The 112,266-nt window shown below is 39.6% G+C and overlaps 5 long non-coding RNA genes across 21 annotated transcripts in view; 4 read left to right on the plus strand and 1 right to left on the minus strand.

The window, feature by feature from the left end:
- Nucleotides 1–1,855, plus strand: part of LOC136791148 (uncharacterized) — a 9,795-nt gene extending 7,940 nt beyond the window's left edge. The window contains exon 3 of the long non-coding RNA XR_010832535.1: nucleotides 1,362–1,855. This is a non-coding gene — a long non-coding RNA (uncharacterized lncRNA). The remainder of the gene's footprint in view (nucleotides 1–1,361) is intronic.
- A 14,297-nt stretch (nucleotides 1,856–16,152) lies between these two features.
- On the plus strand, nucleotides 16,153–23,417 carry LOC106029864 (uncharacterized). The gene is made up of 4 exons (XR_001203373.3): nucleotides 16,153–18,073; nucleotides 20,998–21,036; nucleotides 22,483–22,560; nucleotides 23,117–23,417. It is a non-coding gene; the product is annotated as an uncharacterized lncRNA (long non-coding RNA).
- Nucleotides 23,418–27,151: 3,734 nt separating this feature from the next.
- Nucleotides 27,152–30,592, plus strand: LOC106029863 (uncharacterized). The gene is made up of 3 exons (XR_001203372.3): nucleotides 27,152–27,452; nucleotides 27,554–27,747; nucleotides 30,378–30,592. It is a non-coding gene; the product is annotated as an uncharacterized lncRNA (long non-coding RNA).
- Nucleotides 30,593–45,524: 14,932 nt separating this feature from the next.
- Nucleotides 45,525–79,743, plus strand: LOC106029860 (uncharacterized). 2 transcript variants are annotated; one of them, XR_007162509.2, is made up of 10 exons: nucleotides 45,525–45,651; nucleotides 47,230–47,428; nucleotides 50,123–50,222; nucleotides 52,320–52,475; nucleotides 61,207–61,389; nucleotides 61,507–61,609; nucleotides 67,736–67,938; nucleotides 69,126–69,326; nucleotides 71,364–71,726; nucleotides 78,785–79,743. It is a non-coding gene; the product is annotated as an uncharacterized lncRNA (long non-coding RNA). The 2 variants fall into 2 exon arrangements; XR_007162507.2 differs by having other exon boundaries at nucleotides 61,207–61,385.
- Nucleotides 79,744–83,698: 3,955 nt separating this feature from the next.
- LOC106030005 (uncharacterized) lies at nucleotides 83,699–103,932 on the minus strand. 16 transcript variants are annotated; one of them, XR_010832289.1, is made up of 8 exons: nucleotides 103,794–103,932; nucleotides 101,665–101,729; nucleotides 100,120–100,204; nucleotides 98,476–98,600; nucleotides 95,411–95,473; nucleotides 91,539–91,642; nucleotides 90,796–90,926; nucleotides 83,699–89,728 (listed from the first exon to the last, which is right to left on the minus strand). It is a non-coding gene; the product is annotated as an uncharacterized lncRNA (long non-coding RNA). The 16 variants fall into 16 exon arrangements; XR_010832290.1 differs by lacking the exon at nucleotides 103,794–103,932 and adding an exon at nucleotides 103,288–103,772; XR_010832299.1 differs by lacking the exon at nucleotides 101,665–101,729 and having other exon boundaries at nucleotides 83,700–86,257; nucleotides 87,579–89,728; nucleotides 103,794–103,922.
- Between the last annotated feature and the right edge of the window lie 8,334 nt (nucleotides 103,933–112,266).

The following is a 112,266-nucleotide window of genomic DNA, read 5'->3' on the forward strand; positions in this document are numbered from 1 at the left end:
AAACAACCATTACAAATTCACAAAATTTTCTTAGTGTTCTGAAATACCTCTGCTGAGAGGTAAAATGTTTCTTTCATTATACATTCAGTCTAAGATTGCTTAATTAATGCCTATACCTTTAAATGCCATCTTCTCTCAGTGGTGATAGAGAAAGACTGTTTGTTTTGAGCACAAAAGGAAACATTTACTGAATGACAAAATGGATATTCAAAGCAATCAAGAACAAAGACAGTGAACATTGTGTAACAAAAAAGATGAAGATTCATGGTGAATCTTTTTAATATATGACTTTGAGATCTCTTTTCAGTGAAGTACCTTGGTGTTCTCATATCAATCAACCAGACAAAAATTTATAAAGTGAAGAGTGTGACTCATGTGCTCACTGGTACATTTAGCCAAAAGTACAGAGCAGAGCAGATCCCACCAGTGTATCGGGAGAGAAATTAATTTCTTGCTTTCCAATGCTGTCTCTGGCTCCCAACATCACTTCACCATCACCACGCTGCCAAGAGTTGCTTCTGTCAGCAGTCCCTAATATGTCACATATGGAGAAACAATTCATCAACCCCAAGGTTGTCTTATAAAGGCTTTTTATAGACAAGCATCAATCCCATCTCACTTCTGTTGCCCCCGTATTCCTTTTTACACTCAGTCTTCAAGGTTCTGCTGCCATCCCTAGTCAGTGCTTAGGCCATGAATTATTTGGGGTCAAGATACTTTCTCTGGAAGAGAAAAAAAGTTTTTCCCTAATTTTTCATGTTAGTCACATTCTGCCTTGGAAAATCTACAAATCTGGGAAAATGGACTCCTTTATGGAGCAAGAAATGCAATGGATGGTTGTTACGTGACCTGGTATAGCTTCCAGACTGGGGATTTATGTTTGTGTCTCTATTATAATGCATTTTTCTCTTTTTATTTTTAGAATTGTTTTACCTCCATGAAATGTATCTATAATGATATCAGTTTCCTAGAATTTGTTTTTGTTTGTCAGGATTCTGTTGCAGATTATAACAGATCCTCCCCAAATTTAACTAAAATATTGTCATACGAAGACTTGCAGATTCTCCAAAGAAATTTGAAAATTAGTTTGTTGCTTAATAAAAGGTGATTTTTCAGTTGCATTAGAAACATCTTCTTTATATGTCTTGTAAAGAATATTTAGAAAATAATTCTATACCTAACAGTATTTACTGTTGTTGCTTACTGATAGCTGGTGGGACTGTATATGGCCAGGTGGGAGAACAGGCCTGACCATATTTCTGAGAACAGTTTTGTGCAAGGCAAAATTCTTTTGAAGACCAAAGAAAACTTCATGGAGTCGTGTGTTTTTTATTATTATTTTGTTGTTGTTGTTTTTTTAGCTGCTAGAAGGCCTAATACACATCCTTTACTGGAAACCCTATAGTATCCTGAGCACCAGCTGCTCTCCAGCAAGGTGAGTCATGAACTTCTCTTGTTGCAAAATAGATCCATCTTTTTCATTGCTTGGCAGTCTTTCTCCTTCTAGTAATAGAGAGGAAAAAGCAACCATTCACATAATTTCGTGTTTCAGGTTGTCAGATGAATCAGACATTAAAGGTTATATCTAGGTGAAGCACTTGTGTGCTCTCTCCCTTCGCCCCATGACAAGTGTCCTAATATGATGCCCAGACCTAGAAACAGTGGATATCTGTAGACCCGGGCTCTGTATTTAGCTGCATGGTTTGATGGGAGGCCGACTTCTGGCTACAGTGAGCTTGCATGTAGTCCCATTGGGAGAAATTAGTAGTTCAAAGACCATGTTTCATGGTATTCAAACACTCAAATCCTAGCTCTCCCTTTGGGAACTGCAGTGCTGGATGCTTATCATTAATGTTTTTCTTACGTTGTCACTGTATTATTGTTAATAAAATGTTTGTGAGTACTTCAATAAATTCTTTCCGTTACTGTTGTTTTTCTCTTCAAGGCTTTCTGTTCATTACTGAATTGCCTGCCACTGCCAGTCTTCTCAGCTCTGTAAAGAATATTTCATTTACAAATGCAAATATGTGTGGGCTTTAAACCTGTTAACAGGAAATGTATCATGTGACAGTTATTGTATGAAGAAAAGTTCTGCATCTGTACTTCTCCGCAAGAAGAGTGTTGGTTTATGTTTAAGTTCAGTAGGGCAACCCACCTAGTAAATACTGTATCTGTATTATACCTTAAGAACCTTGATATGGTTAAGAACTTCCCACTTGCCTTCTTGCCTTCTGCTAGAAGAACATCCTAAGCCTGCAGGTTGTCCCACATACATAAACACATTGACAACACATTTTGTGTTATGCTTCCACTGTACCGCACACACACTGTGGCTCCTTCACAGTTTTCCGTTTTTAAAAGTTTTTGATTTCCGCTAGCCATACAATTTTAGGCATACTCCAGATTCCTGAGCAGATGTTTTGAACAACCAAGAGTGTTACTGCTAGACAGGTAGACAGTCTTTCCCACGTTTTAAACTTTTTTTTTTTTTTTTTTTTTTTTTTTTCAGAAAACCCAATCTTAAATTGAGAAAGGTTTCTCAGAATTTCAGTAAGTTTCTTTTTGATCTAGCCTGGTTTATATTAGCATGGGAAACATCAATGACCTGGATTCAGTTTGAATTCACAATCAAAAGCACTATCCACTCCTGAAGGAATGTGCTTATTAATAGTTAGATTTTGGCATCTTGGTTGATTGTGCTTTTTACTTTTTACTTGAAACAGGAAATTAAATGAAAGCAACTATTATCATGGAAATTTCTGCTAGCAGCAAAAAACAGGATGCACCAGGGCTTCAGAGATACACAACTCTCCTGTAGTTTTAAAACCAAATTTAACACCAAAGCAAGTCAAAGGAGTTTGAGGTAAGTCTGAAAACAGCACTCCACCTTCCGGATGTGAGGCCGCGCTTATGACCACTTCAAGGTTAGTCAGCTCTGTTGTGTGCTATAAAAATATTTATTTAAAGTACTGTGTCCTTTGTGTTCAGCTTTTGCTGTTTTCTAGCTTATTGATTACCTCATGGAATTTAATAAGTGATGGAATGAAGAAGAAAGAGCAATACAATTTCCTTCCCATTTACTTTGTGACCCCCACACAAGTTTACTCTTTGAGCAGAAAATATCCAGATGTTAAAAGGGAAGTGAATATTCCTTTCCAGATACAAACTAGTTTAATACAGTAGTAGAAGCAGGAGCATGTTTTGAATGGGTACTGCATGATCCGGGGAGGCTTCCAAGTCATAACATTGAAGTTTAAGTGAAGCAGCTCTGTGAATAGGACTGTAAAACCATAGTACATGGTATTAGCACAATACGGAATCCACAGAACAGTGTGCTTATTTGGTGTAATTTAGTTGTGAATCTCACTGCAAATAATCTGACTTGAACTTCCACCAACATACTTTGTCCGTGGCTTTACGTAGAAGGATTCTGTTGGGCATTAGCTCAATTGGCACTGAAATGTATTCCCTCCTTGGGCTAGAAAGCAATAGCTATTCTGATGAAAAGCATTATGGAGATGTTTGTTGTTGGCACTAGGGAAATGGTGAAATCGCATCCAATTACTCAATTCTGAGTATGGCCACATCAATCCCAAGCAGTGAGAACTCATTTCCCTAGTGAAAAACAGCCACCCAGGGACACAGTGCATTCAGCATATTGGGTATAAGTCACCCATGTTGCTTTCTGTGGTTTGTAGAAATTTTTGACATTTTTCATACAAATTCTGTTTTTTCCTATACCTCTGCTAAGTGAGATGCCAAATAACTTCTCTGCCTGAAATAGTATGACCTGTTATGGTATGATACTGTACTGAGAAAGTAATGTAGTGCCCCCAGTAAGTTGTGCAAAAAGTAGTAAAGTGAGTTTTTGAAATAATTTACATTTATGACTTTTTAGCTCCTTAAGGGTTGTGTTCTTCTTGACTCTCGAATTGATGTGCAGATAGGATAATAGTGGGCTGAAGTGAAAGCATAGAAACAGTTGCAAAAACTGTATCTGGCAAACTTTTATGTATGCAAAAAATGTGAGATACTAAACTGGGGAGATGGAAAAGCTGACAGAGGAAACAAAAGGGAGGTAGGTTACTGTTGAACCGGGTACAGCTGGCCAAATAAGAATGGTCCCACCCGGCAGTTTCAACACCTGATCCTACAAACTCCTCAGACCAACCCTTTAGTTTATTTGATTTATGTGATTAAGTATAGGTAGGATTGGGCTCAAGAGATAACTGAATACTTACAAGCAACTCCTGAACATGTCAACAGAGCCTGAACTAGAAGCCCTGGTTTCCCCATCACCCAGAGTTGAACCCTTTGCCAGCAGCCTCATCTGACCTGCTCCACCCTTGTCTCCACCCTCACCTCCTCTGTGCTTGGCTGTGAGGTGCGTGGGTGAGGGAGCCTGCAGCTGTTGCTGGGAGGCCAGGGAGCTTCTTCCTGGAAGAGGCCACACTGTGGAACTGCTCCTGGCAATGAAATTCCCCTGTCCACACCCTACGCACCTGATAAGGAGAGAGGGCTGCCTGCCCTGCCAGTTCTTGCCCTCACTGTGCCCTCGGCTCTCTTGCCCTCACCGTCCCAGTCCCTTCTCCAGTAGGGCTGCTGGTAGCTGGTGCCTGTCAACACCTAGCAGGCAGAGGTGGGAGCTCCCAGCTTCCCCTAGCTGGCCTCCTGGAAGGGGAGCAATCCCTTCCTCCTCTTTTGCTGTAAGGAGGTTAAGGTGTGGGGAGCGTGGCTGGGCGGCATGACCAGGGAGGCCTAGACCCAGGTGAGTCGTTTCTGCACACGGTCAGCTCTGCTTCTGTTCCTCATGTCAGCAAATATTGATATGGCCTTTTCCTAAGGGGGAAATTCATGTAAGCACTGTGCCAGAGAGCTGATTTAAGCCCCTGTGTCCTATAAAGTGTGTATCAGACAATGTCTTTTTGAGCTCTTAGTGAGACCAGCTTTGCACTCCATGCAGGGATACCTGACAGGGCAGGGAGCTGATGGGCTGGGGCTCCTTTGCTGGGATGGAAGTGGGGAAAAGGTGTCCTATCATGGTAGCATAAGGGCTTCATTTTGAAGCCTGTAGGAACCAATCCTGTTCCAGTGGAACAATAAAAGTCCAACCTCAGTGAGGGGGAACCACCTCAGAAAATGGGAAAGGTCTGTGAGCTCTGCCCAGGCACCTGGAAAACTGGGATGTGTGGAGGAGCAGCAGCCAGCACCAGCTGTTCGACCTTGGCCAGGCACCACTCTCACAGGGTAGCTCACAACGGCATGAGGTAACCCCCTTCTTAGAGGTAGCCAGTTATGCCCAGGGCTTTTTGCAGCATATGATATTTTCAAGGTCTGCTTGAACGATCTTCCAGCTCTTTGGGAGCTTTCACTTCTATCTACCATTAATGTTTCTGCCTATCAACAGAGGCTTCCAACTTGGTGGATCTTTCTTTTGGATTCTGATGGGCACATGGTTCCCTGAAGAATCCGCCTGTGCTGGACCAGACATCTAGAGAGGATCTTAAAAGTTGTGTTAAGGTGATCTGCCTTTTCACTGGGGACTTGATGACTAAGGATGTGCTCTCACTAGCATGTCTATTTTATTTGTGTTAAAGCACCTCAGCCTTGTAATTAAGTAAATGGTGCTGAATTCAGTGCAGTTATTTTAGGGCTGAGTTTAAGCCTAAACATTTATTTAGTACCTTTGATTTAGCCTCTTTATTGTTTACTTGTTTGTGAGAATTATCTGTTCAAAATCCACCTGGAGTTTTTATTTTATTCTATTTTGCGTTCTAAAATTTGGCTAAAAGAAAAGCCCTCAAGGTTGACAAGGACTAGGATTGACAGAACTATGGCTCTTTGAAATCCCTGTTGTCCATTTAAATTTTAATGTTTCTATCATTTGTTCCTCAGTGTAAATTAACAGCCATGGCAGTGTGTTGGGTTTCTTTTCTGAAGTCAAGACTTTAAATTTAATTCAATAGCCTAGATTTACAGCTATTCTATATTTCACAAGGCAGAATCAATAATGTGACTGAAGTGAAGAAGATAAAAATTTATGGTATCTTGCAATTTAATGGTTGAAAAGATGCAATTGGAGAGATCATAAATTGTGAAGGAGTTTATGCTTCATTGCTCCTGATTCAGTGCTTGCTGTTAGAACTTGATTTGTGACTATTCACAAGGTGTGATTAATGGTGTGATCGATGCTTGCTTCAGTGCAGTAAAGCAGTTGTAATGCTCTTCATTAGAATAAATAAAATAAATTGACTGAAGCTTTATAAAAACTGTGTAACATTTAAAATCTAAAATGTCAATTTTTTTTCCTGTTACAATTTAAGTTTCTTCAGGCAGTTTCCACCTACATCACATCACTCATTGTCATTCTTTTTGGATATTATAGAAATCCATGTGGGTTTGGGTTAGCTTTATGCAAAGCTCAGTGAAGGGGAAAAAAAAAAAAGAGTTGAATAGGGCTGACTAGAGTCTAAGATTTTCTGGTGGCTGTGTTTTGCCATACTGCAAACGTACATTTATTCTGCTTTTACACATGCAGGTTTAATGGAATCAAGGCAGAAAATGACCTTTCCATATACAGCTCTACTAAAAACAATAAAAATTAATATTTTCATTGTTTTTAAATGGGATGGATGTATGATCAGCACCGCAGCAGAGACAATGAAGATAGAGAGGCTTTATTGAGTAGCATTTTTTGTTGTTGTTGTTTTAGGGATATTCATTGCATAATCCAATCCTATGTCACAGTATGCTCAAAATCAGACAAGGGAATATGAGAAAACTGCAACAGCCATGAAAGGCAGTAGGATATAACGATTTTGATGTAGTCATTTGAAGAATTGGGCTCCAGGAGATGCAAACATGAAATGGTGTAGAGAATGCCCTAGGATGCCTTGTATGTGCCATGCCAGTCAAGTCCCCTGCGGTATATGGATCATTTTGAAGTTTAAAAATGTCTAAGTTTAAACATGCTGTGTAAAATCTGGGGAGTGAAGAAATTGTACTGTGAAATTTAGGGAAAATTCTAGTGGGGTTTGAATCTAGAGCTTTTGCATTTGCTTCTGTCTTGCTTTCTTTTGGTTGTCCTGTTGAGAGATGAGTCCTGTAATTAGCTGGAAAAGTTTATCAAATTTCCACAGTTTTCCCTTGCTTTGATCATCCTCGGTGTCCTTCGTTACGATGAATGTGGTGATTTCAGGTTTGTGTTTGATTTTAAAAGGAACAATAGGTAAATCTAAAACTACAGGACAAGAAGGTGCCATTTTAACAACAGCAGTGAAATAAATATTTCCTGTAATTTGTATATCTTAAAATATGCTGAAGCAACTCCAGGCATCAGTGATCATGCATTTGCTGATTGGAATTGCAAAGAGAATGAAAAACATAGGGAAACTTCAAACATTTTAAAATATATAGCTATGTCAAATTAGTGTTTCTATTATTGCACACAGTATTTACAGACTAGCAGTTGTCGCTTCAAAAAAAATCTTCAGATAGATCATATTCTGTCTGTCAGCAGTCTGGCAGAGATTCAGATATTAACTGCAACATGTTCTGACAGTAAACACATAGTAAAATGCGTGAGACTATAATGTAAGTAGATAAGCTTTTCCTTTGTAGATGATTTTTTTTTCTCCCTCAATGCTGATTGAAAAGCCAGTATTTCACACACACAAACGGGTTTCTGTGAGTCATAAAAACTAGGTTTGGTAAGAACAGACAGTGTGCAGCCACCACCCCTAGGGCATTTTAGCTGAAAGCAGATCCCAAGAGCTCCACTGCTGTAGTGGGCAGAGAGGAATAGTTACTTGTCAATTGTAGTTACTTGACCTGCTCAATTTGCCTCTGCCCAAATACTATCCAAATATGTCGGGCCACAAAGAGATGTGAAACTCTAATTGTGCTTAACACAACAGAGGGTTTACTAAACCTAAAACTCCACCACTTGAGTGGCAGGCAGAATACCTGTGTCCCTGCTTGTGGTTTTGTTTTTTTGTTTGAAGGAGATGATGACCTATTTAACCTATTACGCTGATTTGAGAAGTAGTAATAGTAGCAGCACTGACCCCTTAGACAGAACTTGTCATCTTGTAACCCATGATACACCATGTAGACATCCAGGCTATTTATGTCTTCTGTTTATTTTTCCTCCTGGGGTAAAGCTATTGTTTATTGTCCAAAAAATTATTTTTCCTCATTGTTCAGGTACTTTCTGCAATTATTGGCTCTTCTCTTGCATCAGATATTCTCCTGTTTGTTTTTTCTTTCTTTGTAACAGTGACACTAGTGAACATTTAATAACACCATATAATGTTGAGTACTTTCAGTCAAGGTTCTGAAACAATTTCAAGTTTCAGATGGAAAAAAATGAGGCATAGCACAATTTATGCAAAGCTGCACTTAGAGCCTGTTTGCAGGCCCTCTTTTCCTTAAGCTCAGTCCTACATCCTGCCTCGTGGGCCATTTCAACATGGGGAAAGTTGTGGCTTTCTACCCGTTGGTACCTTCTCACTTTTTAATGGAGATGTTTACCAGCAGATGCTGCTGAAGAGTACTGGTGCTAAACCTACTCTCACTGTTCTTGTTGTCAGTGTTAACCCTGAAAGCGATACCAGTTATTCCTCTGCTGCTGTTGCAAGTTGGACATGGGCTGACAGGGTCCATTTCTTTGCTTCCTGAGCTTTGGCCAAGTGCAGGTGTAGATGGATAGTCATTAGCTTTACGCTGTTCCTGTTTGATATTTACAGCTTTCATGAGAGATACTGCTACTAGTAGATTATCCTGCTGTTACCTTCTGATGAAGCACATCTACCCCAGGAGAGCAAATTATTGCAGAAGTGTGTTTTGTGTGTATGTATTGTTTTTGTTTGTGTGTGTGTTTTTCCTAACTAATAGAATATAATAGAAAAAGAAAGCATTACCATCTTAAAAGCCTCTTTCCATAGCTTCCATTGTAAGATATAGTTGTGTAACATGGCTCCAAACCTCATTAGCCAGAGTGGTCATTTACATGTGGGTTTCTATAACAGTAATCCTTTCCCCAGCAGATTTCTGATAATGTCTTTCTACTAGAACTGTACACCCTCCTATTTGCTACTTCAAATAGCAATGAGTTACAGCATAGTGTATAAATGTATTGAAGAATTTCTGCACTTTGTCATGTTATTATCTTTTTTTTTCTGGTTCTGAGTGTCTATAGCTACTGTCTACCAGTTTCTTCTAGATCCCTTGCAGTTCATTAAAGGGTTGCTCAATTTATTAGGAACCAATCATGCATTCATATCTTCTTCCATCTGAAGTGCACTTTTAAATGTTAGACTACACACTAATCAAGTTGAACGTAATAATGAGAGCACGTTCACATTGTTAAGGTAAATGACCCAATGCAGTCATAGTGAAGACATATTTGAACTACAGTTTGTACTTTTCATGGCAATATTGAACATTCTGGAGAACTCTGAATTGTGTTGTTTTGTGGCGGCCTTGCAAATGTGTGATTATTATGGCCAGGGTTCTGCCAGCAGTGTAATTTCATTGCTGCTTTGTGATAAATTTTTAAGTGCTGTTAGCTGGGGGAGGATTTTATGATGTAAATTTCTTCTTATAAGTTAGTCTAATAATGCGGAAATGGAACATACACATGCCTTTATGTATATGTACCTTTACACTAATATACAGTGGTGAATGGTATATCAGGTTGAGCTTTGATGCCATGAGCCTGTTTTCAGGGAAAGAAGTAGGTATTTATGGTCAACTCCAGTGTTAATACAGGATTCAAAGCTGGCAAGTGCAGCTAAAGAGAAAAGGTAAATTAGTATTTCGGAGGTAGGAAGATGTGAGGTTTCTCTTCTCTTTGCTTCATTGGGAACATTCTGGGATTTTAGTTTTACTTATTTTCATTCCCCAAAAGAGAAAGGAATTCTGTAAAGTAGTTTATAAAATTGTGTTGAAGAACCTAAACGCAGTTTATGCTGGGTGAGGCGTTCTGTTCTACGACTTCTGCATGTGAAAAGAAAAAGACAGTTTCACAAGTAAATGTTCCTGCAGAAAAAGTAGGATTAGGCTTCAGCCTTGTGAAAGAATGCTCTTTCTCCTGGGGCCTAAATGAAGGTGAAGCTTGTGCAAGGTAATCCAGTCACATCGATAACGACAGCAGCAAACTTTAGCAGACGTCATTGACCATCATATGTTCCCAATGTCGCAGCATTGTTTGTTTTCTGGACCCAGCATGCAGAAACTGCTCCAGCTGTGGATACTGTGTAGGTGAGGTAGAGCTCACCGTTCTTGCCATGCCTTTCTTCTGGCAAGCAGGAGGGTTTCCAGGGCAAGGGAGTACTTTGGCCTGCTTCTTCATCATGTGGTTTACGACTGAACGTTTTTTTCTAAGGACACTTAAATTAGAATTCATTGACTATTGTCAGTAGACTTATATACCTCTAGGAAACTACATGTCAGCAAGTGACTGAGGTGATGCTTGTGTATTGTTTTGCTATTCCTCCTAAATTACGCAGGCCGGATTTTTCCACATTCTGAAGTAAAAATTTCCATTACAGTCACTGTAATGTATGTACCACTACTAGAGCTATATCTATACAGGCATTCTGTCATTGCTGTTAATACAAATTTTTGTGCATCAGTTAAGTCTCTCAGCATGAGGTTGAGGTGTGCTTTTAAGTCATTGTTCTTGTTTTCAAAGGTGTAGTTTCATTTCAGTGTAAAATTCTGGAATAATCATTTTTCCTCTAAAGTCACATTGGCAATTGCACATTAAAGAGAAGATTTGGGTTGAAGCTTTGCCAGCTTTTTTCAGGCCAGGGAAGATGATGAAAGAAAAGGGGCACAATTCTTGGAACAATCCCGGCCCTGTGCCCAAGGTCTGTAAGCCACATTTCTCAGGGCAAGTGTGTATCCCCTGTATCCCCCCTCTTTGGTCCCCATATCTTTCAGCTCAGGATGGCCAGCAAGCATATCCTGATCTACCTAGGGGAACAGCAATAAACTAAGAAAAATTTCACCGTGAAATCAGCATTTTACCATTTAGAACATAGTGGCCAAAATGTTTACACTGGGTTGTTTCTGATGTTTTGCATGGTTTATGTCTCTTACCACTGCTTATTTTATTACATTTTACTTTCTCATTTTATTTTTCTAAGTACTATAATTTACAAGAGAATATCATTGGATTTCATTATTTTGGCTGTACCGCTTGTATTCCTAACATAAAGTAAGCAGTGAAAAATGGGCAGTGTGCCCAAACTCTCAGAGATATTTATATGTCTCTAAAATCCAAACTGGAGGAGGCAAATGGAAAATTTGCATTTTCTGCAATTGAAACAAGCGTAGCATCTTGCTGAAAGCACTGGAAAGCCAAAACCCAATTTGTAGTCAGTAAGAACAGGGGCACATGGAAGCTCAGATGTGAACTGTGCATTAGTAAATAGTAGCTTACTCAGCTGAGGTGAGAGGATTTGCACAGCAAAGGAAAATAATTTGATTTGTGGTGTTTTTCCAAGAGAAAGGCAGAAAACATGGCCTGTCAGTACTTCATCTCTCTCTTACAGATAAGTCAGTGGCATGCACTGTGTAAGCCCCTGCAGCGCTGTCAGAGAGCCACATGTTCATGTGGTTTTTGCAGACTGGCTGAGGCTGAAGGGTGCTTTCAAATATTAGGCTGCACTGCTTTCGCTTAATATCTGATCCCTTTGCTATAGGTCAAATAAAATCCTAATTAGAGCAGAACTGCTTCTGATGACCACGTGACATTGTTGCAGTAGGAGAGGTACATTTTCTAGTGCTTCTAGTTTTGAGCAGAAGAACAGCAAGTTTCAAAGTATTCAAGTATTATCTTAAGATAGTACTGCACAGTCTGATGTATCTCTTTCCTCTGGTATTTTGTATGCATTTTGCTGTCTAAAGTTCTTGGTGCTGTTGGCAGTTCTCTTGCTGTTAATATTCTAGTAAAATTACAGCTGTTGTTTTTAAAAAAGAGAAAGCGAAATGATCAGTGAATGAGGACAATGAAAAAAAAAGTTCAAGAAGCATCTAAGCTCTAGTATATAATCTCAAACATATGTTGAGAATCTCAAACCTCAGAGGCCTATTCAATTTTTCATCCAAATATATGTCAACTGCTATGGCCAAGATTTTCTAACATCATTTTTGGTGATTTTTTTTTTCTGACTGAAGAAACTATTTAATTTCAAAGGTTCTGCAACAGTTTTAACTTTTATTTAAAAAAAAAAAAAAAAAAGTGAAAATGCAACCCCCCACTCACACACTTTGGTAGAAAACTGAGATATTTACATCTGAAATTGCTACCAGAGAAGTTGTATCTGGGTTGCCTTGTTCTCTTTAGTGTCTCCTTGCTAATTTCTACCATGTGCTGCCATGCCACATTCACTCCAACAGAAGATGAAATCCAAGCAGAGATCCTAGTTTTGGGGAAGAATGGTAATGAGTTGAAGCTTCACAGCAGTGATGGTCTGGCTCTAAGGCAACATTTTCAAAATGCAGTGTACTCTCAAGTCTAACACTGTATTCCTTTTCTCTCCCATGGGGCCCTTTGTTGTGATTACTTTTTACTATATCCGCTTTTTCTCAGACTGTAGTGACTTGTGGTTTTCTAAATGGATGCTTGTTTTGGAATTTGTGCTTCATAGTGGGAATTATCTTTATTCAGCATTTGGGTTTCAGTTGAGTTTTCTGTCATCATGCCATCCACTGGAGTTTGGTGGGTCCAACCCACCCAACTCAAAGTGAACCACCGTACTCTTACATTGCTGCAGTCTCTGAGGACTCCCATGAACAGTTGAGTATAAGGGTTTTTTGGTAGGGTCTGTTTTGCCAAATGCTCTGACAACCACAGCACCCACTGGAGGACCCAGTCGCAGTGTGCATTCTTGCTGGATGTTGGCTACCTTCAAGCCTGTGTGTGAATTCAGGTTGACATCACTGTGAAAAATGCTGTAGGATCCCTCTGCAGGGGACACTAGGAACCACTGCAAACACAGGGGTGCCAGGAGGATTAACCTTTACCAGGTGACAGAGGGCCTTTAGCCATCCCAGTGTTAATCTCTGCAGCAGCCTCAGAAGAGTTGGCTCCCACACGGGTGAAATCACCACTTCTTAGGCACCATATAACTTAAGTTTGTGCTTCTGGATTTCTCTTCACGCTCCAAGCCTTTCCTCTCAACCCCTTTGAACAGTAGATCTCTGCTCTTCCACTTCCCCTTTGTCCCAGTATCCTTTTTGCTGAGGGGCAGGGCCAGCACACTCCTCCCTTCTCTCCAGACAGAACCCTTTCTAGACTGTCAGCAGAGCGTGCTGCTGTGGAAAAACTCTGTCTCCTGAGCACTTCAATACTGGGCTATGACAAGGATCAGACTGAGTCAGCGTTGGAGGGTGCCCGCTCCCTTTCTCTCCCCCTGCACGCCCCAGAGAAAGAGCAGAAGCAAAGGGGAAACACCCATCTCTTTCAGGGAAGTGCATGACAAGCGGAAGGGAGGGGTGCGTGCAGGCTGCCCCCACTCGCAGTGTGCATGTACCCATATCCTGCTCCATGCTGCTTTTCTTGTCCAGTCTTCTCCTCAGACTCATGCTGCTCTAGCCAGACTTGGCTTAGGGGTGGGCAGGAATCAAGCAGCTGAATTACTTGCACAGCAAACCCAAAGGCTGCAGGATATTATCCACTTGTGACCCAGTTGCAGCCTTTGCCACTGATCCGCCTTGTCTTCTCATTGCCCAGGCAGCTTTCTGCCTGCAGAGAAGCTACAGGGCTCCACCAGAGCAAACTTAAACTCCTTAAACGCCACTTGCTTGGAGCCATGGCCTGAAGTTCTGTGGAGGAAATCCAGGACAAAAAGAGCTAGATGGCAGCTGGATGACAGGTGCTGGAGATACCAGGGAGTGTGATGCTGACAGTTAAATGCCACTGCACATATACACAGTTGCTTTTTTTTCTTATTTTTTTTTTTTCTGGGAAGCCTGATCCCCTTAAATGACCTATAGGTACTTAAGGCTTTGTTGAGCAGGTGAGCTATGCTGCTAGGCTTGTGCTTATAATGAGAAAACTGCTGGCATAGCCCCGAGGCAAGAGAAAGAGAGATCGCACTCTTCTCTCACTTTCCCTTTGCCTCCTCCTCTCCCCTGGCAGTATTCCAGCAGCATCCAGGCGCTGCCGCACTTGCCTGTCAGCATGTGATGTAATCAGGCTACAACCTAGACCCATATATTAGAAGCAAGGCCAGGTGATAACCTTTAGCTCCTCTTAGGAGAGAGAGGTGTTGCATCCCATCTTTACTCTGGAAGGAAATTTACTTGTAATGGCAAAAAGGATTAATTTACATGAGGTTTTTTTTTTTTTTTTTTAAGAACAAAATACTTGTCACTCTGTATCCATCTCTTCCTATTTTTATTTTACTCTGATTAGTACTTCCTCAGGGTTCCCCTCTCTTGCTGTTTTTTCTCTGTTTCTTTCATTCAACTCTGATGAAAGAATTTTTCCCTGAACAGGTGCAGCTCATGGTCTTGTTTCTAAACAACTTTGCCAGGGAATATCAAAGCTCCAGATTAGAAATTTACAGTCTATCCTTATTTACCAGTACCGAGCTTCCTAAAGGCCTTGTAGGTCTTTCACCAGCTCATTCTTAGGTTCTGTAGAGAAGAGGGAAGGTGAGAATTCATTTTCTTTCCTTTTAAGCATACTATGAACTTCTCCAGTTCCATATGCTCCTTCCCCCCCCCCCCCCCCACTTCATTTTCACTTGAGGCAGCTCTCCTGCGTGGTCTCATTCCTGGACCTGACAGCTCCTTTGAAGGAAAATGACAGTATTACGGGGCACGATAAGTGCAAAGTTCTTTGGCAAGGAAAATCAGGCTGTAACATTACATTCGTCTCTTTACTTGATGAATAGGATACACTTGTTGCTGGATGAGTGCTTTGTTCTGAAAGCTCCAGCTGGCTCCTGGCCTGCATTTATATCACTCATGTGGTGACTACTAGGCATTTTTAATGCTTAATGTTTATTTTTTATGTGGGTTGTTTAAGATTGATCATACTCATACTTTTTCAGTTGTTGTTGAAATATTTGAGTTTTGCACATGGGGTGGTAAGAAAGAATGTTTCATCTTTTAGCACCTTTAACTGCTTTGGTTTAATGATTTGATAATTTTAAGCATATTTCAGTTATATCCTGTTTCATTATATCAAAGAGAGATTTTCTTACGATCTGAGAGGATAGTTTACTTCTCAGAGGTCTGCAAGGAAGAGCCGGGTCTGCTCCCAGTAGAGCATTGCCACTGGCAAGTTGTCTTTTTTCTGTATTCCTGTGTTGTCTCATCTAGAAAGTGAGCGACTATGTTTTGTGGCTTTTTGTAGAGAAAATTTCTATCAAATTGCTTTCACTTTGCAGAAGTAGCGCTGGTAGTTTGAAGGTTTGCTGCTAAATAATATTCACCAGGCAAGTCAATGCCATGTTAAGTGGTTTGATTCCTTGAGTTAGTACCAGATGAGCTGGTATGAAACAATGAATTTTCACAGTGACTGGTGAGTCCTCAGAGCAGCACCATGAAGGCTGGATAACTAGCCAGCTTAGATGGATTTCTCCTAGTTTTGTAATCAGCTTGGCAGGCATTAATTCTGCAGTCGCTGCATCATGCTCAGTTATGTGGTATAAGTACGATCTCTCTGGGACCTTGTTTTCCTCCTTGTTTTTCTTCCTTTGTCAGTTTTATTGACAAAAACAGACGCAATGTCACATGCATTTAGGAAATAATAAAAAAAGAAGCAATTTTTAAGCCAGGCCACTTACCAAGCCAAAGCTGTAAAGGAAAATAATTTTTAAGTGGAAGCTGGTTGCAGTCCTAACTCAGAGGTGCTGCCACCTGTCATAATAAAATAGTTGTGTTTATGTAGAACCCTACACCCAAGGACCTCAATGTTAAGACTGTTAAACCTCATAACATCCCAGTGAGGGACCTAATAATAGCATATCTGTTATGCAGATGAAGGAGATAAAACTGAGTTAAATGACTTGCCCAAGAATTCACTGTCTGTTACTGGCAAAAAAAAAATTGAACTAATTGACCTCTTCTTTCCAAACCCTGTTTTAACCCTCAGATGATTCTTCTTCCTCATCCACAAATATTTCACTTGCAGCTTATCTTAATATGTTTTATAGAAACAGCCAGATAACTCTAATATGTCTGAATTATGCAGTGTGTTTTCCAATACAAAAAATATATCTGACATATTAAGCATATTTATTTTTCTCTGTCTCCTCCAGTTCATAGGTTCATCTAAATGATAAGGCATTATGAGGCCCAATATTTTATTTTTCATTTGGAGATTTGTAGAGAGCATTTTTTTCTTTCCCTACCACCTCAACAGATTATTTTATCTACTACACAAGCTAAGTTCATACCTCATTTCTGCCATTGATATGGCTATTTTCTACAACGTGAATGAAGTACCTGGTGTGATAAATATTAAAGTGTATCTGCAGTTTCATTTTCACATACAATTGACACTTTTCAAAGAAGAAAACTATTGCTGCAGTATTTACTAAGTGTCTCTATTTTAATTCTGATCTTCCTGGATAGTATTCAATACAGCAAGCTGGTAAAGCAATTCAATATCATTTCTCTTCATTTATGACCAAGTTATATTATTTCAAGATAATCATGCAGTTGTAGAATGAGTTATGTTTATGGCATACCATTCATATTGGAAAATGTGCATATAGATATTGCAATAATTCTAATATTCCATTTCACTACCTTTTCAGTGACAAGAAAATGCGGTATTCTACTACACTGAGTTACAAATGCTATACAACGTAATCTTGCTGAAATACCTGTTTGCATTTTAGTTAATAATAATCCCTCAGTATTACCAAAAAATTAAGATTCAGATGAATATCAAGTCTGTGCATTCATAAATGCTGTGTATTTTCACTTTTTTAAACCCTGCCTATTAATTGACTTTGTCATGTTAGCTTAGTATATTAAAAACATACAACTATAGTGATTTATATCAGTGTTTGAACTCTCCTAACAGTTTAATGTAATCTTTCTCTTGCTACTAATGTGGAAATATTTCTACATCGTGCCTTTGCAAATAGGCTGTCTTCCTTCATTGGAAGGACAATTGGCTGGACAATTTGATTGCAATATTTTTTAGCTGTCTTTCTGGAGAAAGGGAAGTCAATTGTCTTGGTTAAGAAAGGCAGAAGTTGGGAAAGAGGTCTTTTGGTCTGACACAGTTACTGAACTGTTGGAAGATTCTGCAGTGGTCCAAGTCCCATTCGGTTACTATACAGTATCTGCCATGTTCTATCAAAAAACCTAGAAGAACTGGTGGAGTAGTACTACTGGGAAGTAGTCACTTCTGGGTAGTGCTGGTGGGAAAAATAGAATTTAAAAATCAGGACAAAAGTCGTCATGCCACATGCACAGCCTCTGTTTAACTCAATTAATGGTGAATGTTAACTCGTCAACAGAAATGCTGTCAATTCTGATAGAATTTTTGACATCCTCTTTACCTATCCTTGATCAAATCTAGACATGTTTTTAGGAGAGCAAATCAGTTATTTAATGCAGTATAGCTATCATTCATTGTCATAAATGTGAAAAGTTAAATGACTATTTTCCTGGTATAAACTATTAGTTCTGTAGCCTACGTTTCAAGAGGAAGGGAGAGATAATTGCAATTACAGGAATTTTGGCACAGTGGTTATTCAATTTTGAGTTGCTGGACATGAACAGGGAATACTGTGTCACACAGGTTTATTTTTGCTGCCTTCATGCTTAAGAGAAATTTAAAAAATTATAACTATTATTTGTGTACATTCTGCAGTGCTATGGCTGAGCCTGGTAATGTTAATTTCTGAGATTCCTGCACATGATATGCTGCTGTTGCTGAACCAAAAAAAAAATATAATAATAACCAAAAACGAATGGAACAGTTGTGGACAAGGAGCATCAGTTTCAATGAGAAAGAAATATGTAGCTCCCAGAATCTGCAGATCCTGTTACCAGTGAGGAATGAGTTGAAGACCTCACTTAACTTTATGAGGTAAGTATCTGAGAGAAAGGCCTATGTGCAAAAGGGGTATGAGGGAGATTTGTCATAGAAAACAAGTGAAATCTAGAGATCAGTTCTCTGGATGCTGACAGTGGTGCTTGTACATTGTTGTGTGTCCAAGTGTGGCCGTCGTTTCTGAGGAAAAAAACGCTGTGACTGGAGTTTGAAATGCACTAACCTAAACATATGGGCTCAAAGGGAAATGTCATTTCCTAATGGTTCTATGTCATTTTGCAGTTTACTTTGGCGCTAAGAAATAAGGGTGTTGCAATCAAAAAGGAAGAACTAAAGCAAATTTAATTTAGGGAGACACTGGGATGTTAACAACACACAGAACAATTATTAAGGTCAACTTCTTCCTGCAGTTTGGACAAAATATATTTTAAATGTTTAAGTTGTACTAATCCAGCTTTAGAAAGCCTCCCTAATGTACTGACAGATTACAAGAAATGCTAAACAATAACTGGTGCAGCTAAGACAAAGCATTAGGGCTGGGTGAGAAAGGAAAACAAGCAATGGATGCAGAGCCTCAGGGTGGGAAATATTTTCTTCAGGCATTTTTTCATCACTTCCTATAACCTGCTCGCTCTCAAGTAAAGGGCAGTGTATTTCCAGTTTAGTTTAGGAGGATTACATACACTGTTTGCTAACCGCAATATTATATTTTTGTTTTTGTTTTGCCAGAGTTTTGGTTATATTAAATATTCTTGGGCTGGGTGAATGATAGGGAAGAGGAAGATATGAATGTTTCTGTCCCCAAAGCCCAGTGGACTACTAAGCTGTGTTAGCTTCAGGACTTGCTACCTTTTTACCTGAATGGATTTGAAGCATAATATATTCAAGAACTCCATATCACCATCTTAAAACTTACTCTGTTAAAGTTTTCAAAAGGATGGGGGGGATGGGAGGTGGGTCAGAGAAGGTGCCCCTAGACTGTCCTTTACAGTTCTTTCACTTGTTATGAAATACTTTTATGCAACTGAGTGAAATGTGGTTAAAACTGACTAGGAGTTTAGAGTAATTACCTTAGAATGCTTGGATCAAAATGGTAGGTTTCTGGATACAGCTCTCTAATATGGCTAGACAAGGAGAGATTATAAGCTGATGGCCTACTCTTACTGTTTGGATTTCTACTGGGTTGTTATGTGAACAGGAGGATAAAGCAAGTATCACAGCTTTTCCTTTTTTTTTTTTTAAGGTATTTTAGAGATTAACATTTTTCTTGACCTGAAATTCTTCTTTTGGCAAGAAAAACTCAACAGCCAGACTTGCAGTCCTATCAAATTGCATTTCACATCTTAATATCTCACAGTGCTTTTTTTTACAAAAATGTAAATTTATCTTGAAATCATTTTGGATTATTAGTGAAGCAAAACAGAACATTTTCTTTAATATTTGTTATTTTTACTAGCTACAGATTCAGGATTCCTTTGGACTAAATGAGCCACCGAGCTTTCCCATGGATGGGGAAAATGCTATTGACCTAATTTGCAGGCTAGAAAACAAAGATCCAATAAGTTAAACTAGCTACTATTGTTAATCCCATATATGATGTGTGACAGAAGAGAACCCAGCACGTTAGCTCTCTAAGTTTTGTGTAAAGCTCTGGTAAAGTGCTTTTATGGCTGTAACACAATAGAGCTCTCCACAGTGTAGTGGAAGGTTAGAGGCGACAGGCTGAACTAATAAAACCATCTAACCCATAGGTAAATGAGTAAGCAGAGTGATTTTCATCACAGTACCAACTTAATATGTTGGTTGTAAGAGGAGGGATGGTGTAGCACATGAACAGAAACATGCATTTTGTAGTACAAGAGGGTAGATTGTTGCTGGCTTATTGCCTGACCTGGAGTTAGCCAAAGAATTTAGCCCTTGTTTTGGAGAGGTTGACTGCTGGGATTTTGTCCTACAAGGAAGATATTCTAAATCTACAAATATAATTTGGTGAGAGGAGGCCAAATTTGGGCCTGTCAACTTTGACACATCCCTTAAAAGATTCCAAATGATAGAAATGGTGTGTAAGAGAGTTGTAACAAAGGAGAGGTTTTCAGTTCTTTTAGCAGAGAGCTACATAATCACACTTTCTTGCAGAAGCATTCAGTGTGAAGATCTGTCAATAGAAATCTCAAACTGTGAATATACAATTGAGCTTTATTATCCCTTTGTTATTTTGTAACTACATAGGTATGACAGACAGAAACTGATTTTAAAAGAAATTCACGATTGTCAGTGTGTCACATGCATGAATCCCACTGCTGGAAGTTTTTCAGTAAATCAGCATCTTTGGGTAGGTGCACCAAGTGCCATATTTTAACAAAATGTTTTTGCTCACAGTAACAGTCAAGTTCTTAATTTAAAGAGAACGAACATCCTAACATTTTGTTACAGCCTTGCATAGCAGACAGATGGTGCTCTGTCTCACAAAGAGCAAGCATGGAATAGCACAGTTATAAGTACCAGATAAAAGGTGCTACAGGGACAGAATGTGTAGAAAAAGCCTCAGTTCGACCATTTGCCGTGGCAACCCCAGGAGCAGACTTGAGTGAATAGGCACTGTATTGTAAACAAGAATCATGCATAAGACACCCCAGGTCTCCTCAGGAGTCCTTTGACTCTCTAAGGAGTGCAGTAGAAGAGTATGCAGAGGTCTTCAAACTTTCACATTACCAGCAGGACTATTTGTGTATGTTTGGGTCTTAAGGATTTATGGTGCTACTCTTCTTGGCTGGGCTTGAAAACCTGCCACACAGAAGGCAGAGAGGTATGGAAGCCTCTAGTGAACTTCAGAGTTCTGTCTTTCATGGGAGGTTAAGAGAAGGGAGCAAAACTCTGCCTGAGGGGACTTCTGTTTTTAAGGGTTAACTTTATTTTGGATTTTATAGTTTACTTGTTATTAATTTGTTTCTGGGTTTCAGGAAGGATATGTTGGCTGTGTTTCATCTGCCAGATCAAAGGTACTGTTTATTGCACTTTCATAAAAGAAATGTTTTTCCTATCTTGTGCCAAATCTCAGCTGCTTCTGCCTTTACCTGTGCTCAGGTTTGGGGGTTTCCATTTTTAGTACAGATAGGGTTTGAATTATACAGACACGGGCAAAAAGCATCTGCTAAAATGTGCACGTAACAAACATTTGCCTGAGCAGGCACTAGATTTTCTGCAACCTTGTTTCTCCAACATATTTATTTAATGCATAATCTATTGAAGGAAACAACAACTTAGTTCCCTTAATACCATTTCTGACAAACCCACACACAAATTCTCCAACAGTGCAAACCTACGGCTGAGTGGACGGAACGACTGAACAGCGAAGCAGAGAAGGGGGGCTGACGGGGCTGTTCCCTAAACAACAAGCCCACACTGAGTGACAGCTTGTTTGTGTATTGAGTGATGTGCAGGATCTGGTTCAAAATCTCACAATGGAATCACTGCTCTGTGACAGTGACTGTAATGTACTTCAATTCAGCACCCTCCACAGGAGCAACAAAGGCCAAAGAATCCGCCACAAGTGTGCTTAACTTTTCAAAAAGAGTAACTCTGTGAAAACAGGGAAACTCACTAAAAAGAAGCTAAAATGGGCCACTAAACCAATTAAATCCTTCCAGGGAGCAAGAAGATGCTCCATCTGGGCAGAGGATGCAACAGCAGAGCATCCCCCATCCTTTGGGAAAGATGCAAGAAAGAGTAAAAGGAGGCCAGCATAGCTACTCAGCAAAGGAATGAAAGTTACTAGAATTAGCAAGGGAAATTATTCACAAAGCTGAAGTTCTGTTCAAACAAAGAAAGCAGGAAGGACTGTAAACTGTGGAAGACTAGAGAACTCTAATCAGTCTGGCCAAAAGCATTCAAGGAATAACTGGTTTAATCTACTTCTTAGATTTGAACTGGTCACTGTGAAATAAGTGTAGCATGCTTTTTTTTTTTTTTTTTTTTTTTGACTTTTCCAAAGCAGTGATTTCATCTGCATAGTTTTAGTATCTTTTCACACCTGGAAGTGCATAGATTTTAAAAGACTGTGTTTGTGCATCTACCTAAAACCATCTTTCCAGCATTTGCATTGTCATCTGTATTTTATTTAAACTTGTCAACAGTTTTTTTTTGCTAATGGATAGTGTTTGAGAAACACATAATATCAACTAGTTTCTCATACTGCTTTGTTTCACTGCAGAGAATCAAGGTTCTGAAACTGCCTATGTTAGTATATTTAACATTTAGGTTGATTAGGAATGTTCTACAACAGGATTTCATTTGAAAATGCTGACTGATCAAAAATGTAATTTTTTCAAAATATGTATGGGTTTTATAAGCTTCTGTTCAGCTTCGATGTTTTTAGCTTCCCAGTTTGGAGGTATTTTGTTTATTTGTTGATTATATGATTATATATTTTTTTTTCTTTCACACAGAAATGTTCTGCAAATGAGGGATTCTGTGATTTGACCAGTTCTGTTTGAGCTGCACCTTGGGGGCAGAAGCATCCTCAGGTAATTTTTCTGAGTTTTCTGGTTTTTAAATGACTGTTAAAAAGACCACAAATGTGTTAATAATAGAATTATAATTGGATTGATCCAAGATAAAGGATCAATATACTACTCTTCCTAAGAAATTTAACAACTTTATTACAGTTCCCCTATGCCTGGTACTCCACTAAGGTGCTATCTGCCTTACTTTTTATTGAAACAACATTCAGACCCTGAACTGTCCCAATTTGATTAAATACACACAATTTATTAAGCATTCTGGAAAGAAAAAAGCTGCAAAGGAGCACACTGCCCTGAAGTCAGGCTCATTTGGCAGGTTTCATATTAACTTGATAGTAATTATGATCTCCATCGAGTGAGACAGGGAGTGAATAAGATATTTAACACTGTGTGCTTTGGCTGTGAAAACCTTTTCAACTTGTGCTTTCAATTTCTGGATTTCGGTGTTATTAAAATATTTATGTGGGTATATTTTAAAAGAAATAATTATACTTTTCTCCACACACACTTTTTTTAATCTCTCAGAGACATTTTCCTCTGTTTGCTGTCTGTTTCCCAGAGATGGATGCTCTAACCACCATATAGAGCAGGACCATAAATATCCTTTTCCAGCACTGGAGCTGCAGTTTTGCAGTATAGTGAAATCTATCATCTCACTCAACATAAGCTGCAATCTGTCTGCATCAGAAAACGCCCCAGAACTTTCTACCCACAGTGACTGGATTAAATTATGGTTTTAATTTAAGAGATTTGATGCGTATATTCCAGGTAATACAGGTCTTTCTGTATAGTTCTTGTATGTATAAATTGCCCTTTCTCTCTACTATACATTGTAGATTCTTGTGTGATTTTATGTAACACTTGTTTTTCAGAGTCTTATGTTGAACTCTGTGGAGAGTTCCCTAAATATACACGTACTGGCTATGTCAATACTCAGAGTGAGTATCATGCCTGAACAACTTCTAAGTTCTGTAATACCATTTTCTCACGGTGAAACCACTGGCTGCCAGAAAAAAATGCAGCATTCTTGGAAAGAGAATTTCAGCTGTAAGTTGTCTAGAGTGTTGTAATTATCGGTATAGAATCAGGATAGAAGTGCTTATAAATTCTTAAGATGCAACTCTCCTGTAAGCCGGAAAGGTATCTTAAAAGCTCTACAGTGTAAAAGGTACCAAGAGAACAAATTTGGCCATGTTCCATGTGCCTCTGTGCCATATTCAGTCAGGTCTGAAGCTCCTGGCAAAGTGTGATTTTTTTTTTTTTTAGTTATATGAAGCTTATAGTTAAAAGCTTACTACATACATTTACTAGATCTAGTAGTAGATCTCCTGGGTCTTGTTTCTTGTGCCTTTCTAAGGCACTCCTCCTTGGAGAGGGGACTAGAAGGAATGGGAGGGTAACACCAGTTTCTCAGAAGCAGAGTAGTGGAGTCATGCTTCTAATCCAGTCGGAAGCATGAATGATAAATGACTTGCAGCAATGTGGAGGGCAAAATATGGACATGCTACAATAAGAGATTTCTGAGAACTCCAAATTTTGGCACCCATGACAACCTGTGACGTGATTAAGAAATCAGGTTCACATTCCAGACTGTTCTAAAATTGAATGTGAACAGTTGCTTCAAATAGTAGTACTCCCAAATGCATTTATTCTGCATCTGTCTGCACACCAAGCTGCTATGCCATGTAGTGCAAAACTTGAACAAGCTGACTCAACTATGAGAAGCAACCTAAATGTTGCAGACCCTTTGGTCCCTGCACACATAGAGCTGATTTCAAAGAAGCCAGGTAAACATGTTCTGGTTCCCAGATAACTAGGTTGTTTCCCTATTGAAGGCAGCTTACATGGTATCTCTTCACTCTGCTAGTCTATGAAAGAGGCATATAGCAGATGAAGCTTGACATAGCAAAGGATAGGTTTGTACTCTGGGTTAAAGCTGCCAATTTTTTTTTTTTTTAGCCAAAAAATGAAACACAGCTGTTGAGGTGTCTTTCTCCTCATGCTCTGTTTTGTAATGCCACAGCTTTCCTGTGCTTTCACTCCTTGCAGGTTCATGGACAAAGTTACAATGCACTTACTTGCAGAGCAGACTGCAAGGAGGGAGGAGCAGGTATGGTGCTGAGGAGTCCCAGTGACTCCTATTGGCTATGGTTGCTCTGCACTTCCTTCCTCGGCCCTTTGCATTCAGCTGTTGCCATTGTGGTTAACTTTTCAAGTATGAATGGTTCTTCCATTTCATTCTGCTGCCTTGTGCCTACAAAGCACGGGAGGATCTTTCTGGAAAAAAATGCTGTCATCACAAATCCTGTACTCTTTGTTCTGTGCTGGAGGTAGAAAATGAGAGAGATAGAGGAAAGAAATAAGTGGGAGCAAAACATACCCAATTTTTTTTATTTCTTTATTTTATTTTTTTAAATTTTAAAAATACTGTTAAATTTGGCAAGCCAGCAAACCTGGTGTTAACTTTTTTTTTCCAAGCTGGTTTGCTTTTTGTTTAGCATACCTATCTGGGTTAGCTTTTAACAAACTGAGCTGCCACCTTCTATATGAGTGGGAACATTTTTAGTATTGTAGACCAAGCTAGCAAAAACTGAGCAGTAGTTTGAGACCATCACCAGCAGGTGCATGAGAGACATCAGTGATTTGGGAAGACTGAAGGAGTGCATGTGAGGTTGGCAAAGGGTAATCAATGTTCTAAAGAGGATAGTAGGAATCTTTCTGGTTGTAAGAGGTATTACCAGGACAACTGTGCTGCTAAGAGCAAATTTTTTTAATACTTCAACAGTATCTGATTCTTTTGTGTGTGTTATCTCTAGGTTTTAAAAATAATTTCAACCTTTCAATGCGTTTGGAAATGCTCATGTTTGGATAGAGGTCAGAATTTTACCCATAGTTCCTGAGAGTTGCTTATTTAACATCTGTTTAGCAGCAAAGAGGAGAGCAGGATGTCAGTTTTTAGAATCTCATAATACAGCTGGATCAAAAGGTCAATGCAAAAAGGAAACATTTTCACAACAAATACCCCAATGATGGAAAATTTCCAGATGAAATTTCCTAATAGTTACTTGTGCTAGGCATAAAAATAGATAAATGACACTGAATTAGCTCATACATGAGTATGAAGTTGTTAGGCAAAGTATCGTTACATGAGCCACCTGCTCAACAAATATCTATTAATATACTTGCTGGATTTAGTTGTAGTATCAGGGGAACTCCATACTGCAAAAGTCCCAGTCCATTTGTATTAGAACTTTGTGACAGAGACTTTGATCTGCCAATTCCTAAAAATTATTGCACCACTCTTGAAGAAACCATGTCAGAGCTGGCGCTCTGAATGAAATCCTGAAGTCAAGAGGAATGCCTTCATTGCCTTTAACCAAGGCCAGAATTTGTTGACTAGTAACAACCAATGACAAAACTGAGAACTGGAGTAGCGAAGTAATATTTAATGAAGGGTACCCAAAAGGGTCAAGTTGAACAACACGTATCAGAATCAAGGGAAAAAGCATCTTAGGCGGTCTCTTGTCTGATGTGCTTTTTGTAATGGTATTCAGTGTGTGACAGTAATCTATATTGGGAGTGAAGCTGGGAAGAATACAGAACTAAAGAGGCAATCTAGAAAAAGGAAGTTTTAAATAGACAGGCAGGACTCCAGCAGGATACGGTCAGGCTTTTCTGAAGAGAAAGGGGTGTGTCAGAAATAAAACTGGATTACAACAAAGATGAAAGTCGTACAAAGGAGGGCTAGGAGGAAGAGATCACCGTTCCTAAGGCAAACACACAACCTCATTATATAACTTCTTTTACAACAGGTCATTAATTGGCCATTAAGCATGCATACTGTAGGGAGTAAATATTCATGTTTTGGTGACCCAAGAATGCATATCACTGACTGGAACATTTTAGTTTCTAGTCAGGGATTGACAATATCACGTTTGAGGGGGGAAAAAAAAATGTCTTGGAATGAAAATGTGTTTGCCAGGAACACTTTACTACCCCAGCGATATATTGGCTCCTATTGTCTTGATCCATTTATCTTGAAAAATGTATCCATGTAATCATCCTGCATTTGCTCATATAAATATATGGAGAAGAAAGATACTGAACATTTTAATGCAATTCTCATCCATACTATAGAATGTACTTTGAGATGGGATTCTTAACATGAGGTAACTGGGAAAAATCTGTATCCACTGTTTCATGCCATATTATTTTTAAGCATTGTGGGAATGAAAAGGATTTCATGGGGATGAAAAGGACTTCATGATATTGGAAGTGTATACAGGTTAATTGTTTATTGTAGAAATCTTGTTTTGTTTTGTTTCCTGTCCCTGGTGTGAATGGACATCATTTCAATATAATAGGAAAGATTATAAAAACAAAATCACTGCAGTCATAAGAAGTATTCTGTCTTCTCTCTTACTTGAAGCATACTTATTCAAGTTTCTTCTTTGTAATGAGGCTCTTTACCTTTTTTTTCTATTTAGATGCTCCCTCCTTATGGTTGCATGCCATGATGAAGACCATAAGAATGTTAGGAGTCAGTAGCAAATACAAGCAAGTAGAGTGTACGACAAGGAAAGCAGAGTAAAACTGCATGAACCATACATAAATAACATAAGATGGAAAAATGACTGAGAAGAATAATCTTGTAGCTTGTGGTTGAACCCATTTCCTTCCAGAAAAGATGAGATTAAATTAAAAGCTATCACCGAAGTCTGCATTACGTATTATACTCTTTTCAGCTGTCTCCAGAGAGAAGACACAGTCCAAGAGGTCTTGGAGCTGGCCTTCTGGAAATAGCATGCTGCCAGATTCTGATGGAAAAATGTGAAACACTATCTGATACTGGTTCTATAGCTAACAGGATCATTCTTAGAATCCAGCAGCTTTTCGTAAGTGCACACATACACACACAGACACACAGATAAAATTGTGATAAAGGGTTAATATGCTGGGTGAATACTTGTTTATATCTCTATATTGTTACCACCAGGGTGTTGATGAGCATGTATTTATCCATAAGCCACTAATTTACTGCCACTTTGCCCATGGTGTTGGAGAACCTCGTTACTTTCCCGTATCTGATTGGGAGAAGCTGACCAGAATTTTAACAGAATCATTAGAGCACTACAATGAGCTTCATGCTGCAATGAATCTTGTTCTTTTTGAGGATGCTATACAGCACATGTAAGTTTCCTTACTTTCAGTAGGTATAATGTGTGCTCTAGCAAAGATAATCATTGAAGTGCAAATTCATTTAAAGGTGACCTGCAAGAGTATTAAAAATAACCTCACAGCTTTAGAGATATATGCTGAGTGCCCCAAATGACCAGGCTAAGCCAGGCATTTAGCACAGTTTTAATATGAAATGTAACCATTTTTACTTCTAATGCTTCCAAGCAGTCTTCACCCACTGTGAATTGTTGGCTTCTTCTCAGTGTGACCCATGGACCTGCTACTGGTCATGTCAAATCCACTACAGAGCACTGAGGCAGACTGTGGTTTGACCCATCAGGGTATTTTAAAACTCATTATCACAATGCTACAGTGGCTTCAAACATTTCACATTTTACGTGGATAGGAAATGAAGGATATTTAAAAAATAAATCTACATGTTGGAAGCCTACACAGAGCTTTAGGAAAGTGGTTTATTTAATGCTGTTAAGCTAGCCCCATAGTTTGCAATGGGGTTATATGATGGATGGGCTATCATCAGTTTTGTATTTTCCAAGGGACCACCACATACAGGAGCAAATACTCCTATACAGTTCGAATTTGGAGGTTTTTAAAAAGAAATCTAAAATGTTAGATGGGGAAAGAGAATGGGATTTACATGTAAATTTCCTAAGTTAACTTTTAGGGGAGTTTCTGAGTCATACCTGCATGTTTCTAAATATGATGAGAGCTTGATAATGTGGCTTTACTGTCCATTCCTATACAGACCAGTTTTGTGTCAGAGGTGCCAAGTTCAGCTGCAGTTTCATTCCGCTGTCATTTTCTTTATTCCAATTATTTTAATTCTTTATTAAATTATTTTTTCCACAAAATTTTCTAGACAGTCACTGTGTTGTTTAAGGATCATGCATATAAAAGTATTTCCAAGTTCATTTGTCAGAACAAAATAGTCATTGCTTTTTCTGGATTTTCACTTAGGGCATTCCACGTAGTTTGAGCAGTAAGTGGCCTTGGCCAGATTTGTTTTCTATGCATTGTTTCACCCTCTATTTCTCATGCAAATTTAAATTGATAGCAGCTTTGAATTGCTGGCAAGTGTTAATTCAAAATCAGCCCCTCTCGCTTTTCACAGGAAGATAAAAATAAGAAAATATTTCTGTTCACATTAGCTCCTTCCTTTCAGCTCCTCAAGCCTAAACTGACTTCTGTATCAATTTAAATAAATATCTCTTCTTACAAAAAACACTTGGTGCATCCAAAAATTACATGTTTACGGTTTATAGCATTATCAGGAAAGTCATTAGATTTATCTCAATACTAAAGTGGAAATGGTAAAGAACCTCTAAGAAATAGAGACTTCATCCATTGGGACCAAAAGCAGAAAGCAAATTAGCTCTTTATCTTGTTTAGATTTTTGTTAATCAAGAAAAATGCACTTAATTACTCTGACAGGAAGCAGTGCATGTAGAAACTGAACTGAGCCTGGGGCCAGATGTCATGCAGTCTGAGATAGCGTAAGTTTGTTGTACTGCTTCTCTGTAAATAGAAGAGAGCCTCCTCAATTACTGTAGGTAGAAGAACTCATTATGTTATTCAGGTAGGAATTTACATAAATGACATAAGAAATCCTTATCCTTCCATGGTTATAAAAGCTTATTTTATATGAGCAAACTATTGCTTTTTTTTTTTTTTTTAATCTCAGACGCTACAGGAGCAGAGAATTGGTCAATAGAATTGCATTCTTGTTGAAATCCAACCACTGGTGCTAACCAAAACCCACTGTCATCTTCTGACTGTATGGGAAAGTTGTCTCATATCTGTTTATTGTGGATAGAGGCAGAATATCCTTGTTGCTTACCAACAGAAAAGGCCAGAAACTAAATAGGTTAACCTACAGGCAGAATGCTGCTGACAACTGTCTTGCTTTAGATTTTGTTAAGATAGAGAGTAAGGCTTTGTGATGCAGCCTACAATTTCACAGTTCTGATATTTCTCATCTTCTGTGTGGCTAAATCAAGAGTCATTCTTCCTTAACAGCAGTTTTGACAAGGTTTACCACTAGGGTGGGGGGAAGTAGATCTAGGGGCAGAAAACCAAATCCGAGTTTTCTCTGGACTTGCACCCTGGGGCTGCACTCCCGTTTGAATTCCAAGATATATAATGAATGGTAATTTAACACAGTAGCCTTTCCAGTATCAGGCCATTATAAATATCTTCTTCTTGTTAAAATAGCTACCAAATTGTTTTGTTTTCAAAACTTAGTTGAGCTTAATGTCTGTGTGCCCTCTAACCCTCTTTCAATTGTTACTACAACTGGCTGGTGAGTGTTACCAACTTTGAGTCAACAGACAAGCATGAAGTGTGATTGAATAGTAATGAAGCAAATGAGTTTGAAGCAACAGAAACTACATCTAGAAAACTTAAATTAACACAAAATGTAGAGTGGGACTCAGTCAAAACTTCCGTCTAATCCTGACTGGCTGCTTGGAAAGAGACAAATTCAGAACAGAACTTTGCAGCTTGGATCGGTCTGTGAAGATTTTACTAGTATTTTCTAGCTCATTACTTTTGATAGATCAAATATCATGGGAATGACTACTATCAAGCAAAAGTAAATACTCTAATTTTTCTTGGTTTTATAGATGTCCTATCAGCTGTATTCTTGAGACCCCCTTATGGCAATACTGTCTTAATTGGTCTTGGAAGTAGTGTCGAGCAGAGTCTGCTGGCTAGCAGTCTTTCACAGCTCAATGGAAGTTCATCAAGTCACCAGACTTAAGAAGATGCTCAGGGTAAGGATTTTGGTTTGCTGTGGTATTCTGTTTTTATGTTGCAACAGTTCATATAGCATTGCTGACTACCAGATTGTAGTTTCTTTTCCCTGACGTTGCAGGGGCTATAAATTCTGACCATAGAAAAGTGCTCTGTGGATTGACTGGTTTCGTATGTAGGCTGTGTTCTTTTGATTGCTTTCCAGTGATAATCATCTGATGCCTTCTTTTGCATTCTGATGTTATCTCACCAAATGCATGCATATTTTCTCATTTGATGTTTTCTTTGTTTCTCAGTCTTTACAAGGAATGCAAATTTAACTTTCATGTTCATGTTGGGGCTGCAAAATGTTGGCCACCTATCCCAAGTTTAGATCAGCGCCAGAAACCTATGACTCGAGTTCCCAGTATAGAACAGGGGTCCATGTGAAATGATGTACAACCCAGGCAGGAGGAGAGGGCTGTGGCGCTGTGAGAAGCAGCAGATCCAGGTTTTTGGCTTTCTAAAACTCAGTATGAGCTGGGAAACTTCTATCTGATAAGAGAGGTAATATGGTACCAGCCAACTGACTAGGTGAAACCTAAATGCCTTATAGACAACGTCTCCCGGCTCCTACTGAGTTTCTACTATCACAGTTTACCTGTAATTTAGAAAAGAAACATATAATCTACCCAATTGCCCTTTGAAAGTTGTCAGCAACTTGTTTACACCATTTCATGAAATAAATAATATTTCAAGGTTACTCGTAACTAGCTTTTGTTCTGAGACGACAGGAAGTTGCTTCTAATTAACTCAGCATGTTCATCAGAATCAAATTCTTCAAGTCTGTGGGATCTGCATCACAGAGAAATTTAACTTCAAGTATGATACAGTAACAGGTAGCTAACTTTGTTTAATCTATTGGAAATTCATTGAAAATAATGGGAAATTTACCCCATTTTGACTGACAACTTAAAATAAAAAATTACAACTTTCTCAAAATATATGGTCAGTAAAACTGTAGTGGTATGAATAAATTTCTAAATGCTTATTTTTTCCATGAATAGAAAGGCACCAAAGATGGATCCTTTACTAGGGATAGGCCTATAATTACAGAAAGTAATATAAGTATTTTACATTTACTGTGCATAATAAAATGCAGTCAGTGATGAAAGAATATTATGCAATGGAGTCAGAAATGAAAGCTGCAGAGGAATGATTTGCTGGTGTTCTCGTCAGCAAAATTCTGTAAGTAAGAACCTTACTCCTGTTTGGCTGATGGGTGATAGTCTCTTAGAGCATTGTGCTGAATGCAAGACTGATTCTCCTTTTCTCTTAGCACATTTGTCTTATTTTTTTAGTTTCATATTCAAACAGCTACATTCATGGTGTTTCTCTCACAGAAAATACAACTGCTTTTATATATCGTAGTGAAATAAATATTCACTCAAATAAACAGAACAGACTAACAGCAAACAAAATGTCATGTCATTTTTGAGGAATTTCTAGGAATATATAAGCTAAGATTCCCAAGGATTCTTGACTCTGTTTTAGAACTGGTAATCACTCAACTTCTTGGCTTGATAATATTTTGAAATTTTCAAAATATTTTCATTATCCCCAAACTAACTCCTCTGCTCATGCTCTTGGAAAGATTGAAAATGTGTGATTTTTGTTCTTAAGCAAAATTTTTCTTTGGGAAGAATAGAATCTCTCAAAACTGCAGCCTTGGTTTTCTACCTTGCCTTGATCTAAGTAAAAGGTACTGCTCTTGTGAGTTTCTCAGACAGGTGGTGATGGGAGTCTAAATTGTTAGACTTTCCTCTGTTTAATTTTATGTCTTGGATTTGAGCTTTGAACACAGATGATTTAAAACGGGGCGGGGGGAAACACCTCTAAATCTTAACAGCAAAAATTTAAAAACATCTGAAATAGCATTACAGAAGATCTGTAAGCACTCTAGACTTCTAAGGAAGTTCCTTGTAAGGAACTGGAGATTCTCAAACTCTCATACACAACTACATTGGGCCAGAAGACTTGATCTGAGAAGACTGGGTTGTTTGTGCATTTTAATCAAAACATTCTCCTTCTGTTGTGTTTTTTTGTTTTGTTTTGTTTTTTTTTGCCCCTACTCTATTTTGTAATGGATCTCTGCAAAGAAAGAGCAAGGACAGACTCTGTCCTGTGAATAATTTATATTTATCCTCCTGTCTCAGAAATTTTAACTTTGATTCACATGCCTGCAAAGCTGATGATTTATGTGAATTTTCCAGAAGAGGCTTTAATATGGCAATCTTCATGGCAGGATAGCACTTTTGTGCAAAACCCCATGCTTAGAGGACAGAATTGGAAGATTGTGGTTGAAACTATTAGAGAAAGGCATTAGTCCTCAATATCAACAAAGAAAAAGCATAGAAGAGAGAAAATCTTATCCAGCTGCAATCATTTCCTTATTTTCTTTTTGCCTCCAAAATATGGTTTTAGTACAAAAGAACATTAACATTATTTATCAACTGTAACTTGGGATCAGGATGAGCAGCTGAAAATTATAAATGGATGGGCCGTATTTTTAGCTCTCATGCTATATGATGAGGATATCGAGAATTCCTATCATATCTGTATTGTCCAGGAAAAAAGCAAACATGATCAACACTTGCAGATAGGCAACTGTTAAAACTGCTGGCAATACAAGTTAGCTGTATCCTAGCACTGACATTATTCAGAAGTTGAAACCAGGGCTTTCCTGACTGACTCCCCCATACAGCACAGAGATTCTCCCAGTCTTCGTGAGCCTGCTCTGATCACTATCTCTCATTTTAAAACTGAAGATTAAAGGTACTTCTCTGTTTGGTCATTTCAGCAGGCAGGCGTTGTACGTAAAGCATTATTTTTACCTACCAACAAAAATAAAATTTGACTCATTTACCCTGTCATATAAAAAATATATCATTCAATCCTAGAGTCGAATCAGAAAAATCTTACTGTATCGATGATTTGATTTATAAACTGGAGTAACTCTTTTTTGCAAATTATATATACATAATTTTTTAATGCATGTATGAACTAAGGCTTTACTTTACCATTATAATCAAGCTGATTTTGATGCTTGTTTCACCTTCTTTCTACACCACCACCCTCACACAAGATTGTTTAACTGCTTTTCTTTCATTCTGTGTGATTGTTGTCCATACATTCTGCAATTCCTGCATTTTACTAGAAAACTTAATGATCCTAGAGGAAAATATTTGTGATAGAAAGTAGTTCATTATTATATAAGGGCAAACAATATGCGTTTATAGTGCAATCAGCAAGCTGCTCTGAAAACAAAATGCTTGCTCACGTTTTTGTGTAGCAGTCCCTGTCTTTGTGACAATGGCTGCATCTTCAAATTGTTAATTATGTACTGCCCCCTAGGGATTTGTGTTTTGCTTGTGGCAACCTGCTTGCAGCTCCTTTGGGATCCATTTATTATAACAGTCTAGATTTCTTATAGGGAATTTGCACTTCTCTCCTCTTTGCGTTTTTTGACCTTGATAATAACTTCGAATTTCTTCCTTTTCCAGCTGTGATGATATGACTTGCTTTTTAACTCCTTCCAGGTTAGATTTTGTTGCTGGTGGTGGTTGGTCGATTATTTTTAAGTAGACTGTTAATATCTGTGGTTTACTTTGTGCATTTCGTGTATTTTGAGTGCATGCGTATTAGGTTTTATATATAAAATATTCTTTACATTATTTGAATAGGATGATGACATTTTAAAACATTTTTTCCTTCTGATATTTCTAGGGGATAGGTTTTCTTTTCAATGTTTGTCCACATTCGATTTGTAAAAATAAGCTGTGTAAATTTCTCGGAGCCAAATTTTGCTTCAGTGCTGAAAGGGAGAAGATGGGAACTGCCGTGCTTTACACAGATGTCAGATACCTGATGAGTGATTTCTTATAGTTATTAATGACGTGGCAGTTTCAGGTTAATAATAATAATAAACGAGAACAATGATAAGGACAAGTTTCCTTTTACTTCACTCATTGGTGAGATGAGTTGTCCACAGAAAATCTGATCAGAGGAAAGAAGAATTTTGCCAAATGTATTTATGATCAAAACAATTCAGAAATACAAGAAGGCAAAATGAGCAAAGGGCAGTAGGTTTTGAATAGGCTTCATCAGCAGAGGTGAGAGGTCATCTGGGAAGATTAGTTATAGGAGCTATTAAATCACCTCTGTGACACTGTTAGAAGAAGCTGCTTAACATAATCATGTGCAATCAGTAAAACTGCTGTTTATTATAAAACGTTTTTGATTTTCATATTTGATATTGTTATGTAAGATGGTGTAATGTAAAGCCATACTTATTTCACCAGTACAAATTATCAGCACTAATGATTTGTGGTGCTTTTCCTGACAACTTTCAACGTAAAAAATTGTTGGGAAATACCTCTCCAAACCTATTTTCACTAATATATTTAAAGACTTGCATAGAAGTTTTTCTTTATGCTGTAATTGTAGACACTTGCAGGGATACAGCTTTTATATATGAACTAGTCCTGCATCATACACCACTGTTTGAGTTCAGTTATCCTTCTTAACCACAGAATACCAGCCATCTCTTTGAAGTGTTTATCACTTAGTGCTAAGACTCTGCAAAAAGGGATTGCATAATAATTTTGTCTCTTCCGTTTGGAGTTGGACTATTCAGTACATATTTGGTTACACACCAAGTGGAGAACTGCATCACTTTTGTCAATTCTCACACATTTATGTGATAATATGGACTACCTCAGGATGAATGTGTTCAAATCCGATTTGGTTGCAAGATGCATTAGAAGTTGACTCTCCTGTTTCGTGAGGCCTAGTTTGAAAAATAGCAGGTGATAGAATCTTGCCAGGTTTTTGCGTAAGATTTTGGTGCATTAATATCTTGCAAGATACTAGTTTATCATTTTCCCTGAGTTTTCCTTCATGCTTGGCCATAATCCCATGAGGATACACATTCTTGTCCAGCCACCGTGAGTGATGTCTAAATTGCCTGAGAAAGCAAGCTCCTAATTTCAGTACAAATCTGGAAAGTGTTTTACAAATGGAACTGGGCCAGAGTTTCTCAGTGAAAATGTCTGGATGCCATCTGGTTCTGTGGGTACAAGAGGTAGAACTCAAAGTATCTGGAAATAGCCAGAGGGTAGAGAGTAGAACCTAATGTGTTAGCTCCAGCCTTATTTTTGTTTATAGTGTTAGACCTCTGGCAGAAAACCAAACTAATGTATAACATCAAATTCCAGCACTGCAAAGGATGGGATCTCAGAATAGGCGGGATTAGGAATCTGAGGCCTTATTTATCACTATCTTTCTTCAGTGTTACACTGTGGCTGATTTCAATGGGACTATTTTGGCTAAATTCAGACGTAGCTGTATGTCGGATCTTATATTACAATATAGAATTAATCTATGTATATTATTGCTGTTGTGCTACCTACAAAATCAAATTTGCAGAAAGCTGCTAACTCCAGAATAATGATTTATATACAAATTTCATAACATACTGCAGTAAATTATCTTGAGCCAGCCCACTCACACTGATACCAGTGCATGCACACTCCTTCTATGGCTCATCAGTTTGCCTGAAGCCATATATCAAATGCTGATGTATGTCAGGACTGTTCATCAAGCACCCTTAAAATCAGATTGCTGATTTTAACAGGAGCCACCACAATTTCCAGACAATCTGAGTCAGCAAGGGGATGGCAAAGTATTTAAAAATTAGAAAATTTAACTCAGCCTTAACTGTTGTAATGCTGATTCTGATAGCGATGCACATTTGTAGGACCAAACATCTGCTAGCATGCTAACAAATTGCAGCAGATTATAGACATGGATTTCCACCACTGAGGCTGTACTCTCACTTGTGCTTTTGTTTTCTCGAACAGAAGTCCACCTGGTCCATAAAAAGCAACACAGTGTCTGAAATTTAGAGCTGTAATTTTAAAATTGTACTTCCTCATTATGTATTATTTTGGTTAAGCTCAAAATATCTCTGCATTTTTACCTGCATTTTGGTGATTTATTATATGGCATTAGAGCGTTTGGCTCTTTCTTTCATGTTCCCTGCTTATCTGGCAATCAGAAAAAGCTAGAATGAAGTATGAGTGTAAGTAGAATGCATACTTTCAGAAAGCATTCTCAGGCATAGTATATTGAAATCTTCTATAATGAATTCTTATTTGCCAGAAAAAAATATTTAACCATGCCAGGAAATTATCTGTGAGGAATAAGCACTCCCCCCACCCCCCTCCCAATTTGCGTTGCTTGGAAGGGGAGAAGAAAAATGGCACAGATGCATGCAGTATTGCACAAAGAGTGTATATGGACATTTCAGTCACTGATATTTCCCCATTTTCTGATGCTAATGTAAGATATGTTGGTTTTGCATTTATAATTAAGATGAACAGATGGTGAAGACTTAGTTTAAAGTAATACTGTACATCCATTAAAATAATCTCTGCCTACAGTGATTCTTCACTATAGCAAGACTTAATTGCATATATAACACACATACATCAGAAAGAACTCAGTCTTTAGCCATTTGCTCCATTAGGACAATAGTAAAACAGACGTCACCAAAACAGGATTTATCCTGGAGACTCCTAAGATTAACAGATGCATCTCTGCTGACAATATTGGGTTGCTTTAATTAATGATCATTTTATGAATAAAAGAAAGCATAATTTCTTAAAACATACGGGATTTCTTTTTTAAAAGGCACCCATATTTTGAGGGAGGAACATTCAGGAACAGAAGTAAATTTTTAACAGACTGATTTGGTGTTATTTACACTGTTTCTCCCATAGAGTAGTGCACATAATTTGTTCTTCAGCAAGCTTTGTAAGTCTGTGTCTTTGTGGACTGCATCCATGTTTTAAGTTAGGTATATTCTTAAGCGTGTAACTGAAGGAAGTCCTTAAGCTGTTGGGAAGCAGAAGCAGATTTCTGCATGTTTTTGTTTTTCCATAGAAATGCTACAAAATGCCATTTTGCAAACTTTATATATAAATGGGTTATGTAAAAAATAAAATTATTTTCACCTAAAGATCTGTACTTCTTAGGGAACGGAACTTGAGGTTATATCTCCAAAATGGGCACTCACAGAACAGCAATAGACATGTTAACCAACAATACTCATTTTTCAAGAATGATGTCAATTATGTATCTGTTTGTATATTTATAAGTCCCATAACTCCATTTCTGTTCATTTCTTGTACTGCCTACCATCCCACATTGGTAACTATTTTCTATGATAACGAAACCTGATGAAATCTAACATCCAACAATATAATTCAGCAGAGATAACCTCCCTTTCTTCCTCCAAGGTGGTTTGTTTTATTTTATTGTTTCAATGTAAGGATGTACAGGATCATTGAATGTTTTGGGTTGAAAGGGACCTTAAAGTAATCTAATTACAACATTTTACTGTTGTTGCGATTAGCCAAAATGAAGTATAATAAGGGTTTGATGAACATTTTTGCAAGTTTTTAAACCTAAAATACATTTACTATCACACCAAAATGATTAGCAGTTGCTATGTAGTGACTGAAGAGTTCTCAAATGAGAAAAACAGTTGTCCACATGAGTTTCTTAAAACTGGTGAATCCCCATCCTTTGTCATGTGCTTTAGCTCTTGAAGGCCTTTCTCTCCTCCTCAGCAGTTATTACTGTCCACAAGAATGCATTGACCAAAGTGTTATGTGATATTTTGGTTTAAGTTCCTTCATTATTCTCTGTTAAAATTGTGCTTTGTTTAAAAATATTTAGATATTTATTGAAGCAAGAACTTGAACCCTGAAGTCCCATTTTCCACATGAGTACCCCGAACCTTAGGTTATTGAGTCATTTGCACAATCTCTCAGAATATTTAAGTATATTAAACCAAGTCAAATAGCACCAGCAGGAGAGATTGAGAGAGTCTTTATCCCAGAATACAAAAACTCTGTAATATGGTAGTTAAACATTCTTCCAGGAGATGCGGTTCAAAACCCCTCAGGCAGAAGAGTGAATTGAACCAATCTTTCTTCTGTCTGAGATGACCTGTAGGGTAAGGCAGGAGAGAGACTGCTTTTGTGTGTGTGTGTGTGTGTTGATACATTAGTTTTCTTTAAAATGTCTGAAAATGAAATTAAATAATTATCTCCAGTGTTTGTACGTCACCCCCCAGCCAAAAATATTTAAAATCAATTTGGACAGACATTTAGTGTTGGAAAAGGATATGTTTATTGTAATTTGGCAGCCACACTGAAAGTGTTTCATTTGTGTAGACTTCATTCAGGTGACATAATTAATAAGAGCAAATAGTCCTGTAAATATAGCAGAGGTATATGAGTAATAAAGGAAATAGGAAGGGGAGAGGGCGGCAGAGGAGGAGGAGAGAGACAGGCTGGGAGCCAAAGGGACCGAAAAAGGCAGCAAGTTTTACAAAACATTCATTTGACTAATTTGCTTAACATAATAAAGAAAGGATGGTTTTATTTGGGAGGGTGGGGGGATAGCAGCAATGATTGATTTGATGGGTATTGTATTTGCTGGATATGGGATGAATAATGTCCATGAATGGATATAGAAAGTATCTCTCCAAAATTGGAATAATCCGTAAGTCATAGGATGCAGAGCACAAAATACCAACATGCTAACATACTGAGAAAGGTTTTAAACAATAACTGAGCAAATCTTGGAAGAGGTCCAGAGAAACAGGGAACAGAAAAGGAGCTACATGTAGAATAATGGATTTTAGACAATAGAGAGAGTGCGGCAGACATTTGTGAACGGAGTATTAGCTCTTTAATTATAATAATTACCTAAGTTTAAGGTCAAGGCACCTGTGCATTTCTGTCTGTGAGAAACTGATTAAAAAATTAGAAGTAGCATTTAATCTTGGTGATACTATTTCCAAAAACTCTCTCAGAAATTTGGGTATTGCCAAGATCATTACTTATTATTTGTTCTGTACCTAGAGACACTGACTGAGATGGGTCCCACGTTGCCACCCTGAGATCATTGACATCAAGATTGACTCTCTTAACACTTAAAATGAAATATAAAATGAAAATCCTCTGCAGGGAAGAAAACCATGAAAAATGAAGATCCTTACATACTAATTTATTCTGCTTTCTCATACATACTGACCATGGAAATGAAAGGTTTCATATTGTTCCCTTTAGTAATTCAAACAAATCTATTCCTGGTCTTGGAAATTAACTTCTTAGCTAATCAGGTGGTATAACCTGAGATTTACTGCTAAGGAGCCCTAGCTGGGAAGCAGCAAAGGTGGATCTTGTCACCCAGATGGAGATGAAGCACAGTGTGATGCAAAGCATCTCCAGTTGGAAACAACCCTACATACATCATTCAGGTTATGTTCTGTGCTGTTGGAGGTTTTGTGATGATTTCTGAGCAGGAGAATGCAAGCATCTGTTTGTGTAGCTTGTGCTTCTGCAACACCACAGCTAGACCAGTGGCTACCAGCAGTGTTACACTTCAGTGTTTTGCTTGCTCTCTACCATGTCAGAGCAAGTTTGAGTTTGAAAAAGAGCAGACACAGATCAGTGAGTTGCAAACACAGAGAAAAAGCTTCCTATTCTCTTCCCTCCACCTTCCCGGGCATAAATATTTGGATTTGGATTATGGGTGACAGAAGAAAGGCAATCCCACTAGGAATGGATATCACTGGTTGCTACTGAGCACATAGCTAGAGGAGACTGAATGAGTGTTGAGGGAATTAGGGAACTAACACAAGGGTATGGAAGAAAGAATGAAACAAAGAAGCAAAGATGGAGCAAGGTATGGAGAGTATTGTAGAGAGAGATTTTCTAAAAGCTCGTAGAATTGAGAAGCACAAGGTTAAAGCTATTTCTTTAAAGAAGAAGGGAGCGAGTGCATGAAAGGAAGTCATAGGAAAAGGTGAGAGTGGGAAACCTGGAAGTAGAGAATGAAAAACAAAAAAATGACAATTTGGAAGTCATTTGCTCTAGATTTGTTGCAATTACTGCTCTTAAACATGTCTTAAGAGAAATATTCCCATTCCTCTAAGAGTTTGTAGTTTTTCTAGGTTATTTTTCAATGAGTGATCTCTAATAATAATTTAAAAAAAAAATGAAAATTTTAGTTTCCACTTATATACAACCCAAATTTCAAAATTTTAGTTTGCTTTTCTTGCCTTTCACTCTTTTTGCTACTTCTTCACTCTTCCCCCCCACCCTCAAACAATGCAAATCTGCACCACCTTCAAAAAAAAAAAAGTGTGCTAGAAAGAACTCAAGCATAATTTTGACAATCCAAAAATTTCCAGAAGTGAAGAAAAACTAAATATATCACAAGTACACTTCAACTGGGAAGGAGGAAGGAACTGCGTTTGTTTAAAAAAAAAAAAAAAAAAAGTCACCCAAATGAATAAAAAGCATAGATTAAAATACAATGACATTTTTCTCTAAAAAAAAAAAAAAAAGATACATCCACAAGATTTTCACAGGGGAAACAAATTTTCTAGTTTGTATTTTTGTATTTCTGAGCAAAAAGTAAATGATGAAAAGGCATTGTAAAACAAAAACAATCTTTGGATTCATTCCTGACCCTGAGGCAAGTGCCAGTCATGGCTATCATTGCAGAGGGAGGTGTTTTGTCTCCAGCTGTGGCCTGTGGGTGATAACCAGACCTTTTACATTTCAGTTGTAAGTGTTAGAGATAAAGATGTCGTGAAAGAAACAGAATTAATGTTTTTCACCATTGTACATGCTCACCCCCTCTTGTGCTCCCTCTAGTTCAGGGGTCATTGTTTGCATTCACATTTGAGGTAAAATGTGCTAGTGATGATCACTGGAGAAAGAACTTCACAGAAGATGAACTGAGCAGATGAGGTACCTGTGGTGAAATTCTGGATAAAAGCAAGAAATTAACTGCTATCCAAGCCAAGGAGAGTGAGTAACTCCAAGTCAGTACCACCATCAGTCTGATTGAAGTAGTGAAAGAACATTGAAAGAGCCTGTTCAGGTGAGAACAAGCCTGAAGAGGAAAAAAAAAAAGAAAGGTAAGAAGATGAGCAGATGGAAAGCTTTTAGTGAATCAAAAGCACCTGTTAATAATAAATAAAAAAAATAAAAGTGAAGAAGAATCCTTCTTCATTTTCTTGATGTTTTGGTAAGATAAAAGAAAGTCTTGCAGTTTTGCTTGGTAGTGTCTTGTGAAAGGGATGGCGATAATGTGCAAAATATGGCAGGAAAGCAGAAGTATTTCATGGTGAGAATATTGTTACAGTGAAAACTGGGACTAGGGCTGATTGTATTCAATGTGGTTAAAAAGTGAAAATTTGTCTAGAGTAGAAAACTAGGAATAAAGGTCACTAGGATTACTTATTCTATATTGTAATCTGGAAACTTCAAGTGGGAAAGTTCTAAGAGTTATTGTATAAGCATAGTCAGAGGCAGCTACTGCTCAAAAAACTGTGATTTTAAAAATACAGATACATAAATGGATAGGAGGAAGAACAAAAGTTAATATGATTTTTAGCAAAATTTTATGCTGGAAATTATATAAAAATGTAATGGTAAAAGCAGCTTGATATTATCCCAGGCTATCTAGGGACATTGGAAAATCTTTACTGGAAACTAGATACTTGTCTTGCATAATTATCTGTCTTGGCAATGAGGCTGGACTACATTATCTTTTTATGTTCTTTCTAGCACAACGTTTTCTGATTGGGGAAAAAAATGAGTCTCAGTCTTCTGACTTCAAGCCAGCCAATATCTTTCTCATTATACCACACTAGCTCTTTAAGGGACATAGAGTGGAACTTCGGGTGTCATTGCAGTCAGATTGTGAGCTGCTTATCCCCACTGGTATACAGCTATTTGCTGAAATAGTCCAATTCATTTCAATGTGGCGATCTGTGCAAATCATTTCTAAATGAAGGCAAGAACAGGTTCATAATATGGCCCTTACTTCTTTTTTTTTTCTTCCGTAATTTTGTCTTTCAGATGAAAATTTAATTTGTAGTAACCTTGTGAGGCAGAATTTACTAATTTTTGTAAAGTATTATGAGATTCTGAAATGAGAGGTGCTAAAATCTTTGGAAGCTCTTGTTACTCTTCCCTGTTAATTAACATCCCTGTAAGCAATAGGGTGTGAATTTACAAAGTAGGCTGTGAATTCTATGTAGTGGTGTTACATTGTAAACAAGAATACTTGTACTTTCTGGTTATATTCACATTGCTTAGCAAAAGTAAAGCAGAGAGCATCATTTCTTCCACAAGCATGGAATTACAAGGGTTTGACCAGGCAGGTTCAAGAGAGAACAGCTGGCAATTTTTTTATTGACAGAATTTGTCAACAGTTAAAGGTGAGGAAGGACAATAAATGGGAATGAGAGCATTTTGTCCTTTTACAGTTGACAAATAACTTCACCAGGCAAAAATACAGCAGAATGAATTGTAATAAATACAGTGTTTGTGGTAAATTATCTTTGTTAGTGAGGAAAAATCCATGTATTGATTAATTCTTTTTATGTGCAGAATCCAGTTATTGGATGCCTCATAAAATCATCCTTTTAATCTTCGTATTACCTGCAAGATAAGACTAAATTAAGGAAACTCCACTTCAGATCATCCTGTTTCATTCTCTTTTGCTTCTGAAGAAAAAGCTTGAATGGCAGAAATGGCAAAATCATGTTCCTATTGATTTTGAAGAGTACTTAAGAATAGCTCCCACAGCTTCAAGTTGGGCTAAAAAGAAAAAGTGTGCATCTGAGACAGCTAGTTCATATCAGTAAATTTAGTCACTGGCTTCCCACTGTAAATCCCACCATAACTCCCACTGACTTTCTGCAATAGCTCACCTGAGTAAGCTAAGTAATTGTAAAAAGCTCAGTAGTCCTGAGCAGGCTATCCTTCTGTAGGGCAAGAGAAGAGGTTAGATTTTTCTTGTCAGTTTGAATTAATAAGTGATGCCAGAAGGCTACTTTGAGTTGAGTGATGTTTTCCATTTTTTGATTATGCTTCCCAAAGACACTGGAAAAATATTTGAACTATCTTCCTTTTCATCTCCAAGTTCCAGCATAACTCCAGTGTTGTTTCTGAAGTAACACATGCTGACACGTTCCCAAGCGTACTTCTGGAAGCTGTAGGATATAATTTGGCAGATTTGTCAAATGACAAATTTGACATTTGGGGTGAAGTAGGGTTGAATGCAACCCCTTCTGACTGTATTGCTAGCAGAAATAAAAACGCTCTTAGGAAGGAAGTGAGCAAATATATGGGACTAGTTCTCCTTTTTTAGTGTAAATGCACTGAAGTAGTGTGAGTCACAGAAGTGTAAAGGCAGTATAAAGGAGGGGGAAAAAACATCCAGAAAACATTTACAATCTCCTATTGTAATAGACTCATAGAGCCATTAAGGTTGGAAAAGACCTCCAAGATCATCTGGTCCAACCATCCCCCTACCACCAATTATCAGCCACTAAACCATGTCCCTTATTTGTGCTATTGTTTGCTGAAAGCAGTCCAAACGCTTGTGGCACAACGTTTGTGCATCCTTTCTGGGCATGTGCCTTCTCCTGGGCTTTCAGCATGGAGCAAACATGCACAACACTATCTTTTCCTGGACTGGAAAAACCAAGCAAAAGAAATGATAGCTTGGTTTTAGTTGGCTCTACTTCCACCAACCAGATTTATTTTGCCAATTAGAATCATGGTGAGAGTCACTATGAGATGATGCTGAAGAGAGTGTTCAGTGGAAAATGCTTGACCTATTTGTTACAATTCTCCCAGTAGGTGTCATTTGTAAAATAGTAATTTAAGATATAGAGTAACCTAGAATCTCTGCCAAATGCTTTTTCACCTATGTTGTTGGTTTAAGTGAAGATACAGATGACTGGACCAAACTTGATGTTTGCAATGTCATTAGTCGTGGGAATAAATGGCATTCTTCATGGTTTGTTTTCCTTTAATGATAGGAGGAAATAAAATTCAGATGAGTTAATGTTGCATGCATAGAATTTCCTGTATTTTTCTAGATAATTTCATTTTTTTTCAGGCTTTTGAGTAACGTGTGTTCTTTAAAATACAGCTTAATTATAGAAGAACATAAACTCAGCTTATTTCATGTGGTTTTAAGCATAACCTAATCCTTCATAATTTTGCCAAAGTACTTCCTTGAGATTTCCAATTTGGCTTAAGCCACTTTTCAAGCCTTTCTTTGATTATTTCTGCTATGTAGTTGGATTTATTCTTTCAAATTATTTGAGTTTTGACGTCATAGTGTTTTTTTCCACTTGAATCAGATAGCATGGTATTTACAGCAGTAGGACCTATGTAGTGGAGCACACTTGCATAACAGCCAGTGCTTGATATTTTTCTCTGTGATGTGCTGGGGTGAGTAGAGGTAGCTAGAACCAACAGGTGCCAGTCTCAGCAATTTTAGTTCAGGTGCCAAGGAAAAGATAATCAGGAGCACTTTACAAACGGAGCAAAAAGTTTTGTAAACTGAAAGGTTTGTAAACTGTGCTTTAAGAAGTATGTTTCTTCATCTTTCTGCAATTCTTTCTAAAAACCTCATCTGATTTACAGACAATGTTTTGTATATTCAGCTTTTGTTATTCTATTCAATAAGTGATAGAAATTGGAGACTTGCAACAAACAGGTCACAGATACAACTGGCTTTTATACCACTGGATGTGTTACATTATTCCTGTTTTCCCGCTGCCTTGTTCCAGGTAATATTTTGACATTCCTATGCCTCTTCTTTTTGACATACAATGTATTTCCATGGTATATTAGTGTGTATATAAACATTATGAAATTTCCCTTAAGCTGTGCTACAATATAGATATTGTGCGTAGCACACAGAGCATCTGTTGTCCCGCCTTTGTCATTTGATCTTGATTTCCTACCTTTCCAAGATCCAGTAAAACATCCATGTCTTGACCTTCCCACCCTCTTTCAACCTTTCTTCAGAGAACTGATCAATACCTACTGCTTTTCCTTTATTCACATGATGGATAGCTTTGGATAACTCTGTAATCTACTTTGTTGTCCTGTCTACCATCAAATTCTCCAAGCACTGACCTTCATACCAGAGTTCTTCAGACATCATGCAGAAACCGCGCCTGTTTCCAAATGGTTAAAGAAAGTCCTGGTAGGTTCTCTTGTTAGTTCATTTAGATTTCCTGAAATAGAGAAAACAAAACAAAATAAACCTGAGACATTTGGAGTTCTGACCTCTTGTAGAGTTCCACAATGCTTCACCAGCTGGGTGTTATTTGATCCACTTCTACATTTCTGTAATCTGTACTTGACCTAGTTTTAAGTGTGATCCAGCCCTTTCCAACAGGTTACTTTCACGTGACTGAGTGTTTAAGTACTTATAGGAGATGCCTAAGTGAGAAAATAAGGTATTTACTGCCCAAATAATAAAAGTCTGGTCTTGAAGCTTGCTTTCTGGTGCTCCAAAGTGACTCACACAGGGTCAGAGATGAGAAAGATCTTCAGGGGAATTTTTCATAATCCCACAGAAAGCCTCGCAATTCCCCCTTTTACTCTGTAGAAGTGAGAAAAATAAAGGCAGATCTATTCCCTGCCATATAGGGAGAGTCATAATAAAACATAGGGTAGAATACACCTACTTGTGCTTAGAGTCAGAGTCAAAATACAGTGCTATCTTGAACTTAAGGAAAGTGAAATAATGAGCAATTCTTATTTTTTAAGGGAGTGGGCACTGGCCAAATGATGCTAAATCTGACTGCAACAGCATACAGCTTCTAGGAGAGAGGCTGCTGGAATTGCCTAGGCACTGGTTGGTAGCTAGGAGGAGGTTGCTGTCTCTGTTGAAGCTGACAAGCCTGAAAAAAAGTGAATAATTTTAAATAAGCACCAACCTTCCACAAAACCCCCAGAATTAGTCTCTAAAATATCATTTTTAACTAGCTCTTAAAATGTGTTTTGTTTTAATTTCAAATCTATTTAACCCATATCAATTTGTAGAGCTGTCCATCTCTGTTATTTTGCTTTATGCTTTGCATTGTATATATTTGTACCCAGCTGTGCACATGCTTGGATGCTTCATGGGTTGGCCTGTATAGTAGAGTCATGAAGTATTTATGACTAGATCTTAGTCTCGGATAAAATTGCACCAATATCTTATGATGAACACAAAATTGACCAACAGCATGTTATAAATATGCCAGAATTTTGATTTATAATAATTTAGCTGAGAACACGCATTGGTACCAGGGTCACTGTTGAAGTGATCTTGATTTTAAAAGGACTAAAAGAACTTTGTCTGTATAGCTTCTTCACATTCACTTCAGAATGCAACAAATAAAAAACAGAAACAGAAAAGTTTCTGATGGAGCATGTGTTCTAATTTTTAGCATATTGTCTCCAGACACTTTTCTTTCAAGGCTTGCTTTTTAAAAGTCAGTGTTCCTCTGTTCTCTGGTAGTGTTTAGAAAGGATGTATTATGAAGGACTTTTTAGAAAAAAGGTAGTAACTTTTTCTATATGGATAATTACATACTTCTATATATATGCTTTTTGATGTATTTTAGCAAATTCTCAAATTGAAGGAAATGTTTTCTTGAGTCAAAGGGAATACTGATAGTTGTGTTTTTATACTGTTAAATGTAGTTACTTTTTTTTTATAGAAACCCAACAGTTTAATTTCTAAATAGTCGAAGTAAAATATTTTGACTAAGAAAATGTATTTTTCCATCAGATAAAGTTCTGCAAAATCAAGATATACTCCTGAAACACCTATCTGATACTGGGGAGTGGGAAACAGCAGCCAGCAGTCTCTCCTGGTTGTGTGGCTTTTAAAATAAGAACAAGTTTCAGTAGTGGTGAACTCTGCTCAACCGTTGAGTGACTCATGCGTGGCATCTAGTAGGAGACTTGGAGATTGTGTCGTTGAGAAGGTAGAGTTATATGACATATGTTAATATAATTCTCAGATATATACATGAAATATAATTTCATGTGTTAATATAATTTTCCACCCTCTCCCAGTATTGTGCTATTTGGAACTCTTGGACTATCTGTTAAAATTGTACATGTTAAGAGCTTCAGCCAAAAGCTGAATAGTTTGAATGTTGCTAAATATAATACAGCACAGCAATGCAAAACAATTTGTGAAAAATATTCCTAGGTCAATAGGATTTCTCTTTGATTTGTTCAATTTTCTGCTTCATCCTTTTGAAAAGTGTCAAACTAAGAGTAGAGAGTAAGGCAAAAAAACTTAATTGGATTTTGTGATACTGAGATTTGTACTATTTATAATCTAGGTTCTTAGTCTTAATTCCTAGAATCAAGGGATTATTTGGAAATTTTAGCTTTTTTTTTTTTTTCTTCCTTTTCCATTTCCCCTCTTTGTTTTTTTTTTTCTCCTTTCTCTCTTTTTCTCTCTAACAATGTTCGTGCTTTCGGGGCTGCAGAGGAAAGCTTTAAAACATGTTCTGTATAAGTGTTAAGGAAAAAAAAAAAAACACCTTTCTTACTTCATTATTTTAAAGCCAATTCAGGTTTTTAGTGGAATGTATAGCAGGCGTAGATATCAGCAGGATTTCCTGGTTTCTCATCTGTAAGACCTGACTTGTACCCCAGTGCTGGAATAAACCATACTCCCTAGATTGCACCGAGTCCTCATGAGCTTAGGGAGAGGGCAAGATTCTGGACCAGCACTACATGAGGAGGGAAAAGAAAACAGGTTTGAGGCCTCTGGCTGCTGCTGCAGAATCTTCTGTTGCCTCATCTCATCAGGTCTTTGTCCTCTGCAAACAAAATTAACACCAGGTACAAATGATACAGAAGGTGTAGTTGAGGGAGATGTCACAAACTCAGATTCTTGCTTCCAGTCAGTCGGGAATGATTGTTTGAACTCGGAGGTCAAGACTGTGTTCCCAGTTTGAAGTCTGAGTTTGAAATCCAGCATTTCAGGCAGTCATGGAAAGGATCTCATCATATTGTTCATGAAATATGCTAGAGGTTTTGGGATTATTTTTTTTTTTTTTTGCAACTTTGTAGAACAGTATAAATTTTATATTCACAGGAAAATGACAAGCTGTTTTTAAGTGATGACTTCATGTCAGTGCAAAAGGCAGCAGTTGTTGCCAGAGGGATGAAATGCCCACTAAAGATGGCAATTTTACTTACACTATGGGATTTCTGGGTACACAGTGAATTTAGCCATGAAAAACTGTTCTTTGGCAGAAACATGCACTTTGTCCTAGATTCAGTTTATAAACATCACTCAAAATATCATTGTCTTTTTCTGTGTTTGTGTGATTACTCTCAAGACAGGAAATGGGCATTTCCACACAGCTTGAAAGGTGTGATCCTTGAAAACCCATCTTTATTCTCTGTCAAGGATGACTGGAGTAGATTACAGTGGAGTATTAAAAATACTAGACCACAAAAACTTTGAACCATTTCTATAACTAAGCTACCATAATAATGGTAACTTTTTTTTTTTTAATCTACAACATGGAAAAAGTGTCAGTTTTCTTATTTTCTTAATAAACAATCACTTTATTACTGTGAAAGAATTTACTTACTCCTTACAGTCTGCATTTATCAATAGCACTAATGTAAAAATAGAGCAATTATATTTAAATGACAGAGCTAAATATTGTGTCAGAGGTATGAAGCAACTGGCATTGTTACTTATTTCTTGAAGAATAATTTGCTTCATGAAAGCTACGTTCTCAGGTTATGAAACCCAGCAGGGCCTTTCTGTCAACAAGCTACTAATTTCAAGTAAATTATGTAATCCAATACATAGTGTTTCTGTACTTCATACGGGTATGTACACATTATGTCCCTGCTCAGAAAAGTTCTTAGAGTTAGGTCCTACTTCTCTGCATACTAATGTAAATCGTTTAAAAAAAAAAAAAAAAAGGAAATTAACAGTTAAGCCATTCAGCTATTCACCTGCACTCTACTCACTTGGCTACCTCCATTCTACTACTTCCCACACACACATCTCCATCCTCCACTTGAACAACCCACAATTATCTTTATAATAAACCACTATGTTTATAATAATGGAGCTCAGAGCATCATCTATCAGTTTGCCTTAAACTTCCCATTAAATGGCCCTGTTTTCAGTTATTCATACGAATGAATTTCAGATACTTAATAGAATTTCAATTACTTATAACCTTTATCCAAATGATTTTTTCCTACATATTTAACTCAGTCTGAAATTTTGGGAAAATTGCCACCAAAGCATTTCAGCTATTTTCAGCAGAATTGCTGAGGCAAGGAATGTGAATTTGCTCAAGCTATACACTGGTGACTGTTTATGTGAGAATCTAAGAATTTTTAGTGGGCAGGGCTCTGAAGTTGATCAAAACACCAAGCTTTTTGCCAAATCTGTGAAATTCTACCCAAATTTAGCTATGTTCGAACCACGTGAGCTGTGTGTATTTTTGCCAGACTTCACAGCTCTGAAACATGAGAGGTCTACCCTGAAGTTGTAGTGACAAACCAGGGCTTTTTGTTCAGTACCAGTTTTCAGTTGAACTGAGCGTTCTGGTGGCCGAGCCTGGGTCCTCAAAACCAAGGATCCTTATTGTTGGTTCTCTTGCTCATTATCTTTTGCATCTTTGCAGGACCTAGAAGCTCTAATTACCAGCCAGAACTATCTCAGTGATGTACTGCAAAACGGGGAAAAAAAATTGCATCTTGCTGTGACGGACTGGCACCACTGAGGTACAAACAAGGGGAAATCCCCAAGAAGCCCTCCTGTTGGGTTGGCTAGCGTTGGCCTGGCACCCAAACACACTGGCCCTTGCTGCAGCTTCTGAAGGGAAAGTGAAGTTCTGAGGGGAAATCTGAAAAGGAAGAACGTGAAGGCTTTGCAGACACCGATAGACAATTCCTTCCCCAAGTATGAGGGGCAACAGAGGAAAGAGCGTGACTGGGCTTGTTTGAAAGCATTGCAGTCAGAGGAAGGTACCTTGGCTCATAGACTAATTGGGAGCAAGAGATGACCTTTTGATATTGAACATAAGAGGGTCAGTGGTGAGCGGATAGGCCACAAAAGGCTTTGAAAGTCAAGACAAGTCATTTGTGTCTAATTCGACTGAGAAGGCTACAGAGAGACAGACTTAGGGAGGGGCAAGGGAAGGAGATTTGTGTCAAGAGCTTGAGAGAGGGGGGCTGAGACTGGAGGCGGGAGAGGGAGTTGGGAGAGCAGGGGAGGTGGCTGGACAATCTGACTGAGATCAGCAATAGCAGTGAAAGAGGGAGGGAGGAGGGGATGTTCGAGGCAACCTTCGTATGAATGAAAGCTTGACAGAAATGGCAGCAGTTTCTGAATTATTATAATATATTCCTAAGACATGCCAATTCAGGAGTTCACAATGCAGCTGTTGTTTCTGAGGGAATGAGAAATTATTTTACCAATTTATGCAAAGGACTATTAAAAAGGTGGCAGACGAAGAAAAAATATCTACATAAAAAGGAAAGTTAATTGCTCCATAAAATGACTCACTGAGTGGTTCAAAAATCTTCTCATGCATAAATATCAAAAGTTTTACTGTTTGGGTATTTTTTGTTTGTTCCATTGTACTGAAAGAGTAATTCTCACAGGCCAGTGTCTCCAGAAATAGTAGTAGATGCACTGGACATTATGAAACAAAACAGGTATCTCCTGCTTTTAGCTTCCTGGAATTGGAAAGTTCTGGGAACTGAAAATGGGATTTTAATTTCCATTTTCTGGATTTACCTATGGACATTTGTTCAAAGTACTCATTATGTGCTTAATCTTCACTTTACCTTTGGGACTATCAGAGGCATAACTTCAGCTGAGAAGAGATCTCTTGTCACCAAAACCACAGATATATACTTTCAAATTCACCGTCCATGTAAATTATCAGGCTAAAGTAATAAATGTTATGAGCAATGGACTTCTGGTGAGCTTAAATACTATGCTAACAAACGGACACTCTACCATCAGCCAGTTCCCTGTGAAGGTTTGTCAGTTTCCTCTGTTCTTCATATGACCACATATGAAGACAATTCTGGAAATGTGTTGCTGCCTCCAAACCATGGCTGTGGCTGGCAGTGTTCTGTACAGTAGAATGCAAAATTAATGATCCCAGCTCTCTCTTATTGATCCTCTTCCACAATGTGCTTTTTTTAATAATATCCAAAAAGTCTAGTGAAATGTGGGCTCCATCGTAGTGGGTAATGGGGCAGATGTGGAACCAAAATGATGCGGTTTTTGTGGGAACTGTCTAATTGTTCATTTTAGCACTGAGGCTGATTTCAAAGCAAGGTTCTGCAAAGAATCAAACACCAACAGAATTTGCGGGGGTGTCTTTTAGGCATGTGGGTGGCTTGTAACAAATCATAGACTTGTTCTTTTATTTCTAAAGCAGCAGCTGGATGTTGTAGTTAGGCAGGTCTCTATAAGCCCCAACTTATCAGCTCCAAAGAGGATAGCAGTTTTCCTGAGGGGATGGGTAAACTCACTGCAAGACTTGGGAGAAATCAGGACTTTGGGTACCTTTAAGTTTCACATCTTAAATACTAAAGTCACTTCAGGTCCATTTTCTATGGATATTTTCTATCAATGTTTAGATAGATAGTGTGAATAATTGGTCGTCGGAGAATACTGTCATAGCCTCTTCATGGATGCTGCTCTGAACAACTCAGTATTTTGCTTGATCCTCATGAAAGCATGGCAAGGAATAATATAAAGCTATTACTATGTGTCCAGTGAGGATGTTGTCACTGGACCACAAACTCTTGAAGTGAAATGACCACTTAACCAGGAAATCCTTATGTGTTTATAAATCACAGGTAGCAATAACACAGAAGGTTGAACTGTGGGATCAGTGAAAGAAGTGTGAGAAGAAATGGAAATGCATTATTGATTCCAGCTGGAAAATAAGCTAAGAGTTGGAAAATAGTATGCTTCTCCTGAAATACTTGCTTTCTCTCCAGCTGGTTTGGAAGGTACGGATATTGATCAGCTGGGAATTTGAATGGGAATGTTCCTCTAGATAGATGGGAAACACAGAAGCATTATTAATAGCACAAGGTTCTCTGTGCTTTTCTGTTTATGTTTATTTATGTTTATATTATTTATATTTATGACTGGGTGTATTAGTGTTGGGTGGGGGTTCATATGAAGGTTCGTTTGTGGGCTGGTACCAGAGAAAATAATTTTATTTTAATGGATGATTTCTGTGTATCGTGGTATAGCACCTCATATCTGCAGGGAACTTTATTCTGTTCTATTTATGCATTTACCACATGTGTCATAATAGGAGAGTGATTCAGCCAGCATTGCCTTCAAGATGTCATCCATGAACAAGGGGAGATAAATTCCCTTCCTAAATGAGGTTGATTTACATGCCACAAGTGTAACAACACTGTTAAAAATCAAGGAACAAATTATGTTCTTCAGCTGCCAGGAGTGCCCAGTCCAGTGCAGGTCCCCTTGTTCTCACTCCAGTGATCCTCCTTCGCTGTCCTGTAGCGCATCGGGATGAGTGGCTGCTCAACCTAGCTGATTATTTTTTTCTGCTTTCTTGTCCCTCTTTGTCCCTCACATCTGATTTCCCAGACCCACAATACTAACTTCCTCCTGCTCTCTTTGCCTCTCAGAATAACCTGTCTGTCTGGTTCTGCTCCACTGCTCTAGCATCCCACACAATTATTCACTCAGTCCCATGCAATACCCCCTGACTACCTCAGCCCTCTATGCAAATTTATCTTCTTATGCTTACTTGATTCTTCTGTGACTAGGATTATAAAAACAAAACAAAAATTCTCGCAAAATCTGTGCAAGATTCTTCATTTTTTTCCTACTGTGCTTAGTTTTAGGAACTAGGGCAACTATTTGCTCTTTCATCTTTGCTCAAGAGCAGTTTTAATTACATAGATTTTCTCTAGTACCAAACAAACCATTTTTTTCTGACCAACCTTCTACTTCCTGTTCCCTAAGGAATCCAGCATGTTTATACTGCCTTAAATTGTGCATATGAGCACAGTGAAAACTTATTTTTTTTGAAGATAGGGTCCTTGATGGCCTCATCTATTATTCATCTTTTCTTCGGCCTTTCGTGGTAACTCTTTGGTGCCTATTCTGCACCTATATGTTCTATATAAAAATATATCTAAATGTATTTTCATCTCATTTTTCTTCTATCAATTTGTCAAATGAGCAGAAACCTCTAAAATTAACTATGAATAACTGCCCTTTATAGAGGATATGAGTGACATCTTTTTGTCACATCTCATGATATAAGTTAATTCTGATGAGTACTGCTCAGGAACAGTTTGAGTAACACTTCATACACTCATAATTGTTAATGCAAGCAAATCATAGTTAAAAATCTATGCAAATTCTTTAACATGTATTTTGTATGAACTTTCTGCCCACTGTCCTCTTATTTTGTGATCTTAGCTGGTTTTCGTGATGCTGAAAGATTATGTTCACACTGCATTTTTTTTTTTTTACAACAATATACTTTTCAGGTCACATTTTAAAAAATATTCCTCCTCAGTAACCCCCACCCCCCCCATAAGGCTGATAAAGAATAATGGGTGGCTTTAATTTATGATGCTAGAGCAATTTGGTGCAAAATCTCACTTTCCTTGGTAACTTATTCGTAAGAATTATGAAATGAAATGTCCCAAAAGGTGTCTGTATACTAGCTTGCAAGGAGAATATGCTCTGTCATATAAAGAGAAGGAATCTCTCATTATAAAAGGACCAAGGTTTGGAACATCTGAGTGCTCTTTGATGTTATTTACTCACTGTTGGCTTGAAGCCAACAATAAAAACTTTAAATGTGACAGTGAAGAATTGGGCCCTGAGAGACATTGTAAAAACAAATTGCCCTTCTCTTTCCTCCTCAGTTATCTCCATCTGTGAAATGGGAATAGCCCGTTCGTCAGAGCACACTTGTGAGATATAATTCATTAATGTCTAAGAAACGGTTTTAGAACATCAAATGGAAGTCTCTGTTCAAGCATCAGGTATTATTAGGTCTGAAATGAAAGCTATTATATATTGCTGCATCAGGAGCTACTTGAAGTCTCTTATTCTATACAAATAACGAGTGGTACACGAGTGATTTTTATCTTGTCTTAATAGGATAGTCTATCCACAGTGCTGTAGGAGTGGTTTGTACTGTTGAAATGACATTAGGGAGCGCTGCTAACACACTGAGCAGAGTCATCCATTCCAGAAATGTTTTGATTTGGGGAGTCAGAGAACCAGGAAAGAAAGATGGTACATGAGAAAAGAGAGAAAGGTAAGACGAGGATGGTTGGGGCAGGAGGGAGGAGAAGGGTAAAAAGGAGGAAGTAAGGCAGAGCAGGGCAGATAATCTGAAAAAAAAAAAAAAAAAAAAGATGGAGAAGATGGAGGGAAAAAGGAAAGAAATGAAAACCTGATCTTTTAATTAAAATAAGAAGTCAGTTGGATGTGTTTATTGAAGAAAAAAAAAAAACACAACTTAGAAAAACAAGGCTGTAATGCCATCTTGGGGTTTCTGGTGACATCTCAATCCAGCAGAGCTTTGCTCATTTGGTTTGTGAATGTCAACAGAAACCCCTTGATGCCATTGAGGCTTGCAGTTGCCTCTCATTGATTCTGTATTATTTCAACAGTGGAAAAATAACACCTTTATTTTCACAGCCAAAGTACCTCACACTGTGATAGAAAAGTACATGTGCTTATTGAATATCATCTCTGTTCATTTTTACCTAACTTCTTTGTTATCACTATGGATTAGAAAGATATGTGCTCTTTTATGGCTATCACATGAAAGACTATTTGTCAAATATACTGTAGTCCAAGTCTTCATTAGCCTAAGGGATATAGACTACTCTGTCCAGCTGTCTTCTGCTGTTTATTATTTTAAATTCACCTTATTGGTGTAAAAATTACCCCAAGCAAGCCTCTTATTGATTCTTCTGTGTTGTATCCATTTTCCTCATATTTCACAGACAGAATAAAACCTACTTTGTGAAATGAGTGAGAATCTGCACCATTTATTCATGAGTATGTATAGAATTCTGGGCCCAACACTGTAACATGCAGTAAGTCTTCACATTTTGCTCAAACACAGGAGGTTCAAAGGTGAAATCGGTGACCAAGTAGTGTGTTGTCTCTCTCAGGCTTGATTTCTGCAGAGTTCAGGTAAAGAGTGCCATTGTAAAATGCACAGCCTGAACTGTACTATCCTGTGCTTGTGTCAAAAACCTACATGAATTAATTGCGTCAAAGGCATAGTGTAAGTTCACTGTCTACTATGATGACAGTGGGAAAGGTCAACATTTAAATTATATATAGGACAATGTTTTTATATAATGTTCATAAAATAGACAGTCTTATTATTGAGAAATATTCAAGTAATCACAACTTTCCAGTAGGATTTTTTTCTTTAGAAACAGCAAAAATTCTGAAGACACATTCTGTGGTAATTGAGCTGACATTTCTTTGTGACATGTAAAATAATTTTGTGATAGAGGTGATTTCACATACACCTAAATGTTCCCTCACAGTCTAGCCTATCTACTCTGGGCCGAAATCTCTTTAGTGGTGGGAATTTCACCACCTCCTTGTTCAGGCTGAGCATGTGTTTCTCTGTCCTTACAGCTACGAAGTCGTTTCGCAATTTCTCAGTTAAATCTTCATAGCTTCAGGCTGAAATTATTCGGTTTTGTTCTGCTTGTGGTGGACGTGGAGAAAACTGATCACTAACCTCATCTATTTTGTAACCATTATTTTTCAGTCTTTCCCCATTGGTCATGTTTTCATAATTGCTCTGGTTTTGTTGCTCTCCTATGAATTTTCTCTCAGTGGTCAATACAACTTTTGAACGGTGATGCCAAAAACTGGTCATCAGCTTTCATGCTGGAACCTTCTAAGTACTGCGTGGATGACCTCTGGTGTCCTGCTCAGATCCTGCTGCTAAGACATCCTAAATTGACTGTTTTATATTTTTCCCAGTTCTGTCTCACTGATGACTTGCACTCTGCCTTTGGCATTCTTCACCTGATTCTAGGCTGCAGTGCTGCTGTCTGTTGTCCAGGTATTCTTTATTTTGTATTTGCATATTTGATACTTGCTACCTAAGTAAAGGACTTAGTCTTGATACTACAACCCCACAGCTTCTTGCACTGGGTAAGAATTTTGAATTTACAGGCACTACACATTCTGGCTGAGGGAATGTATTCATTTCTGTGAATTGCCATGAAACCCTGTCATCAGTGCAGTAGAGGGTTCTTCTTCCTAATCCTAAATTAATTTGTGTATATTACCTCTAATTTTGGGGGGAAAATTATTTCAGAACTTAAAAATTATTTTTCATTTTCTTTTTTCCTTTTTTTTCTTTTTGGCTTAATAATGAGACTTTATTCTAACAGTCTTTAATTATCAAAACTTTATTGAAAACATCAAGAGTTATATGAAGATACACTTGACCTGGAGTGAAGTATCAGGAGTTTTTAAACATTTAACTTATAGTGTATATTAGTATGAAACTAAGTTGAGCAGAACCCATTAATGTCACAGTGATCGGTTACCAATGGAAATAAATAATTCATGATGAAGGGAATTAGTCTAATTAGCAGGCAGTTTGAGTCCTTTGATAAAACCCAGCTCTAATTCCGTGAAGGGCAGGAAGTGCTGTCATCAGTCAGCCCTGAAAAGATTAGCATCTATTATGAATGAGGTTAGACACCCTAGTGAAGTCATGTGTGTCCTGGAGACAAACTTAATATGTTCCAGAATGGGACACAGTTTGTCTCACCAACACATCATGATTCCTACTGGGCTATTGTATGTAATAACAAGCAAAGATCAGTGCTCCTTCCTATCATTCTCCCCCTGTCCATCATTCTGACAACTGTGCAAATACATTTTCCATGCAAAGCAGGGAATGTGCCCTGAATACTTGTAAAATTGCATGAGATGTCAAAGAAGATGTGTTACCTTTTCTCAGCAACCTAAAACCAAAGCAACCAAAATACCAGTGAACAAAAGAGGGCTTAAAAAAACATCTGGCATATATATGGGTTATAGTGGGAGATGTATCAGTTCAGAAGTATGTTGATTCCATTTGAAAACACTATTGTCATCTGTCATAAGATGTGTTGATAAAGCTATAGCTGTAGCTATGCATGATATCAAGGCTTAAAATAACTGGTGATGCTATAAGCTTATTGTATTGGATGGATATATAGAAGTAACACCCTGGAAAACTACCTAACATTCTGGAAGGGAGGCAAAAAAAGGGAGAAGGTTCTTTGTGTTATGTATTTTCATTTAGAAATGTTAACTGGTTCATTTGAGGAGACTAGCTGTGAGCTGTGCAAGCTTCACAGTTTTGTACTACATGCTGACGCAACATCAGCTGTGTTTCCATTTTTGCTTATGAGCCTTTTGAAATTATATGTTTCCGTTTTGCAATTTGATGCAATAATGAAGAAACTCCACATTTGTACGTTATTGTATTGCCTGTTTTTATTGTAGGAAATTAATTGCTCCTTTTATTTATGTTATTAAGGGGGGAGAAAACAATTTTGCTGTATTTTATCATTTGCTGTAATAATTATCATACTAGTAATACAACGGAAGCCTTAGAAACAGAGTATATTATGTTCAAATGTCTGAACAGCACTTAATACACTGACACTTGTGGCTAGGGAATACTGGTATTCAAATGTACATCTAGAAAGGTAACAATAAGTTACTAATAATATCCCTGATGAGCATAAGTTGATTTATAATTTAGAAATGAAGAGGAAAAGAATAAGTATAGTCAATGCAAGAAATTATTTTCATAGAAACAGAACAATATAGTAACTAAGCTGGCCCAATACTAAATAACAGTGGAGCATTGATATTGCAGAGAGTGTCAGAATCAAGTGCTACACTAACTTGAAGTAGATTCCTAGATGAGGTTAAAAAAAAAATAGTGACCTTCTCTGAAGGGTTTATTACTCTGAGTACCTGGAAGAAAGAAGATATACAGTTAGTCTGCCTTGCTTTGTTCATTTTTGTCTAGAACTTGCTGGCTAGTAAAAGTCTGGACAAAATTCAGTTGTATGAGATTTTTTGCTGATTATATCATATCTTATTCTGTGTGCCTCTCTAAAATGACCTATGTTATGGGTGTGCCTTAGGCTAGTGAATGAGTTCATTCATCTCATTAGAATGGGTTTCTTTATACTTACATGTGAACAGGTGAGCACTGTAACTACTATTACTATTGCTGTGTTGGTGGGGCATGATCCTTAGAAGCAGAAAATTTATGTTCTGGAAAACTTGGAGTATTATGCATCAGTTCAGGCAATGGACCAATATACCCTGAAGTCACGTAAAACAGAGGAAACATGAAAAGATTGTAACAAAAATGTGTCACGATACAGAGGAACTTCCTGTATAATTCACTTTCATATGTTAAGTCTTCCATGGAGTTCACAGGCTGTTTGGTGTGCATTTTTCAAGTTAAAAATACCACTGAGTATAGACATAAGAATTTATCAAAACATCATTTGTTCCATATACTCCAGTAACACCCGTCCCAGGTAATACTTTGGTAGCATCTGCCAAAGAGATAGAGCAATGAGTTCCTTCTTCCTAAAGCTTATGTCAGGTTGTCTTCTGTCTGCCCTTTCCTGGCCTGTCTAAGGAAGGTTGAAGTGCCTCAACATAGATACTTTGCCTTATTTGACTGTGAAGAGCCGTGTACTTTTCAGCAGCTCATGGTTTTTTCCAGATTATTCCCTACAGAATTCATAGGGTTAAGCACCAGGGTAGGGATGAAGGTTAGGAGTTCCACCGCTGGTTCCACCCAGCTTTACTCTGTGGTTCTGTTTGAGGTTTCCACCAGGCACTGCTCGACATGACTTGGTGCATCACAGTGGGCCTGAGTCATGCATCACAAACAAACCCAGCCCTTTAAGTCAATATCTACAGGTTACAGCTTAGTTGTATTCCCACTGAACAAAGATACATACTCCAAAAGCAACCATAGTTGCTCATAGCTGCTGATTTTCCTTGAAGAATGTGCTTAAGCAGTACCCTGTCCTTTCACTACCAGGTTGGTGACGGGGAAATGGCTAATGGCACAGCATGTCTGACTCTTAAGTGTACTTGCATTGCTGTATTCCCTTGACAAAATCTAAGTTCTTATCCACTGGGACAGGTGGACCTGCTGCTTCAGTAAGGAAAATGGCGGGGGGGGGGGGGGGGGGCGGGTCTCAGTAAGTCCAAGTTGTGTGACAGAAGATATATACTCCAGGCAGCCGTGCTGCTAGGGAGCTGCTCTTTCCCTTTCTCCTGAAAAAGGGAATTCTGCAGGACTTTGATATTCTAAAAACAAGCAAGCTGGAGAAAGAAGATCCTTTCACTGAGGCACTCTTTATCTCAGCATCTGTCTCACCTGTCCCTTCACTGAAGCATCCTTAAAGGACATCATCCATTAATCAATTCCTGTCCTTCCTGCTATTTTGTAACTGGTGTTTACATGTGTCATCCCATGTCTCTGTTGTCCTTAATCCTTACTCACACCCTCCCACAACACCAATACAGTGAGATACTGCAGTGAAGGGCATGTCATCCGCATTCACAACTAAATCTATAACACACTGAACCATTTTCAAGGCTTATAAAAATGGGTGTTAGTCCATTCTCATTAATTACTGATCACACTTTTGATCTGTTCTTGCTGCTTGTTTTATTCAGGGCCTGTGGTCATGCCCTCTTCTCGTATCACTGTGAGTCGTCTCTTTTGTAACTATAAGACTGTTTAGATCTTTTTGTAAATAACACAGAGCTAAAATTGTCCTAATGAGTCTGGCATGCTGGTGAAATGCTCACTCTCAGGTGTGTCTTTGATTCACAATGCCTATAACGTACTGAGTGATCTAAATTAACCACTGCCTGTTGTCCCCATCTCAGACCAGCTTGTGTTCTCAAGTACTTCCTACAGAACATTAGATATTGGCTGCTTCTACTGGACAGAAATACATAGCAGAAAAATGCATGTCCCTAAGTTTCCCAATTCACCATAAAATTAATCTCTTTTTTTTCTGCAAGTAAATTCAGGCACTGCAACTCTCACTCAAAAAGTTTTCTCCAACTCAGAGAGAGAAAGTAATGAAGTATAGTAGAGAAAGGGGAAAACATACAGATTAAAGTATATGTTATTGACCTAGTTTTACTGTATGTTTATCTGCATCCAAACCAGTGTAATTAAGGCAACAGGATGGAGAGGGACTGAGGTAAGGTTACAGAAACAGTGGTCAGGAAGGTGTTCAATTCTAAGGACATTGCTGGAAGCATGAAAGCATAGCAGCATGACAGGCAGGAGAAAGAAGGGATCATGCAGGCTAATATTGCAGGGACATAGAGGAAACAGTAGGCTATGAAGTCAGCAGTAAACACTGAAAAAGCAATCCTGAGCCCCATTAAAAAGAAGCTGGAACTTGACATAGGCAAAACAATGGTGAGGAAGCCAAGTCTTTGAAACAATACTGGAAAATAATACTTTTGGCATTAGAGACAAGTGAGCTTTTTGCCACCTTAGTTTTAACCAGTTGTACTTCATATCATACCCTGCCTGCCATTAGTGGGCTTGTAGATGAAAAATGCAGCTCATGCTCGTTGTGTGAATCCAATCCGAAGCAGACATTATAGCAGCATTTCCTGTATTTTGAACAGAATAGAAGCCCTGGTTAAATGGAGTGAGAAATGCAGACATTGTCCATACTGCAATCCTTGCGATGTGAGAGGAGGAAAGAGGTTTAGCACCAATTTAAACATCCCAAGACACTGCTATGGCAAGTCTGCAGTCCTGGTCAATGGGACGTTTTTGTTCATTCGATGCCATGAATTGTAGTGTAAGTAAGTGCAGTAAATTAAGTTCTTATGAAGTCTTCAATTAATTCAGCTTCTGTACTTATTTGTTGGATATTGTCTCAATTTCTGATATTTCTTTTTCACTTCCATCTCTACCTGCAGTGCCTCAGGACATCTTCTGTGCTGCTGCTTTTCCTGAGACTCATAGCATCGCCTGGAGCCTGCTGAGACTTCCTCCAAAAGAGGCAGCAAGGAGAACTCACCGGTATGCTCTTTCGGTTACTACACTCAAATACCTGATTCTTGTCTGCTTTTTCCATAAATAATTTTACACAAAGTGGGGGGGGGGGGGGGGGGGGGGGGGGGTGCATATGTTTATTAACTGAACTCAGATCCCACCTGGCTCAATTATAATGTGCAACCTCTGTGATGCACAACACACTGCAACTTTTTGACAGAACTCTTGTTGTCGAGGTGTTTGTCTCTAAACCAAGTAACAACATGACCTTCTCCTGTTATATCATCTGTGTGAATGCAAATTGTATTTTACCAGTGCACCAAAATTTTGAAGCTAACAAACCTTCTTTGAGCAGTGTAGTGTAACTTCTTTTGCATAATTAAACCAGAACCCCCCTTCTGGACAGGTTCACTCAGCTTTGCCTTCCCTTGAGTAATACACCTTCAGACCAGTGCCTCGTTTTGATGTATTACAATGATAGACTGAAGAGTTCATGTAATACATCATCACAGTCAGCTGTTGCTCGACGCCAAGGATTGAGAGACTGAGCCAGCTGTTTTTCTGATGTGTTCTGGTAATGCATCACCGGCCTATGGAAACTGATAATGTATTACTTCAAAATGACACTGCCTAGAAAAGAAAGAGTCCAGAGGTGCAGGCTCTGTATAATGAGGCATTCCAAGTACTAAACAGGGCTGCAAACTCCTGGAACAAGATGTTGGTAATAAATCAGTGTTCTACAGTATTACATTAGCAGTGTGGCTAGACAGGTACGCACAGACACTGTTGTGTGTAATCTGATTTCCAGTGCCTCTTTGTGATTCTGCTTTTGTGCAGATCAAAGATAACCCTAGCAGCAGTTTTACCTTCACTTCTCTTACAACCAAACAATTCACAATGCAAGCGACCCAGAACAAGAGACAGGGCAGAGTTATACTGTCTCAAGAAATTCAGTGAGTTGGGATTCTTCCTCAGTTTGGAGCACTGTTAGAGCCACTCAGATGCCACTCTTTCAGTAAACTGAGCCTATCTGCAGCAATGCCAGTGCTCTTCGCCTTTGCCCTTGACAGGATTATTATATCCCACAGGTGCAAAATAAGCTGGCCCAGAGGGCTGCAGTTGTGACTGACTTTTCCTGCAGGTTGACTGAAGGGGAGGAAGACTCCTTTGGCAGTCTCTTCATCCCCTCTCTGTTCCTTTTCCTCTGCCAAAGAGTCAAGCCAAGCAATAACTGGTCCCCAGTTATTCTCAATTAAAAAGAAAATTATCGGAACAGGTAGCAATTCTGAACATGTCTGCCTATAAAACTCTATCTCCTTGATAAAACAGGTTTGTGTATGTGTAAAAATATTATTTGCTGTGAATTTACTTTTAGCCTCAGGTCCATCAGCCACTTCACTGCCTTGGCATGTATGACTGTTAACGAAGTAAGCATCAAGTTCCAGCAGAATAAAATCACTTTCACTAAACAACACTCAAGAGCTTTCTGCAACAAATGAAAATCTATCAAACTCTGCTTGGGAGTAAGAGAAAGAATTATAAAGACAAAAGCTAAGAAATGATTTTTTTTTAAAGCTGTGAAGTACATTTCTACCAGTAGCTTTTCCAAATACTTCTGTTTGTTTTTTGTTTCTTTTTGTTTCTTGTCGTTTGTAGAGTGCTCTATAACTTTGTATGTGTAAACCTCATTATATCAGTAGCAACCCCTGAAAATAAACAGATCCTGCCCTCAAACTTTGCTCCCTAGTTATGGGAGGTTTACACTGCAAACAAAGGCTAAGTATATTTTCCTAAAAGTAAGTATGCTTTTCTGTCCGTAGTCAGACATTATAAATCATGGTACTACAAGACATTAAATATAAAGACATTAAATATAGTTTTGTGGCATGTGATTCAGAGTCAAAAACATTCCAACCTCATTTACAGCATGGTCAATAACAGTAAAACTCACACTGCTGGCTCAAATGTAATCAAAGATTTCTGAGAGACTTTTCCTGGCAGGCTTTATATTGGATCAGGTAGTTCACAGCCTATCCTTTCACAGACGCCATAAGGACAGCATAAATATTGTGTCAAGTACTATGACTTACCCAGCAGAAGCATGGTTGTGTGCTCAGATCTCATCCCTTGGCAGTTCCCTTCATCCTCAGTACTCCAAAGAGCTGAGTATTATCAACCCCTGCCTTTTCATCTTAAAGCCAATGCATAGCACTTTGCAAGGGCAAATTCCAGTGAGTAACATCTGTAATTTATTTCCTGCAGTTGATTGTGGGTATAAAATTCCAAGTGCAAATGATCTCAGTAACCCACCAAAGATTTCTCCATTATAAAAAAGAAACACAAGATTTTTCTGTTCTTGCTTTTTTCAGACCACCTCATTTCATCCCCAAGATTATATACATGATTGGCAATCAACCTTGAAGCATCACAGAAACATTTTACTCAGTCTTGGCTGCTTGTCTTTTATTTTACTCTTATTTTTAAGATATTTTTTCTTTTTCTTTAAACATTCTGGCTAAAGCGTATATAGAACAAAAGATCACATATTGGGAGTTCGGCTTTCATGGGACCAGTAGAGTGTCAGGTGTACATTCCCTCTTTGACACCATTTTGTCGCAGTTAAGTGATGATCATTAATATCTCCTTGAATGAGACTTCATGGAAATTGTAGTTCAGAACATGCAATCAGCTCATTTATGGTCTAAAAAGTGTTGCCCTGAGACAGTAGTTGACTGACACTCAACCATTTTCGTAAAATGCAACTTACCTGCTACTATTAGACACTGAGATTTGACTTTCTCTTTTCATTTTTGGCACACAACAAACGTCCCAGCTCTATTCTATGCATGGATAATCACAAAATTTGTATTTAACTCTCGTTACAAACTTGGACCATAAGACAAGTTTCTAATCGAAATAATTGTTTAAGATTATTACAGTGATAATTATTGCACTGATAATAACAATTTTCAGCTGACAATACATTAGCTCCATATGGAGATAAACTGCAAGGCCAATGGATTTATCATGATAACAAAATGGAATACTGTTAACTGACTGTCATTTTTCCATCCATGCACAAAGAAATCTCCCATTGATTTCATTGTCTTTTGACTGAGTGCTAGTAAGAGTTTCCTTTCCACATACGTATATAACCAGATTGAATCCTAAGTTAGTTTGATATCTTTGTTGTTGTTATTATGCAATTGTCTAAACAAGTACAAAAAGTGTGTACCTTTTCTTAGCACTGTAAGAGTAGCGCTTCTGGCTTTGAAAATGCCTTTTAGAAATAACAAACTGGAAGACAAATAAGGAATAAAACCAACTGTGAATCTGTTAGGATTTTACAGGATAGATAAATAAATGGGAGCAACAAGTCCTTACATAACTACTATTTCCTGTATGCAGCAACCCAGAAGAGATTGCTGTATGTCCATGAGATGGCTCTGTGTCCATGATCTTCCACCGTTAAACCAAAGTCTTTGCTACTGGTGATGCAAACGTTGGCTATTACAGCTCCAGCCTTTGAGTATCATTTTGGGCTGTATCAACTAATGTCTTTCATCCCTGAGTTTTACTCTCATTCTGAAAAGTATCCAAGGACACTTGGTAAAAAGAAGGATTTTTCACAGTGATATGTTTTTGTAGGGAGGCAAATGTACAGAACTGAATTGTTTAAAATCTTCAGCCAAACTGTCTTCAAAGAGCTTTGCATCAGACCATAAGCCTTTACTTAGCAGACCAAAAACTGTTAAAAAGCCTTAAGGTTTTGTTTAGTTCATCTGCTTCATCTCTTTCCTGAGGTTTTAAGCTGTGTGTTTATCCCTGTGCTGTTTTTCTTATTTGTCTTTAGACCATATCTTTTTAAAAAATTAAATAATCCAGATCGAGAACACTATAAAATTCTTCGGACATTTTGAAAATTGTCATGGACGTTTATTTGCTAAAAAGTACATTTGACACCACAAGACTAACATTAATATGCAAATCAGTGGACTATAAAATTCGTTTTGGTGCCTCCAGGGCTGTATTTTTATAAATACAGAAACATAATTATGCATCCTCCAGAGAACTAAAAATAATTATACAAATTTATAACAAAGCCCAAGGCAGTGTCTCCTTTTAACTGTCTGTTTTTAATATCATTTAAATCTTGTTAAAACTTAATTACCAATTCTCTTCTGTAATAATTTAGGTGGAAGATCTGAGGTCTAAGATCTAAGCTTGCTGTTTGAGAGAACTTCATCAGATAAACAAAGACACCAAGGCACAGATTGACAAAACAGGACAGTGCACAGAAAAACTTGGTAAAGGAAATGCCACTGTAGATGGTGATGATAATACATATATCTATTAACATCCACATGAAGTGAAACTGAGCTATGTCTTTTATGATGGTAATATAAGTACACCAGCATATGTATACACCTAAATATACATATATACAAATATGTTTACATATATGTGGTAATTTATTCATTCATACTGATGTAGCTCAAGCTGGTATCCACCCAGAGGGTACTCGAGGGACCAGTGCTTTCATTCTCGGTCCCTGTTCCCCAGCTGTTCTCAGTCTGGAAGGTGATGGCTGCTCGGTGCAGCTGTAAAAGTGAGTAGCTCTAAATTCAAAGCAGGCCTGGCCACAAAGTTTAGACAATGTTTGGAGTGGGCACGTTTAATGTTTTTCTACTGTTTGAATGCTAATAGATCCATGCTTATTTTTAAGGCTACATTTCAGAACAAGATAATCTCTTCTCCATAACTGTTAGAAACAGGCACAGTGGCAACTGTATGTTTGAATTACAGGCATGAAGTTAAGGGGAGGGCCTTGGCTTTGTACCCCCAGTAAAGCACCTGGTAAGCAATGTAAAGCAAATGTTGCATAGTCAAAACCTATTTCTTTAGACTGATTTACTGAAGATTCTCCACCCATACTGTTGTATTTGTCTGTCCAAAGACCCCAGCAATGTCATCTCTCTTTGCATTAAAGGTAAGGTACAGAGTAGAGCATACGGCTTCTCTGCTTTGAGGTTCCATCTTCCCAGCCATCTCCCCGCAGGTTTGCCTTTGCTGCCAAGATGAGGAATCTAGAAAACAGGGTAGCTTCTTGACTTCCTCCATCAGTGATAAAGGCCCCATCAACATGGAGACTGCTGCCTCGGGTCTTGTCTTTGTGTCATGTTTGCCAACCAGTGTTTAGTAACAAGTGTCACTGTCTGGTCCTCTGCTTTGAGCTAGAACACGTTTCTGTTAGCCTCCACATCCAACTGAAAGCAGCTTTGCGTTGATTTAATTCACCCTTTTTAGTATGACCATACTCACAATGAAGGATGTGCATCCAAACTTCCAGCTATTACACAATTGCCACTGGGCATAAATTCAAGTGATTTGGCAGAGTGTCTGGTTGGGAACCAATTCTGCTTCATTCTATCCAGCACATGCATTCCTTTTGATTGAAATGCCAGACGTTTGTTAGAATTACTGATGCTGGTGACAGCCATCTTCATAGCACTTCTCCGTGCTTTCAGATTGTGTATTCATCGAGTGTTAATGGAAATAAGAGATGCAAAATATTAGAGAATGCAGTATGTTACAGATTTCACATACTTGCCTTATTGAATTAACAAATAACCTGTTCATTTGCAAATATATAAATTCATCATATTTGTGACTGACACTTTGTATGCCTCAATTTTTTCTAGAGTGTTAACACTTAAATTTTAGGATGTCAAAATTATGTTTTTATTTAATGGCATAGACTACTCACAAATCTTGTAGCTTTCCTGTAGGAATGGTATCCTTCAGAGCTAGAAGTATGGAATATATAATAAGCTTATTTAATTTGTAAAACCTTGAAATTTAAATCAAGTGTTAAATAGGCTGTCATTTGCACCTGTGCAATTGAATTTGAAGTTGAGGGGTTTCCTGAGCTGGACTAGGTTGTAAATAGGTTGGTTTCATTGGGCTGTGAATACATTTGCTTCCAGTCATTGTTTGCCATGCAGCATGACAACAGTAGGTGTGAAAATGGAGGTGTGAAACTTTCCAGGGTGTTGCTAGTTAGGCAGAAATTGCCAAACAGCAACAAGAGTCTGAACATGACTTTGCCTAAACTGACCCTGCTCTTAATTTGATTTTTTTTTTTTTCCACAGGTTGTGAGTTCTGGATCTATACTTCTTACAACTGAGCTTTGTAGTCTCCTTGTCAGGCTTCGGGTAAACCTGACAGAATTGAGAACTGTCCTGAATTACTCAAGTTGTAACCAATGTGAGACAGCAGCGTGGGGCCTTGTGGGGCCAGGGGAATAAGTCCGGAGGACTGAGGCTGCAAAACTGCAAAGATATACCTGGAGAAGGTAATTGAAAAATTGGTGTGAGCACATTTAAGAAATCTGATTTATTTGAACGGTCCAAATAAATGAGATTTTATTGCTAGGCATAGGTTTTCTAGTGATATTTCAAGAAAATATCAAAGATCACAGAAATGGCAGGAGCTTGTAAAATTCCAAAAGTGTTCTCAAGTTAATTGCAAGCCCCTTTGCCATTTTATTTCTGCAAAATGTGACATATTTAAACATTGCCAAAGAATATGCTTCTTAAATGTCAGTATGTTTTTAGGAAACATAAAGACTCCAAGATGTATGACAAAAACTAAGATTCCCCAGATGAGTGCCACAGAAAATCTTTCTCCTAAGAATCCTGAGAAATTTCAGTCTGATAAGTACTATTAATGCAAATCTGTGACAGCTCTTGAGGGCTGTCATTATCAGACTTGTTCCAACTGGACAATGTCAGACAACCCCAGGCAGGCAGTCATAGAAGGAGGCACTAACACCTAGCCAGCACGTACGCTGTTCTTGCTGTGCCTTGGAGGCTACAATTCTCAAATAATGTCCATGTGTGAAAGGGGGAAAAAAAGCTCCTGTTTGCTCTGCTTGAGGCTTGGGAAATATTAACTTTCAGCATTCTGCTGAGCAGCGGGTGACAGCAGTGCTGACATCCCAAAGAGGTAGGTAGTGGGAGGTGTGCAGCATTACACACAGGTTACAGGTTACACACATTACAGGTGTGCACCTGTTTACATTGCCTCATCTCCTTCGTGCTGGATTCCTCTGTGGCACATCCAGTCCATTGGTCACCAAAAAATAAGATATAGTGACCAAGAGGAAGTTGCTTCAAGGGAAAGATTAATTTCATACCATGTAAGAAAGATGGCTATTGATACTGCATGAGGGGAACACTTATCATGCTGATGAATTTCATGTAGCTGACAGTTTCAGGCACAAAAAGTTTAGTTTCAGCATTGCACCCTTTGCAACTCTTAAAGCTCTGAGGTCCAGTTGGATGGCATGGGTAGGTGGAATCCTACCTACTCTGTATCAGGTCCCACTCCTCAGTCAGTCTGTAGCATCTCTGATGAGATACAAATTAGAGTAAGGCCACAAAGCCTTACAGTTTATATATATATATGTCAATAACTGCTAATTGTGGAGAGAAAGGGGGTTCTTTTTTCATTAATGCTAATTGGATCTTTAACATACAGGTACTAAATTTCCTGGAAGATAAATGATATTCTTTATGCCCCACATCCCTGAAGGGGAAAGTGCAAATGTTTCCAGAAGTTTTCCTGGGAGGAAAAATACTGTGCATTTCTTTTCTAATTGCCAGCAGTGGTGTAACTGCACAACCCCTGCAGACTGGTTAGCCTGAGAACAAGACTAGATGACGCAGTGGATGCCTTCAGGTGGGTGAAGGAACAGTTACTGTGAGTGGTGGTGTGACAGTCCTCAGTGCTAACACTGCAATCATAGTATAGCAGACTTACAATGTCAGGGCTGTGTTCCAGCCTCCAGTCTCTGCTCTCTTCTCCAGTTATGCACTGCCTAGCCCAGGTTATCTAAAGGTAAATGGCTGAAAAGTCTAAATAAAGAGAGTTCAAAATACGTCAGGAAAAAAAAAAGCTTCCTGTTATACTATACTACAGACTTTAGTGCTGACTTAGGAAGTAAACATGACAGCTGTGCCTCTTTACTTTGGGAACTTGTAAAGGACAGAGCAATTACAAAAATATGCTTCACAATTCTAAGGTGAAGAAAATACTGATACTACACGCTTTGCAGATTGCTCTATCCCCCTTGATTCAGTGGAAAATCAGCCTTGTGATACTGGTCCTTACTGGTTTAAAACTGAGACTTAGGCTTGGGGGAACTCAAGTTTACGTTTCATGTATGGCCATGAATAAATTTCCAGTCTACCAGTAAAAAGAGTGACTGGAAATTTATTCATGGCCATACAAAGTAACATCGTGCTGAAATTAAAGGTGAAATAACTGACCTTCTTATCTGACCATTCTGTAACAAAACTGCTGAAAGTCTTAAAAGGGTGTGAGCTTTTCAGCTCTCGGTCTTACATGCTTTAAGGCAGGGTCTCTGTAGGGCTGCAAACACATCTTTCTGCAGAATTACCATGTGTGAAGCCAAGACATGCCAGGAAACCCTGTATGAATATCATATCTTGACTACTGCATATGTGGAGTTTTAGTTTATCCTGGGTTATTAATCATTAATAGTTTTGTACTCAGTTCTATCACAGGGATTAGTCATGACAGTACTTGGAAGACACACTTTGATCCATTGATCAGTTAACAAAATAAGAAAAATCAAGTTGTTAGTTAAGTTAATGATTGACCTACTGGAGTTAATGCCCCATTTAGATTAAGCATTTAAAGGGTACATTTCTGCAAAGTAATGAATCTAAACTATTTTGTTACTTTGGTTTCTTACTGATCTGTTTCAGAAGAACAACAGTCCCTGGTGAATAAAAGAAATAAATTATCGCATGTTTCAAGTGGAGTTCCTGTTAGTAAATCAGTCATTAGCCCAATTAAATAATGTTCATCTCCAGAGATGAAATGCTTCCCATATCCTGGAAGAGCTAAAATATCCCCAGGATCACAGACATTTAAAACTATGATTGCAAAACACATTATTGAGATGTACAATATTTGCATAGTTTGCATGTACAATGAAAGCTTTGTGTTATTTTTCTTTATGAGGCTGTTGCTAGCAAATTGCTAGATTACCCAGAAGACTTGTTGAGATCAGAGAACAAGCCTGCATAAAAAGGTCATGCCTAATACTAAAGATACTCAGCAGTGTGGGCTTAAAAAAGCAGCATTATCCATTTGAAAATAGCAATAGGAGCCATGGGAAAATAGTATCCTGCAGTCCATCTGAACATGCTGATGTTAGTGAGAGTTGCTCATGCAAAATAAAGGCCAGAATTGAGTATTATATGATATATATTGGCAGTTTTAATGAGGTAAAACTGTAATATACCCTCACGTGGTCCTTTAAATTTTGTAATTCTTTTTCTTTTAACAAATATTAAAAATCATGAAATATGCAAAGCTGTATTTTGCTTTCTATGTGAGTTTATTTTATTTTATTTACTCCATATTAATGTATATTTAAGTTTCAGCAGTTAAACTTCTGCATACTGTATTTATATGAGGGAGATATGGAAAAAGCAGTAGGAGGCAGTTTATTGGTAAAGACCTGTATTTTCAGGTCACAAGGAACTTCAGTGAAGGGAAAGTTTGGAAAGAAGAACAGATAAGTGACAGAAAAACTATGCCAGTTAACATTTTGAATGGTTAATGAATGTGGATTTGAACCATCTTTTACCACTGCTGGTATTTTGTGAATAAGAATTTCTGCTAAGTGCCCTTGAATAGTCCTCTTAAGTTTGTCATTAAATTCTATTTTGCTTCCCTTTGTAGCTGTAATGTGAACATAATACTGTCATCTTGCCTTCTCCAAATATTGAATACAGAAGAGAAAATGCTTTTCCACACTGAGCCACAACTTAACAGGCTGGTATTTTTTCTGGCGCATATTGAAATGTCTACAAGCTTCAAACTTGATTATATGATTAGTAAATCTAATACATTTCTTTTTTTTCTTTAGGTAGATGAATTTCTCCAAAAGCATATTAATTTTGATAAGGAATACATTTCTGCCATTATTGTTAAAACTTACGATTATCTCAGTGACCCAGAGTTCAGTTCAAAGTTTGTGCAGGCAAAATTTCAGCTGCTGCTGGACACAGTGCTTGGGTTATTAACATCATTAGAGTGCAGCAGGTAGGAGTTAAACTGGTATAAATTTCTTCAGCTTTAGATTTAAAAATTTTTCTTCTTTCAGCTCTTCTTTTGTTAATGCAAAGAACTTACTTTAAGCTTATAGCCATTAAAAGGTACCAAAGAAAAAAAGCTATAGATGTCACAAATGATTCTTATACTGTGAGAATGGCTTGTGTATCAGGTCTGTGCTTCATTTGGAGGGTTCTGACCTTCCAAAAATAGCTCAGCAGAATGGTGTCTGCACAGGGACCCAGAAGGGCTGATGTTAATCCTGGTTCTCTCACTGATCTGCAGGGTGACCTAGCACAATGTGTGTGCCATTTTCCTTCTTGCTAAAATGAAAATAATAATACTTACAGCCTTTGCAAAGCACTTTCAGAGCAGAGCATATGAATCGATAACTTCTTCTTCTTAAGTATGTGAAATGGCAGAGGGGAAACTCTTCCCACTTGCATTAGTGCACTTTCAGCATTTAGAAATTTGAAATTATAAAGATTATTGCATGGGAGGATGAAGCTCAGAAGTGTTCCCCTAATCAATAAGTTGCCAGCTGGAACGCAAAGGAAAACAGCACTAAGGTAATGTACCACTTAGTGTAATAAAGAAGGAGTAAAATATGTGTTTTCAATGTGAATATGGTGGCTACCAGTGCAGTCATACTGTATTGCAGTGCTGACTTGCTTGCTTGTGCTGGTGTGGAATAGTATAAAATGTATATACAGTCTGAAATCCCTACATTCATTTTAGTAGGAAATCATTTAGATTTTCTGGAGAGACCCGTCAGTTTAGACAGAATAGGAAAGCTGGAATGTTTTGGCCGTGTGTGCTTGCCTTGTTCTGCATGTGGGGCCTTCCTTTCCCTTCAGATATTACTGTAGCCTCCTCGTGTACAAATCCAGCATGGGTCGTCTTGGCACAGTGTGGTTTACAAGGATGGCAGTAGGCCTGATATTCAGCTTTTCTCTGTATGGCTGCTGACCATCTGCAGAATCTTTTTATGGTCCAGACAAGTGAACGAATTGTGCCTGAGTAGCGTACCTACCTTGTATAATGTCTCTCAGGATTCTGTAACAGGTACTGCACAGGCACAGCATCATCTACTGCGCAGTTTAGGTGAGTCCTAAATAAAGTATTTTAAGCCATCTGTTTAATTGCATTAAAAATACCCTGATGATCTTGCACTGTTTGAATGGTCTTCAGGAAACTGTTAGGCTAAAGCAATTCCCCCTTGGCAATGTTTAACTAGTTCACAATGTTTGCACTGTGAATTACAGCAGGTCCTCATACCTTTTGTTAGTCCTCCATGTACCAGAGCCCTGCTTCCTACTACTGGGCTCACAGGTGCCTTGTTCTCTCTGTTTTCTCATCACTGCCTGCCGAGCTCTTCGTGAAAGTGGAGACTTCAGGACTAGCACATGAGAAAAGGAGCTGGGCTGGAAAATCCATCCCTCTTCTTTCCCAGACAAGCTTTGAGCTTCAGGTCTGGACAAGGAGGAAAGCTTGTGCCAGTTACTGCCTGTACACTCTGGCTTGGTGCCCAGCATAAATCACTTGTCAGCCAAAGGACTGAAGTCTCCTCTACCAGCAGAGAATGGTGAAACATTGTCTTGGGAATCCAGCTGGAGTAGCTTAACAAATCTTCACTTCCAGCTGCCTCTTCCATCACCTCAGTTGGCAACTTCTGCTGTCCCTCATCTGAGACCATGTACCAGGGCACAAGCACTTACAAACACTGCTTGGAAATGATCTGTGGGTGCTTTTGACTTCTCTAGTGGGTGGTAAGAGTGACAAACTCTGGAAAATATGTGCTGTAGCTGCTGGGCATGTTTGGGGGCACAAGAGAATTCTTGCAGGAGGTGCCAATATTGATGTCCCTCTCTCTTCCTCTCTCTGAGACTCCTTTTCTTCCCGTTATTTGATGGTTAATACCTCAGTAAGCAAGACCCCAGTCTTATTCCCACCCCACCATCAGGATCTTTCTCCTTCTCCCTTGCAGCTGAAGCTGTGGCATGGATCAGAAACTCCTTAGTACCTTGCCAAAGCAGACTCCCAGAAATCTCCGTGCCAGCTGAGATCCTGTAGCCCCGTGGCAAGGTGGCCTTCTCAGATAAACAGAAGTAGCTTCCAAGCCCAGATGCCTCAGGAACTGTTGGCCATTGAGCAGGGCAGTGGGTGAACAGGGAAATGTCTGCTAGGAGAGGACTGACCTTGGCCACCGCCAGGACCTTCCCTGTAAGGCTGCTGTGGAGGCACAGGGCACGGCCCAAAAGCTGCCTGTGCCAGTTCCTCTAAATGGGGAGGCTGCAGCTCCTTGGCTCTGTTGGTCCATAGAAGTTGGTCCATCATGAAGATTGCTTGAATATTCCATCTCTGACTCATGGACAAGAGTCAGTGGGTAGTTTGTACTGAGATCCAGCCCCACCCTTTCTATTCAGAAGTTCCCTTTACAGTTCAGTAAAACTGACTGAATGTGTCCCAAAACACTCTGTAAGTATCTAAAAATCTGGACTGCAAATATTGGGTTAGTGTGGGGTCATACTGTTAGATTATCTCAGTATAAACTAAAACAAGATTGTAATGTTTATCCATTTTGCTTGATAAAAGTATAAAAGAAAATTTGCCGTTGGGTGTGGTACAGTGTTTATGATTAAATGCTTTATTCATACTTGTATGTCAATCTATTAGTGTGCTGTTAATTCAAATGTTACTATGATGTATTTTATCGCCATTAGCACATTTATCACAGGTAGATGTGAAACTTAGACAAAGGTGTACATTCTCATTAATGATGAGCAGCCTATTCATCTTACTAGAGTGTAATTAATGTTAGTTATAATACTTAATTTTTCACTGTTTGTCATGGTGCATATTTAGCATTTCTTCTGTCCTTTATCAATCTGCTCTCCTATCATATGAGCACATCAAAAAGATATATGTAAGTCTCTGACCTGTTTTGATGCCTAATTTTTATACTGTTCCGAGAACTGGAATATTTTTATTCTTACACTGTATTCAGTACAGTTAGTTAAAAAACAGACTGTATCATGTTGTTCACTGTTCTGGGTTAGTGTTTTTTTGCATTAAAAACATAACCAAACAATCAAGTAAATTAGGGATGCAGTGAAGACACTGAGGATCGCTTGATGTAGTATTGTGCTGTGCTTGTGTGAGGTTTTAATGGTCCCAATTTTTCTCCTGGATTTTCAGTTACATTTTTCGTACTACTAAGAATGTTAGTGCTACTAAACTTGTTGTGTAAACAACACAGCTATGAAAAGAATGCAAGCATGGTGTATCTGAAAAGTATACATTATTAGCTAAAAATGTGTTAGAACAGTTTATTGTTATACATAGCTTTGTGAATAATGCTGTTAGCACTCATAGAGTCAATCTACAGTCAGTGGTGCAAGAGTGGAAGAAGTTATGGCTGATGTGTCACACAGCAGGTGGAAAACACCCTGTGAAGAGTTAGGTAAAAGGGTGTGACAAATAAATCTATCTGTGCTGGAATCCTAGAAGTCCATACTTATGTATGGGCCCCAGGAATAACGCAGTTCCACCTCAATGGAACCCTGGGCACCAAAGCAGTTTTATTTCTTGCTCATCCAAAATTCCCATTAAGCTGGACTGATCCATCAGTTAATACTTGGGAAAATATATTGGGAAAATATATTGGGAAAAAATACTTGAACTGAGTCAACCAAGTGTTTCAGGTTTAGCACTCTGCAAAAGCAGAATTTTTCTCCGAAATTTTAAAGAACTCCCTGTGAGAGAAAACACACCTATTCCTATTCATTAATACATTTTCTTAATTGGCAGACTTTACATTTCTAAGCACTTTTGATAATAATCAAGGTTAGAAGAATTAGCCGTTATTTCTGTGAGTTTATCTCTTTTGTAACAACTGTTTGACACAGCCTACTCTTCATGCCAGACATAAGGCTGAGCACTTCACATCTACACCGTAATGAAACAGGTCTTAAACTTCCATTCAAGTCAACGAGGGTTCACCATTGCAGCTGAAAAACTTGGAGCTATTAGAAAAAGCTTAAAATAGTTTTTTTGTATTCCTTGGATTAATCATAATTTCCTTGTCACCCACCATGAGTGAAGTATAACACAACCAAACACAGAGATTTAGCATATTTCAGTATGAAAAGTCAATTTGTACACAATCACAAGTAGGTATAATTGTAGATTCATAGCAAGCTAAGAATATAAATACCAAGCTAGGTTTAGGCATTCTAAACAAAACAATAGTTGAAGGTGCTCCACAGTGCCTCAAGTACAATAATAACCTGTAATGTGAACAGAACTGAGTAAAGTTTTCCATGGTACCAAAGCAATACTCCACAACGAGTTTTATTTCTACGGCTGCACTAAAATCTTTTCATTAAAAAAGAAACTCCTTCCTTTGAATTCTCTGTTGCAAAAAAAAGACCAGGACATTTTCCATAATATAGCAGTACTCCTGAAACAACAGACTCTGCAATTCTCTTTCTTCTACCCGTCCCTGAGTCACTTGAACATAAGGAATTGCTTAAACAAAAATATTATAAAACTGCAAACTTGAGCTTATATCAATTTTAATTGATAGAGAAAAAATACAAAGAAATGATGAAGTTGCCTTTGCCCTTTACAGCATTGCAAAGTTAGTTATAAAAACAAGCTGTAAAATGCACCAAAAAGGCGAGCATTTCGCTCCATTTTGATTTGGCCATTTCGCTTTCAAAAGGAATTTATAAGAACACCCAGGAACAACAAGCATTTGAACTTAAAATGATCCAGGTTTATTTTTACTCCAAAAGAAGAAGTCTCAATAGAGCTATTGATTTTCTACCATTCATCCAATATTGCACAGAAAATGGACCTGACCTTGCAATCCCTAACGGAGACAAGGAAGCAGTCATTACAGTCATGGGTTACCATTGATTTCAGTGGGATTACTTGCATAAGTAAGGGTTTTCAGGGTATGACCTATTGTCCCATTAGCAGTAAGACGAAGCGTACATGGTTGTGAGTTCCACTCAGTTCAGAAGGATGCAGTTTACCTTCCTGTTGTATCTCCTATGATTTTATTCCTGTGCGGTTATTCTACATTATTTTTGTTTTCCGACTGACAGAGCTTCATCGTGTTGTGAAGTGTCCCTGTCCTCCTTCCATCTGGAGCAGTTTTTTACTGTATCATCAAATGTCATTCTGAGCCCTGAACTAATCCCTGCTCTTATGCCTCTTTCTTCCTCTGGTTCTGTTTTCTATGACAAAAGTCACACTTTGGACTAGAAACTGCATCTCGCTATATTTTTTAATTCATTGGTACATTTTGCAGCTCTCTAGGGCCAAATGAGAATGAGACATTCTGCAGTAAACAGAGTAGTGGACAGAAAGCTAAAGCCTATAATCCAATTCTGAACCAGAGCAAGTTTCTCCCTAACCCTGGGGAGGCATCTCGTGCCCTACAGCCGCTGTAGGAATGCATCTCCAGAACCTCGCTGCTGAGATAGATTAAAAACCTCCTAATTGTCGATCTGAATATATCCACAAACGTGTTATACGTTTGTTCTTATGAAAACCTTATCCTTTAGCTCAAACAGTTCTTCTCCCTCTTCTGTATTTGCTCATGAATGTGGCTGTAATAGGGAGTCATGTCTCCTCTCTGCCTTCATGTTGTCGCATTACACGTGAGGAGGGCAGAGGAAAGGTGTGCCAGAAACAGAGCGACTGCATGTTTGTGCAGCACCTTGCACAGTTGCCTTGTCATGATTCAGGGCTCCATAGGCTGACTTTTTTCCAGCAGTGAATAATAATGACCCTCCAGAGTATGATGCCTGCTTTATTCTGGACAGACGCCATTAGTTCAGTCAATTTTCATTGAGTTGCAAAGCTTTAGTACGAGAATACTCGCAATTGATTATTTTTGTCAGTGGTATTTTCAAAGAAATGAAGTAATGAAATGTACAGTATATTTCAGTTTGCAATGATCATTCTGATGTTCCATTTGCAATGGAAATGAGCATATAACATATTCATGTGTACAGATAAGGAAAATGACAAACATTAACAACCCTTGTTCTATTCATTTATAATATTCAGAAAAAAAAATATCCTTCCATTCCATAGTTTTTAGTTTTGTTTCAGCAGCACAATGCAAAACAAAAAATACGAATTAATGGATAAAATATGCTTAATTACTTTCTAAGTAAGTTTTGCCTGAAAATGACTATAATCTAAACCACAAATTCTTTGTATATCTATCTACTAAAAATAGATAATTCCACACCAATTTTATTTTATCTTTATATATTGCCTTATATGTATATCAAGGATAAAATTGCCTGTGAAATCAAATAAACCTCTGTGTGTGTGTGTGTATGCACACTTACATTCTTGTGACTAAGCAGCCTTTGATGTGCAGCTCTCAGTCTGTTTAAGCAGACTGCGGTGTGTGCCTTACCAGTGTCAGTCAGTTTCTGCACAATTTAATCACCACTAAAAAGAAATGTTTTGCTCTTACGGATATAAAGCAGTATGCTGAAGGTAAATCAGTAGTGCAGCTCACCTTCCTTAAAATTTTAGACAGAACCTGACGCTGAAGCTCTTTTCTCCTCTAATCTCAATGGGATGCTAGCCTAACAATCACAATTTTAAGATGGGGAAATTTTTTTTTTTTTTGAGCAGAAATAAATTATCCTCCCGGTATCTTTTCACGAGGTAACATTATGGCACAGTGGGCCTGGTGTTCACAGCTTATGATACCTGGGTTTAAAGGATCAGAGTGAGAGAATACTCGGAGAAAGAAGAGCAGACATTAAATCTAAGTTCTAGATGGTCCAAGCAGGTTGAAGCAGTTCAGCAGTAGACATCCCAGCAACCTCCAAAGAGGCTTATTGTCCATCTACCTTCCCTGGTGCAACACCATCTCCTGCAAGAGGCCCGGAGGAATTATTCTCTGTGACAGTGAAGGTTCCCTTTTATTCCTCTTTTGTCGAGGTGTCTAGAGAGACTTACGGTTGCTGAACAGAAAAGGAAAATAATACCTGTTTTTCTGTTATCTGCAGCTGACGGGAGCAGGAAAGGAGAGCTCTTTTGCTTGCTGCTGCCTTGGGCACGGAGAGGAGGCTGCTGCTGGTGGGGAAGGCAAGAGCAGGCACTGCTGCTTCCCTCTCTGTGGATTCCCAGGGAGGCCTGCAGGCGAGGCCGATCTGTGCTTGGCCTCCATGTGCTGCTGACCTGATCCCAGGCACTAAAAAGCTCACACAACAGGGAGAAAATGAGCCACCCTGCAGGAGCGGGGATTTGAGGGGAGCTTGGTTCATGATGCTTCTGGCCACACTGCCCAGGGTGCCTGCTGGCTCCTGCCCAGCTCTGCGAATGCAGCTGCTCTACCGCAGTGCCATAGGGGGAAACCTCGCCTGATCGGGCACTGCCCGCTGTGACCCTGAACGCATCAATCGCATCACCCATCTTGCAGGTTCACACTGCCACGGGGTAATTTATGTGGGCCCTCAAAGATAGATGGAGACATCACTTATTGATCACGGGGAATCGCTGCCAGTCAGGCTTTCTGTTGGCTCCCATCTCTGTGATGTGTTTTAAAAAATATCGTGTGATTCAAAATTATACCTGTAAAACCTACAAGTAGAAAATTACTGTGTGCATTTATCTTTAATAACAACTTTGTGCATATTTATAGTACTAGTTTAGTTGAATGTGTTATACTAGTTTATTTCCCAGTCTGTTTTAAATTACATTATTCATTAGTAGTCATGAAGTGGTATGACATTTTGTATGTTGCTTGTTTGTAACAAAGGTTCTTAATACCTTTTCATAATGAAAGGGGATAAATGCTCACACAGAATATGTGAAATTGTGCTTGTACGAGTACGGAGCCTTGTCTGAGGGTATTAAATTAACATTTGGTGCTGCTCTGTTTTGTATGCTTTTGTAGCAACTGTTTCAGCTAGAAATCACTATAATACACCTGTATTCTGGTTCCTCAATTCATGCAGCATTTAGATCCTGCCAATACTGTGTCTTATAAATATAAATATGCAATTTAATTTAATTTTAAGCATGCAACACATTATTTTCCTTCTAATTAAAGTACGGTATTGCAATATGGTAGCTACCTAGGGCAAACGGGACACATCACATTGCCAAACCGAAGGGAATGCAGGTGCAGGCTGAAGGCTGGCAGGAGGCAGGGGCCAGCCCTTGGAGCCCACGTTGTGGTGGCTCTGGTGTCTGTGGGCTGGCCACAGCTCCGCTGGAGCAGGGACCCAGTGCCTGCGGGTGCCCACACCCTGCTGTCTCCTCGTCCTTCCATTCCTGTGCGAGGCAGCCGGAGCGCGACCGCTGCTCGTTTTCCCGCTGCCTGGCCGTGCGCTGAAGTTGGCTGACGTGCAGCAAAACTCAGAGAGTTCTGCAAAGGAGGGGATGACTGGCGGCAGCTCAGGGGGCTCCTATTGCGTGCTCCCGGAGTCGAACAAAACAACACAAGTCGGCCTTCTGCATAATGACTCAAAAAACTGTTAATGGCCATCTTCAGTAACGTAGCAACAGCCAAACCCTTGAAAAGAGGAAGTTTTCATTGAGAAAGCATTTCATTTTAAACATTGAAATTTGGTATAGTGTAGAGGATGAAATAAGTTTTGAAAGGAAGCTGATGATTAAGAAGAAATGCAGTGGGCATTTAATAAATGGAGGAACCGCAAGATAATTAACTGGCATGCATAAAGATTCATGCTTTATACCAAAATTTTAATTTTGCACATAAATGTGCCTGATGTAGGCAGCATTTAATCACCTAGCTGACAGGAGTAACTACTTTCATTTAACCTTGACTGAAGATCATGAATTCTAACAGGTTTAATTGGATACATCATTTAACAGAATGAACAGAGCAAATTTTTCTCAATTCATAGGTTCTGATTGACATGCACCAGCAATAAGGCGTTGCACAATTAAAGCTGATCTGTATTCCTGGCCTGGGCAGCAATTGCCATAGTGATGTGACACTGTTTGATCACTGTGGCACTGAAACTATACTGAATTTCCCCTTGTTTTGAAAAGGGCAATGCTTTAAAAAAAGAGAGAGAAAGAGATTTTTGGCACTTTCTTTTTTTTTTTTCTTTTTTTTTTTTTTAACATTAATCACATTTATATGCACAAACTGTAAGGGAAGGAACTTGTCTTGTTATCAGTAACTCAGGGGAAAGAAGGAAAAATGGTATCTCCTTTTTTCCATTTAGCACATTATTTACGGAAAGTCAAAAATGTGGCTAGGCAAATGGGTTGTAGCACATTAAGGGCCTGATTGTTCTGGGTTTCCATCCGAGCAGGGAGTGGTGCTGCGCGGTGCCCAAGCCTCGCTGCGGCTTGGCCCCCGTACCCTTGCCCAAATCCACTGCACACCACAGATGCTTTGCCAGATGAGAAGGGGGGGGCTGAGGCGAGGTGCTCATATTGCAAATGAGGTAGAAAAAGATGAAAGGCAAGAAGTGGTAGCCAACGGTGAGCTGCACACCTTTCCTGGCACGCAGTGTTTCCTATGATAAAACCTTGAAATACTCGCAGAGGAGCTGGCAGCTTTGTTCCCCAGGCGCAGCTCCTGTCCAGCCACGCTCCGCTGCCTCTGGCAGCTTCCATGGGTCGTGTTTTTGCCCTGTGTGAACTGGAATTGTTCTTCCACTGTTTAACCACAACTATATCGGTTTTTATGTCTCTCTTGTCCACTTATATTTCATTTCAGATACCGCCTCTTTATTTCATTCTTTTACAAGAAAAGTTGCCAAACATTGAACCGAGGGCAGGGCAGCGTCCAGTGTGTTTCAGCCCGGCTCAGTAAAAAAAAATCATTGCTGGTTGCTGAAGGACCTGCTCAAACAGCTCCAAGCAAGTTCTGCCGCCTGCTTGAGGGCCGCAGCACCATGCTCAGCACAGCAGGTAGCTTTCCTTCTTTTTTCTCTCTCCGTCCCCTCAGGTTCGGTGCCAGGCCCTTGATCTGACTTGCAGACCTATTGCTACCCGTTTGTCAGCTGTCATTTGTGTATGGGCAACGGATGTGGGCAGCAAGTGACGAGCTCTGTGGGAGCACACAGCTGTGGGAGACTGAGATCTCGGGGAAAGCTGGGATCCTGCTTAGCCCGAGGACCTGAACTTTAAAACCAGGACCACTGGATGTATGTAAAAAGCTTTTGGCTCATTTGAGAGAACTTTTAAATTCAGTTATTTATAATACCTTTCTCTGTCTGAGGTCTTTCCAGTATGATTCATTGTATGAAGCAGAGGAATTTGCCAGTGTAATTTATCACACTAACATTTTTAATAGTTTCAGGTAAATGCCTGGGCCACATCCACATCCTCTGCAGCCACGTTGTGTGCCTCGGCACCACAGCTGCCACTTACCTCACGCATGGCAAGCTCCTGCTCGGCGTCAGCACCCACCCTGTGCAGGGCCAGGGTTCGGCCGCGCCGCCGGGTGCGTTTCTGACGCACACAGGGGCTGCCTGTGCTCACCTTGCACTGAGGCGACTAAAGGCAGGAGACGATGTGCCTGCACTGCTCCCTCTGGAGTGCCCACAGGCAGGGAGGGTGCTCAGCCCTCCCGCTGGGCCCTTCTGCAAAGGACATCTGTGGGCCCCCTTTAGAAACATTTGTTCTGTAATTTACTCTGTTCTTCCGAACCGCTCCAGTAAAATACTTGTCCATCTGCCCCATCACCCAGCTCCTTCTTGTATCCTGTGCTACACACGAGTGCTGCCTCGCACTGTTCCTCCTCGCGCTGAGAGGAGGCCGACGCTGAGGTCAGTGGAGGGACATTGGCACCCGCGTGCTGAGCTGAGGGGCCTCTCAGGACGACGCCTGTCCCTGTCTGTTTTGTTGGCTGCTCGCCCTGCCCACGCTCCCAATGGCACATCGGCCGCACATCTCACTACGCGGGGCCTTTGCAGCACCCTTCTGGTGTTGGGTTTGTCAGCTCCCAGCCCGTTCCTCTTCCATGCTTAGAAACACTTGGGTCCTTTCTGGCGACTCTCCCGAGCTGCGTTGCTCTTGCCCTGTCCTCGTGCTCAGCCATCCGTGCTGAATTACCTTCCGCTCCTCCCCCTGGGAATAGCTCACGCTTTGACCCGGTGGGACAGCACGTGCACTTAAATGCTGCGATGGGCCGGGCGCTGAGCTGCTTGCTCCCAGGCCTGAGGTGGCTGGGGATTTCAGGCTCTGTTTTCAGAAAGGCTTTCTGCGCTTGGGAGCCTGGTCTATTGAAAGTCAGCAAAGGACACTGACTTGTGCATTTTCAAGTATTTTATCTATCAATCATCTTTGACATTCCTATTCTGTTTAGTTTCCAAACAGAGATCTTTGCAATTTTTTATCACCTATAGAATGTATACAGCTGTCATAAGAAATATCCTATATTTTGGTACATTTCAAAGTCCTGTGGGAGAAGGTGGCATTCCTGTTGCACTGATATAAGATCAAGTTTGAGGATTCATTTTTAATGCTGTTGTGAACAAGTGGGGAACATTAAAGACCAGCTACATTTCCCCGAGCTTTTCCCAAATCCACCTTTCAAGTGTGACCTAGACAAAGGCTCAAAGAGCAGTAGATGTTTACACCTTTCTTGCACTGTATAATTTAACTTTCAGAAATATAAAATGGGACAGCAGAAATATTTTTACGTGTTCTCACAATGTCCAAGTTGTTTCTTACTGTTTTTATTTGAAGGAACTAGACACAATCCTGGCTGCCTTAACCACTTCCTTTGAGAGGAGAGAGCTACAGCTGAGAAAAGCCGCTGCCAGGAAGAAGTGAATAGAACTAACAAGGCTATTGAGCTGGCCAACAGATTAGTGAAAGGTCTGAGGTGAGGTCCTACAGGGCAGGCTAATGAAGCAGTCCACAGAAAGCACTTCTTTGTTATACACTACTGATCTGGCAATAACAGAGGCACTTAGCAAAGAACCTGATGAGCTGAAAAAATTATGTCATTATCATTCATTTTTTTCATAATAGAAACATGTTTTTGACCTTTGCATTTTCTTACATTTTGCCTCATTGTGGTATATATTAACTGTAAGATTACCTGGTAACTAACCTATCCAGGAACATTAAGAGAAGAGAAATAGTCAATCGTAGATATTGACAATGAAGACAATTTATTAAAATGCAATGACTATATTTGCAACAATTAAACGATGCTAATGATACTGCCCTGGGTTGGGATACATAGAATATAATACAATTTGCACTACTTAGTTAAGCAATATGATAATTCTCTAATTATCTCTCTGAGATTTGCAATGGGTATTTCAGGAGAGAATAAATAATGGCAAAGCCATGAATTATCAAAAATCCATATTGTCTGTTGATCCAAGCTGGCTCAAGGGAATCCATACTCACTGATGGATTTTTCATTTATCATTCATCTACTGATGAGGCTGCTTTTTACACACACACATGCACACATACTTTTTTTTTTTTAATACTTTATTTTGTTGTAACATTCATTTAGGAAATCTCTTGTGGTGCCTCTCTGCCATTATGAGTGTTGTGCTTTGCTACCCAGTACATTCAAACTGAGTTTGATAACCAAACACGTAGTAACCAGCAAAAATAGAAGATCCATTTGTTATTAAGCAAAATTATATGGCTGAGCCTGGCTAGTAGAACTTAAAATATAAAACAGTGCTTAGAGTTATTTCCTGAATCAATAGCAAGGATTTATTGACTAAAGGGGAGGGAGGGCACTGCAGAAGGCCCATTGTTTCTGTTTAAAGAAGCAAGATGAATGCATTTAAAATGTTAACATCCTGGCTGAAAGTGTAATGTATTTCAGTGATTAATAATGCCTGTAAAATTAAACCATGTACCTAATACAGAATAATAAAATAAATAACATAGCAGACCTCTTTAAAGTGTGACAATAAATGATTGTTCTGAGGCGTCTGATAATAATATTTTCTTCCACCTAACATATCATATTGTTTGGTTCTACCATGTCCCTCCTGCTGTGGCTGACAAGTGCTGGAATAGCATACATATAGAGATGAAAGGAAAAGTGTCTGTACGTTGGGGGGGAGGCATAATGAAAAATAATCTAAAGGAGGAAACAGAGATGAAAGAAGGAAAGTTGAGCCATTCGCTAGATGAAGACAGTAAAATGAATTTTAATGGAAAGCCCTTCAGCTGGCACCTCCCAGAGCAGCAGCTCCATGAAGAAGGTGGCCAGCTCGACAGATTGGTGACGGGAGATTGAATTCATTCCTGTTGTTAGCTGTACCAGACTCGGTCAAAGGCAGTAACAACCATATGACAGCTATTTGGTGACTTGTAGGAAAAAATCAGTTTTACTCCAGTCAGTGCTAAACAATGGGTTGCTCTTTACCATTAGCAATTAGTTAGTACTGACTGCTGCACTGTCAGTAGTGGTGGTTTCTTTGACATATTTTTGAGAAGACTTTCTCTTATTTCCCTAGTTGTATGGTTCTCATTGCTATGAGGAAAATTGCTCAAGATGTAGGAAAATAAAATTGCTCACAGCATTTCTTTTAGTAAGTAAATACGTAAAAAAAGTCTTTATAAATATACCCTTACCATGACGATATTAACAAATACATAAATGTATGTGCTTTCCTCTGATTCTTAGGGAAAGTGTTGCCCAAGCAGCAGGGGAGCTGACTGATAGTCTCTAGCCAAGAAAAACCTTGCACCAAGTGTCATGTCAAATCTCTTACCAATTTTATGGCATAAAAGATTCTGCCCAAAAGTAGAAACTATTTTTTTGCCTGCCTTCCCTCCGAGCCCTGGCACGCAAGGACTATTTTGGGGTGGCTGCCTGAGTAGTTGTTACTCTGTACCAAGGAATTCTTTGCTTCTGACAGGTGCCAATTACGCTGTGGACATCTGCCCTGGAGGCATTGAATCAAGCTGACAACTCATTTTATATCAATCAAACAACAACCATTTTCAATAATTTCCCATCCAGCTGGGACTGAATTTGCACAAGTGATCTATGTATTAGAGACATTACCAATCCACAGAGACATTCAGAACCATGATTATGTTCTGTTTTCCCACAGAAACTCTTGCATCTGCACAAGAAAGCAACAACTTTTCCTACTATGCAAGAGGATGCTGACAACTCAATTTCGGTCACTTACTGCCAAATTCAACTTGCAACAGGCAACTCTTGTCAGAATAGAAGATATTTTTTATGTCTGGGCTTGCCATGCATAAATTCTGAAGTGCTGATTAGTCTTTAGCCACAGTGGTGGACAGTTTTTTTATTAGCAGTAAGTGAATGCTTCTTTAATATTGTTTTCTGGGCAGAAAATATGAGAGAGACTTCTCACCAGAGCAGTATGAGGAGCAAGAGAAAAAGCAGTGCAGAAAGGCGTTCCAGATCGTACTTTAGTTCTTGTGAAAGTTCACTTTCAAAGTGGTATTGGCATGAGCCGAAATCTGGGGGTGCTTCACTTGAAAAGCAGGAAGGTAAGCGAGGGCTTGCACGTAATGCCTTCTTCACAGCTCTGTATTTTTTAACATACACAGTTAATCAGAAAAAATCTAGCAGCTGTTCCACTCCCGTTTTGACCTGTTAAACCACCGTGTTGCTTATATGAACTTCCTTCAAATACTTTATTTAACAGAACAGTGTATTTGGAGGCAAAGAATTGGTACAGTGTTCTTCTGGAAAGGCCCAAAATGTGCCCCTTGCTATTGTTTGAAGTACATTTGCTAGCTGACTGGAGCTAGGGGTGACAACTAACCCACAGACCTCAGGAATACGGTTAGCAAGCCAGAACAGTAGGCAGGCTCACCTTCTTCTTGTATTCTGTTGAGTGCTATGCCCTGCTGTTTGCATAAGGGGACCGGCTTTTATTATTCTATTCTCTCCCCACTACTGTGCACCAGGGCAGCACAAAGCAAGATTTAGTGCTTGGATATAGTATTTGCTTGCTAGCAATTGTTATAGCTAAGGCTGCACTGAGCCTTCCATCTTAACCTGCTGTTCGCCCATGCTCATAATATTCTTTAAAAAAATTCCCTTTCATCTGAAATTTCTCATGCTTGTTATCAGCTGAAATATGATTTTTTTTTTTATTTTTTTATTTTTTGTAAGCCTGAATAAAATTCATTCATTCATATTTGAATTATGCAAGGAAGGGGGTGTGGGGAGAAAGGTCTCTTTTTTTGCACATTCATAATTCACAAAAAAGCTGCATATTACAAGCTGAAACTTTCCAGGTGGCTAGTTTTGACTGAAGGATAGTCTTCATGCTAATTACAAAGAGAGAATGACTGGAAGAGAAATGAAAGAGAAAAATTAAAAATGACACGTATTGTGATTAACTCATTTGTTTTGTAGGTGTGTCGTACAAAAGTTTCATTGTGAGCCACTTAGAGCATGTTTAAAGTAACAATTTCATTTAAGTTGCTATGAACTACTATAATTACATAATATCAATGTTTTGTACTGCAATTTTACTAAGAATCTCCCCACAGAAGCTGCATAAGCTTTTACTTATGCAAATGTGAAGCTCACAGTGAAATCAGTGCAGAATCTTATGAATCATTAACTTTGACCAGAAAGCTAGTCTAGGGAAGTGGGGAATTGGCATGTAGTAGCATTTACTGCCTCCATGCCCTGGGTCTCTGAATGCTGGGCTGCTACATAAAGTAACTCGAAGCTTTCAGAGTTTGGATTCCAAGCAGGAATCCTCGTCTGTTTTTCCTTGACTTCTGAGCAAAGTGAGAAAAATAATGTTTTCCTCTGATGCTGCTTATTACTACAAAAACGAGTGAATACTGAGACATACCAGCTACTGTCACTAGGAATTTAAAACTCACCCTTTGTTATTTCAGGTCCCCATTCCAGTGACAGAAGTTCCCGAACCATCACTGTGCAATGGATGATACAACAAGTTGCTAAATAGAACAGTGAAGGCAGTGCCTGGCAATACCAAGACCACACAAAAAGCCATTGGTCTTACATACAGTCATCACTGGCATATATTGGTCAAGCCACAGCTCCAGGGGATCAAACAGATTAAAGTCAAACCTGGTTCAGATTTGAAAGTTATCTGTTATTTCAGTCAAAATGGGAAAGAGCCAGTTGGCAGCTACAGGTAGTAGTGAGAGTAAAAACATCTGCTAAGCTATTGAGAAAACACGGCAACTATTTTTCCGGAGCTCCTGATGTCACACAATTTTCCTAATGCCCCAGAAACTGTTACAGCTCTACTAAAACCTTTTCCTACCAGAAGCTCACTGAAGGATAATGCGTTGATACATGACACTGGCGTTGTATCACTCATCTTTCTCCAGCCCTATACTGATACGATTTTTATAGGTGCATGTTATACAGCAGGTATTTCTTGCTAGAGGCCTTGCTTTGGTAGACAACTTGAAAGAAATCATTGGTCTTGTACTTTACTCAGCACTTGCAAATTACGTGTTCTCAGTATTTTTTTATAGTCTTTGCTGTTTACCCCAGCAGCTATTTGATTATGCTCTGCCAGTATTCAAACTATCTTCCTCTGAAAGCTCTCCTACGCCTGTATGATAGTTGTCTTAACTCCTGAAGACTGCAGTGCCCCAGATATGTTGAATCCAGCTGGATTTTCTCTTCGCTGACCTTTTCTTATCTTATTTACACCCTTGCATGCACTATAGTTCAATGATTGCAATTTGAGCACTCCTTTCTCTCTAGCTGAATAGTCCTCCCCAACACACCACCACCCTGATGTGTAATCACCCAAGAGACATAATCATTCACTCAGAATAAAAATAATTCTCCTACCGTTTGCTCCTTGCCTCCTTTCTGCCCTTTTCTCTGATTTATTACACTATATTCTTTATGGAAACATTTTGACATCCATCCCCTCTGTTCAAGTCTTGTACCCACCCTTTGAGGGAGTGCTTTGAACAGAGAAAGGCCAGGATGAGTGGGTATCTCATATACTCACTCACCCTTTCATTCCCGTGTCATTTCCCCCACCTCCTCATTATATCCCTGAGCCCTTCCCCTCCTTCCAGTTCAGCCGTACCTACTGCCCCTCCTACAGCGACCAGCATCCTCCCTTCCCTCCCTGCCCCTCTAGGAAATGACAGAAAATACTTCCCACAGCCTGTGCTGCCTGGGACTGCGTCTGAGTACACGTGGGTCCTGAGTGCCAGCCGGGGACGATACCGGACCTGTCTGAGCTCTCCACACCCTGTAAGCCCAAGAAGGCTGTCACAGGACAGCACCGACCTGCAGCGTAGGCTGGAAAGGAGTTGCTGTTAATGCAGCGGAGCTGAAGGAATTCAGCTCCCACCTCTGTCACTGCTTAGTTAGACTGCAAGAAATATTTAGTGAGCGAGAGCACTGAAATGATTGCTCTTTAAACATAGTCGAAATTACTGTGAAATTCCTTAATTAAAAAGTTCAAGCTGAGAGGCAAAATGCTTTCCAATTCAGGCATCGCAGGGCCCCTCACTACTGTACTTTCCTCCTGGTCTTCATCACCACTGTCATTTTCTCATGTTACTTGGTATGTCGCCTGTTGGTTTGCTTGTTACAAGGAGTGTCTGCCCCGACTGCCACCCCTACCCTGCACTGACAAGCAGAAAGCTCTTTATGCCGAGCATTGATCTAGTGGCACGCCCCAGCCCAGAGTGGAAGAGCATCTTTAATTTCTCACTCCCCCGGGGGCATTTGATTCAAGAAGGATTTTCATAGTGTGCTGAGACTCAGAAAGTGGCTGCTATTCACTAAGTGCTGGTTGCAGTTCTGAATCTGAATGCGTGCTGAGGCTCCACTCTGCCTGTGGCAATAAGCTGTGCCCTGGACAATAAATTCTGCACATTTTTACCAGTGGGCTGAGCTGAAGGCAGGGGGTGCACTCGCATGGACTGCCAGGCTCTTGGTCCTGCACTTGGGGCTGTATGTCACCACATCGTTTGCTGATTCTCCACAGAAAGTGTCCGAATCTGTTCTCTAAGTGGCACTTTTAGACCTAAAGAATTTCAATCAGTTTTATTGTTACTCAGGAAGCACTAGGTCAGTTCAGAAACATTCAGACCGAGGATGTTCCATGGGCACCTGTGCTGCTCACAGCCGTCACAGGCTGCAGGCACAACGGGGGTGCGAGCCACAGAGCCCAGGCCTCGCCCAGGCCTTGCCTTCTGTCCCCAGCAGGCCAGGCCTGGCACACCACTGCGCACTTACGTGCCTCACGCTACTCAGAGGAACACGCAACCCAGCCTCATTTGTGCTATTACAAATCCAGAGAAGCTTTTCTACAACCCAGGCGATCACTCTGGGTTCACAGCACAACTAGAACGTAAATATATCTGTATCCCCAGAGGCCATTTGTCAGCGGACATGATAACACTTGTAAGCAATTCTTTCCATTTTGAATATTTTTAATCTGGTTGTTAACACTGGATAGATACAGCTGACCTGTGGAAACAAGCACATTAATACACCCATGACGGGTATCCAAGACTTGTGCAGAACATCCCCAGGCTCAAGAGGACACCAAAACACCAGTTCACGTTCAGCTTTTGAGCTCACGAATGACCTTTACAATTACAGCCAATTTCAGCACAATCCCACACCTGAAGTTATCAAATTTTAAGGTACTGAAGCAGTGCAAAACAAGTTCCTTCTCCAGGCTCTAGGCCCTCTGCAGGCCAGGTGAGATGGGCACACCTGCTGCTGCCATAGGGCATTGCCTTCAGAGAAGCAGGTGGGGGCTGCCAGCTGCTGGGTATTGTTAAACAAATCAAACGGCCCAGTAAAGGCAGGTGCCATTTCCAAGGTACCTATCATGCTACCATTATGGATGTTCGATGTGTACTTATTAGGGTTGAGTAGGCAGTAGTTATTTAGCTTTTCTATTTTAAACCTTCCTGTGATGTACAGAACAGTTCACAATTTTCTCTTTTTTTTTCCTAGTAATTGAAGATCCAATTACTAAAATCTACGCTTACCATGAAGTTTTAGGAAAACAGAATATTTGAAAAAGAGATATATATTTCCTTTATTGATGTGGTTTGATTTACGGATTTGTAAACTCACCGCTTCAGCCTGAACTTGTAAAGCAGCGACATCACTTCAGAATTAAGTTGACGGTGCTTGAGGATGAATTACTGATACTCTTTTTGGCTGCTGACAGTAATTTCCTTCGGGATAGTCTTCTGGCTGAAAAGCTATAAACAACAAGACTCACAGCAGCAGAAATAGAAATGAAGATAGACAAAGGATTAAATCAGCTACAATAATAATAATTTTAATGCTGAATTTGGCTCCTTCTGGTCTAAAACAAATACATTTATTTTTTAAAATTGTGTTTATTTTATAACCTGTATTTTTCAAATAGCTTGTCCATGGGAAAAATGCATGTGTCTACTCACCAAGAACCATAGCTTTTCCACCACAAGAAAAAATAAATGAGACTTTTTAAAAATCACCATAAAACCAGCAACAACAGAAAGATAAGTGCAGCAATGTTCAGGTGAGCAGTATGTACAGCAGGCAGTCTTTGCTGGCATGGGGTGGCCGCAACTGACAGCAGTCACACCTGGCCGCTGAATGTCCACTTCTCCACATGAAAGATGGGGACATTAAAAGTTAATAAAAGCTTTTTCCAACTTCAGAACTGCTTTGCAGGGGGTATGATATTCCTTTCTGCTATGGTGATGCACATGATTATGTATCTTGTGCAAACAGTTACTGAACATGCAAACTGGGAAATGGATGTTAAAAATCATTGCATTATTAACTAAGGCATCATATCTAATTTAATTAAGAGATAAATATACCCTTAATAGTAAGCAAATGTTGTCAGGTGACATCAGCTGTACTTGCATATCTTTTGCATCTTCAGAGCGCTTCATAAACATTGTCACTTATGCTCAATATGTCTCTGAAATAGAAAAACAAGGCTTCGTTCAGCTAGGAGATGAAGCAGAGTTAAAAGGACTCGACCAAAGAATATAGCAAGTCAGCGTACTCAAAATGTATGCTATCAATAAAATCATTACATCTCTCTCAAGGGTTGTGTTTTTGCAGTCAGGTTGCAGGAATTTAATGGGCACCGAGCTGAAAATTATGACCCAACTGGATGACTCTTCCAGCTTCAGGCTTGCCCTGCAGTCTGCATAAAGGACGTGGAAATATCCTTGGGGCTTCAGGTAGTTATCAGGCCTGAACTGCCCTTACAACTGGAAATAAGATGTTTCCTAAGAAATGAGTTAATGATGAGCCAGGTATTAATGACATGCATTTGCCTTGTCATGACATTACCATCACAGTCTTTAGACAACCTCAGACTTACAAAAAAATAGTGCTTGTGTTGCCGTTATAATATTCCTTACTTTAATAGATCTAAAGATTGCAAAGAAAGTATGTCAGGGAGAAAATTGCAGAATATGTAGAAAAAGGAAGCTAACATTTTGTTAAAACCATTTTGGGGAGAATAAAAGACTTCAAGGGTTTTGAAAAACGCACACACCTTCATTAGGGCAACGTGGAGCTTTTATTGAACTCCACAATAGCAGCATTCTTTGAATGTGAAGATGTGGGAATGCACAAAATCCCGGGCAAGGAATTTCCCCTTCCTTTAGCAATCCACGCATTTTTTTACATATTTTTTCCTATCACTGCACTTTGTGCAGGCATTTACGTCGGTGAAGTAAAGGCTGGTAGCAATCCTGCTGCTCACTTTGAACTGACCAACTGCACAAGAGACAGAGACACAGGAAATCACCCCTTGATTTCTGAAGAGTTAAATTGCAGCTGCAAACCCAGTCAAGTTCCACGTGGAGTAGGCTCTGGTGCTTAATGCATTTCTGCTGCTGGTTATTCTTTCTTAAACTTGTTGTTTCTCCAGGAAAGGCATAATTACATTCTAGCCATTAATGAAAAAAGGGGACAATCCCAAAATGCTTAGTCACTTTTATATTGTGATTTTTACTAATGCCATGTAGGAGTGACAGAATCCTTCAGTTAACATAATTCAACAGAGAAGGGGGAGGAGAAGGTGGAGAAAGACTATATAAAACAGATTTATATTGCTTTTACAACTGAATTGTTTTCAGTATAATGTCACGTTCTTAGTGTGGGGGATTCTGCATGTGTCATGAGTCTACAGATGTTCTTGCACACTACGTGCAGCTGCACTATTTGTCATGGGCAAATTTAATAGCAAGATGCTTGTTACATGTTCCCTCTATTCTTAGTCCACAAAAACCGCTGAGGAGAAAAACACTGCCTGCTAGTTTGCTTGCTTCCCCTCTTTACACACTTCGAAAATATTTAAGAAACAAATTTTGGAAACACCATCTCTCACGCTAAATTCTGTGACACCTGCAATTACAGCTCCGTTGCCTTTGCTAGAATAATTTTTTGGGCTGTGTTGTTTCTAATGCTTCTAATGCTACTACGATCATTTTAAGTTCATGAACTGGAATGGGGGAAATGAAGGGAAGAGGTAACTTTCCTAATGGAGGGAGGGGGTTCTTCAAGAGCCCTTCAAAAGGGAGAATGCTTTCTACCAAGTCCTGAGTATCCTCTGTTCTCACTGACTGCAGGGGAAACTCAGGTGCCCTCCATACTGGCTTACTGCAGAGCCAAATGCTGCCAGGACTTGTGCAGAGGAAAACTCAGAGGAGCTCTGCTGCTCTCCTAATTTTCAAATCATCTTGCTATTTTCCTTGGAAGTGTCCCCCTTATTATTACGCTCATTCTGAGGGGACCATACCTTTAGGGTCCAGCTTTTTGCAGAACTATCCAGGAAGAAGAGCAAGATTTTGCAAAATTAAAAGAAAAAAAAAGTCTAAATTCTTCTCTCAGAAAACCTATAATATGCTGAAGCATATGCTTGCTGTCTGGTTAGTGGCAAGAGAGGTAAATGTAGAACAGGCAGCGTAAGCGGAAATTTGAGCTTCAGAGACGGGAAACTGAAAGCTGAAACAGGAGCGCATCCAACTGAAATGGTTCAGGACAACACTTGAGAAGAGGGTACAGCTGAGAGGGTACAGCAGACCAAGTTAAAATTGTTACACTCTCAGTAGTATGTGAACAAAAGTAGATGCCATAAATGAAAATCACGGATTTAATTGTGGTGTCTCCCACAGTACAAGACACTGACATTCCGCATTAGAGCCGTGGAGGCTGGAGCAGGCAGCATGCCAGGAGAGGCCGAGGGAGCTGCGGTTCCTCAGCCTTGAAAAGGCCAAGGGGGTGGCAGGGATTTATTGCTGCCTAAAAATACTTCATGAGAGGCTATAGAGAAGATAGAGATAGATTTTTCTCAGACGTTTACAAGGGCAGGTACTTAAAAAACATAGGAGCAAAGATGGGTCAACAACGTTTAAAATTTTTTTGTCATGGAAAACTGTATTTCTTTGAATAAATTCCAAATTTGTGTACTATTGTATTGGAGATATATTAAAACATCCTGAATTTAGCACATGGAAACACCACAGATATGTAAGCTATATCATCATGTATCAAGTTGATAGAAAAGTTCTTTTTGTTACCAAAAAGCTGATTGGATAACTTTGGAGATATAAAACAGGCGCGTTTCTGTTATTAAAGGTGTGCATCTGTGAACACTGACTATCAAAGAAAATGGAATATTCCAGTGAGTCTCTTCAGAAGAATGCCAGAAAATAGCATTGAAATATGCAATATAAATGTGAAGATATTAGTTTCCAGTCTTCACATGATTGCTTAGCTAAAAAGTTAACCAGATGTGATTATGACATTTCTCCTTCTGTTTCTAATCTATCTGTAATCATATATGTGGGAATCTAGTTGTGTTTGTGTACATACCCAATTCCAGAAATTGTGAACTACTTCATTGTGTAAAACCTGCCTGAACGAGTGTGTGTGTGTGGGGGGGGGGGGGGGGGGGGGGGGGGGGGGTGATGCATCTTAGATTGAAGCGTATGATTTTAATTATCCTATACCCTTATAGGTTACACTATGGTCTCCTACACATACAGGAATTTTTAACTTAGCTCCACAAGCTACAGCTCTCATTTTAATAATCACAGTATTTCTGTTGATTGTGCAAATTATGTAGACAATGGAAACCAAACACTTTTTGTAAGCCTGCCTCCTTATGGCAATGAAGCGATACAGGTCAGTCAGATCTATACAGCTCTCCATGATGCAGCAGATAGCAGTGTGAACACTCCCAAGATCTGCTGCTCAGCTGTGAATCTGCAGTCAGAGGAGGGTTTGCAAATCCCTGCTGAACTCTGCAATTCACAGACTAACCAACGGGACTTTATAGCCAAGTAAATGTGATTTTGCCACTATTAGTAAATAGCAAGGGGGGTTGTATTGACATGACGGTGCAAGGCCTCAGCAATTCCCTGGGTTTGTCTTGGCCTAAGTAGATTTTAACTTCTTTTAGCTATGTCTAGTTGTGAGGTACTCTCAACTAATTTAACTTTAGTTTATAGTAAAAACAAGAGGGCTTTCATTGTGGACTGAACTGCGTATGGCTCTGGAGTAAGTCAAAGGGAAGAGTGCAGAAACAGAGGACACATCACAGTGATTTAATTACAGTAAGCTGCTAGTGTTAAGAAAACATATAAAATCAAATCCAAGCAGACACCAGACTGAGGAGAAAGCATCCCCGTGCCCCCTGAATATCACACTCCTCCTGGTGATGACTCACCACAATACTCCCCCATTCCTTCTGAGAAATACCAAAGTGTCAATCTTCAGACCCAAAGGCACCCTGGAGGAGTAAGCACAACACAAGAGAACAGGGAAATTCTGTCTAATAGCTTTAACTCTATTTTTAATGAGGCCTTCCTGTATTAATCTGGTAATTTTGACTCTTAGACTATTTAAAATATTTATTAGACTAACAATAAATTCTTAGGTCCATACATGCAGTGTGTTCCCTTTTGTCAATAAGAAGTCTTCGACTGTAGTATCACCTCTTAACACCTCCAGTATTTCAGGTCTTGGAAGCCAAAATAAAAACAGTAAAGAGGCTGAAGGTGAAGGACCCGATCACCTGCCTAACACCCCCAGGCACCGTTCATGTTGGTCTGTCTGAAAGAGAAAAGCTCACTTCCACAGCCCAGTACAGCATGGACCCTGCACAAGCTCCCATTTACGACTGTGTGTGCATACATGTGTACATGCAGCCATGCGGTCCTCAGGACAGTCCTTTCCCTAATGACTTTCAGGCCTCACGTCAGAGAGGGAGGGGACATGTGCCTCGCTGCCTCGTCTTCACAGGTAGAGGGAATGTGGACAGTTTTGTCCGTGTACTTCTGCTGGGGCTCCTTGCTGTAGCTTGGGCTGTTTATGATGCTGACCGTCTCTGCCCAGCCTCTGGAAACCTTCTCAGGCAGTGGATGTTGGTCTGAAATGCTTCTTGCAAACTGAGCTTACTCTGAGCCATTCCAAGTTGCATTCTCATTAAGGACATAAAAGCAGGTCTTCACAGAAGCCATTCCTGCTGGGGGCACCTCTGCAGGGACAGCCGTTTTTCTTACTCTCCATCCACACCTCAAACACGGGGAAACGCATCTACTTTCAAAGTAGCTCTTCATGTCCCAAGTGCTGCCGCTGCACGTACATATTCCTGCTAGAGCAAGCTGAATGGGAAGAGTATTGTATAATGATGTCTGATTTAGCTTAAAGTGTCATCTTTCCCTTCATTGCATTTTGTCTATGAGAAGTGTGCTGAGTCTTGTGCAGCTGTGTTCTTGCTCTTATTCGGCACAGACCTCTTCTGAGTTTTGCACCCATACCAAGAGTTGCCTTCTTCCCTTTGAAAAAAAGTGATAAATGGATACAGAGCAGAGGAACCCAAAGCCTGCAGGGATGTGAGTCAGGACTAGGAGAAAAATTCTATCCTAATAAAAAAAGCTGATCTGGCTTCCAGTGTGTGTGCTGTGAGCTAGGAAATGAAATCCCAAATGGAGAAGAGAAAGGGAGGACAAAAATTCAGATTCAAGTGCTGACCCTACTTGTTTTCAGAGCACATAGTGTCTATTGTACCGAACCATAAATCAGACGAACACTGAATTCCTGCCCAGTCTCATTGAAGTCACCTGGAAGTCACCTACAAGGACCTCACGGGAGGACATGTACAAGGGCTGGCTCCAGGAAGGTGCTGAGCCCCTTCTGCTTCTGCCTAGGCTGGGATGCTCAGCATGCTCACCGCCATACCCAGCTGGGCCCTGTCCTTGTTTGATATATTTCTGACTGAGCTGTGTAAACAAAATCCTGTCCTGACTCTGAAAAACACACCACATTTATTATCTAGAAATTAACTGGGGTTAAACCAATTTCCATTGTCAGACGTGCCAACCTTTAGAACAGATCTAGCGTTAAATCATGGATGTCTATAGGGAGTTCCCTTGGATCATTTGATCAAATTATGCTCTTTAAAGTATGCTTCAAAATGTCATCCCGGTGTGGGAGGAAAAGAAAGAAAATAAGGCAATGAAATGAATGGAAATTTGGAGAAATGAAATGTTGTCTCATGTATTTTGACAACGTAGACATCAGTAGGTTTGCCAGACAGATCAGCTTCAGATTTCAGATGCAGCTTAAGCAAAGTATGACTTGCGCAAAATAATCTAGCCTGAAGCACAAACTACTTGCTAGCCGTTTTCATGACTTTGTCCTCTTAGATCATCTTCTGAGTTTATTTACAGTCCATGCTTCTCCCATGGCTGAGATCCTTCCCCAGTCCTTGAGTAGAAAGCTGGGATCTGACAGCATGGACATCAAAGTTCTGGTCATCAAAGTGCTTTAAGTAACAAGGTGGGCTAGGCAGCACCAGAAAAGGGGGAAAAGATAAGAAGATGAAAAGAGAGACATAAAATGATCTGGTATAGAGATCAAGAGGTAATAGCATTGAAATGGCTGAGGAGCTAGGACAGAGAAGTCTCACTGAACCTATTGGTTAATCATTACCTTGCTTTGCAAACATCACATTGTAGTTGCTTTTCCTTCACTGACATCTACTGCTCCACCCCATTACTTTCATCAACAATACACCACGCATAACTGGGCATAAGTGGGGGATCTACAGCATCTTTGGCACCTGCACTGAGTTAGGAAGGCAAGAAGTTCTCATTGTTTTTTTGGATCTCAAGCTGAGTTTGCTGGATTGTGTTTGGGGGATTTGCTGGTGTTGGGCTTTTAATTTGAGAATGCAGAAAGTTTTACTGTGAAGCATAAGAAACTTTTTACAGATTCCTTTGAAAGAGGCTTATACTTTAATACTGACTGTCAAGCCTCACACATCAAACAGAAACTCAATTTTGCATTATTCTGATGAGATATCACAGCACCAAGTAATAGGGACTGGTTTACTGAATTCAGATTGAAGTATCTAAACATCCTTCCTCTCGTCTAGTCTTCCTAAATCTTTCTAACCCCAGTACCTAAATATCCTTGGTCTGGTCATGTTCCACACCTTGACCATATGGCCCTCTACCAGAGAAACGAATAATTCCAGGCAATTAAGGCATTTGTCTGTATCCATTTTATCTACAGATCTTTGGAGGTGCAAACAAAACATGCTGGATGGGGAAGACTCGCTAATGCTGATAGTGCTTTAGACCACTTGATAATCTTTTTCCTGTGCTAGTTATTATGGAATGGAAATCAAATGCATGGATGTTAGGGCTAGGAACAGATGGTACTTCTGTTCTGCAAGGAAGAAATAGGGGCAGAGGGGCAGCAGACCTCCCCCCTTCCCTGTCTTACCGGGATTCATTGTGTTGCCCTCCTGTTACAGTTGGCTGTGACTCTTTCTTGTTATAAAGAGATGTCAGAAGTTACGGAGAGACAGATGATGACCTTAAATCCTTCACTGCATTTTACCAGGATTCCTAAAAAAATAAAATAAAAAAATAAAAGCCAGCTAAGGCAGTTGGAAAATGTCAGTGAAGCATTACACAAAGAACTTGATACATTTGTTGACCTTTCTTTTTCCTCCACCCTTCTCTTCTAAGATGGATTTAGTAGTAGTGGGTGCTTTAGTGCTATGAGTGCTTTCTTAAAAATAATTTAGATGCTATTGTCTGTCTGCCACTTGGAAAACATAGCTGTTTCAATGAGCCCCTGCTGAATCTGAAAAAAGAGGGTTTATTGAAATGCCTCCAAAAATGCACCAAAATTTCATTCTATTCCTTGTCGTCTGAAATGCATCTTGTTCTTGCCTTTACAGTCTTTTGTTTTATTTTTTTAATTGTACTTTTGTATTCAGGGTCTTTTCATTCTTATCCCCTATTTTACGAATGGCGTGTGTGGTATTAAGAGCTGAAGGCAGAGATGAGAAGTGTTTTGAACTGACTAATTTGCAGGCAAGAAATAAAGCTCTTGTAAGGTGGTCCCAGGGGTATCTTCGCCACGAACACCATTTGAAATGACATGTAATCTCGTACATTTCAAAGGCAAAACATTTCCTATTCTAAAGTATCTTCATGAGCCAGGGTTGGTTTACCTGTTTCCAGAGAATAATAAACCACCAGAGACAAGGAAACTCCTTCCCTCCCCTCTCAAAATTCCTGTTCCTTTTCAAAGGGGCAATTGCAGTCAATAGTTTATTTCTGTCCTATCTTTTGCTGTTCTGATGGCTTATAACTCAGTGGTCGCTACTAATACAAAGCTGAATGCACTTCTGAATTAAATACCAACTAACAGTACACAGCACATCCCTCTACAACACCATAAATAATGGTGTAGAGATCCCCCTTTCCCCCTTTTATTATTTTTTTTTTTTTACAACAGTAGAAAATTTACAGCTGGGTCTTACAATCTTCTAAGATTTTAAGCATTTCACCATATATCTCTGACCTCGCAATTTCTTAATGTAAACCGTTCTTCTTCTAGAGAAATTTGAGTTCAGCTGACCTTGGAATATTGTATTAATACTCTTTCTCAACACAATTTACTGTTTACAGCCTTGTTGACATACTAAAAGGCTTGCACACAAAAGTCCACATTTAATTTGTGAAGGCAGATATTTCAGAAAAGTCTTACATTTAGAATTTCTCTCTGTTTTGGTGGAGGCTCAGTTGGTCTTGCAAACCAAGGTACTTAATCACCATCCGCAAACTGATTCATGTACTATGAGAAATGTTTCTATATGTCTATCATTTAAGCTTATGATAACCGTAGCCTGTACTCCATGGTTTTAAAAGCTTTAAAAATGTTCTGAACAGGGAATTTGGTTACAAATAAAATCTAAAGCTTTTGCAAAAATAAACACTGATAAGTATTACAAGTCTTTCAAGTCTTTTCCATTAATTTCATGGCTGTTCTGTCCTGAAGCCTTTAGATAGGTGAAAAGGAATGGATGCTTTATGAACTCTCTAAATGTACATTGACTACTAACTCAACAGTTACCTGATTTTGTAACTCTGCATGGAGAGAATTTAGCAAATGGCATGTCTTCGGTCACCTAGGCATGACTATAATAAAGATCCTGCAACTTAAAAAAAAAAAATCAAGATCTTTAGTTATACAGATTTTTGAAATCCACATGCTTATGTTCAAACATGCTGGCTCTATGTACTAAGTCTTCAATTGCAGACAAGGAATAAATTTTGTGGCTCGGACAGAAGTACTGAAGGCTCCTGGAAAGGACAAGCAGAAGCGCTGGAGTTGTAACATACAGAAAAGAGAAATTTCTAAAAGAATGAAAAGCAAAAAGTTCTCCCCTGAACCTGATAATGATGTGAGACAGCCGACCTGCCGGTATGACTTGTGCTGTCAGTTTGCATTACTAGCCTCAGCCCTTTGAAGGACAGGTTTTTACACTGTGAGTGACCCTAACCTGTGTTGTACTTGGATCTCTACCAAATGTAAGTCATGATAAAATATTATGCCCCGTAGATGGGTCTTACACCTTAACTGTTGTTTTCCCTGAGGCTCTGTCAACTGTAATTCTTAACTTATAGGATCTTTGTCCAAACGTAACTTTGAACAAATTGTGCGAAGAGGTGTAAGGCAGCATTCACAGAAACTATAAAGAAGGTAGTGCTCTTCCCCAGTACTGTTTCTCCTGGTGTGGTCCTCTTATGGATTCTGAACCACAAGACTAGACCCTATCACTAACAACCACAAGGAAACACAGCATTTTCCATTAGAGAAATTTCTACCAAATGACCTAGTAGTACGACCGGTCTTTATTTTAACTACCACAGGCAGAGAAATAAAAGACGTGGCTCCATTAGTGAGTGCTGAGCGCTGTCACATGTTAATGCACGAACGGTGTTACAGCTGGAGCACATACTATCTGATGAAAGTTACAGTGCTTGACTCAGACAGCTGCCTGGGTGAATGCCGGCTGCTCTCTGAAATAAGAGGTAGCTGTCTGCTCTTCTCCATTTTACTAGTGCAAGTCATCCACCTTGCATAAGGATACCTGAGCAACAACCCCACTACCTAAACAGGCTGAGAACTTGCTAACCCTCCTCATAGCAAACTAACTCCTGGAGTCAGCGTCAGGACTTTGTCTACCCTCTTGTATTGCCAGCATGCAGTGTTACCTTAGAGATTCACTAAATTCATTCATTCTTTATTTTTTTCTTTAATCAGCCGTCCATGTACACCATATCCACTTTTGCATGCATGGAAATATTTATATAGGCAATGGGTAGGGATCCATTAGCATGAGTCAATTGCTCCGCTTCTGGGTTGCTTTTCAGACAATATTCAGACAGTATTTTGCTAACATAGAATACCTAGCTAGAAAGCAATACAATATCCTAGCTCAGCTGGTTAATTGAAACTATATTTTTAAGGGCTGTTTTTTCACTTTAGTGAAAATTCATGTGATGTGTGCCATTTAAACGCTGTGTGTAGAACACATGCTTGTTTGAACACTTCATTATTTGGCTCAAAGTAGTACAGTGTATTGTTCTGTTTAGTGGACAAGTTTGAATTTACCATTGACTCAGGAGAACTTCACAATGTATCTTTGGGTCAAGGACAGGAAGCAGCAGCAGAAATAGCTATGGAAAAAGCATCAAAAGAGGGCCACTGGGTTATACTTCAAGTAAGTCAAAGCTCTTCATTACATCAGTGCTGCATTGCAGTGTTACAAACTGAAGCTTTTCAAAATAACATGTGCCTAGATGAAAGAGTACTAAATAGTGATTTAGAACTTCCTTTGTCTTCTCCACAAGGGAAGCACGTAACTTCATAGCGAGGTCTGTATATGCAAGTATCACTGAATATCACATAAAATATGAATTGCAACTATCTTGTGTGCAGGGAGTCAACTAACGTATTTTCCCAAGCACATGGTATTTGATTTACTAATTTATTATCCATTAAAAAAAATTCCTTAGTAAATAAATATGTAGCAAAAAGAATTGTTACGCTGTATAATCAGATGAATAGATACAAACAGGGAAGATTGCTGTCATTATGCAGTATATTGTGCTAAACAGATGCACATGATTTTTTTCAAATATTGTGCAATATCAAACCGCTTCCTTATGTCTGGGTTTTTCTTGTATCAATAAAATGTTTCATATTTCAAATCAATAGCTCACTGGGAAGCCTATTTTTTCCTCCCTTCTCCCCCTCCTCCCTCCCCATCTCTGAATATTTATTTTGCAGCAAAGTGGCTTGACACATTAGAGAAATTACTGAAGAAACCCAGCGAAGGAAGTCACTGGGGTGATCGCGTTTGAGTGTAGGGAACCTGCCCCTTCTCCTAAAGAATGCCTCACTGCAGAGGGGATTTTGGAAACCTCTTATTACAATGACTGATAAGCCACTACCTGAAACGCTGCCTGATCTTTGTGCTGCGTTGGGTAATTTTGACCAGGCAAGTAAAACATCACAGAAAAAAAAAATACTATAAAAATGTGATTATTAAACTTCTTGATGTAAAGCCATTTGAAATGGTGAAGTCACCAGCAGCCTTTTCAGGACACGCAATAATAAAGCAGAGCGCATTTCATTCCTTAAGGATTTGTTCCCACATCCTAGGATGAAATAACTGCATATCAACCACAAAGCAAATAAAGGCATAAAATAAAAAATTAGTTCTTTTCGTTCTAAAGCATCAAATACAGCTCCTGGTTGAACATGTGCCTCTGTGCATGGGATACAAAGTATGTGCAGTCATTACAGATAATTACTGTAGCACAGAATACGATTTTATTTTGGTTTAGTCTAGCTTAGTTTGATTTTTCTTGAAATGCAAGACCGTGCCTTTTTGCGCCTCTGGAACCTGCTCCATATTGTGTGTACGTAGTCCCCGGAATGAGACCTTTAGCTGAGGTGAACCGGGGAGGTTCACTGAGCCAGTTCACGGTGCTAAGGATTTGGTCCAAAATGTCTGGGTCATCACGTAAGAGGAAGGACTGCTTCAGCTGCGAGGCTAGCACATTCTCCTCTGTCCTTTATAATCTTTGTTTTGGAGGGTTTTTAATAAAAATAGTTTTCGTTACTGAGTCCTAAAAGACACATAAAGCCGCAGGGGTATGTAAATGGCAGTTAGCAGCCAGGTTACGCAGATGCGGTGAAAGAAAGCACGTATCTCCTCAGCGCACATACCTGCACTGCCGGCAGCATCACCCTGAATTTCCACAAACTCACCAACTACCAAGAGAAAAACTGCTTTTCGCTCGTCATTTAAACACTACGTTCTGAAAACCTTTGCAACAATTACTAAGGCTTTTCTTCTTTTCCTCTTGTTTAGAATAAATTCTTCGAGCAATTAAAAAAAAAAAAAAAAAGGAAAACAAACTGCACGGAGGGCAGAACGCCGCGGGAAGCGCCGCGAGCGCACAAAGAAACCCCTGGGCTGCAAACACGGACACGATATTTTTGTCCCCAACTTCCTCCGGCTCCAGCCGGGACGCGGCTGCCGGCGCTGCCCGCCTGGGGCCGCCCCGAGCCGGGCCGGGCCGGGCCGGGCCCCCGCTGCCCGCGGTCCTGCAGCCTCCGCCGGCGGGCGCCGCCACGGGCCGGGCTGGGCCTCCCGGGGGGTCCCTCCGAGGCTTCTGCCCGGCCGCGGTCGCCTCCTCTCCCCCCCGCGCTGCGGTGCGAGCCCGCGGTACCTGCCGGGCGCCCGGGGCCGCCGCCCGTCCCGTCCCGTCCCGTCCCGTCCCGTCCCCGCACGGAGGAGGGAGCGGGGCGGCACCGCCGCCCCAGGCCGCCCGCGGAGGGGCCGGGGACCGGTACGCGGCCGGAGCGGCGGCGGCTCCGCGTTCCCGGAGCCGGAGCGCCCCCTGCCGGCCCCGCGGGCTGAGGCGGGCGCCGCCCGGCCTGGGCACCGGGGGACAGCGGCCGGGCCTGCCCGCCCGGGGACCGCCGCTGCCCTGCGGGGGGCCCGGGGCGTGCAGGTGTCAAGGCCCGGCCCGTGTGTGGGGGCGCTAAGGGCGGCTGCGGCCCTCCTCAAGCGTCTCCGTCCCTCCCCGTGCTGACTCTCGGCGCAGCACACGCGAGGTTGGCCCCGCCGGGGCGAACCCCTGGCTCGGTTTCACCTAGCTCAGGGTCACTGCTCATCCAAAAGGCACGAGCAGGGACCAGCCCCGCAGATCTGTCGCGTCTCCGGAGCTGGAGGCGACCCGTCGGTCTGCAACAACCTGCATCCACACATTTAGCCCCGGTTTTGTGGCTCAGGAAAGTATAGAGGGACATCAGCCAGCATACTTTCTTATTCATTTGAACGGCCTCGAGTACACCACTCTTTTTGAGGAATTATGTCTTAAATGGATTTAGTTATTTAATAAATCAACCCCCGGTCCCCTGCAGCGGTGATCTCTTCTCAAAGCACTAAGGTTTCGTGTTAACGCCGTGCCAGCAAGGTTGCAGCCAAGCTGCGGTACTTACGAAGTGCCCATGGGTGGTAAAAGTATTTTGGTAAAAGTGAGGCAAAAAAGCCATCTCCCTTCCAGCTCTGCGGGGCAAGTCGTGGTTACCTCTGCCACGTGCCTGGAGGAGCCTGCGCTGAACTCAGAGTTCTGCCAGATGGGGACGGGAGGCAGGGTCAGCAGCAGGCAGCACCTGCATCCCTGCTTCCCAGCCCGCGTGTGGCACAGCTGAGGGGTGGGTTATAGCCCCCCGTCCTCGCCAGAGGACATATTTGCCATCTCATCTCCTCCTCCTCCATTTGTCCCTCCTCCCTCTTCCTCCGCCGCCCTGAGCAAGGCAGGTGCGGGAAGCCACGAACGCCACACGCGAGTTCTTCATATACCCACCCTGTCCTCGGGAGAGTCGGCGCAGCAGGCGGGAGGGAGCAGCAGGCCTTGTGCCTACACGGCCACAGACTGCAGCAGCAGCAGCCGGTGGGCTGCCGCCTGCCTTCTCCTCGGCCACCGGTTCCCCCAGCCTGCAGCAGCTCACCTGCCGGCGAGCCCCTCGCCATCCCGCGGGCCGCAGCTCTCCGTCCCCAGCTGCTGGGAGCCTCCCGCTGCGAGGAGGAGAATCATCTGAGGAGGGAAAGGGAACAAAAGAATGAGATGAGAAAGAGGAATAAAAGAAGGAAATGTGGTGAATAATAAAAACAAAAGGAGGAATTTTCCCCAGGGGGAGGGAAGTGCCTTTTATAAGAGCTTTTTCTTTTTTTTCTCCAGTTTTTGCAAAAATTCTGACAATGCACATGCTCATTTTCCCTTTCCCATCCCACACAAACCTGTTGTTATTTTACTTTCATTATTTCACTTTGCTGCATCAGAAACGCTGAATCATAAAACGGGGTTAGTGAAAATGGTATTTATCTTAGAGGAATGAGCCCCGCATTATTTTAAAGATCCCTGCACTGCCGCTGTTATTATTATTATCATCATCATCATCATGCATCTTGGCAGGTTGAAAGGTATCTCAGAACAGTACGAATTCAGCAGTAATTTAACATCCCACAGCAGTACTTTAAAAGCATCAAATAACATTTTGAATTTTAAGTCAGTACAACTGTAAATAAATGGATGTACTCCCACATGTCTGTTGTTTTTAAACTTGTGATGATCCTAAAATATTTGCCTAACAGCTTTGAGCTGCAACAGAATTTCAGCTCATATATACATGTGCATGTGATATTGAATTAAACCATTTGTCATTCTTTTCCATAAAAGACACAATTTGGCTCTCAGCAAACCATTTGAAATAGAAATTATGATGATGATACTAGAGCCCCATTTTATTTTATGGTAGTGTATTGATTGTCAAATAGACAATACATGTATTTTTGTAATGGTCTAAAAGAAGATATTCTGCCTTTTTATTTTACAGTCTTTATGCTATTACTCGCTTTCATTTCAATAAAGGATGGCATCTTTCAGAGATGCTACCATAAATTGCTTCATTTAATAAATTGCTACACAGAATAATAATGTTACACCAGAGAGCAGCACTTTGTAATTTGGAAGAAATAACATTTTTCTTTTAAAACATTTCTGTCTCTTTATTTTTAAATTAAAATTCTCTTTCTTCTGTTTTCTATCTAAAGAATAACCTGATTATTAGCAAATTCTTTTTTTTTCTTGCAAGCATCAGAACTTGGTTGTGACATAAAGAGGTTAATTAAAACGGGGAACAAATTAGATTAATTTCCACGGATGTAAGAGCGTTATAAAAGTCTTGTTCTCAACAATGACTCCATAACAGAACAATTTGATTTATGCCTAAGCAGGTTCCTTATTCTGTCTAGCAAGGACTGCCACTGGTGTCTCGGTGACAGGGTTTTTATTATTTCTTTGACAGTTTGATAGGAAGTCAGTGCTTGCTTCTGGGTTTGCAGTCTCTTCAAACCTGGATTATGAAGGTTACCATAAAGATATGGATGAAACACTGCCTCCCCAAAGCCCCATCCGTATGGCCCACACCCCAATGTGGAGATTGCTTTTGCAATAACAACTGCAGACAACCTGCTCCATATGCTATTAGAGCTGCAATTCAAATAGCCACTGGAGAAGGAGTCTCCCAAGCTGTGGAAAACAAGGTCAGTAAAAACATAGAGCAGGCTGCAAATTTGTCACAAGATGGTGTGATGTCTCTGGTTTTATGTTTTTTGTTTGTTTTTGTGGTTTTTTTTTCTTTCCCTGAGGCTACCAATTTCAACAGAATTAGATATTTTCATACCTGTTTTTTACAGTGATTCGATTTGAAATTTGTAATGTGGGAAAATGATCTCTGAGAGACATAAATATATGCGTTATTTTGTACCACACAAAAAGAAGATCTTGCTGGTGTGTTACAATACATTAATAGGGTTGAGTCATTTAGTATCTTTTGTCAGGTTGCAAAATGACATTATTTGCAAACTACAATGCAGAATTTGCTTTTCTTCATAACAGCATGAAATGTTGCTGCAAAGGTCTTCCACTCTTTCTCCATTTCTCAGAATAAAACTTCCATATCCTTCATACTATGATATGAAGGCAGTAGAATTACTTACACTGCATAACGTTAAGATACATAAAACTTTAGACTTTCCTTTATGTTATCACAGAATTGGGTGCTTAAGACACTTGCCTCATGACAGCTTGGTATCTCTTCAAGGAGAAAGCAGACCTATATGATATAAAGAAAAAAAAAACATTAAGAAGAAAATAACACCAGATATTTTATCCAAACAGCAGCAGCATGCTTCTCAAAATAAAGTGATTTGTTTTCAAGAATATGAGAGACTGGATCTGCTAATATATGAGGCTGTCTCTTCAACAACTTAATTTATGTCTGAAGATATGTTACTAACCTCAGGGGATGCATGGTTTTAAACATAGCATCAGTGTAGATGCCTGTAATGGAAGATGTGAGTGATTATTTGGGGAGCTTTTTTCTTATTTCATTGACTTAAAAACTGTGCCTTCTTACATTGCCTGTTCCAAACATGTAACTTGTCTGTACATATCAAATCATTTAATTTGTGTGAGAGAAGTTATCAGGAAACTGCTTAGGAGATTGAAACCCTCTATTTCTCTGGAAATTAGGAAGCAAAATGCAAGGCCTCTGATTATTGTGTTACCCTGGTGTTTCGATGCAGAACAGGACATAAGACAGTGACATTCTTCTCTTCTGCCATTGCAGATATTTGGGTGCTCTGTTACAACTGCTAACAGATATGGTTGCTAGCTATGGTGTGCGCACACGTGTGTTTTAGGCAATCTGTAGGACAGAAGCTTTGGCACTTCAGAGACCCTCTGATGCAAAAAACAAACTCTACTTCATACAGATCCCCACTGGACAAGGCACGTGGTTCAGGTCCTGCTAAATAGCAGACATGTTCAGAGCCATTGGCATGGGGCGTTTGACCATGGCTAGGGGATAACCATTAACGGTGAGCATAAATGCAGTAACAGCAACACCCATGTCCTCACCTCACTGCGCATGCAACAAGTGCAGTAAGCTAGGTAAGGACATGAACAACTCATCACAAATCTTTGGCCTTTTTTTTTGTAGATAATACCTGTCTCTGAATGCCTAAAAGTGCTGAATAGCAACATGTAATATTCTTAATCACACAGGGCCAAATCTCCATGATATCTAGCAATCTCAAACAGCAACGTACCTGCTGCACTAAAATTTAATATATGTTCAAATCAGGGAATTGGGCAACCAAATAGCTTCTTATGCAACACTGGCAATTTGCACAGACAATTGTGGTATATCCATGCATAGATATGGTTAATGCATTTGACTCTAGACTACATACAGAAAATCTGTTTGTTTTTCTTTTTAAGGGCTATATTTTTTTAAGAGCTATTTTTTTTTAAAGGAACCTCCTTTTTTGCCACCTAGAATTACCTTCTTTTTGATCTTTAATTCAGAGTAACAAAACATGGACACTCAAATGGCCATTAGTGCAAGCAAGCCAGCAGAATGGTAGCTTGATTGCATGTACGATTTTCTGTGGGATATCTGAAAGCAAGTTAGTAATTTGGCCCTTTATCATTTTCTCCTTGAACATGTGCGTAGGTGGGTGCTTCTGTGCATATGTATATCAATTAATATAGCATACAATTACTTAATGCAATTAGAGTGAATTTAAGAAATACAGAAAGCCCAGAACCTACACTCTTGTTTTTCTGACCATTTCCCCATTTTAGAAAATAAATGACTCGCTCCAGTTGCAAGAGCCAAGATATTCTTTACACTTGACGATTTAGCTACCTTATGTGTTTTTACTGGAGAAAAAAAAGCCCTCTATCATTTATCATGTCATCTTATCACAGTCTCTTTGTGAGACGCAAATAGCACACTAATGTTTTCTTTTGTTAGGGTGAGTTGGCAATCTCCTCAGAGATGGAGCAACTACAGACAGCTCTTTTTTTTGATAATCTTCCTGACACTTGGATGAGACTGGCTTATCCATCAACATACAGTTGCTCAGTGGTAAGTCGCATGCCAACAGTCAATCAGTATGGACGACGCTTCTTGTCCATCCTAAAAAACAGAACAGCAACTAAAGATTTTTTGGCAAATATCTTGCCGTCTTGTGTAACTCAGAATAGCTTTTTATCATAAACTGATATTACCAGTGCTTTGAAAAGCAGAAAGAGCCTTGCATTTACCTTGCCAATTACTGCAGACTTGGAAAGATTTTTCTAAAATCTGCATTCCCACTCCTACCTTGCTTGCTTGCTTTTTCTCAAGCTGTATGTGCTGACCAAATAGGTGTGGTAAGCACTGTAGTACCTTGTATCTCCTACTCAGAAGACTAAGCTTGAATTCTTGTGTTTTTTGGGGAATCAGTATTTATATCAACAAATGGTATTGCTCTGAGCTCAAGGGTCACCAGCAGGAGCAGCAATTGGCAAAGCAGCTCGCATTAGGAACTGAGAAAAAAGTTTCAGAGCAAATAGTGAAGCCATCATGTTCTATTTGTCTTGAACTCATTTTATGATGTGCCCATCTATCTACTCTCCAAGGCAGTCTTGTAATACCAAAAGTGAAAGTCAGAACAAAAAGTGAAAAGCCATCCAATGCTGACAAATTATTTGCTGGTATACATTCGGCTCACCTCAGGAGCCTACTTAGTGAGGCCAAGAGCCCCTGGCTGATGGAGCTGACCAGGACTGAAGAGCTGACCAAAGGACGGGAAAGCTCTGCCTAGCACAAAGACAGGTAGTGCTAGAAGGCAAAGCAAGCCCACATTTCTGAGATCAGTTCAGACTTCTGAGAGATCAAGAGAGGAAGAAGAAATCTTGGTCAGCAGAAGAGACATTGTGAGAAGCACCAAAGGTACATTGTGAAGAAGATCAATCAGAGCTTTATGGAATTAAATGCTCTTTTAGCTTCCCTTGATGGAAAACTAAAATACCATAGAGATACTGTGATGTCTGTGATAAATGTATGTCCTGAAGACAGAAAGCGTTGCCTAGGGGATATAATGCAGTAATGCTAAATTACAAGCTGTTTTCATGAAGGACAACACAGCTGCTTTCTTTAAAAAAATTTATGGGGGAGTCAAGCTGGACCTTATATTCATGTTTGGAAAAGAGAGGGGGAAAGTAACCACTGATTATATAAAAGCTATCTCGCAGAACTAGTAGGATTTGAGGTGACAGATTATCTTGCACCATCAGGTGCAAAACGCAGTGAGTCACTACGGAGCAAAACATTGCCAGGAGATGTTGTGTTATGCAGCTGGGCTCCAAGACAGCCTCCTGCTGGAACAGAGTGCGTATGAGGAGGTACAGGGAAGCAGAGAAACAGGAGGTCTGTTAGGGACACCAGAGGGGTTACGTACAGCTGTGGCCAGTGGGATTGCCAGTTCTGCTTGGCCATCAGTCCCTTGTGCCTGGGAGATGAAAAAACAACAGAGAACTAAAAGAAAACTTGAATCACTGTCACATCTAAAAAGACTGATGGAATTGTCATTGTGAGCTTCCTGCAGTGAAGGATGTCCTATGTCACCCCGTTACACATGCTGCAAAGCACAAGGTGGCCACAGTCATCCTGATAGACTCACCCTGTTTTTTAAATGTCGCTGTCTCTTATATACCCACCTGACACACCACTGGCTGAGACGCCAGATAAAAATCTTTGATTTCTAAGCAGATGCCATTTCAAAGTAAGGCAAGATGGGGTGAGGAGGTGAAGGGAAAAAAATCTGAATACACTCACAGTTTAAGCACTGTGGGCTCTGCAAGTGTGTCAGAAACAGCAAAAGTGAGCAATTAAATGAAGGAGATAATGTCAGATCACTTACTTCAGTTTGCCTTCAGGATCCTATTCGAGGTCTCTGAAATGAGCATGGATTCTACTAATGCTTCTCTTTATAACCTGGCCCCATATGGCACACCAGTGTTTCACATTTCTGTGTAGGTGTTGCCTCCTGCCCCTGAGCCAGCAGTCTTGCATTTCTGGGTTAGAGACAGTCAACTATCCCTAGGGCAGAAGATGTGTCTGGCATTTCTTAATAGCATCTTGTTAGAAACCAAGAAGTAACATTGAATAACACCAAAAAAAAAAAAAAGACCTCAGCTAGAAAGGTGGTGACACGATACCAGTGACGTTAAATGGGGTAAAAGAAAAAAAAAATGAGCTGATGCTTTTATTTTCAGACCAGCAAAATGTAGAGAGAAATCCAACAGACAAGGAAGAAGTGAGTGGATGGAAGAGGGTTGGAAGCTTATGTCACAGGTCATCTAGCTTTCTGGAAACCTGCAAAAGCCCAACAGTGGGATGTCTTAACAGTGGCAAAAATTTGGGGGTTCAGGCCTGTTTCTGCATTGCCAGGCAATGGCTGGAGCAGGCTGAGGTGACAGCAACAGTGCTGAAGGATTCGAAGGGAGACATTACATGCAGAGGGGAAGAAGTGCTGGGGCTTGTAAGGAGCGGAGGGGGAGAGGGGGAGGGCAGGAAGTCACGAAATGTATGAGCTGCCAGAAGAGAGGACGTTCGTTCCCCCTTTGGAAGATATTCATAATGCACAGATACAGGCTTAGAAACTATTCCATGAAAGCTTAGGGTTATGGCACTGACTCCCTTACAGGCTAGAAAAATGCACGCATGAAAGGAAAAGGCCTTCAGGGTAGGAGGGTTTGTTATTTGGTTTTTTTAACTGACAGAATCCACTACTGACTTGTAAGGTGGGGAGGTATTAACTGCCGAGAAGGAGGAACAAAAGGCAGGGATTGCATTCCTGGTAGAAAAAGCAAGGAACATTGCAAGTAGAGGTGGGCTGGTCCAGAGAGGGGGTAAGGATATTCACTGAGTGCTCTGAGATGAAACATGCTGTGTGTTCGTAAAGGTGCCTGTCAGTCAAGAGGGAGAGCAACATTATGACAACCTCTCTTTCCCCAGCAGCCAAGACCAAGATTTCTATTCCCTGCAAAGCGAGCCAAGAAATTACTGAAGTGGTTGTTTTAACAACCAAAGCTAACCGGGAGGGAACAAAAGAACTCCAGATGCATGTACACACACATCCATCAACTGTCCATCCATCTGTCCATGTCCTCCAACAGCCTCCGATGGCCCAACTTCCACTTAAAGAAAGCCTCTTGAATTGGTCAGAAAACGGGTAGCAAATTATTTTGCCATTGTACAACTAGAAATGATCTAGGATTCAGGGAGAAGTATGAAATG

Source organism: Anser cygnoides, chromosome 6, assembly GCF_040182565.1.
Source record: "Anser cygnoides isolate HZ-2024a breed goose chromosome 6, Taihu_goose_T2T_genome, whole genome shotgun sequence".
NCBI lineage: Eukaryota > Metazoa > Chordata > Aves > Anseriformes > Anatidae > Anser > Anser cygnoides.